The following is a 144,179-nucleotide window of genomic DNA, read 5'->3' on the forward strand; positions in this document are numbered from 1 at the left end:
AAACAAACAAACACAAACAAACAAAAAACATTAAAAAAAAACCTGGCTCATATAACCTAATAAATCTACTTCGTTACTCACATGTAAATTCTGTTATAGGCTAACCTGCCGAAAGGAAACAATCTTGAGGGTCTCAATGTCCACCTTCCTCTTCCCTTAGGGCGTCTCACCTAGTGAGTCATCATGGCCATTGGACAAAAGGACTACAGGAGGTCAACAGTGTCCATACATTTGTTAGACTTTAAGAGTATAGTTTCTGTTTTATTTTTTCACTTAAAACATACAAGAACAGGGGCGACTGGGTGGCTCAGTCGGTTAAGCGTCCGACTTTGGCTCAGGCCATGATCTCACGGTTCGTGGGTTCGAGCCCCGCATTGGGTTCTGTGCTGACTGCCAGCTCAGAGCTTGGAGCCTGCGTCAGATTCTGTATCTCCCTCTCTCTCTGACCCTCCCCTGCTCACGCTGTCTCTCTCTCAGAAATAAATAAAACATGAAAAATTTTTAAAAAAACATACAAGAGCAATTTTTCACCTATAACACAGATAATTTTGTGGCTTATTCATTTCATTTTTGAGAACCTATGAATTAATCTGTTGATTGTCAATGCAGTATGAAGAGATGAAGAATTAACAAAGAAACTTTTACGGTGTCATTGCATACATATGATTTTCCTCTCCACTATCCCTCATTGAGTACCATGGTATTAGATCACAGCACAGTGGTCATTTTACTTAGATAGAGAGAAAAAGAAAATTCTAACTGAGTGAATATAAATGTGAAGACAATTGGTCATCCAGAATTTGAGACCATCAAATAACAATAATTCCCCAAACAGGATATTCTTTTTCTGTGTTTCTTCAACTCTACTTCTTCTCTTAGGTCTTAAGTCATAGGCTAAAAAAAAAAAAACAAAAAACAAAAGACCAAGCTATAAAATTGTACTTAGGCTGTAATTCCAGCACATGATAAGAAATATCTGTATGAAAAGAGGTGAGAGGAAAAACAACAGGAAAATCAAAGTGATCAGTAATGGAATTGTGAATTTCATTTCTTTTAAATGATTTTTTTGTCATTATTCTGAAGCCAGGCTATGTGAAGTCTTGTCTCTTCCACTACTTAATTTCTCAGGGTCTCTGTTTCATCATCTCTGAAATGAGTGGGTTGAACCCTGGTTGATCTCTAAGTCCCTTCTGATATCAATGTTATATCAGGTATCTGAAAAATTTAGGAGGCAAGTCCTTTTTTTAATTTGAAACAAATATCAGTAAGAATCTTTAAGGCTTTCTTCTTAGAATTCAATTGGTTTTGCATTTATTGAACATTTCCTGTAATCCAGGAGCCGTGGTAGGAGCTTTGCATGCACTGTTTCAGGTTTTTATAATAACCTTCATAGAGAGAATTCTAATCCCTATTTTATCATAAGTAAACTTCCTTTAAATTCAGCTAGATGATTAAGCCACAGTTTGAATGCAGATTATGTCATCCTCCAATATTCGTATTCTCTCCACCAGACTGAGAGTGTTGAGGCTAGTTCTTTAACAAGCCTGTGAAATGGTTTATGAAAAAATGTGTTGTTACTTTACCTTGGGCATGGAAGAGGGCAATAATGAGGAGAGGCAAGAAATGCTAATGATTATCATCATTGTACAGTATACTTTTATATTACTGAATGGAAGGTAGTTCTTTCTCAAACTTCGTAAGTTTGATTTTAGGCTGACCTGCGTAACAATTTCATGTAAAATATTTTCTACAAGTATTTATTTTTTATTTTCCTCTATCTTTGAAAACTGTTGTATATGTAAGTGTACACTATCACATATATTTATTGAATCTGTAATTCTACATAGGTGGCAACAAATCTGTTGCATATTTCATGCTCAATTAAAAAGAAATCTTACAACTTTTCCATGTATTATGGAAAGATCGACATCTGTCCCCCATTTAATTAGGTCCATCCTGATTATGTTAAATGTGTTCTGGCTCCCGTTAAGAAAATTATCTAAATATACATGAAGGAGAACCTTATTAAAAGTGAACTGTCAGCAAGAAACAGGAGGGATTTAAACAAAGAAACTCCCAAGTAGAGCTTAAGAAAAAATTATCTCAAACCTGAGTGATCAGACTGAATAATAACCCGTCCCCTTCATCTTTCATGATTGATCCACACCAAAATGCAAATGCAACTTGAAACCAATAGTTTTGGAAGCTTCAAGACTTTGGTTAATTTTTCCTTCCTGTTACTTTTCACTTTGGAACACCTTTTGGCTTCTGGGATCTGACTGGGGCCAGGAGGGGAAATGCCAAAATACTATGGGGAAAGGCTTGTTCTTAGGGTAATTTAGACCTGATTTAAGGAAGCCAACTCCTGCTATAAGTTTTACATTAAAAAACTACTGTCTGTGAAATTTCTAGTGGGTTGAACAGATGGAAGAATTTCAGATAATAAAATTTAGATAATAATGTTGAAGTAGAGAATTGTCAGAATTCATGGAAGAGATTGAATTAAGCTTTGGATCCTGAAGATTGGGTACTCTTCTTTGTTTTGCCAATAATTCTGTGGTTGTCTTCGAACATTTTCTATGAATTCCTACCTTAAAAATATGCAGCAGTAAGATCTCGCATGCTTGATCCTTAGGGATATACAAGCATCCTAAGGGTGTGAAAATTCCTTCTATCACTTACTTATTCATTTGCTCAACAAACATTTCCTTGGTAACTACCTGCCAGGAACTAGTCTAACTTATGGGGATATAATAGTGAACAAAAAGAATCTCTTCTTTTGGACCTTAAATGCCACTGGAGAATACACCAATAAATACATGGTACATTAAATTGTATTAAGTGCCATGCATAAAAATGAATCCATGTACAAAAGTATGTAGAAAAGTTAGGAAAGACCTTTCTGAAAAGTGATCTTTAGGCAGAGGCCTGATTAAAAAGAGTAAGCCACATAGGTTCCCTGGGGGAAGAGTCCTACAAGGGAGGACCAGCAAGCACAAAGCTCCTGAGGGCCCTCCTCCTGAAGCAGTGAGAACAGTGTGTTGGAGTGGAGTGAACATGGAAGAAAATAGCCAAAAGCATGTTCAGAGTGTTGGCAAGAAAGAAATCCTCTGTAACAGTCTAGAGCACAGGAACCAGCTCCTTCATTGACAGAGTTGCTGTTCTACTATGAAATAGGAGTGTAGCTGGAAGGGTTCTGCTACATGAGTTTAGACTCTTCCCTTTGCCAAATTTGTCAGAACATTGGCAGGGATGCAATTAAAAAGGAGGAAACCTAAATACACAAGAAGAGGTGGAAAGCCTGTTGAAACAAGGGAAGGAGATAACTGAGGGAAAAAAAAACTTTCCCCTAATTAGGCTATGCATTTTTAACAATTCAGTCAGAATCCCAAAATGATGCTTCCCTTTTCTCTTTTCCTTTTCATCTCCTTCTCTTGCTTTTACTTCCAAAAGTTTGCATGCTTTATGATTTCATCATATAACATTCTTGAATGACAAAACTGTAGAAATAGAAAACAGAGTAATGGTTGCCAGATGTAAAGAGCAAGGGGGTGAGAGGTAAGTGGGTGTGGCTATTAAAGGGCAAGATAAGGGGTGCTCATGGTAATGACAATGTTCTATGTTGGGCGCCTGGGTAGCAGTGTTGGATAAGCATCTGACTCTTGATTTCAGCTCAGGTCATGATCTTGCAGCACATGAGTTCAAGCCCCACATCGGGCTCTGCACTGACAATGAGGAGCTTGCTTGGAATTCTTTGTCTCCCCCTCTGTCTACTCCTTGGTGGTTCAAGCTTGAGCTCTCTCTCAAAGTAAAGAAATAAACTTTAAAAAATGTTCTGTATGTTGACTCTTCCTCCCAGTATCTTAGTTCTGCTATTGCGTTAGTGTTGCAAGATGTTACCATTGGTAAATTAGCTAAAGGATTCAGGATCTTGCTCTATTATTTTTTACAACTGTATGTGAAATCTAGAAGTACCTCAAAGAATAAGAGTTTAAAAAATCATGACCATCATGATACTAAAGGACAACCTGAGGCAACTGAACTCCCTGACTCACATCACAGTTCCTCTGGCATCTTTCTACCAAGGCTGTCTTGGCACCACGTAGTCTATGGCATGTTTACCGCCTAGAGTACTAAAGCTCATGTATCCGGTGGTGCAAAAAAGCAATATTATCAATAATTTAAATTCACTGGCACTCTCCTAGGCAAGCAAGCTGTGATGTGGCCAGTTGAGAGCAGAACAGCTACTCACATGAAGCAAAACAATTTGCAAGGGAGCAAGACGAGTTGATTTGCAAACTCATGTAAAATCAAAAGGGCCACGAAGCATTTTGGAACATTTTTGATGAAGATGCTGGGTAGATTGTTCTTTTTTCCTCTCTGTTTGACAAGACCCCTGCCGTACCTACGATTTTCCATTTTATCAAATCTTCTCCAACACTTAGTGTTGTCAGAATTTCTAGTTTTTCCTAATTTGATGGATGTGAAGTGGTTTCTTTTTTTTCATAGGAGTTTGCAGTTCTTGATATATTCTTCATATTAATCTTTCTTAGCGTTATGAGCTGCAAATATCATTTCCCAATCTGCACTTTATATGAAAAAGTTTTCTACTGCAAGATCATATGTTTCTTAAAATTTTGGTAAAACTGGCCTGAAGCTCTCTGGCATTATATATATATTTTAAAATTTTTAACGTTTATTCATTTTTGAGAGACAGAGAGAGAGAGAGAGAGAGAGAGAGAGAGTGAGCAGGGGAGGGGCAGAGAGAGACGGAGACACAGAATCCAAAGCAGGCTTCAGGCTCTGAGCTGTCAGTAGAGCCCGATGTGGGGCTCAATCCCATGAACTTTGAGATCATGACCTGAACTGAAGTTGGCTGCTTAACTGACTGAGCCACCCAGAGACCCCCCAAAGTTTACCATCTTAATTATTATCTGGCATTATAAACTCATCACTAAAATTGTGGGTTGCAGCTGCAGGAATCTGAGCTTTAACAGAGGAGACAAATAGTCAAAAAATAGAACCACACACATATTTGAATTTGATTTATGAGTAAAATGACTGTATGTCCCAGTGTGCCCGGGACAAGTTTTGTATATGTTTGTCTGAGCATAATTATTAATAATTTCCCCCTTAATTTCAAAAGTGTTTTGCTTTGGATGAAAAAAATATGGTTATCCTATATCTATGATAAGGTTGCACCTAAAAGTAAATAGGGATACCATTGGCTCTCTATGTTGAAAAGAATAAAATTATATCCATATCCTACACTATAACAAAAATAAATTTCACATGAAGTGAAAATCAAAATATGAAAGAAATCTTCAGAACTTTTAGAAAAAATTTTGAAAGAAAACTTTAAAACATTAAGATGGGAAATAATTTCTTTAAAATGACATGAAAACACAAACCATTTTAAAATTAAATTCTTTTTCTTTTGGAGAGCAACTTGACAATATGTGGGAAAGTTCAAAGGTGATAAAACCATAGAGTCCATCTCTACACTACACGCTTAAGAGGCCTTTTGACCTTGTACACCAAAGGACTTGTATGAGATGTTTTACTGCATCAGTGACCATAATGATTTAGAAACAAACTATACATGCATCCATTTGAGGATAGATGAATAAATGAATAATGTTATTTTCATAAAATGGAATGCCATGCAGCAATTAAAACACATATACTAAGTTAAGACTTGCACTAAATCATAGAGAGAAAGATGTTGGCCTTTTTCTCTCCAAATTGATGGAGCTACCTGTTTTCTTGTGTTTTGCATAACCAAGGCTGCTGAAGATAGCACTAACGAGCATAAAGACCTCATTATTTTTGTAAAAGTGGAAAACAAGGAACATTATATACCTTTATATTTTAAGATTTATTAACAAACTCAGAATAGATTTTAAAAAACCCAATATATTGTATGTTGTGTTTTAGGTGCCCAGGGAGATCTTAGATATAAGGATTTTGAAAAGATTCAAGGATACATTTTAGAACTTAAACACTTCCAAAATTGTTGTCCTATCCTATCCTATATTAAACTTATACATGTTAATACAAATATACTAGATCATATAATACTTTAGAACCTCCAGAAAAGAAACACTGCACATGTAAGGTAAATTAAATATATTTTATGTTTTCTTGGATCAAATTGACAAGACTATCTCTAAGATTTGTTTTAACCTAAATTTGTTTTTACATCAGAAGGCTGTGCATTCCCTATATCCTATTTCTTACTTGGGTTATTGAAATTTTTTTAACTCGTTAAACTAATAAATCCATTAAACTAATATTTATCCTTGTCTCATGGAAGTTTGGATATCTATCTCTATTGGGCTTGAAGAAGGTTTCTCCTTTTAATCTTTGGTTTCACTACCGGCCACCATTTTACCACAGTGTTAAAACTGTATATCAAGAGGCTAAAGGGATATGAATCCTAAAAACAAGTCACTTGCTTCCTGACACTTGCAATTTTGGGTTAATGTTGAGGAATCAGTCCAAGGACTGAGATTGAGGGATCTGGTCATAAATAACATCCAAGGTGGAGGACAGTGTGTTCTTGTTCTTCGCTCAGCCCTATTTTTGCTTCTCCATCTCTGAGCTGAACATCTGTCTCCTAAATCCTATTTCTTCTTGCCTCTTCTCATGCCTCACAAGTGGTGAAGTAGTTAACGGGAGGGTGGTAGGGCAGGGATGATGGGGATAAGGATTTTAGTCAAATGATTAAGGACCTATTTCCGTCTATTTCATGTATTAATGGGAACCTGGATGTTAATGTTGATACTCTAAGTTGCTCTGTGTGAGAATTCTTGGAGTAATTTCTCTAAGAAGTCTTTCATAGAAATAATCATATTTTGTATTCTGTATTTCTTCAGAAGCATCTAGGGTGTGCTCACTAGAATATAAACTGGCAAATACCAGCATACCACATAACAATGTGGAGGCCCTCTGACTTGTGAGAAACACTGTACCTCATGTCTTTGACTGGCCTTTGCTATGTGGTAATTGTTAGGGAAACATCTGGTTACTGTCACATATTTTAGTATCCGATCTCATTGCGTGACATTCTGTTCTGTGACATTTAGTTCCCGCTTAAGACTTGGAATTGAAAACCTAAAATTAAGTTCCATTTCCAACATAATAATAGGGAATTGTCCTGGATAATGATGTCTGAGGCTCTCCGTAATGGAATTTCAACATAGCACATTGGGGAAAAAAATAATAGCAAATTGTTATCAGTGTTTTTCTTTAGCAAAATACAAATACTTAGACAGGTTCCAGAAATTGTTTGGAGGGGCTGCTCTGGAACTTTTCATAGTTTTGAAAATAGTATACTTAGCTTTCTGGACTCCTGGTAAACTGAAATGAACTCTCTTACAGTGAAGTTCATATACCTACACATGTCTCATTTTATACTGACTTATCTTTTCCTGTAAAGGACCATTTAGGAATATTCCTTTTAAAAATGTCTGAGTGGGGCTCCTGGGTGGCTCAGTCGGTTAAGCGTCTGACTTCGGCTTGGGTCATGATCTCATGGTTCATGGGTTTACGGCCCACATCAGGCTGTGTGCTGACTGCCAGCTCAGAGCCTGGAGCCTGTTTCGGATTCTGTGTCTCCTTCTGTCTCTGACCCTCCTTTGCTCATGCTTGCTCTCTCTCTCTCAGAAATAAATAAAAAACAAAAAAACAAAAAAAAAGAGTCTGAGTATACTTTTGGGGCACCTGGGTGGCTCAGTCAGTTGCACATCTGACTTTGGCTCCGGTCGTGATCTCACAGTTCATGGGTTTGATCCCTGTGTGCTGACAGCTCCGAGCCTGGGGCCTGCTTCAGATTCTGTTTCCCTCTCTCTCTGCTCTTCCTGCCGCCCTACTCACCTTCTCTCTCTCTCTCTCTCTATATATATATATAAACATTAAAAAAGATTAAAATGCCTAAGTATACTTTTTTAATCCTTAGATTTTCCACAATAGAACTGCATCTATCATAGGTTCTCTCTGCTGGTTCTTCCAAAAAATAAAGAGGAAAGAGTTTTAGACAATTGCCATTTTTCCTTTGCATGATTTTGCACTTAGCTTATTGCCCATTAGCCTCTAGTTCATATTCTGCAACTGGATTGGTAAACCCATTCTCAATGTCTTATGCTATTGTCTCTCTCCATGCTAGTCCTAAAAATTGTTGCTTCCCACATCAATTTATTCCTAGAAGTGTTTTGGACTTAAGTCTGGTGGACTTATTAAACTCACATGTTATTTAAGTTAAAACCGAGGCACCCATCATTCAGAAGAAGGGGCAGTCATTTTGCTACAGTTTTATCAAATAGTCCCTACCTTAAAAACAAACAAACTACACTTACGGCTGTCTTAGATCTAGTTCCAGAAGAAACAGACTCTGCGTTGGAGATTTGCATGTAGGAAGTTTAGCGGGGAGTGCTCTTGGAATGAACACCTGTGAGAGGTGAATAAACAGCTCTGGGGAGAGGGAAAAATGTTGATCTGAGATGAAGTTCCAACAGAATCTCAACTGACCCACGGGGATGACCCGTCAATAAGGGATGAGCTTTATTCCCAACTGAGCAAGGGGACAAGGCTTTTATACCTGACAATGAGCTTTGGTGCGACTGCCACAGCAGGCGGCAGGAAGAGCATGCAACTTGCCTTTAGCAGCTAGGGAATGACTGCCTAGGTCCTGCAAAAGCGATTGGGGCGGTGTACTCCCCCATTAGTGTTCAGGGTTCTAAAAGCTGGGAAACAAAGGTGGTAGATGGGCATATTTTCCCTCATTTCCCAATTTATTTGCAAAAGGATTAAAAATGTAACAGAAAGTAGATGGCCACACAGTGGAGAATATGAAAAATATCTTTGTGCGTTTTTTTTGTAGCCCCTATTTACTGTGGGCTGAATAGTTATCATTTTCACTTTCTATGATAATGAGGCTTTGTGTTAGTTGGGGGGGGGGGATGCTGAAATACTGTAAAACATGGCTAAACTGTAAAGCCTCTATAATTTCTCTAGAAACCCTTGTGCTCATAATGTTTATTCTTCCTTCCAAGTGAATATGTTAAAACATTGATCCCTCTTGGTTCTCAAACCAGATTTCCACAGACAATGTCACCTCTCTATCTGAAGAAAGCTATGTCCATGCTTATGTTCTTTTCATACTACCTGTGCCTCCTTCATTCCAGTGCCTCAGAAAGCCCATTTTTTCAGGTGAGAAAATTGTGCTTCAAAACCACAGTACCCCCTCAAAGCTGGCCCAGAGCCCAGTAATCAACAATGCTGCAGAAGCCGATTTTAATATACAGTGATGATCTACTCAATGGTCAGAAAAAGATTTTCTGGAGAAGAAAGAAGGAAACACAGGTTAAACCTGGAATCTGTGTATTGAAGGAATCTCTTGAGTAAATGTGGAGACTTTGATCCAGTCATTATTTTAGCACATTAGGATATGTTTTATAAATATTCGCAATTGACCAACGAGAGAGCAGAAAATCATCTTGTGCTGAGCACTTATTGCTTGCCAGTCATTACACAAAGCAGTTAACAAATGTGATTATTTCCCAATATTAGGAATTATTATTCAGGATTTTTTGTTCATTCATTTTTATCTTAAATGGGGTAACTTTTTAAAGTTTACCCTGCTGCAGAGTGGCAGAACTAAGATTAGAAATTGTATCTCTCTGGGGGAGCCTGGGTGGTTTAGTCGGTAAAGCATCTGATTTTGGCTCAGGTCATGACCTTGCAATATGTGAACTCAAGCCCTACATGGGCTCTGTGCTGACAGCTCAGAACCTGGAGACTGCTTTGGATTCTGTGTCTCCCTCTCTCTCTGCCCTCTGCCCCTTTACCACTCAGGTGCACTTTCTCTCTCTCTCTCAAAAATAAACATTAAAAAGTGTATACTATTCCTCTCAAGAAAACATCCATAAAGGGAGATGTGTCAATAAAGGAAACACCTTCATTATCCTTAGAAGTACATTGAAACAAAACAAAACAAAACATTGGGTTGTAAATGGTATGGTATGTATCGGTAAAGTGCCCATGTAATGGAAGGAAGAGTGATTTGGGCATCAGGAGACCTGCATTCATTACCTAGCATGGAGCTCTGATAAGGAAAATGAACCTCAGTCTTATCATTTATAAAATTAGGGAAAAACGCTGAATGATGGAGCTCAACCTTTCAGCTAACTTACTGCATTTGATATAGGAGACAAATCTCGGACAGGTTTTCCGGTGATGGAATTATGTTGTGTCCCAGAACCAACCTGTGATAATTTGAATGTTGAGTTGTCTTGTGGTTAAATGCAGCACTGACTCAGCATTGGAAAATCCTGGAGTTATTTTATTTCCCTAGCAGATGTCTGTTTTGTTGAAGGCCTGCTAGCTTCTTCCTTATTTGATTACTAGTGGTACAAAAGAAGATGGAAGTTCAGATGGTAAATGATCAAAGGAGGAGGAATAAACAAATTAGGAGAAATGGTTTGGCAAATGTGACTATATTTACAGAAGATCCTTGTAGTTTTTGGGTACATAACACAAGCATTTCATTGTTTTATACATTTTTGGTTCTGGATAGATTTACTAAAGTTTTTGAAGAGGGCCCTTATTAGCCACCCATCTCATGGTTACATAACTGTAGGATCATAGGAACCAGTTCAGTAATGTATTTGGACTGAAAAGCTAATTGTGTAATTCTACTGGGGAAATTAAGACTAAAAAGATGGAAGCTAGGACTGTAAATGAGTGTGAGCACTATCTCTGGTATAAACTACTATGGATGAGATGGAGCAGAAAGTCTCCGGCATCAAATCAGTGCTTTGAAAGGAGACAGGAGTTGAGAACATTTGATTTCTAGGATGAAGACTATTATAACCAGGGTCTCCTAATATTCTCTGAAGTGAGCAATATTCATTAGATGTATAAATTTTAATATGTTAGCCAATTCCACTGTTATAGTCATGTCTCCTATATAGTCTAAATGTAAATATTTTGCATAAAATAAATGAGATGTTAATTCATAAAATTGTCATAAATTATCGGGAATTAATGGAGGTTACCATCTATAGATTTATATTTGTAGGTACTAATTTGATTGTTTTTTGTTATTCCTCTAGTAAACAAGGAAGGTCAAGATGAAAAAAAATTAGAGCTCCCCAAAGTATGTCTGTTCCTAACTAAATTTTCTGGCTACAACAAATTCATCTAACTAGCATATTGAGACATTGGTCAAGTGTAGTTTTTTGAATCTACCGTATTTGGGGTTATCGAGCAAACCATAAAATTTGTGGGGAAAAGTATGACATAATAGTGGGGACACTCCAAAAGTCAATGGCATGAGTATAGATTTATTGAGCAAAACTGTACATTGGACTTTGCAGGGACATGGCTTATGAGTATGTTAGGGTTGTTTGATATGAAGGTTGGTGTCAAACAATTCTATGTACTGACATGAAAGCATTATGATCCCAGTGTGTCAGACAACCTCCTAATGGTGATTTCTGTGGGTCTTAAGTTATGGACTCTGTATTAGTTTCCTAGAGCTACTCTAATGAAGTACTACAAACTTTGTGGATTGAACAACAGAATTTCATTGTCTCACTTGGCTGAATGCTAGAATTCTGAAATCAAGGTATTAGGTGAGTTGGTTCCTTTTAAGGTCTGTGAGAGTGAAGAGCTTTTGGTGGTCTCCTGGTGGTTGTTGGTGTTGCCTGGCTAGTAGACTCATCATCCCAGTCTCTGTCTTTGTGTTCATGTGGTGTTCCCCCTGGAGTGCAGGTTTGTGTCCAAGTTTTCTGTTTTTATCAGGACACAACTCATGCTAAGGTTAGGGGTCCACTTTAGTTTAGTGATTCATGACTTACATATAACACCCAGTGCTCAACACAAGTGCACTCCTTAGTACCCATCACCCATTTATTTAGTAGGACTACATCCTAAAATACTGGCGGTTAGGACTACAACTCCTAGTAGGTCCTATGTTTAAATTGTTTTTCGTTTCTTCTTAAAAGTAGAGATGAATACTTTAAATGATTAGGAACCACTAATTTTTATCACTAGGGAATATTTATAACCATAGAGAGAAATAGAAATAATAATGACCAGAAAGGAGAATGTAACAATTAATATTAGAGGCCTCCAACCATCTCTACTAACATTACTATAGAGTCTTTACTCACTTGAAGCAGCTGAAGGTAGGTATGGATCTAAATAAAGTCTGTCTTTTCTTATGAGTCTAAAAAGGAAGTAGATTTCACATAGCTATTTGATACCACCTGGAGTTAAAAATGAGGAAAAAGAGAAAATGTTGCAGTTGCAATGTGGGGATTTGACTACTTCTTAGGAGATTTTAGAGGATGGAATGCAAACTTTCCTGGGTTAGGATGAGAAGGAATATTTTTTAATATGACTTAAAAAATATTATTAAATTTCATTTGTTTCCTGCATGAGGGTAAGCTTCCGTTATACAATGCACTTTATGTTTAATATCAATTTATTAGGAAAGCAAATAAGGTACTATTTGTATTTCTGCTTATTTGCAATACTGTTTTTCAGTGTTTTATTAGTTGCAAAGCTCCCTAAAATCAGATTTTTTTCTCATATTAATTTTACAGATATTGGCTGAAATACTATTAATGTCTGAACTATTGATCATGTCACTGAAAAAAGGCATATTGAAAATCTGGTGTTAGCAGATGTTAAAACATTTTTAACGTTCAATTGATAAGTGACCTCTCACCTGAATGTCTCCTGTAACCATAAAGAGCAGTCTTTTTTTTTTTTTTTAATACCTATGAAACACTGATTTTAATTTACTGCTCCTTGAAAGACCTGGGAATATTTGCATTGTCAGCAGCTTAAATTGAGCACAGAAATGATAACTAATTTAGAAAATTATAAGATTATTTAGTCATTTAAGATGTGTATAAGGTAATTGAAAACAAACTTTAGGAAGGTTAAGGCCTCACTGTAGTTGGTTATTCTATAGCTGGGGTCACTGCCTAAGTTGTTCAAAGGCATATGTTCAATTTACAGTTGTAATGAGGAACATGGGATGTTTTGATTCTTTATTTGCTGTGCTCATCTCTAGAGGATGCAATTGCCTGTATTAAAAAATGAACATAGGCTCTTTTGTGGGGGATAATAAAAATGTGCAAGATAATATGTGCCACATGCATATATGGTTGACATATGGCTTCTCTCTTTAAGTATGGAATTGTTGCCCTTAGCTGCTATCACAGAGCAGCCACATGGAAATATTCATTATTAGCCACTTAAGAATGAGACCAGTTCCTTTGATCTCATTAGCTTGATCATGATTATTCCATGTTAATGAACACATAGTGTTTGTAAAGGTGTTTTTCAGTAGATTAGTCCTTTTCAAGGGCATTTTGTATTTTATTCTAATCCGCAAAAGAGAGAAATGAATGTTACAAGGTTTTCTTTTGACTCATAGTGAATGTAAAAAAGACATAGTAAAAGACATAAAACAGGTTTTTTACTTTTCTTTCCTTTTTATTCTCTATTTTAAAAAATGAATGGTATTTGAGTTGCAGATTTTTTCTACATGTTGATATACTTGACAATACTAGTACATGCTCTTGAGTTAAAGAAATACTTTTCTTGTTGTTATGATAGAGGTTGATATTGAGTAGGAGAATTACCTTTTGAATTAGTGAAAACTTTCATTCATCTCTGTTTTTATTCCATAAAGTTTGCAGAATGACAATGACCCTGTCTACATTCAGGGTTCTTCTCTTGGCTTTAGAACAAAGCAAAACAAATGCAATCTTTCCATTATAAAAGATGCATAAAAGAAAAACATCTTTAGATGTCTCTGATATGAACGAATTAGGTGAAGGCTAATTAGAATTAGTGAAAAATAGAAGATGAAAAGATCTATGTTTTAAAAAAAAGATAGGTGATTAGGTCAGTTGTCTAATGTAACTAAGAACCGTTTTGGAGTTTTGCATCTGTCCAGCACTCTGCCCTTTGCGTGGTACACTGTTCTTCATTACTTCCAGCTGTGTGGGCTGCCAAAATCTGCACCTTGCAGCTCTGTGGTCATGTGCTTGACACTCGCCCAATGCCCACGCCCATATGCCTTGCCAGACTGTTTGCTCTAGAGGTTGGGACACTATCCAAACCTAGCCAGTACCAGTCACACCTACGACGTTTGCACTTGGAGATCCTGAGAAAAAGAGATTTGGGGTTTTAGAGTTAAAAAGATGGAAATTGGTTGAAAGCAGTAAGTAGCGGAACAAATAAAGCCAATCAGAGGTATGAGGAAATGAGTGACTGTGAGGAGGCGGAGCTTAGTTGCCTCATGTCCCAGTTCCAGTGGAACTCAGACTTGTCTTTTTCTTTTCAGTATCCGTCCAGAATACTCCTCTTTTTTCCTGACTGCTTTGCTTAAGTTGCAAAAGTCCTGTCCTGAAACAGACAAGAATTCTTATTCAGCGTGATATTTGTTTGCATGTAAATGGGTTACTTCTAATGCAAGAGGTATTGTAAGTATTTCATGGTTTCCTTTAGTTATCTTTTTAAACCAAAGTTTGGGCCAGCTACTGCCTTCACTGATAAGGAAAGGGTAAATTTTATTTTTGCTGAATAATCATAAACCCTTAATTAACAACATCCAAATTATTGGAACTGTGCAGTATTAATGCTGATCAATTTAGTGTTCATAAACTTTCTTTGGCCGTGGACACAACTTACATAATTATATACTTTTCTCTCTCTACTTCTCAAATCAGATTCATTGGCCTACTCTCTCCCCTTGAAATCAGATTTTGCAGCCTCCTGGCTTTCCTCCAAAAGTCTTTCATTGTTTCACAAGCCATCCTTGTTTCCAATCCATCCTTCTTTATCCACTGTGTAAACTAGGTGGACCTGAATACTTAGGAAAAATCCAAAGCATTTGGTTGTTATTAGAGTAAGGATAGCTGACTCACACATGTAAAACATTAAAGAAAACTTAACATGTTTGAGTGATGTTTTTCTTTTGTTGTTGTTTGGGACTGTGGGGCATTTAACCACATCCTGCCATGCATAGAACACTAGAGCTTCTCTTTATTCCCAGGTATAGTTAGGTATAGGCTAATAAAACAAACAAGGACAATATTTCTGTTTTCTTTTCCCAGCATTTTTATTGATTTATTTAAATGTAACATACTATACACTGTTCAGCCTTTTGGGAGGTAGGAGGAGGGAGGGATTCTGTATCTTTATGAGGAGTCTTCTCCGAACCAACACTCAGATGGGGACATACATTTGTGGCTGACACACCTTGACATTGTGGCCAGGGGCCACACTTCCCGCAGAGGCTGAGCTTCCAAAATCATGATAATTTTTTTTAACATACAATATTCCGGGCTGGAACTGCTTTTTCTGCAGAAGCAGAATCCAGCTGCAAAGGGGACCAGAATTCTATCTCAATTATCAAGCAAAGATGCCATTTTTAAATGCAGGAGAATCTCCTTACTCCTTACCACACTGTTTCTGTTCTTATCTCCGTGTGTGTGTGTGTGTGTGTGTGTGTGTGTGTGTGTGTGTGTGTATGGAGGGAGGCTGAGGTGAGGGAGATGTTTTCTATTTTTGGCTTCTGCAAGCTTTGATACATTTTGCTAGAAGCTGTTTTAGTGTTTCCAGTACAATAATGATGCCTGTTTACACATAGTCTCCTCAGTAATCTAAATGGCTATGTGAAATATGAATCCAGTTTGTGCCCTGTTTGCTGTTAGTGTAGTCATCTAATACTGTATTTGCCTCATCAAACGTTTAATTTTGGTTTTGGGTGGTCTGTGTTCATGTGTCAGGTGCAATTATTATTTTGAAATAAAAGAACAAAGATAATCTAGTTCTGATAGCAATACCTTACATTATAACTCTCGGACTCCGTTACCAATTACATTTTAACATACAGATTCCAACCACAAAAATTAAACATTTTTAGAATCTGATTTGTCAAGAAGCAAGTTGGAAGCCAAATGCCATGAAATGCAGCTGTAGCCATAAGCCAAACACTCTGCCTCAAATGCATATCTTTTGAAATTCCAACTTTAAGGAAAGAAAAAAAAAAAAAGAAATCTTTTATGGTATTACTTTATGGGAAAATGTCTTAGTAAAACTAATTCTTAAGTAACAGATTAACTGGAAGTGCTGGTTAAATAACGACACAATGAAGTTAGAAGAGAGGATCACAAAACACCAGCCTTTCTAGAGGTTAAACTTTAGTATAAAGACACATTTAGTGAGTCTTTCCCTTGTACCAAAATACTGTGTCTGAACAAAAAAAATAAACAGACCTTTTCAAAACAAGAAATATGAAGATAAAATCGCAGCATCAATATAATCTCATAGTTATGACTTAAAGTATTTAAAACAAATAGTATTTTTCTATACTTTTTTAAAAATCACTACAGACACTGCAAATAAGGCTTATGTGTTTATTTAGTGGAATACAATGTGACAACGACTGGTATATTCCTATGCGTTGTTTTCTATGCCTGCTCTAACAAAATGAATTTTGATACAGTTACATTGTGGAATCTTCCAAAGCTCTTTAAATTTACATAAAATAAGTTTTATTTGGTTTTGTAACGACTAGGTCATACAGCTGGAACAGGTTTCCGTATATGATTAGACATATACCATGATATATTTGCTCAGTTTAAGCCCCTGGAAGGGTTGCACTTCAAATTCCTTGATAATTCCTTTGGGGGAGATGTACTACGTGGGACTTATAAAAAGGTTCTCATATATGCAGACAGCCTCTTCATCACTACTGTGAGACATGGCAAAAAAATCATTAGTGAATAACGAGGCTAGGCTACTAAAATTTATTTAACAATTTTCCTTCTTTTCATTTTGGAGACCCATTGATATACTGAGAGAGAAGAATTTGGCCTTCTGCTCTATTTCTTATGAAAGGAAGCCTTAGGAGTAATAGCTATTTTTAAATGATGGCAGATATGTCTCATCAAGCCATGCCCCAGCACTGTCATATTTGCTGTTGATTCTTCTTACTGCAGAAGTGATATTAAATTAACTGCTATTACACGGGGCTCTCACCCTGCTTCCCTATCTCCTCTCCTAGTCTTGAAGTGTTTGCCAAGTTTTAAAAACACTTTTGTCATGAACATGCATGGGGTGTGCTGAAGAAAAAGAAAAGGTAAACCAGAGGGCAGCTGCTGTGGATACTCTTTAAAACCCCAAAAGATATTTAACATCCTATTAAATAAATAACTTAGAAAGAAATAGAAAGGGATGAAGGCAGAATGCACAAGCATACCATACTATTTGTTTTGTTAGAACAATTTTACGCTAACATGTTTACATTTTTTTCATATTATCCAATTCTTCCACGATGCCACGCCCAAAGCTCCTTTGGTTGTGCATATGATATGACCCAAGTGCTTTCCAGTAAATGCTTGCGTGTCTTACTGCTCATTGAATCACTAGGCTTGAATGAGCAATGAAAGTCTTTGATATGAGTTCGTATTCCATAAATAACTTTCCCGAAGATCATTCAACAGATTGTTCCATGTCCTTTAAGTTCTATCTCAGAGGTTCAAAAACAAGAACATAAACAAAAACGTAACCAAAACCCAGCCACAGTGTTGTTCATTTAGGAATAACTTCCATCCCATTTAATCTGCCTATTATCTCGATTATAAGGCATGACACAGAACTAATTAAAAGAACATCATTATGTCAGCAGTGAGTACAAAACCTTCAAAGACTTCCTTTCTTGCAAGCAAGCAGACATCTGCAGTATGTCTTTGCCTTTTGAGCTACTGTGTTCATGAAGAATACCAACTAGTCCTGGTGAAAGAGGCTTCGGTTCTGCTATATCCACAAACATTCCTTCCTCTATGAGTGGACCACCATTGGAAGAAAATGAGCTGAGGTGTTTTTCCTTCTTGTTTTCTGTCCTCTCCTGGGAGCTCCTTTTCCATTCAGTGCCACATACATTTGCCTCCCGTTGTGCTGCCAGTTAAAGGATGCATACGTATTGTATCCATTTTCCTCTATCCTCTCCTTCAGCTTACAGTCATTGTTAAATTCTTTCTGCAGGGGGAAAATAAAATCTTTTATTTCTGTGATGATGATACTTAATTCCATTTGATACAAACCATCCAGAAAACTCCAGTTCAAGAGCTTTGTTCGCTGATATCATTTGTACCTAAGTTGTGCACTTAAGACATGTTGCCAACAGCAGAAGAGTAAAACTCATAACCACAAAGCAGATTCTGTGTTTGAAGGCTTATGATTCATTTTAATTGATCATCATAAACACATGTTAGGGCCCCTTTAAAAAGCTGGTATGCTTTGAATATGGCATGGTTTAAGTGCCTAGAATGATTGTTAAGAGCATGCATTCTACTAGTGGTATTTGTGATGAGCCAATGATAAACAATTATGTTATAATACTTTTTTTCAGAATAAGGACCATGGGGTCTCATGGGAGAAATAGAATTATAGGAAACCCTGTGTTTCTCAAGTTTGCAAACCTTGCCTGTAAATCCATAATAAATACATCCACATTGGGAAGAAAGCAGATCTTATAGGAAAATCATAATAGGTCTAGATACCCAAGAGACCAGGGAGAGATGGAGGGATGTCTTCCTTTCTTAAAAATACTAGATTTCTACATTTTGTTAAGTATTTACAATTTTCTATAAGCTGGAATTTTAATAGATTTGGCTCTGAGCTCTAGGAATGATTGAAAACTAGGACATGAAATGCCTTGCTTTATGAATTACCATATCAAAGAAATTACAAACTTGGTGACTATCACTGTGTATACTATATAAACCTGAGGCTTTGATCCTTGGAAATTCTACTCAATAGTCAGAGTACTTTGGCTTTGTTTCAAGTGACCATGTGTTTTTAGGGGGAATCTTTGGGACAAGAATTGATGTTTCCTTCATTACATAAATCTAGTATCTCACTCTGGAGTTACTGATGTAGAGGAGGTACCTCACTAATCTCAAAACTCTAGCTTTGGAAATGTCCCTCTTCCCTTATACCCACACTAAAGCAGGTTAGAAGCCAAAGAATTGGGGCTTTTGCTCCTCTGGTTCTACCTTTTTCCGATCCAAGCCAAGGGTATTATAGGCATCTTTCATTGGCCTCAACTGGGCAGTTCAGTTTTTCTCACCTCGGGATTTAAAAAAAAAATGTTACTAAATTCCCAATTCCTGCATGTGTGTATATTTAAGTATTCAGGTTTCTGCCAACTAGATCTTAATTTTGAACATTATCCGAACTGTCACAAACAGGTATATTTTACATTCATGTTTCCAATTTAAGCTTTGTTTCCTGGAATTTATTTATCCAATGTGCTTCACTTCTATAAAGTAATATAGAAGTCTAACATCAAATGGTTCATTTGGTTTAAAGTAAGAGGGAAAGGTAAATTATTTAAGGTAAGAATTTTAATGTGACAAAAATTCCGAATTAGAAAGGAACTTAAGTCCTTACTATATTGTTTTTTTCCCCCCCATTTATTCACCTTAGTTTGTCGAAAGCTATATGGCTTTCAAAGCAGAGATGATTTTTTACATGTATAGTTATATTCATTCTAATAAAGTGGGGGAGTTTAGAGATTATGGGAGGATTGAGGTTTTCTAGATTACTTTATTTTTTATTTTTATTTTTTAAAGATTATTTATTCACTTTGAGAGAGACAGAGACAGTGCAAGTTGAGTAAGGGCAGAGAGAGAGGAAGAGAGAGAGAGAATCCCAAGCAGGCTCCATGCCATCAGTGCAGAGCCCAATGTGGGGCTCAAACCTATGAAGCCATGAAATCATGACCTGAGCTGCAATCAAGAATTGGATGCACTTACCTGACTGAATCACCCAGGTTCCCCGGAGATGACTTTATATTTGCAACAGAGCAGTGTATAGAAAGGAACAGTAGATGTTCAGTTATTTTGTCTCCCCAAAATAAATTTATAGAGCAATGTCTCTTAAAGTATACCTATAGGTATACCTATAGCAGACTCCTAATCTCAAGTGTTTTTTAATATCTACCCACTTTACCTCAAATATATCAGAATCTTTGGAGGAAAGACCTAGGAATCTATGTGTTTATAGCATTTAGGCAAATCATCAATATTAAAGTTAAAAAAAAAGTATAGTCTAGAGAAAGATCTCAAAAGTTGGGTTTTGGTAGTTTAAAGAAAGGTTTTGAACTTCCTCAGGATGCCTCATACATTTCTTTGGTCCTTAAATCAGGCTGTATGAGAGCCTGTTTTATTTAAATACCATTTTCTAACTTACTTAATGCTGTTAGTCATGTGGAAACCAAGAATAGCATAGATAAATTGTTCAGAGAAGGAATAATGAAAATATAAGAGAGACATACATTTCCCAAAAGGGAACAGAGGAAAATATTCAATACAGAATATAATATAGAGCTGGTTTAATTAATCACTCTAGGTGTTGGCTTAATATTTTCAAGAAGGCTTAGGATGTCAGTGTAAATCCCCTGAAAAAAGATGATAGGAATTTGTAAACATTGCCCCTGATTTACAGAATTATATTAGGTATGTCCTCATGAGTTTTGATGGCATACCCTTTAATGCAAAATTCCTAGTCCTAGTTCACTCTGAATGGCACATTCAATTTGAGTGGGTTTTTCATTTAATTTGAGCAAGCCATCATATTTTACTCTTCCTAGCTGTGATGCAAAATTGCAAAAACAATGCACTGTGGTTAGAAAATGGGCTTCTTTCTGAAATGGACCGGAAATGGAGGGTACAGGCTATGATGTGCTGAACTGCTAGGACAAGTGGTTAGGTTTATGCTTTTATAACTCTGCTCTGGAGGGACTGAGTGCTGAGGATATAGTGCGGGACAAGGCAGACCCTGCCCAATTTAAGTTTACAATAAATTGGGGGAAGGTAGTCAACAATATACACAGTAATGAGAGGATTTCCAATGAATCCTACCGCAGAAAACTGAAAGGGGGCGCTATGCTAGAAGGCAGTGGCCATCTACTTTAGATATAGAGATGGGACCAAATAATTCAAACATCTTAGAATTCAAGGAGCAGAATAGGCACCGTATATGAGCTGTGTTGGGACAGAAGAAAAAGTGGGGAAATGAGAGTAGTAAATATTTTTATGACACTGTTGATTTAAGAATTATCCATTTTTTGAGCTGCCTGGGTGGCTCTGTTGGTTAAGTGTCTGACTCTTGATTTCGGCCAGGTCATGATCTCACGATCTGTGGGATTGAGCCCTGCATCAGGCTCTGCACTGGGTATGGAATCTGCTTGAGAGTCTCTGTCTCCCTCTTTCTCCTTCTCTGCTTGTCTGCTTGTACCTTCTCTCTCTCTCTCTCAAAAAGGAAGGAAGGAAGGAAGGAAGGAAGGAAGGAAGGAAGGAAGGAAGGAAGGAAGGAAGGAAAGAAGGAAGGAAGGAAAAAGAAAAGAAAGAAAAGAAAAGAGAAAAGAAAAGAAAAAAGGAAAAGAAATATCTAGAAATTACCACAGCTTTAGTGTACCTAAAAAATCTAGAAACGTGATTTAATCTTCCCAGTGATTATGATGCATACTGAAGTTTGGGACCTGCTGGATCTAGGCAGGCATTGCAATTGTCCTTATGCTAATCAACAAAATAAAGTTATTTACACATTTTGAAGTGATAGTCCTTAATACTTGCTATGAAACACTAGAAACATATGTACTCAAAGCATTGGCTGGATACCAGCTCCACATTGAATTAATGACTGTTGTCTAAGTAAATAAAAATATGGAGTTGATTGAATGGCACACAAATGGTAAATTTCTTAATCTGTCTCCCCATCTCATATTTTAAAAGAATGCAAAATACCAAGCCCCTGTTTTATCTTCAGCTCTAAAACACACACAGTATATGATTTCTACTCAATTTAAGATCTTTGTTTTCAATGATTCTTCTCCAAGTTGTCTGCGGCACCCGTGCCAATCTGACCAGATGCTTCCGTGAGAGTCTGACCCGTTAACAGTTCAGAGCACAGACTAACGAATGCCAGCAACAGCTTGTGTGGTAGACTGATGGGTGAACAACAGAGGAAATTACAGAGTTGCAAGAGCCGCTTTGCCAGCCCTTGAAACTCTGGTGACCAGCCCACTGTGGCTCTATTTACTAGCAATAGAATGATAACAAAGCTCTTCAGTGTCTGAGGGAAACATTCCAAAACTCTGGTAATGATTTACTGCAGCAGACATGGAAAATTAAAGCAGAATACTTACTGAGCCATAGAGTTTCCCCTTCTTGTTCATGGCTAAATAATAGTTGCTGTTAATGGCTTTGACGGCAACAACTCCGATTTCCACTGAAGTTATCTCCAGGATACCTAAACCATACAATGGGAAGAAAAAAAAAAAAAAAAAGCTAAACTTAAAGCGTCAAATAAATTTAGGTGAAAGAAAGAAAATCAGAAGAACTACTGAGTTTTAATTTCTGATAGTTCTAAAATTAGTAGATTTTAAAAACTGGGATAAAACCCTCCAAACCTCTTTTGATGTGCCTAAAAACCCAGCAATTATATTGAAACAATAGTAACTCTTTAAAAGAATTCCCCTGTAGTTTACTCTGAGCATATAAGGAAAAATATTGTTTTAATTAAAATACTTCCTTTGCTAACTCTACATTTTCAACCCCATAAATATTGAAACAACTCTATCTTAGCCTAGGTTTCACAAAAATTTATCAGAGCACACATCTGTACTATGGTATTAAATTAAATCCATAGCATATGTCAATAATCTGTCAGATTTACCTCAATCTGTAAAAACAGTGGTAAACTATTTCTCCTTTGTAGGACACTCAGATAAACTAAATCTCTTGGCTACATTTAACTGATAAATTCAGTTTGAAAAAATGTGTTGACATTCTGAGATACAGAAAGACTGATCCCAACATCCACATTGTCTGTAAAATAGCAAAATCACTACTCTGAGTTGGGAGAATATCCAATATTCATCAGCACTTTTAAAGGCTTTTTCCCCTCTAGAAAGAATGGAAAACTGAGGGTTTCTGTAACTGATAGACAAGAGAACTTTTCTCCTAATACATATGTTTTGGTTCATGCATCTAAAGGTAATTTTCTCTGAAACATTTGTAGGTAAGTAAAGGGAGAGCATTTGATATTTTACCCAAAATCTGTTTTAGGTTAAGAAGACCTCAGGTACTAAAACTACTTCTTATTCTAGAGTTCTTAGGAAAGCTTTCTCAGGTGATTAGCAGAGGCTTCTGGATCCAGAGTGTCTGGGTTGTAGTCTGGCTTTGCATTTCCAGTGACCACAGGAGGAGTCACTGAACTGCCTGTGTTTAAATTTCATTTGTAATATGGGCAACACAATAGTTCCTCCTTCCTAGTCATGCTGTATGGAATAAATGAGCTAGTATATATAAAATAATTAGAAATTGCCTACAGCTAGAGCTTAGTGCCTCAAATATTATTAGAGAAAATAATCTTCCTCTCACATTTAATAGATTTTGGAGCTCCTTCTTCACCAAACTGAGTAAATCCTGAACAGAACATACAAATTCCCATTGACTTAGCCCATAACATCTTTTTTTTTTTTTAATTTTTAAAATGTTTTATTATTTCAGAGAGAGGGGGACACAGATTCCGAAACAGGCTCCAGGCTCTGAGCTGGCTGTCAGCACAGAGCCTGATGCGGGGCTTGAACCCATGAACCATGAGATCATGACCTGAACCGAAGTCGGACGCTTAACCAACTGAGCCACCCAGGCGCCCCTACTTAGCCCATAACATCTTAAAGGTGATTATATGTTATCATTTATTATATATCAACTGTCATAAGAAATGCCATTCTAAATGTGTTCAACAAATTGGGTGTTTATATGTATACTTTCCTATAGGGAAAGGGTGGCTTGTTCTTAAGACATGAATGCCTCTTTCCTCTTCATCTGTCTTAGGTTGACCAGCCATGTGGAGGCCAACAGAAATGTTTGAGTTCCCGCACTGCAAAGCTGACAAAACCAGAGAGCTAGACTATATGCCATGGATCATTCTGTCCATGTATTTTGTAGGAAGCTTCTCACCTAACATAGCACACTCCCTCACTAATAGCGTGGGATAAATCTCAGTTGGGCAAGCTCAAACCAAGGACAGATTACAAAGGGTGAAGGAAACCGTATCTGTATTTTTAGTATTGCTTTTCCTTATGCAGCTAGTTGCCCTCAAGGTACATACAAATACACCCACTTATTTGCATATTTTAAAATATTTTCTTATAGTTTATGTCTTTAATTCTCACAGCAATCCTCTGAGATGGGTATTGCTATTCTTAATTACAGATGAAGAAAAAAAGCCAGAGGATATGAGAGTATATAACTCACACACAAGATGATGAAGTGATACAAGTCAGTAATGACAGATTACTAAACTTCTGGCTTTCAGACTATTTAACTCTCCATCCCTGACTATTTGTCTCTGCATCATATTTCCCCACTCTTTCCCATTCTCTCAAGGGAATCCTGTTGGAAAACCATCTGACAAAATGACTCATCAAGATAACAGTCTTTAATAGACATGCCACAGAGGAAAATGTCTAAGTATCAGGGAAGGGAATCTAATATACTTTATGTCACAGGCAGAAGATACAGAGTGAGGCAGCAGGTTAAATTCTGGGGCAAAATATTCAGGCCGGTATTTACTTTGCCTAAGAAACACGTAAGAACTGTCAGTAAATTGCAAGATGTTCCTTATATATGCTTTTATAGGTGGAAATTGTTAGAATGAAAGATTGAAGCAAAGAATAAAGCAGGATTTTTGAAGGTGAACAAGATTAGTGGGATTAAGCTATAGCAAAAGACTGAGTTGACAAAAGAAAAAACTTTGTGATACAAATGTTACCAAATCCTTGACCAGTCATTTCTGAGCATAAATGCTCAGTAAACTGCACATGATATATCATATTTAGCTTGGAAATCCCTGGATTTTTCTGCTTTGCACAAAATAGAAACTCAGTATTTAAAGGATCCATCAATCAGTGAACCATTTTCCCCACTCTGTGACCAGTTAAGACTCATGTGAAAAGGTTCACTATGCTTCAAAATAGAAAGTGGGAAGACCTAGATGATTTAAGGGTCTTTCAAATTCTGAAGAAGAATTTTTTGGGTACACGATATACCAGTAAATTATAATCTGATAATTTTGTGGTAATGAACAATGACTGTCTTTATTATAAACATCTGTTAATGTGAAAGGGACTTTCTGAGGGGCTCAAGTCTAGAGGATTAGTCCCTTTTTCATAGAGAATCTCTCCAGTGTTCTCTGTTCTTTGGTGAGGGTGGTCAAGTCTTCCTATAAAAAGTATTTTTGCAAAGGAGGTCCAGAATTTTGCTTGATGGTTGTTAGACTATTAACTTAGTGTATTTGTTTATTTTGGTTCAAAATTCAATGCCAATTAAAGGACGACCTCTTAGGGGAAAGTAAGTGAAAGACATATAAATTTTCTGTATTTCTTACAACTTATGTGAGCATACAATGATCTCAAAAGTTATAAAGTGTTGTTTTGTTACTCAAAGAAACTAAAACCTAAAACTTATATCATCAGTGAAAGGGAACATAAATTATATTTCCCATTCATATAGGTCAGCTCTTTTTTAAATTTAAAGACATATTCTTATAGCGAAATTCTATTACTTATATTAAGTTGTAACAACATCAGTTTTGATGTCTCTTAAAAGATGGATATCCCAAGTGGTATTGTATACCTATTTAAGAGCTTTTGGACAGTTGAATTCAAACACATAGGAAGACCTTTGAGGAGAAGGGCACTCTTTTAGGAAATGGGAACATAAATCAAGTAAGTTATGGCCCTCCTCAATCAGAATCTATTCTCTATTGGGAGTAAAAGACAAATACACAGAGAATTACAATAAAACACATTAAGTGATGATAAGAGCTAAGGTGGAAGAAAAATAAAAGTAGTTCATATTGGTGGTGGCTCCAAGGCTGACTTCCTCTTTGGAGATGAGACTTCAACTGAGTTTTGAAGGTTGAACACAAGGCATTCAGGAGAAAGGTGGGAAGACATGAACACAAGCATTAAAGTGAAAATAGTATGATGTTTTCCAGAAAAATCATAAGTTTGATTTACCAACTAGAGAACAAGGAGCAAGGCAGAAAGTCAGAAGAAGTGAGAGTAGGGAGTTAATAAGGCTCAAGGTATCAACCATGGGGTATTCTGGCAGATAGGAAGTATTTTATCTAAAAATATGTTACTTAAAAACCATATTAAAAGGGGCGCCTGGGTGGCTTAGTCGGTTAAGCGTCCGACTTTCGCTTGGGTCATGATCTCGCGGTTCGTGGGTTCGAGCCCCGCGTCGGGCTCTGTGCTGACTGCCAGCTCGAAGCCTGGAGCCTGTTTCCGAGTCTGTGTCTCCCTCTCTCTCTGACCCTCCCCTGCTCACGCTGTCTCTCTCTCTCCTAGAAATAAATAAAAAAAATTAAAAAAAACCATATTAGAAAAAGCCAATATTTAGCAAATTCATGTACGTAAATAATAGCAATCTGTAAAGTTTATTCTGGATCATATTTAACATCCTAAATAATAAAGTTTGATTATTGGCATTACAAGTGATTATGACATAAGTCAGCTCTTGTTAATGAGAAAATTCTACCTAAGAATGCAACATCACCATGGTAATGGGGAGGATTTTGCAAATTGATAAAGTCCAAATGGAAATAACATACAAGTCACGATTTTCATGTAAATCATCTTTTCTTTTAACTTGCCAAGGCATGAGTTATGTTTTGATGAATCACTGAGTAGTTAATCTGCAAAGGGCCATTCACAAGTTTCTTTCCCAGCTTAGGCTTCTTATCCTTCTCCAGAAGAGAAGGATTTGACTGATTTTCTCCCCAGCAATCATGTTGGACCAAGAATACTTCTCTTTTTGGGCAATTAGAATAAACAAGCTATTGGCCATCATGGTAACTTTCTCCTTAAACATTTTTTCATGGACACAACAGGAGAAAATAAGTAAAAGGCAAGTAAAACTTTAATAAAATTGATAAAGACAAGGGGAAAACTAGATATAAAAAATAAATGCAAAATTCCATATTATCTCATAAATAAACAGAACATGAAAATGTTAAGGAATCCTAGAGATTATTTTTGGCTAATATCTATTAAGCAACACTGTGTAGGATTTATGTTAGCTCTTAGAATGGAGGATGCAAAGACAAGCAAGCGCAGTCTTTACCATCAAGGAGTTTTAAAACCTGGTAGAAAAAGGACACAAATAATTCAAGTAATTACAAACAAAATATTTTAAGTGCTATATCAGAGGGAAAATACATCATCATGGTTTTAAATAATAAAATTGTTGTCCCGAAAAAGATGGTTGATGTTCGGGGTGAACCTTTCAGAGGTAGTATTTTAGTAGGTGAGAATTTGAAAGGTTGAGGGGAATAGTCTGTGTGGAGAAGTGAGTAACTAAAGAAACACATGGCAGAGGGAGAAGGATTCAGTGTGTATTTGAACTATGGTTGGCTCTCCCCACCAGTTTTACTTTGTGGGGACCACTCTCGATAAAAGTATACACTGTTATTTTATTTGAGTAGCAGTGGTGCTTTCCTGGGTGAGGAATGTATTTTTCAAAAACTTTGTTATGAAACTTGGAAGTAGCTCCATAAATGTCAGAGTCTCACGAATTCAGGATCTGTCACATCTGTTATTTCACTCTGAATAGGACATACATACATAGTTCATAATATGTGCTCAATATATTTTTATTGAATGAATGATAATGAATCAATTAGTGGGCAGTCCAGCAACTAGCTGAGTAAAGGAAAACTCAGTATTCATTAAACACAAATTTTTTTTCTTTTGATAGCAAAGTCAAATTTGTAAATCCTTGAGATAAATTAAGAACTCTACATCCAAATAAAATAAAAATGAAAAAGGAAATGCCAAAATGTGTATACTTCAAAGGAAAAGTCAGTGAATTATAAAATATAAGTATTTGCTATTTATAGGCAATTATTACAAATCTGAAACTCCTTTAAATTTTCTTAATAATATATGTATGGCTCTTCTAATCTTCATTATTAACATTGTGAGAAAAGGAATGTCAAACACGGATCAGAAAGGCTATCTAGAACATGAGGTTTCAAGGAAGCTTTCTTGATTTAAGAAAAGCACCATTTGGGGTAAATTGAATTGAAAGACAGGACTAGCACAAAAATCAAGAACTAATACAGAATGACTGTCATGTATCATATACTTTTAATATTCATATCTCAGTCTCACAAAATATACCAGCTAAGCATTATGTTCTGTACATGCTGAAACTGGACTTTGGGGAAATTAAATCAATTGGTGAGTACGCACTCACCTGGGGGAGGGTAGGTTCAGTGTTTTGTATTCAGGGCCCACTGTTTTCCCACTAAATCAGGTTTTGTTGAATAAGGTTGAAAAGAGCAAAACAAAAAAGGCAGTGATAAAGACTGTTTTACCTGTTTTGAATACTTTTCTCCATATTCTAGCACACTCTTGATTTTTAGATTTCAAAAGTATTTTAGAGAAGCATACCAATTAGTTAACACAAAGAGATTAATTTTTATATAGGTGAATATTCTAGGTAATTAAAGTTTTATAGCTTCTTAGACTTTATTTATTAAAAAAAATAATTTGGCACCTTTATCTTCAAGGTCATTTACTTTCTTGTTCAAATATGGAGATTACTAACCAAAATTTAATGTTTTTCTTGATGACATTATCTGTAATGACTTTCTCTGCTGTGAAACTAGAATGCTCTAAGGAGCTTTTGAGTAACTCCATTAAAATAAGCTGATAAATTAATACCAGGTCTGGTTAGAATTGAGTTAAAATTATGGGCAGGATTTGATGGTATTTCTTTTCTGAATACAGGATGAGATTTTGTGTAGAAATCCTAGAATCTCTTTTTGATACATTATTTCTTACACTCCAGAAAGTGAAGTTCTATACAAATGTGCAAAATTCTAGTGAAACATGATAATATTTAGGTCTATATTTAGAACACATTATGTTATTTTTTTCTTCCATATTTATGATAAAACAAATATAATTTTTCTATGTTATAAAAATTGTGATAATTTGCAAACAATCTAATGGGGTATAATTTTGCTTCATAATTACCAGTGTTGCAAAAATTATACAGCAATTATTATTTCAGCTGGTAGTTCATTTACACTCTTGAATTTCTTGAAAACATGATTCCACTCCTGGTTTTTGACAGTGAAATGCTACATTACATCGAGGAATTCCAATAGATTCTAGGTTCATAAGATTATGTCCAGAAAAAAATACATAGTGTTTTTCAAAACTAAATAATTTCCATCATAATAATTAAAAATATTTCAAATAATGTTTTTATTTCTCTTTAATGTTAAACAGTTATTTTAATTAAAGCCTCAACACATTATGTGACTGCTGAACTCTTACACAGCACAAAGGATCGTCCCTGAATTCTTTGCAAAAAGACTTGACCACACTTCAGCCTGCCTTCCCCCTGTAGTAGGCCTTGTCCCTAAAGGTGACCTCAGGTTTCCATGCTAAGTCTTTATTTAAGGAAATGCAGTGTTCTCCAGCTGCAATTATACATTGTCCCAATCTACCTTCCCAAACTATTTTCAGTAATTCCTCACTTATTCCTTTTCATAATTTTTCATTTCCACAGACTCTCAACTCTTTTTTTCTCACCTTTCCCACTTATCCATAATCCTTTGTTCTCCCTTAGAAACCTCAACTGTCTTTGGCTTAGCTGGAGTTGAGCTCAGTTAATATTGTAGTCTCTCTCCCTTACTACAGTAGTGTGAATAAAATCTGTCTTATCACCTTTTAACAAGCATCTGATGCTGTTTGTTTACTTGACAATTACATGAGCTCAAAAAATTTCACAAAACTTATGAGTAGAAAACTGTTACCAAATTCATGGGTAGCATATACCTGCAAAATAGTCTGTTAGTAGTGAATGCCAAAAGGAAGAAGAGAATGTGTTTTTGAAGACCGAGAAAGGAGAGCACATAGCTGAGGAGTAGCATAACTGTGTTAATAGCTCTTAGCTTAAGTAGCCCTGTTTGGAATTGAATACTTACTCAATTCAATAATATCAGAAAGTACATCTAGACTCTAGCTTAACTGTCTTGAAAGAATGTCAAAGTGTTCCTAATTGCTATATATTGAGAGTAATTGGACAGCAACATTTATGATACTAATTTTATTTTTTGTATTGCCTATTTATATTCCCATTTCATTTCTTTCCACCCTGCCCCCCCATCATCCGTCTGTCTGTCTCTCAATCAAACACACAGACACACACACAAAATGAAGCAGCTAGTAATTTCAGACACATATACACACAAAATTTTAAAGTGAACATCACAGTCTTATTTTACATGATGAAATTAATGAAAGAGTTTAAGCATAGAGAGGGAAATAGCTCTAAAAGAGCAGAAGAACTTGGCTTAACATCTATATGTTACCAGCTATGTGACCTTGAATAAGTCATTTATAATTCTGGAGTCTTAGTTTCCTCATTTGCAAATTGGAGCTAATTGTGTACAGCTCATAGGATTGCATAGAATCTGGAGAAGTGGGTATTGAATAGGTATTTACTGTCTGCTAAAGTTGGCTCATTTTCTATATAAGTGGTTCCCAAACTTAAGCATGCATCAGAATTATCTGGAAGGTTTGTTTAAACACAGATTGCTGGGCTTTTTATTTAGTAGATCTGGGAAAGCACCAGAGTATTTGAAATTTTAGCCATTTTCCAGGAATGCTGATTCTGCTGGTCCAAGGACCACACACTGTTCTATACACTACAATTCAGAAATGGAGCAGATATTTTATATAAAAAAGCATTGACAGAAACAGAGAAGTAGAACCACAAACAGGAATAGACACACATAATGGTAGCAGCCTAACCTCAATGAAAAAATTTTAAAGAATGTGGAAAGAAGTACTAGGTTTTTCTTTTGTGTATTTTTTAAATGTTTATTTTTGTATTTTGAGAGAGAGAGAGAGAGGGGGAGAGAGAGAGAGAGAGAGAGAGAGAGAGAGACTGAGTCTGAGTCTGAGTGTGGAGCCAGATACAGGGCTTGATCTTATGACCCTGGGATCATGACCCGAGCCAGAATCAAGAGTCCAACACTCAGCCAACTGAATCACCCAAGTGCCCCTCTTCTGTGTATTTTTGATAGGTGTGGGACTCAACATCTGCATAACTAACCATGTGGACTTGGAATTTGTGTACAAATATACCTTATTGTTGTCTGTAGGCAACGTTTTTTAGAGATTTGCAAGAAGATTATCATAATCTCTTTTTTCTTCCCCTAAATAAAAATGTTGGCTGAAACTTAAGTGCCTTCAGTTACTCCTTTAAGTATTTTACATGCATTTTCATAGAACTAATTGTGTCAACAGCCTAAAAATTAAGGGACCGTATGACCCCTTATTGTTATACTAATGGCCAAGAAATTGCTACAAATCAGTAGACATTCACTTGATCTGTTATCCTCCACCCAGAGTTAAAGGCATATACTTGCTCTGGAGTGATCTCACCTTCTTTAAAAAGAGGACACCAGAGTGGGCTAATCATTAGTCTCATTCTGGTCCACCTTGTACTATTTTAGACTCTAGATGCCCTTTCAGCATAAGGCAAATGATTTAGTTTCTCTATCATCCATAGTTCTTTGAGATACCCTGACATGCATTCAGAACTCTAGACAGAAACAGGACCTACGTTAGCAGAAAATTCTCTATATAAATATGAAGATACATATTTTTCTTAATTTGTTAAAGACCAGAGCGACCTTTTCAACTGGTGCCTCAAGGACAAATATAGTCATTAGCTTGGCGTTATTGATGAACACAATGGCAAATTCTAAATCATTTCTCAATTTAAGGCTATATTCAATTGGCCTGTATTATAGTTCAGCCATTGTCATTGACCTACCATTAAAAGTACCAGAAACTAACAACACAATTTTAGGGACAGTACTCCCAGTTGTAAATTAATTGTTAAAGTGTGTTAAAGATTAATTTTCTGTTGTATTTTTAACTGCAAATGAAATGTGACCCTGGAGTGTTCCCTGTTGATCATCAGTCAACAAACAGTTGCAGGTGGTCATTTAAAGTCTCTTCACGGCACTGTGCTAGATCAATAGATTTGGTAAATGCAGCAATTTCCCTTTTTTATTTCCTTCTCCAGAGACTGCTTCTTGTCCATTTAACTTGATTGAATTATGTCAGGAAATAATTATTTATCAACATTTTAGTAGGGCCATGTTTTCAAATATTACCTTCTGTGTTCTTAGGCTATATTCACAATGAAATATAGATTAAATGTTTCTAAGGATGAGACTTTATTTGGGATTTTTGATAACTGTCCGTAGGAAATGTTGAAATAAATTTAATTAACTTGCAAAATGAGAAAATATTATATGGTTTACTTTGCATGAAATAAAGACTTAGAAAAGCTTGTGTGCCCCAAGAAATGGGAATTATACTCCCACTCCCAACCACCCCTAATCTGAAAACAAACAAACAGGTAAACAAACTGGAATACTTACATGTTTGAGTAATTTGCTATTATTTACCCAGGATAATTGACATTGGATTCCATTTTACGATGGAATTTTCTACAAAATGGCATAAAATGGAAGAGTTTAGAAAAGGAGGCTGAAGCTGCCCTTAGAAAAGCCCAGTACAGTTCATCTGAATGGTAATAAGGCCATGAGTAAGGCTGAGAGTAGTTACTAAAAATATTTCTTCCTAAAAAGTAAACATTTCTGTATCAGAAAATGTATTTGTCTATAAAGTTTTATAAAGCTATTTATAGTTTTGCTTTTTTTTCCTCTATTTTTTTTAGTAAAACCAATTTTTCAGGAAAATTTTTAGAAAATTAGAAATCCTAGTTTCTTGCCACCACTTTGCCCCTATTCTTATTATTCCTCTTGCATTTCACATTCGGGGAAAAACCCTGAAAGAATCCTATTGTGGCTTGTGTCTCCTCACCTGAGCCTTGAATAGAAGGAAAGTGTGCTATTCTCTAGGAAGAGTTTTAAATACTAACCATGTAAAAAATAAGGAATATTCACTGCAATGTTTTTGCTGTTGGAACACTCTATAGAGAATACAAAATAGTACTAGAAATTTGTTATATTCTAGTAAGAGTCCACTAACTTTCTAAATTATTGGTAGGAATGTCAGTTGTATTACTCCCTCCCCTCAAAAAAGCTAAGTCATTATAGATTATTTTGAGAAATGTACTGTGTTCAATCAGAACTTCTAATTAGTCTAATTTAAAGCACAGATTTTAAAGCCCCCAAATCAACCAAAATTACTAAATAAGAATAGTATCATTTTTAATTAGTGATAAAAATTTAGATCATTTAAGGCTTAAGAAAAAGTTAAGTTTTAGCAAATTATAGAGTGAGAGAAGAGTTTGACAAAATTTAACAATTGTCTGGTTCATCTCTGACTCTCTTGTATAGTAGATGGCACTAGGAGACCCAAGGACACTGAGGGACTTACCAAGCACCTCTCGAAGATTACTTAGGACTGAAATAGTCCATATTCTTTCTACTACACCATGAGGCTTCTATAAACATTTACAAACTATTGGCAGCCAGGCAAAAATGTTATATCTACTTAATGTTTTATAGACCAATTTATCTTGTTCATTACTCAGAAATAATTCATTCTAGTTGATCTCAACCACAGCATTTTCTCTACCAAAGAAGAAAAACTTAAAAGCCAAAAAAAAAAAAAAAAAAAAAAGGGTTAGAGAAATTACTTCATGGCATATTTCACTAAATGATCACCATGTCAGTATAGATACTTACCCTAAAGACATTCCTACAAAATGTCTATTACTACTCAGGTTTTTATGTATTTCTTTAATACAATGAAATATAATATAGACTATCTTTTCTCCTCAATTTAATGAAAAGAATAAAATGGGTCAGTAGAGCACATCTTGGTGTTGGGTTTCTGGCAAGAAAAAGTCTTATTTGATGCATTAATGTGTTCACAAATTAGCTAAGCATGAACAGCCATAAGTGGTTTAAAATAATGTAGACCAAGTTTTAGGATTCAAGTTCAGACTCATTTTGAATGTGAATGTTGATGCTGACCTTCTAGCATAACAACATGGGAAAAGCAACATGGGTGAGGAGGAGATGTTCTTTTTTGTTTTTGAAGTTTATTTATTTATTTTGAGAGACAGGGGTGGGGGGGCAGAGAGAGAGGGAGAGAGACAATCACCAGCGGGTTTCCATTTCATGAACCATGATCATGACCTGAGCCGAAATCAAGAGTTGAACTCTTGGACATCCAGATGGCCAGTAGGCACATGAAACGATGATCAGTGTCACTCATCATCAGGGAAATACAAATCAGAACCACACTGAGTTACCACCTCACGCCGGTCAGAGTGGCTAAAATGAACACATCAGGAGACTATAGATGCTGGCGAGGATGTGGAGAAACGGGCACCCTCCTACACTGTTGGTGGGAATGTAAACTGGTGCAGCCCCTCTGGAAAACAGTGTGAAGATCCCTCAAAAAATTAACAATACAGTTCCCCAATATCCAGCCCTAGCACTGCTAGGAATTTACCCAAGGGATACAGGAGTGCTGATGCATAGGAGCACATGTACCCCAATGTGCATAGCAGCACTTTCAACAATAGCTAAATCATTTGTCCATCAACTGACAAATGGATCAAGAAGATGTGGTTTATCTATACAATGGAATACTACATGGCAATGAGAAAGAACGAAATCTGGCCATTTGTAGCAACGTGGATGGAACTAGAGGGTATTATGCTGAGAAAAATAAGTCAGGCAGAGAAAGACAGATACCATATATTTTCACTTATAAATGGAACAGGAGAAACTTAACAGAGGACCATGGGGGAGGAGAAGGGGAAAAATAGTTGGGGAGAGGGATGGAGGCAAACCATGAGAGTCTCTTGAATACTGAGTTCAAATTGAGGGCTGATGGAGGTGAGAGAGAGGGGAAGGGGGATGATGGGCATGGAGGAGGGCACTTATTGGGATGAGCACTGGGTGTTATATGGAAACCAACTTGAAAATAAACTATGAAAAAAAAAAGAGTTGGACTCTTAACCCATTGAAACACCAGGTGCCCCAGAATTCAATTTCAGGCCCACTTTGAACATGAATGTCTTCCCTGACATTCTAGCGTAGGGAAAAGCAACATGGGCTAGGAGATGATGTTCTAAGAACAGATACTGTTACCTTAACTACATGTAGGATTGGTCGGGGGTAGAGAATATTATTCCTTCTTTAGTGAAATGCAAATAAGGATTGATAATAGAACCCAACACATATCCTTTATTGCTTTTGGCAATTATACATGAGAAATGGAGTGCTATGTATGGTTTTTAAACTCTCCTCTTGAGTATTTTTGTTGTCCTCATCATATCTTCATTTAATACCTATCTATAAAGAAAATATTAGATAAGAAGAATTCTACTTGACACATTATATCTGTTTCCCCATGGGGGATGATGACCAAGAGCTATCTCAATATCATATCTTATTTAAAAACCAATGCTTAATTTGGTTTAAAATAGTATGTTCTTGAGAAAGTGCACATATCCCTTAAGAGAAAACATTATCTCTGTGATCCAGATTTGAATTTAAAAACTGATGGATGGGGCGCCTGGGTGGCTCAGTCGGTTAAGCGTCTGACTTCGGCTCAGGTCATGATCTCATGGTTCATGGGTGCAAGCCCTGCACTGGGCTCTGTGCTGGCAGCTAGCTCAGAGCCTGGAGCCTGTTTCAGATTCTGTTTCTTCCTCTCTCTCTGACCCTCCCCTGCTCAAGCTCTCTCTCTCTCTCTCAGAGATAAATAAAAACATTTTTAAAAATTTTAAAAAGAACTGATGGATAAGGGAAGATTATACGTAGGGCTGGTCCCAAATAATCAACAGGAATACTTTGGAGAGCTTTAAAAAATGCTGAGAGGCAATTAAAATGTGGAGAAATATATATGTATCTTTTAGGCAAGTGTTATTTCATACTCATCTTGGTGCAAGACTTAGTAAACTTTTCTGAATAAAACATGCTGAAAATTTAGTATTTAAGACTAGAAGATAAGTTACACCTACTGTGTACCTGAGTTCTTACACATGTAAAATATTTCTGGGATCCAGATTATAGAAAAAAAAGAGATGAAGAGAAAACCAAAACTGAAAAGTTAATAGAGGTGAAACACTTCAAGAAATAACATGACTGGACTGACTTGACCCAAATCATACTAACTGCAAATACTTCACTTTGCTTAAAATTTTATCCAAAACTGTTAACACCTTTAAAAATTTTGGGAATGGGGCGCCTGGGTGGCTTAGTCGGTTAAGCATCCGACTTTCGCTTAGGTCATGATCTCGCTGTTCGTGGGTTCGAGCCCCGCGTCGGGCTCTGTGCTGACTGCCGGCTCAGAGCCTGGACCCTGTTTCAGTCTGTGACTCCCTCTCTCTCTGACCCTCCCCTGCTCACACTCTCTCTCTCTCTCTCTCTCTCTCCTAGAAATAAATAAGAAATATTAAAAAAATAAAAATAAAAAAAATTTTTGGGAAAAAATTATATTCAAATAAAAGTTTTCTTAACTTCTTTGTAGGATACACTACTTATGCTGGATAAAACTCCACAATATTATATTTTGAAGAAATGTTTCCATTTATGCTTATTTATCAAAATCTGAAAATATTCCCCCAGAAGACTCAATTGATATTATTTAATTCATATAATCAATTATAAGAAGGAATTTGAATTCACTTGCTCAATTCAGTATTGTCAAATAATTATTCAACTGAAATAAGATAATTTATAATAATTTATGATGATTAAAATTCTGGTGCGTAGATATGGGAGAGGGAAAAATGTAAAGTAGAAACTTGAAAATAACTTGTCAAACTTCCTTTGAAATGGCAAAATACAGTTCTAGGCAAACTGGTTGGCTTTTTAGCAAGTCAGATTAGTAAATTAATTGAAATACGTATAAAAAAACAAGTAACATTCAGTTGTTTCATGCTATTTGGTTTCTATTGCAAATGTTTCCTCCTCTCCTACTAATTCTAGATGGCTAAAAGAAAACTCTGATTATAATATAATTTAATTTAGTACAAACATTGAAATATTTCAGTGTAGATTATTCTTGGGTAAGATTCAAAGTAAACCCTGTTTGTTTTCATATAAGAATCTTTACAAATGATATCCAAAGAGATGTCAAATCTAGTGTCATAATTTAATTTTAGGAGGAGATATATTTAAAGTCTCCTTATTTTACCAAAACAGACTCAGAAATCCAGGACCCATAATACAGTATACATTTTTGGTCAATGTTATTAAACAGATACATGAATAGAAACATGCACATCTGTCTTATACAAACCGGTTAAAACACAATTGTAAACATTTAAAAAAAACTAAGCAAATAAGTAAATAAAAACAAACATACTCTGAGAAAGCTCAAAAAGCTTGATTAATCTATGGCAGACCATAGAAATGGGGCTGAGGAATAAAACTCTATTCAGCAATTTTTATTTATGGACAGGTTACAGCTACTCTGGCTGAATTTAATTCTTGATGCAATGATAAAAGAACTATGCCCATTTTCTTATTAAAGAGAAATGTTCAGTATGCCGATTTCAGATTCTTTTCAAAATACTGATCTTGGATCATTTGGCAGAAGTGAGAACTATGGTGAAGAATGAGGAGAATGAATTCGGTTGGAGGTAGAAAGAGTCTCAATTTGCCCTTAAGTTATTGAAAGCATCACTCTTTTGTTGTATGGGCCACATCTGTACTACCAGCATCTTGCCCATAGCAGATGCCCAGTATAGAATCGTGGAACAAATTAATTAATTTATCTGTATAAATTAATGTGCAAAGTACCTGTTTCAGCTTTGGTCAACTTACTTTCCTCTGGGAAGAAGAAAGGAGGGAAAGCTATTGGTAGGTATTCCTTCTTAACTTGAGGGTGTCAGTGTGACCCTGGGTACTTGGGTAAAATCAGAAGCCAATTCATTTTCACCTTGTAGGGCAGACAGCAATGTAGAGGAGTACAACATTGTCCCGCTCCACTGCCCCAATTTTTCTTCCATTCTCAGCATGGTCTCTGATGGTCCCAGAGGCTAATCCCTCACTTAATCTTGGGTATATATATATTTCAACTCAAAGTAATGAGTTGTTACCTTCAAGGACTGATTACCTTATGTAATCCTATGAAAACATTAAAAAACATTGGATGTTTATTGTGTATGAAAGCCACCTACCAAGCGTAAAAAGTTGCACCATGACTTGCATGTACTGGAAGAGAAAGAATAAAATGAAGTCCCAAAGCTAAGTGCAGAATTATTCTTCTCAGTCTTTTCCTACTAAATTCTACTTGCTTCAACCACAACAAAAGTCAAGGTCCACTGTACATAGCTGTGCGGTCACAAGCACCCGTCTGAAAAGCCTTAAAAATGTCCCCTAGCCACAAAGGCTAGTATCTCAGTCCACACCACTCCAGTGGACTCAGTTCACGCCGAAGGCATGTCCTTTGCCTCAGAAACTTGGTCAAGAATGTTAAGGTAATGAGGCTTGCTGCACGTGTCCAAATACAAACAATTACTTGTTGACTCTAAAACCCTGATGAGCGTTTTCACCTTGAGTGCTTAACAGCTTTCCGACATGGTGGGAGATCCTATCTATTCCTCGAGCTTATAAACAGCCTTCTCGTCCCTCTTTGCTTTCTCAGTCAACACTTTAAGTCCGGAGAGGATGACAGAGTCTTTTCTTTATGTTGAGACTTAAAAGCTCCTAGAAGAGCACAGTCATTTCACGCCTTTCCTCATTCATCATCATCAACTCCTCTTTTTATTGTTTCTCTAACCTGCCATTCAACAAAAACAGCCGCTAATAATTATGTTTGTGGTACTAGGCTATGTGATCTAATTGCACAGACTTGTGGCATATGTCTTGTCCAGTTACTCAAACTTGACTTCCAAAAAGAGAGCTTCTGAGACATTTTTAGCTGTCTTCCCACCCACAAACTTCAAGGGATGTGCACAATGTCCTGTGAAATGCCAGTACCTGACCATTGTTTTCATTTTTTTCCCCTTTCAACTTCATTCAGCTTTTCCAAAAATTCCGGCATCCCTGGAGACTAAGGAGTGTACTACATACTGGAATCTGATTGTTTTCTGTTTTCAGTTGCCCTAGCTAGCTAATTACTGTGTACGGTAATAATGTTGGAAAGTGGGAGGTATTTTTGACTTTTAAATGGAAGCAAATCATTGACACACTAAGTGTTTAAGTAGACAGAATTTTTTAACCAATTTATTAGAGGCAGAAAAAATATATATTTTCTTTGCAAGATACTTTGCAAGACGCTTGGTCAGATTCTGCGTGTTTCCCTTAATTCTTACCATAGCCTGATAGTCTCATCTATACTAACAGATATTTTTTTAAAAGATTTAAGGAGAAAACCATATAAGGAAAATTATTTCAAGTAGATCCCTATCCAGAATTATTTGTTGATATATATGAAGAATTGATATTGCAGATGAGATGAAGATTTTGCTTTTACTTTTAGCAAATAGGTACATCTCTTTGATTTCTTTTGACTTTACCAAGCCTAGTTTTTATTATGTTGGTTGAAGCAGATCTCTTCCTAACTGACTGGCATATTTTGATGGTAGGCTTTTAACCTGACACCACTGTCTTCTTCATCAACACCTCCAATCTCAACCAGCACCCATAATGGCATGATAACTTAAGTGAAAAATACCACAAAATGAGCACACACTCAATATCAGAAACATTTGCTTTGACATCTATGGCTCAGACCTTCTAAGTAGTCCTGGCAAAATTACCATCTAGTCTCCAACACAAAACAGCTGTGGTAGGTGGCAAACTCTTGTCAACCCTTCTCAATGGCTAAGTGGCAAGATCTTGTTCCAATTCGTCTTTAGCCTCTATTGAATCTGGACAAACAACTGTGAATTTGTGCCAAATTCCTCTTCCTGAAATAGGCAGCCTGGCTTCCCACGGAGACATAGAGTTTTTAGAGCCTTAGTGTCCCCAGGGTATCTGCTAGTACAAAGCTGGTCTCGGATAAGCCACATTAATAGCAGTTTCCTCTTGTCATTCTTAAACTGTCCTTTTATACTTATGACCTCATCCGCATGAGTTAAATGTTTTGCATATATTTTTGCTACTTCAGTAGCTGATACTCAAAAACTGCAAGTTCTTTAATCCTTCAGTAAATAGCTTTTCAACATTTCCAAAAGTATTTGATTTTCAAAAAGAAAGTTGACTAAAAAGACATTATAAACAAGTGCAAGGAGACAGTAGTAGTTGATACTGCTCTTTCTCAACATATGGCTTATGTTACCACTGAACAAGTCCTCAGCTTTTATCTGTGGGAGCTGGGAGGTTGACTGCTTATACAGTCTCACTGTCTAATTAATCCTTACTTAAAACTCACCTAAGGAAGTCTAATATGGATAGGAAGTTGGTTTCTTTTAGCTGTTCCACCTTCCACCCTACCACACATCTGGGAAATATTCAGCTTAAGGTCAGACCCAAGCCTTTTGGCATTAACTACCTCTAAACATTAAGATATCACCAGCAATTTGCCTCTGCTTCAGAAAATTAAAAGCATATTTGAGATATAAACATGTATATGCCACTAGTATTATTGCAATAATTGACAGCTATTCTTTTTATGATAGTGAGGAAAAAAAAGGATTTTCTCAGATGAAATAGATAGCATAAGTCCAAGTGGTAATATTCTCTTAATATAACTGCATATACATTTTTATATGAATGCTAAAAATGAAGTTTATTAAGTGCTACTGGTTTTCTTTATTGTGCTGTTGTTGTAGTAGGGAAAACACCCTATATAAATAGTTAACAATTTAAATTGTTTACAAGTTAGGGATTTTTTGCTCAGTTGATTAGATATTGTCATTTTCCCCCCATAAACTATTGCCTATTTAGTTTAAGTTAGAAAAAAAGTACTTGGATCTTTTATTCAGACTGATTCAATCGTAGCAGTCATATTTTACATTCATATTCTGATCATTTAAAAATGATCTGGTGAGGCTCCTGGGTGGCTCAGTCGGTTGTGTCTGACTGTTGGTTTCGGCTTAGGTCATGATCTCATGGTTTGTGAGTTTGAGGCTCACATCAGGGTCTGTGATTACAGTGCAGAGCCTGCTTGGGATTCTCTCCCTCCTTCTCTCTCTGCCACTCCCTGCTTGCTCGCTCTCTCTGTCTCTAAAAAGAGGTAAATAAACTTAAAAATTAAAAAATTGAAAAAAAAAGATTTTGTGGCTAACACGATAAACAGTTATGACTGGTAAAATTATTACCATTGGTTATGACATCATTCATACAGGATGTCTAAAGGTAAAAAGAGAGATGGGCAGGTGGAAAGTGACTCTGAAAAATTTATTGGGGAGCTAGATTAAAAATTTTTTGTCAAGATAGAAATTAAACAAGATTAGACATTTCTTTAAAAACATATGCACTGGGTTGCCTGGGTGACTCAGTCGGTTGAGCCTCTGACCTCAGTTCAGGTCACGATCCCGCAGTTGACGAGTTCAAGCACTACGTCAGGCTCTGTGCTGACAAGAGCCTGGATCCTGCTTCGATTTCTGTGTCCCTCTCTCTCTCTGCCCCTCCCCTGCTTATGCTCTGTCTCTCTCTGTCTCAAAAATAAATAAACATTAAAAACTTTTTAAATAATAAAAATAAAAACATATGCACTTACTTTAGAGCTTCTTTGTTGCTGGGGTCTCCCCACTAAGACATTTTTGCTCAATAACTGAGACTCTGGGAATCTGCTTGCATTATATCCATCAACATTCAAATGCTTATGTCTGTTAACTTTATGTGATTTTGGTTTTTCTTAAATAATTGCATTCATAAGAGAAAAAGGAAGAAGAAATTCAAAATGTAGCCTTGTGCCTTTAATTGGAGGCTCCGAAATTTTTCTCATGTGATTTCCATGTTTGGTTCAATGTTTTCTAAAAAAGTAGTGACATTTAAAACATTCTTTAAAAGGTCAGTTTTGAAGACATGTGAGCAAGTTGTACTGAGGGTGTTGTATGTGCAATTAGGGTTCCTTTCTCTGTAAAGCCTTGCCAGCTTCTTAGATGAATGAGGATCTACTAGCTCAGTTTTCATCACCTTCTGTATCTCTGGGTCTGACACAATGCTGTTGATCCCATTTTGCATGCGAAAAGCCATATGGGACTGAGAATTAAAAACAGTTACCGGCCAAGCTATTATAACACACATAACCAAAGACCACCAAGAGCAGAAATCATGCTAGCATCATGCTAAAAGGAATGTGAAACAGTGCCATGAATATTATAGTTACTCAATACCTAATGATTGGTTGATATTTACATGTGGACACTTTGGGGCTGGATCTGGAGATATCTAGGCTTTGTTTCTGATGGTAGTACTGTTGTGTATAAATAACTGAAGGGAAAAAAATACAAATGCTTCCCTTTCTATCTTCCCTCTTAAGAAACAAGAACTAACAGTGTTAAACCCAAAATATGTGTAAAGCAGAAGCATGAACTCCATTTTACCATGGAATACTACAGAGATGTGTTTAGTTAAAACTTTTTACTCTTGGTAGGGAGTCTGTTGATAGTAGTTCCAGCTTTGGCTTGGTAGATAGTGAGCTATATGAATTCGCAAGAGCCAGTTAACCTCTCAGAGTTTCCTTCCTCATCTGTAAATTAAAGAGGTTGCCCCAGAGGTGACTATCAAAGTCTTTGCCAGCTTTTCAATTCTGTGATCTACGAACAAGAGCCAAAAGTACAATTTAGGATTTGGCACCTGATTTTATACTATGCTAGTGCCATGGAACTGCTTCTTTCATTAATCTCACATGTTGAATTTCTCTGTGTAACCTGGTTTGACTTTGTGGTTTTTCCTTTAAAGGAACTAAGTATATGATCCCTTTGGCAACTGCAGGTGATACTTAAAAGAACTTTTAATCATACTTGGGAAATAAATGTGGTGCTCAGTGATGCTCAGTGGTGCACATGTCCTACTGCCCCCTAGTGGGTGGAACCATATCGTCCCAAGATCCCTCACAAAATAGGTTAAGGTGGGGCTTCTCACACTAATCACGTGAGGTGTGTGTGTGCGGGGGGTGTCTCAGCTTCTGCATTACAAATTTCCAGATGATTTCATTGTTGCTGGTCCTAGAACCAAGCTTTGGCTAGCAAGAGTTTAAATGATTAGTGTTCTTGGGTACAAAGTTGGTTCAAGTAAGGAAGGAAACCCGCTCAGCATGTGCTGAGAAAAAGGTTTCTAGTTAGTAAAAGATGAAAAGCAAGGAGGAAAAAAGAGGAGAGAGAAGTGTAAGAGGATATGGTGGAGGAGCAGAAGGAGACAGAGAGAGAAATAAGCACACCAGATTGAAAGGGCTCATTTGGCAAAGCCACATTGCTCTTGATCACTGGCCATTTCTAGAAAGTTTCTAAGGCTAGGCTTAATATGATGGTATATGCATTAGGACTTAGGGCCTGTCTAATATTTTGTTGTATTTTAGTAAATTTTGATTAACAAGCCTACCAAAAAATTAGAACTAATTGAACCTAAATATAGAAAACAATTCTATAATTATGGACAAACACATTGGAACCAGTCTAGACAGAAAATATTCCCCATATTTGTGTAATTTATTACAGAAGGAAGCTGTGTTGACAGAACAATGAGTACATATGTTCAGATGCACTGAACTCTTGCATCGTGGGATTTCTTTCCAGACAGAAGAGCAGTCTAAGTTTATCAGCAAAAAATTATATCTGTTCAAAGCACTGTGCTGAGTGTAGACCTACACAAGGAAGACAACAGTGGTGTTTTGTCATTTCACAGAGGGGAAGAGAGAAAACTAACATAAACTGTCATAAAGTGTAATAAAACTTATAGGAGATTAATAATCACTCCAGTTTATAGGATATCACCATGTACTTGACCCTATGCTAAGCAAACTGTGGTCCTCACCTTGATGGCTTCATTTTATACATACGGAAGCTGAAATTGAAAAAGCTCAGAGTCAGGATCCAATCTTTTATGAGACATCAGGCTCTTAACTGCTAGATTATGTTACATTTCATTGGTTTTCAAGATGTTAAGTCCAGTTGACTAACAGATGAAGCGAGTCCTTTGCCTTTGTGTGATTTGTTTCCATATTCTGGATAACCACCTCTCTAGTGCATTGGAGGGAGATGATGCAGATACTGAACAGTAAATGATGTGTGTTTGGATCCCACTATTGCTACATTTGTATTTTATGTGTGGGGAGTTGACTGTAGGAAGAGGGAGGAGCTGCCAGGAGGAGAGAAGGCAGGGCCTGACCCTCTCATCTCTTTTTAGATCTGGCTTCATTTTCCTTCATCAGAGCTTTCATTCTCTTCCACTACCTCTTCTGGGCCTTAGTTTCTTTTCAGAAGCAAGTGGTCTCATGGTACAAAAAGGTGATTATCACTTCTTTTGCTCCTACAGCTAGCAAGGGCACACTTCTTACACTAATGGGAAGTGTTTCTCCAAATTTATCTTCCTAGCGTTCTACTTCCAGTAAGCCTTGTTCTTAAAACTTTGTGATGCCCCATATCATGATTCTCAATGAAAATATAAATGCCCTATCTTTACGTCCATTACTTTAGGCTCTCTGTATTCTCCCATTTTGCCATATTATCCTTGCACTCTAGACTGAGGATCCCTTTAAAAATACTGCTTCTTCTAGCCCTTTCCTTAAGTGTGTTTTTTTTTTATAACGTTTTTTATTTATTTTGGAGAGAGAGACAGCATGAGCAGGGGAGGGGCAGAGAGAGAGGGAGACACAGAATCTGAAACAGGCTCCAGGTTCTGAGTTAGCTGTCAGCATAGAGCCCGACGCAGGGCTTAAACCCACGAACCGTGAGATTGTGACCTGAGCCCAAGTGGGATGCTTAACCAACTGAGTCACCCAGGCACCCTTCTTTAAGTGTGTTTTGAATATTCCTAGGCATCTTCTGCAAAAATTTCTTGAAAACCAATGCCAACATAAATTTTCTCCCAATTCACTAAATAGAAATGCTTGCCACATTCGCATCCCAGCTGTGAAGTCACTTCACACAAAAACTACATTCAGAAATGCCTTAGAAGCTTATAAATAGCAGTGCTTTTAGAGGTAATATTAAAGGGTGTCAGTAATTTGGATTGGACAGACTGGATGTATACAGTAGTTAAATGAATTACCTCACTTTATACAGTAGTGATTATTCCAGGTTTTTTCAACCCCAGCCTAATGTTCTTTCTACTAGCTCTAGAAAAATGATGCTATGCAAAGTAGCTTCTACCTGAGATGATAATCACAGAACAAGAAAGCTGATGCCTGACAGCTTCAATCAGCTGGAAAACAAATATACTGGTCATGAACTAACCTCAGGAAGGCTCAGTGGAAATTGATCATAAATAACTGAGCATAAGAACATGTCTTTCTCTTCCTAATCATTCTCGTTTGAATGTTTTCCCTAGTAATGTTACAGGATTTTTAAAGATCTGATATTGCATGTAGCCTAATCCCTTTCACATAGTGCCCAACTCAGAATTTAACTTCAACATGAAGAAGGGTGAATAACAGCAAGAGAATAAGTTAAAGATTGGGATAGATTCTCTTTTTCTAACCACCAGTTATCGGGACTTACGCCTACAGGTGGGAATATGTGGGTCACAACAAAACAATGATCATCCACAATGGTGTCTCACCAAGAGACACTCATACATTATCATGAGAATGACCTGCTCCACCTTCCCGTAAGCAAGTGCTGATAGATTGGAAAAGTCTCCAGATTTCTTTGTGTATCAGGAAATTTTGATAATTTTGATAACTGGAAATCTTCAGTTTTGACCGTATCTTCAGTCCTGTTCACAGCTAATTTTCTGCTTAGTATATATCTTGGTATATAATTAAAAACTTTTGATATTAAGTACACTTTAGCAAAAGAAAATTTAAACAAAAGTCTTCTTGGGAATTCTGGGAGGAAGCATTCAGATTTTATGATCCCAAAGCTACATGCCAAATACAACTTTTGGCATGCTAAATTTATTTGCTGATTTACAACTTGAGCATCATTAATGGGAATCACTGAAGCTCTGTTTATTTAGTATTTATGGATTGTTTAATACATGGAAGCTAATCATGGAAAACAAATCCTTTGTGCAAATTTAGAGTAGTTAAGCTATATTTGCTTAGACTTTGCCTATATATCAAGCTTTAATTTACTGTTTTCCCCTCTGTTAACTATACATGTTGGAAAAGTCCAGATTATAAAAATGGAAAAAATAATTCTGTAAACAAACTGTAGAATATGCTGTATTACATGTGCATATCCAATTTAATAACCCCTATAACTTTATATTCTTAAATATTAAAAACATCAGAATATAATTAGTGAATGTTAATAACGTGAATGTTAGTAACGATAATGACTTGAACATCAGGGGTGACTTTCAAATATGCTTACGCTGTATGTTCTTCATCACCTGATTCAACATGAGAAAAGAATCTATCTTATAGAATACCACCTTTACTACTGCTACTATTATAAACAGTTTCTCCAATCTTAACAATGGACCTAATGGCTGCTATTATAAATGTTATTTAATTTTCAAAACCAGGTAATCCTATGCTATATTAATGATCCCACTTTATTTTTGAGAAGAAAAAGCATACCACTGACCCTGAAATATGATAAAGATAACACAAAGAGGAAGCTACCATTGCATCTTAAATAAAATACTAGCTAATCAAGTTCATTAATACACTATAGAAAGATGACATTATGATCAAGTGAGATTTATCCAGCAATTCAAACATAGTTTAATATCAGGTAACTACACCCTCTGACACAACTAGTATTTAATATTAACGAAGAAGTTCAGGTCAATGAAATACAACATTAAATAGAAATTGGAAGGATAAGTATTGAAAAGAGGAAGCCATACTGTCATTACCTTGGGGTGATAGGATTACCTAACTACAACATCAAAATAATCTACCTAAAACCTTAACAGTTCTTTAAGTTGGTTCAATATAAGATACTTAAAATTAATTGTTTTTCTATATGCTAGCCACTATTTGGAAATAATCCCTTTGGGGCGCCTGGGTGGCTCAGTTGGTTAAGTGTCCCAACTCTTGATCTTGACTCAGGTCATGATCTCACAGTGTATGGGATTGAGCCCTGTGTTGGGCTCTGCACTGACAGCATGGAGCCTGCTTGGAATTCTCTCTCTCTTTCTCAAAATAAATAAATAAACTTAAAACAAATAAAATTCAACAGAAAATTAGGCAAATGACTTAAAAATACAACTGGAAAAAAATACAGGTTTGAGGCATACAAAATATTTAACCCCTTAATTAGTAAAAGAAATTCAAATTAAAACAAGATAAAATATTTTGCTTATCAAATTAGCTCAGATAAAAAGAACCAATGATAGCCAAAGTTACTATGGGTTTAGTAAATTGATGATTGGAACAATTAAACAACTTGCTGAAATAGCCTTAAAACTGTTAAACCCTGGAGTGCCTGGGTGGCTCAGTGGGCTGAGCTTCTAACTTGGGCTCAGGTCATGATCTCACAGTTTATGAGTTTGAGCCCTGGTTTGTGAGTTCAAGCCCTGTGTAGGGTTCTGTGCTGACAGTTCAGAGCCTGGAGCCTGAGGCTCTGTGTCTCCCTCTTTCTCTCTGCCCCTCCCCTATTCTTATTCTGTCTCTTTCTCTCTCTCTCTTTCAAAAATAAATAAACATTAATAAACTTTTTAAAGATCTGTTAAACCCTTTAACCAAATAACTTCACTTTTAGAAATCTATGCAAAAAAAAAGTTAGGAATGGCAAAAACATTTATGTATTAAAAAGTACACTGAAATAATTACACGTAATACCAACAAGTGGAAAACAATCTGAATGTCCAACTAAATGTACATGTGAAATTATTGTCATATTATTATATTTCCACTAGCAATCATGTAAAATATGTTAGAAAAATGTTAAAATAACACTATTTAGTGATAGGATTTGCTAAGAATTTAAGTTTTAAATATGCTGTATGATTGCAATCCTCTAAAAGCTACAATTTAGCACATATCTTACATATCACATATAAAAATATAAAAAATATAAAAAATATTTATATTATTTTTTTATATATAAAAATAAATAAATAAAAATAGCGATTATTTCTGAATGATCGCTTTATTGGTGATTTTCCTTTTTCTTTTTAATCTATATTTTCCACACCCAGTACTTTGAACAGTTTTTTTATTTCTCAGTGCAAAATTGTCAGAAAAGATGACTTAATAATCAAAGTGGAGAGATGCTATTTGACATAGAAATTTTGAAGCTCTGTGTAGATCTAGAATTCCTGAAGTGATGGAGCTCCAGTTCGCCTTTGAGAGAAGATGAGTGCCGGATCCCCATAGGAAGATGGGCACAGATACCATCCAGATTGACGAAAACACCTTTCTGGCATGTTTGGGTTGCTAAGCTTTGATGTGTTTAAATGATCAGCAAAGCTTCCCCTTGCCTTCCCTCACTGCAACACAAGTTCAAAGAAACATTTATTATGAAGAGACTAAATTATAACATTTGATTTCCAATGTAAATTTTATCTGTAACTTTATCAGGAATGTCCCAACAGCTGAGTACTCTATTAAGACGCCCTTTGTAATATATGTGTTCTTTTCAAGTATCAAAGACAAATAATAGAGATATCTTATTTTTCAGTGAGGAATGTTATAAAGTAGAAAATTGATTTAAACTGTATTTTTATAGTTTGAGATTGAGATTATCTAACCAGCTACTTACTGAATTTAAAGGGTATGTTACAAATATCAATTAGAATGTGGATAGAAGTTCATGTAAAGCTAAACCAATGAATCAAATTTCCTGTTCATTTGGCTCCAAGTATATTTAATTTTAAAACGTGCCTTCCCTTTGGCTGTTTTCCTTTCTAAAAGTGATCAAAACAAACAATGAATATGATTTAAAGAGAATATTTTTTGAAAATTTCTAAAATATTGAATGTTCTCAAAGCAGAGATTAAATCCAAGCACAAAGAACATTTAAAAATTTTATTTACATTTATCTGAAGTCTGTACATCTTAGGTTCTGAGTGTTGCAATGTGACGATCAGAATAGTAAATCATTTTAGAATTCAGTAACAAAGAAGTGTAAATTAACCTACCCCTCAAAACTATTATGCATATCATAATCTAACTGATGTTTAACTTTAAAGGGAGAGATGATAATATGGTTCTTAAAATATATTAAAATAACGAAGGATTGAGGATAATAGAAAAAAAAGAGTAAAAATAAAAATGTAATATAAAGCATCCTGTAAGAGAAATTATCCTTTATATGAATGAGCTATGTATGTTCTGTCCTAGCAAGAGACTTTTTCATGTTGTATATTTGCTGATTATCTGAAATGCAGTGATAACCTCCTATCAACACACTGTATGTGAAACAGTGACCTAGTAGGCCCTTGCTGAGAAATTTCCACTTATTTCTCCTTTTTCCACTTTGAGATTCTTTGAAAGGTGTCCTCTTATCTTAAAGTTTTCCTCTTGCCATTTGACTTCTATCTTTAACATCTTGCTTTTTGCTCTTTGCTCTCCAGCTTCACACCTTCTCACTTTTAACTGAATTCTCCCCCTTCTTGAGGTTCTTTATTATCTTGAACAAAGGACTACCACTCCAGGCCATCTGCCCCCATTCTTTTTATGCTCCTATCAACACCCATCTCTCGCCTCTGAAGACTTAGGTCTTTAAGCTAAGTGCAGCCTTATTCATTTCCCTTAACTTTAAATATCTTTCTTCACTATTTGGTTGATAGGACAGAAAATGGTAAGTCAGAATTTATGGAGGATTAGGAATGAAGAATTTTAGAATTTGGTCATTATCTTTACCACTTACCAATTGCTACTACTGCCAAAGTGACCATGAATTTTTCTACTTCACATGCATTTGCTACTTTAGACAATAAAGGAGGGGGTAGCAGTAAAGAAGAGAGGAATATATATATACATATATATATATATATTTTAAAATATATATATATATGTATATATATATATTTTAAAAAGGAATCTATAAAACTAAAATAGTAGGTGTAGAGAAGTGGGAGCATGCATCAACATGGAATTTGGACGGTGAAATGAAAGTGGCCCAAAGAACAGGAGTAACATTCCTTGGGCTTGCTTCTCTCCCAATCCCTACAATAATTGCCTAAGAGCTATAAACTTGAGTGAGAGTCATAAACCTTTGAAATCTACCCTTGTACCCCTAAAGTGCCTATCTTTTTTTAGCTTCTTGATACTTGCCTTAAAAAACAAAAACAAAACAAAACAAAACAAAAAAACGCCCAGCACTGACATAATAACAAATATTATGAGACATAATAAGTTTGAAAGTTTAAGAAGATGGCCATTTGCAGGCTTTAAGAGGCAGTTAATTCCAGGACACGGTTAATTATTTCTTTATAATGATGTCTTTTGCCAGTGTGATAGTTTTACTTTTCACTATTCTGAGGATATTAGAATGATTGCTAGCCCATACCTCTCACCTTATGTCTGAAGAGTGTTAACAAATATTAAATTTTTCTCTTCTTTTAAAAAAAAATGTTTGTTATTTATTTTTGAGAAAGGGGAAGGAGTAGAAAGAGAGGGGTATAGAAGATCTGAAGCAGGCTCTGCACTGACAGCAGAGAGCCCGATGCGGGGCTTGAACTCAGAACTGTGAGATCATGACCTGAACAGAAACTGGATACTTAACCAACTGGGCCACCCAGGTGCCCCAGCAAACATTAAATTTTGAAAGAGAATGGCTTTTGAGAATTTAGACTCTGATGGAATAGCTGTTTTTGATACACACTCCTCTTTAAAGATTTAGAATCTACCAATTAGGGCAACTTCAAAAAAGGAAGAAAAGAGAATTAAGATTTTATGTATTCTTCTTTACCCAAAAGGAAAAAAAATAAAAAAAGATGAAGCCAAAGATAGAATCGGCCTCAGAAGAAAAAAAATCCACTTCCTTATGAATGTCCTAGAAAATAACATGAGAAGCACCTAAATTAGGATGGATCTATGTGAGGATCTGATTGATAGCACTGTCTGTTTAATAAGAGAAGAAGTTATTCTAATTAGTTCTTTATTTGTTCCTACTTTTCACCATCTCTAGGGTTTGTCTGATATCTAGATTCCAGAGAGAAAGCTTGTACCTGAGCTCTTGATAAAATAAAGGGCAATAAATGTGTATAAATCTAATAAATAGTGTAAGGTTTTAATGGAAGTTGCTTCTTTCCTACTTATATTATACAGAATCATTGAACATGTCTTCTTGGAATTTGATGTATGTAATAAATATTGGTCTAAATAAAAATTGGTTAGATTTAGCTTTTAAGGAATTCTTAGAAAGAAGCAAGAACTTAAAATAAAACTATATCACTCAGTTCTACCTCATTAGGTCATGGATCTAATTTACTGAATACATTGAAAGACCAATATAATATGGTTCATTATTTTACAAAGAAGGAAAGAAAGAAGGGGGGAGGGAGAGGAAGGAAGGAAGGAAAAAAACAAGGACATAAAATGAGTTTACAGGTAGATAAGTTACTTTACAACTCAAGACATTGAGCAAAACAATAAAGGCTCTATAATGACCACATTATAGACCACTCCCATGATAAGGGAATTGTCTTAGAAGAGATTTCACACCCATTATGTGAAGACCTAAATCAATTAGGGAACTATCAGGATTGCTCAGCACTATTATTTTAGGACCTACTTGTAAGAATAGAAATTTCACAGCTGACAATCTGAAGTGACTGGGAAGAAATCATGGGATAGTGGAGTGATCATAGAATTTAAAATCAGACAGACCTGAACCAAGTTCTACCTTTTATTATTTTAGGTGATGTTGAACAACCCTACTTCCTAAGATTCATATAAGGAATAAATAATTTAATGCATGGAAAATGTTTAACAAATAATGGCTATGTTTAGTTCTATATTCTAACTAATCCAGTGGGCTTTGCAGAAATACCGTTTAATGGTGATAGAGGCAAAGCTGGGAAGATTGCTCTGTCTTTTCTAACATAAGCTTTAAAAACTAGGTATGTATCCCTTAATAACCCCATTGTTCCTTTGATATGTATGAATTTAGTACCATCTAGAAGCTAGTGGATTTATATTTTTAGTATGTACCACCTATTGCTATTTATTTCCTAGTTCTCTCCTCCATAAAACATACTTTTTAGCTTTAAATTCAAACTTCATAAGAATCACAGACAAATCAGTGATCTCTTGTCAAGTACCAAATGGATTATTTACTGCAGAAAGTACAAGTCACACTCTAGCATCTAGACCTTGTTTTTAGTTCAGCCATTAAAATTCACTGAATACTGTATTAGGCACATCCTGTCAAGGGGCAAAACAATTTGTGAAATGTTTACAAATACTGGTTATAGATGTCACAAATCCATCTGTAAATATATATACTGCGAAATGAATAATACAAACAATAACTTCAATAGAAGTTCAAGGGAACAAGGATTTTGGATTAGGAAAGTTATGGAAGGCTCTATGGAGACAACAGAATCTATTAATCAAAGTATTTACTGACTACCAGCTCTAGGTCAAGTACTCTAGGAAAACACAGGTAAGCAGAGGGAGCCAAGGGACCCTTAGAATAAAGGAAATGAAATTTTTCTGTAATCTTGCCCACTACATTAAAGCTTATCTACATTAAAAAAAAAAAAAACAAAAAAAACAGCTACACACTTGGACACATTTCAATAATTTAGGCTTGGGAGTGTTTCTCCTTAGAGTTTAGTGTTGTCTGCACATGTAACTCTGGAAAAGTAAAAAATCCTACATGCAAACAGTTCAGGGAAAAGCTATGATGAAGAAACCAGAGAGGTGGCTGTCCAGACCTAGGGACCAAGAGGACAAGCCAAGAAGACAAGATTTCTGTTAGAAATCTGGGCAGAGAGCAAACAAAGGGACATCCCTAGAGAACAATGAGAAGTGTATTCATGACACGGCAGTACAGGTATCTGCTGAGCAGAGCGCCTTTCCCAGCCTGAGTACTTCAATGCAGTCTATTGTCACAGTCCATTGTTGAAGCTTAATGCTTAGTCCTGCATGAGGATACCTTTAGGCAGATGATAGTCCCATGTTCAATTAAAGACAGGCTGTTAGCAAAATAGCATTTTGACCAATTTTAGTTTTCACCAAGTTGCTATAAAACCACAAGATATATCATTTGAAAATTTTAAAAAGATTCCATGAATGTTCAGATCCCTAAATTTAAATCAAACACAGTAAAAATGCCAGATCTAAGCTGAGTTCTAATTGGGGAATAATTTTTCTTTTTACCAAAATAAGGGTTTTACCAATTTTTTTCCCTACCGACTCCCTGACCCACTTGGGTTTCCAGGGATAACTATTTTGTATTTCCAGTAATTAGGATTGAGAGAGTACAAGTATTCCTTCAAGATGATTTTCTGTGAAACATTTGCTAATAATAACAGTTTCAGCATTGTTCTGATTTTATGGTATGTACTGGGTCAGTGGTTTCTAGGGGTCAGTAAAGGAAAGGAAGTGTTCGGACTTTCAAAGGATTTCATTTGAAAAATAACTTTTTGCATTTGTATAAAAGCATTCGTATAGTCCTAGCAACTTCCCTGACTCAGGCTACAGTAGTAATTATAATTACTTGCTGGCTCCCTCTTTTTCATATTGTATGTGGACATCTAGTCTGTGGCTTTGGGTGCCTTAAGGATTTCAGTTACTGTGAACCATGGTCATGTTACGCATTGCCTATCACCTGAAAAAACATCATTTCCCAAGCATATAGACTAGTTTTCAAATATATGTGAATATTTTGTAGTGATAAAATGCTAAAGTTTATTTTAAAACATTCTTACTAGCCTTTTATCATTATGTAATTATAGTGATTACATGTGGAAGTCTGCGAGATATCTTAACCTAAAAAATGGTCTTCAAATGCCAAAAGATTGGGCATTACTGACAGTCTATTGTTTGTTTTATTGAAAAATAATGATAGAATGAGAAAATGTGATTTGATTTGAAGATACATTAGGGAAAAAATAAGTAAAATAAAACTGAACTAAGATTGTATTTACCAAGACATCAGATTTCAACCATGTTTTTTATTGTTTATAAAAATATTAATACATTAAAAGTCCCATTATTATTGAAATTCCATTCATCTTTGCTCAGTAAAAGGCCATTACCATTATCAATTTCAACCCACATACAGGATCATTCTCTGCAATGTTTGAGTATCTTTCTTCTTTAAAACAACCTACCTTTATTTTTCTGAATTTCAAGTTTTTTTATTTTTTTAAATTTTAATTATATCCAAGTTAGTTAACAGCAAATATTTAAAAACTTTTATTGTTTTTATTTTAATTCCAGTAGAGTTAACATACAGTGTTATGTTAACTTCAGATGTACAAGATAGTGATTCAACAATTGTATACATTGCTCAATGCTCATCGTAAGTGTACTCCTTAATCCCCATCACCTATTTACCCCATCCCCCCACCCACCTCCCTCTGGTAACCATCAGTTTGTTATCTATAGTTAAGAGCCTGTTTCTTGGTTTGTCTCTCTTTTTTCCCCTTCGTTCATTTGTTTTGTTTCTTAAATTCCACAGATAAATGAAATTATATGGTATTTGTCTTTGACTGACTTATTTTGCTTAGCTTTAGACTCTCTGGCTTTATCCATGTTGTTGCAAATGGCAAGATTTCATTCTTTCTTATCCCTGAATAATATTCCATTATATGTATGTATACGTGTGTGTGTCTATCTACATCTACATCTATATCTATATATCTATATCTATATCTATTCTATATATCTATATATCACCTATCTATATATCTATATCTATCTATATCTATATATCTTCTTCTTTACCCGTTCATCTATCAGTGGACACTCAGGATGCTTCCATAATTTGGCTATTGTAAAAATGTTCCAATAAACATAAGGATGCATATTATCCTTCTGAATTAGTGTTTTTGTATTCTTTAAAAAGATTTTTTTATGTTTATTTTTTATTTTTGAGAGAGAGAGAGAGACCATGTGAGTTGGGGAGAGTCAGACACAGAATGCAAAGAGGCTCCAGGCTCTGAGCTTTCAGCATAGAGCCTGACGCAGGGCTCAAACTCACGAACCATGAGATGATGACCTGAGCTGAAGTCGGATGCTCAACTGACTGAGCCACCCAGTCACCCCTAAAAATTTTTTAAAAAAATATTTATTTATTTATTCTTAAGAGCAAGAGAAACAGACAGAGCATGAGCAGGAAAGGGACAGAGAGAGAGGGAGATGTATAATCCAAAGCAGGCTCCAGGCTCTGAGCTGTCAGCACAGAGCCCAACACAGGGCTCAAACCCATGAACCGTGAGATCATGACCTGAGCCTAATACTGACACTTAACTGACTGAGCCACCCAGGCGCCTCAGTGTTTTTGTATTCTTTAGGTAAATACACAGTAGCGTGATTACTGGATCATAAGGCAGTTCTAACTTTTTGAGGAACTGCACTATTTACCACAGGGGCTGCGCCGGTCCGCATTCTCAGCAACAATGCACAAGGGCTCCTGTTTCTTGCCAACACTTGTTGTTTCTTATCTTTTTTGCTTTTAGTCATTCTGACAGGTGTGAGAGAAACAACCTATCTTTGACCTCAAGTTTTTCCCAAGTTTCTCTCCATTTTTTTCCTATCTCAGTGAAACATAAGTTGCTTATAGATCACCATTTTCTCACTTTTTATTCTCTTCCTTGGGTCAGTAAGACTGGGCTTCCACTTGGCACCCTTTCATTAGGCAGCAACAATCTCATGTTGCCAAGTTCCAATAGTCCCTTCTTGTCTAAGCCATTTGCAGTGACATTTGAAGCAACTGTTCTTCCATACTTCTCACTTGTCCTCTGAGATATCACACTGTCTGCATTTTTCTCCTATTCTTTTGGACACTCTTTGTAATATAGTTATTCTCGTAACTTCTCCTTTTCATCTACTCAATAATTGAGATATTGGGTTGACTTTGGAGTCAGACCGAGGTGCAATAAATGTGTGGAAAAAATGGATAAATCAATGAATTATGAATCCATCCCTTCTGCTACTTGCTGAAGTTAGACTTGTGTCATAAAATCCCTTGTTTATCTCCCCTTGAGGACTACTTCTGCCTTGCTTAAATGTCCCCTTCATGTCACCATCTAAATGATCAGTCTGAGTTACATATGTGTTCAAGTCACACACTACTGCTCAAAACAAATTGATGTATGTCATGAAAATCCCTTAATGATACGGTGACTTCTACCCAGCTGGCCTTCCTTACCTCCAATCTTACACTCAAGCGATACTGAAGTGCTTGCGGTGTTCACACATCCTAGGCTGGTTTGAACAACACCTCCTTTTCATGTTTGTTATACCCTTATGTATCCTTAAAAAACCTGAAGGAATGCTCTCTATGATGATTCACCCATGTGAATTGTCTTGCTGAGAATCACTCCCTTCTTTGTATACCTTTCATATCTTACCATACTTTCATTGCTATATGAATATATTGTACTTAGTTTCAGGGACAGTGATTTACATTGTAACCTTATCACAGAGCAGAAGACCTATCTGTAACACATAGTAAGTGCTCCATCAAAAATTGTTAATTAAACTCAGCTCATGCTCTTCTAGTAGGATTCCATTGTACTGATGAATGGAACCCAATGTCTCTGGCTCAAGACTTTCATTGTTCCCATCAAAGGAGAATTTTTTTCCTTTCATTTTACTTCTACAGAACAATTAGTTTTAGTGTCTGGAAATAAGGTTTTTATTTATATTGGGGCCATATTTTTATTAAATTTAGAAGGTAAATATAGGAGTGTTCCCTATAACCATTCTGCAGTCTGTCATTTTTCTTAAGCTGTCATAATTTGGTATAAAATGTAAATAGAGGGGCGCCTGGGTGGCTTAGTCGGTTAAGCGTCCGACTTTCGCTTAGGTCATGATCTCGCGGTTCGTGGGTTCGAGCCCCGCGTCGGGCTCTGTGCTGACTGCCAGCTCGGAGCCTGGAGCCTGTTTCAGTCTGTGACTCCCTTTCTCTCTGACCCTCCCCTGCTCACGCTGTCTCTCTCTCTCTCCTGGAAATAAATAAAACATTTAAAAAAATTTAAAAAAAAATAAAAAATAAAATATAAATAGAACCTGAGTGAAAATATTTCACAAATAGGAGAATGGTTAATAGAAGATCCCAAGGATTCTACCTGCCTTCTGGCTGAACTGTGGGTGAAGTAATTACCAGGGCACTGCTAGGTTGCAGCCTTTCTTTAAGGAAATATCACAGCTATTCTAAAGAGTTGTGCATTTAGAGGTGAGCAAACAGTGAGTTGTTAAAAGTGTAATTTTCTCTTATGAAACCAATAGTAAGATGGCAATACAGTAGGATGAAGTATAGGTATTACACTATTTATTACTAACTACTTATTTTATCTATTAATACTATTAATTTATTTAGAATTTATTAATTTAGGAATTCTATTAACACTATTTGGAATTTATTAATTTAATCAACAAATTAAATGCCCGAATGATTAGTTAGAACTTATTAATTAACACGATTTAACCCTGCATTGATTTAATCAATAATGATTTCTGATTTGTTGATTTAATTAATGATTTTTATTGATTTATAAAATTTTCTATTTATTTACAATTTATTAATTCTATTTATAAATGCTATTTATTATTAAGACTATTAAAACTTGCCAGTGGAATAGTCTGTCATAATGGAAGCAGACCTAGGGACAGAAACAAGGTACCGTCTTGGCCTGGTCAGGCTGCTGTAACCAAATACCAGATCGGTGGCTTATAAACAGAAATTTGTTGCCTGTGGTTCCTGAGGCTAAAAGTCTGAGATTAGGGTGCTAGAATGGGGGTAAGAGCTCATTTCTGGGTTACAGACTTCTTACGTTCTCACATGGTGCAAAGGAGCTCTGTGAATCTCTTTTATAAGAGCACTCAGCCCATTTGTGAGGACTCCACCTTCACGACCCAATCACCTCCCAAAAGTTCCACCTACTAATACCATCATGTTTGGAATTTAAGATTTCAATATATGAATCTTAACAGGACACAAACATTCAGACTATAGCAGGCACCTGAGATTTGATAATCATTCTGACACTATGCATATTAATGTTTGCCCTATCCTCTGAGGGGTAAGGAAAATTCACATCTAACTGTAAGTTCTTTATTTTATCTGGCAATGCTGCTTGGGGAGGGTGCTGGGAGGTGGTGACTTCTGCTTCTCTTCATGACTTCTGGCTCTAAATCCTTGCTTATACTAAAACCCTCAATCTTAGGTGTCAATTTCTGCCCCCCCCCCCTTTCAAGAATCTTCTCTTTCTTATGCTCCATACTGATTACATTGTGAAACTGGGCTCCCTCTCTGTAAATGTTTTCCCCTGAACTCATTCAAGGCCTTGTGTATCTAGTGGGCTTCCGTTAACATTTGCATCTAGGGAGGGGATACAGGTCTTAACAGTGTAAATAAGATTAAGTAAAGATGTGCTTATTTTCCAGGATACTTCATCCCACTCTGCCCTCCTCATGCATTCCACCATGAGCAGATTTCTCACTCACCACTTATCTCTGTAATCCTTTACCTCCTCCTATTTTGTTTCACCTCCTCTTCATTTCTTCTCTTACTACTTATCCCAGCAGCCAGATTTCTATTCAGTTCACATGCAAGGCAATTTAGCCATCTAAATGTCTTCATGGCCTTAATTTTTTAACAATGGCAGTTCTTCCCTAAGAAAAATCATGTGTGTGTGTGTGTGTGTGTGTGTGCACGCGCACGCGCACGTGCACGCACGTGTGCTCTTACATCTATCTGTATCTAACTGCCTTTGGTGAAGTCCTGTTATTTCCCTTGCTAGAGGGTAGGTTCTATTTTGAAATCAAGTTACACTTGGTCTACATGTACATGTCATATCAGTTGTATTCATGCTTGGTTTTGAAAATAGTTGGGTATTCTGATTTTGCTCTGGTTAAATATCTTTAGAAAACCTTGGAAAGCTATTTGGGAATATGGGTCAATACCTTAAAAGTGTGAGTACTCTTTGAGCCTAAAAGTTGGCTTCTAAGAGATCATTTGAAGACTGTGAAGTTGAGTGGTTAAGAGCCCTGTGTTTGGAATCATACAAGCAATCCTAGTTTTGCCATCTATCAGCTGTGGGAAACCCAAGTCTCATTTGTCCATGAGAAAAATAAAACTATAACCAAATAAAATGTACTATGTGCAGCATGATTTCCGTTAGGACTATCCACATAATATAGAATTATGTAATCACACATACAGAATAGAGAATAAAAGGAAATTACCCATAGAATGGCAGTCACCTCTGGATAGTGAAATTATGAATAATCATTATTTTAATACTTTTTATCTCATATACTTCTAGCAGTGGACATGCAATACTATTAGCAACAAGAAACTCGTGTGTATGCATAAACATATATGGATAACATATACACATATGTGATATATAGGTGACTACATGAAACATATATGTATAACTTAAGAAATCTATTCAGTTTAAAATGATCAATAAGAATGTTTTTTAATGAGGAATACTTTCATTATTCTGTTACATGGAAAAATCAGTATCTGGATTTAGCAAAGAGCTTATAACATCACTATGGTCATTCTTAGTTTTGATTCATACTTTAGATGACAGTGCAGTTATTTTTTCAGAAGAATGTTGATTTATTTATTTTTTTATTTTTATTTTTTAAATATTTTTATTTATTTCTAGGAGAGAGAGAGACACACACAGTGTGAGCAGGGGAGGGTCAGAGAGAGAGGGAGATACAGACTCTGAAACAGGCTCCAGGCTCCGAGCTGGCAGACAGCACAGAGCCCGACGCGGGGCTCGAACCCACGAACCTCGAGATCATGACCTAAGTGAAAGTCGGACGCTTAACCGACTAAGCCACCCAGGCGCCCCTGTTGATTTATTTTTTAAGCTTTACTTATTTTGAGAGAGAAACAGAAAGATCAAGTGGGGGGAGGGGCAGAGAGAAGGAGAGAGAGAAAGAGAATTCCAAGCAATCTCTGCTGTCAGTGCAGAGACTGATGTAAGGCTCCAACCCATTAATCGTGACATCAGTCCCAAGCTGAAGAGTTGGCCAGTCAACCGACTGAGCCACCCAGGCACCCCAGGAATGTTGATTTTTAGTACCTTACATGTTGAGAACACTTGTTTATATCTGCATCGTTAGGTAGCTTAGAAAATAATGCCCAGTGAAAACTTATATGCCTTATGTTGCATCTAAGAATTTAGAAAGTACTTAAAATATGTAAATATCCATTTGTTAAAATTAATCTTCTCAGGTCAAGTTGCTTTCTCTGGCATTGTTAAGTTCCTAAACATAAACTAATTCAGTTAAGCCCAAGTTAGAATTTAAGTTCTCTTGGGTTTTAAATACTCCAATTTTCTCTCTTATGAGAGAAGATAATAATCCATGATATGAGTTTATTTATCTTATTCAAAATATACTAATCAGCACACAAAGTATGATTTAAGACATGACAGCACTTCCAATTTTCTTACATAAAGAAGTGCTTTATCATTCAATGTTAGATAGATGAACAGATAGATAATAGATAATATGAGTCAGTGATTCATTCTCTTATTATTTATGCTTAGAGACTATGCTTGATAAAAGACAGGTCATGTTCTCTGATTTATCTTATTTAATGTAATCTACTTTGTTTTTAAAGTTACATGGGCCTTCAAATATTTAAAAACAGAAAAATCTCTGAGGATCTGAGAACAATAAGTAAAACTGGAGTCAGATGATTACACTGTGGCCGCTTAATTAAACAGAGAAACATACTACAATGTGTGCTGTCTCAAAACCAGAAGTAGGTGTTTTTCAGGGCAGATCATTGTTGGAATCATCTTTTTTTTTTTTTATTTTTAAATGTTTATTCATTATTTGAGAGAGAGAGAGAGAGAACGAGTTGGGGGGGGGTACAGAAAGAGAGGGAAACAGAATCCAAAGCGGGCTCCACGCTCTGGGCTGTCAGCACAGATCCTGACACTGGGCTCAAACCCACAAACTGAGACATCATGACCTGAGCTGAAGTATGATGCTCAACCGACTGAGACATCCAGGTGTCCCTAGAATTATCTTCTTAAGGAAGGAAGGTTTCCAGGTCATCACTGACTAGTTTCTATGCCAGCATTTCTTTTTTTTTTTTTTTAATGTTTATTTATTTATTTTGAGAGAGAGAAGGGATGCAAGTGGGGAAGGGCAGAGAGAGAGGGAGAGACAGAATCCCATGCAGGATCCCCATTATCCATGCAGAACTTGATTTCCATGATATTATGACCTGAGCTGAAATCAGGAGTCAGACGCTTAACCGACTGAGTCACCCAGGCGCCCCCACTATGCTAACATTTATATTGCTACTTTGCTGTTAATAGTAATAGTCTGTTTTTTTTGGAGGTTCTAGATTAGACCATATACATTTCAGTTTTTGTAGGTAAGATTTGGAGGAATATAGTTAAAAGTACATGATTTAACCTAGTAGTGCTAAAAGATGTACAATGGGCCTGTTCCTTTCTTCGGATAAAACACACACACACACACACACACACACACACATACACACACACTCTAGAGTTAAATTATTTATTGATTTATGTCTTACTTATTATTTTGTACTATAAGTTGTGAATTTTCCAATAACTAAGAACTGTTTTAATTTGACTTCAGTAGTAAAATTTAAAAGCTAGTGGATATTTGTAAATCAGTCAATTATTCTTTTACTAGTGATTCCATCTCAGGCTAAGATGGGCCCAAAACCATCAGAATCATTTCTATGAAAGATGAGCACATTTGGAGATAAATTGATGTGAGTGGGTGACTGTCGTTCAGCATTGGTCATAGCATTGGGGTTGATTAAAAATGCAGAGTTAGCATGACCCTTACCTGGGCCAGCATCCAAACTAGGCTCTTACGTGCCTGTGCATTTCAAAAGCTCTTACTGACTCCTTCCCAGCTCCTGTGTGAGCTCTGAGCTAATGGAGTTTTGAGATCAGCAGTTGAAAGCCCAAGAATATCAAAGTATTCTAAGATGCACACTTGTGTTCATTTAGATCACCAGGAGTACATGATTTAGACCTTATCCTGGGAAACTTCTAGGTTCTGTAATTATGAGAACTTGGGAAAGTATCCTCATGAGTAAAATAGAGATATTAACAGTACCTAACACAAAGGGTTTTCTGAGGCTTAAATGAGTTGATGTGTGACGTGTGCTCAGTAAGTGCTAACAGGAGTTGTTTTGTTACTATTAGAAATAAACTTTAAGGCACGTTAAGGCTCCTTATTATTATATCCTAGACTTCTCACAAGAATGGATGAGATGCTTGGAAAACATGTTTTGGAATTTAAAAACTTTCCCTTAATGTGACATAGTGCCATGTGTAGGTAGAATTAAATCACACAGCCTTTGTGTGCTCTTCTTTCTCATAGAGTTAATACTACTCATTTCACAGAGATCTTGTAATGTTTATGAATTAAATGATGCAGGTACCCAAAACAGTGTCTGGTCAATATTTTCTTCTTAGTATTAGTTGACTTCACTATTAGGTGTTAAAGTGTTAGATGACCTCACTATTGTTTGTTTTGCTTTTTTATTGTTGCTGAGAACTGTTGCATTGTTCCATCTTTCTCTTTACATTCAACAATAAGCCTAGAGCTAGAGCTAAGCTTAGAGCTAAATGTTATGCTTAAGAGCAACCTCTAGCATAGTTTTTAATAAACTATCGCAATAAAATTATTATATAATTCCTATTCTTATTCCCTCATTTTAGTGGTGGTGTCTTGCATTTGTATTTTTTAATTACTTCAGATCCTTTGGTAATTAAATAGAAATAATAAGAGAAATCCTGAGGGTACTTTCCAAATATCACAAGAGCTTCTTAGATATCTTCTTTTTTTTTTAAGTTTATTTATTTTTAGAGAGACATAAATGGCACAAAGCGGGGATGGGCAGAGTGAGAGAAGGGGCACAAAGAATCCCAAGCAGGTTGCATGCTGCTAGCAGAGAGCTCAACCCTGGGCCTGAACTCACAAAACCGAGAGATTGTGACCTGGGCCGAAACCAAGAGTCAGAAGTTTAACTGACTGAGCCACCCAAGAGCCCCTTTTAGATACCTTCTAATAGGATGATTCTGCTAGTAAAATTGGATGCATCTGGAAAACTTTCCTTCAGCAAAAGAAAATGGGAAGTGAGGAAATTTGTGGAGGCTTTACAATCTCTTCCTATTAGCTTTACAAGTAAGTCATGATTAGGGAGAGAAAACTCAAGTCATTTATCATGAAGAAAATGGTTCTTATTTTCCTTGCTAGAAAGCAGCTCTCCTTGAAAGAGTACTTCTAATTTATCCTGCTAGCTCATATATTTCCATTTTTGAAATGAGTTTGTAACACATGCTCTTATTTCATAAATAATCTGAAGATTTTTCCTTTTATTTTTGTCATTTATCCTGGTAGTAATACAGCTAAGTAGTAAAGTATAGAGTAAGGTGGTAAATAAGAAGCTATAACTCTCTGGGGTTCTCTTCTTAGTTTAGGAAACTTAGAGCATATTAGAACTACCTTACATTTTGAATATTAGAAAATTCCCTTTTTTTTTTTTAGGAGAATACAAACTGTTTAACAAAGAAAATATAAGATTCTGAAATTGGAGCTCTAGTAGCATTTAAATCTCCTTTTCAAGGCAAATTCTTAAGTGGAAATTAGAAAGTAGGTGACTCTTTCTAATGTCTGTGCTCTCAGTTGTTACTAAAATGTTTGCCTAGCATATATGTTGCCTTAGTACTGTATTGATGGCATTTCTCATTGATTAAGAGGAAGGTTAATTAGAAGTGTTTATTATATTAGAAGTGTTTATTAAATACATAATCTGTACCATATTGTATTATATATGTATATATATGTAGTATTTAAAATAATAAGTCTTCCCTGACTCTCCAACTATCCTATATTAAAAGGACAATTACAATGGCTTTAAGTCAAATAACCACTTTACTCTTAAATCTGATTACTTATAAAGAACTTGAGAGCCCTCAAATTTTGTTCATTGTGATGGCAAACTTTTATCACCTAACATACGTATCTAAACTTCCTCTTCTGCTGCAAAGGTGTCCAAATAGACCTGAGTCCTCATATTCAGCATCTCTAAAAATGGCAGGATGTTTGGTTGTTACACCAGGTGATGTATGGGCATTTTGTTCCATTAGGAAAGTTATAATGCAGCTGGTGTTTTAATACTAAATCTGTGACGGATAAAACCCAGAGCTACTGGTCCAGCTACTGCCTGCCCTGAGTCATACTATCTTTTCTCCAAAACACATATAACATATTAACATATTAATTAGTGCACATGCCTGCCTGCTCCTTAAAACCTCACTCCCAGATACGGCTTTGGTTGGATCTTGGTTTTATTAGGTTTTATGATTCACTACCATTGCAATACCAGTGGCCTTTTCCTTCATTAGCTTTCTCTCTGGCTAGGCGGTGTTGATATAAACTGGGATCTTAAAAAGATGGGGACTTTCTCCTCTTTGCATCTACCCAGTCTCTGAATCATATGTCCATGCACTGCAGAACTGTGGTCCAAATGGCATGAAAAGGAAAATAGGGCTTATAAGAACATTTAGTTCACTTGTACTTAGTGTTGGGAAAATGGGTAGGGAAGAAGCTTATAGTCATTGCCTTGTGGACTCTTCAGCATCTTACTAAAACACTCTTAACATATATGACCCCAATCTAATATTATAAATGATCTTCTAAAGGGAATATTTATAGAAAAGTCAAAGTATATTCCCTATATACATAGGATAATGCCTTTGTTGTGGGCATGTTAAAAGACTGAACAGAAAGAGCAACAGTTTACAAGGATCTGATATGAATAGTCTTGAGTAGCACAGGAAGCTTGTTGAAGACCCACAAGTGTGGATATATCTTGCTTTAAGCTACATTATAATGGTATTCTTTACCAAGAGTAGAGAACTAATAAACATCTAGATTTCTGAGCTTCAAAACAAAGGATGACTAATTAAGTGTAAGTATACAAAGTATCATAAAAACAAGGAGAATCCAATGGCCCATCTTTTTCTGCAATACGTGAGCAATGCTAAAATAATAACAGTAAGTACAACATAGCATAGAAGAGACTACTTATGTATGACTCTGCATGGCTATTTTAAGAGCAGGCTGCATTTATTTTAAAGCATCATGATTCAGTTTTCCTAATCTGAATTTTATAAGTAGAATAAATTGAGATGAATTATCGTGAGTGGTACTTTGGGTCAAATATTCAAAGCACATCACTGCTTTTCCCAAGAGGCCTGATCCACTAATGCCTTAACAAGGGAATGCTGATCATACAACTCTCAGTGTCAGGAAAGGGTGGGAGGTGAAGTTGTTACAATCTCCCCTAGGAAATTAATGATGGGGATCTAAGGATTTAATTTCAGTTCCATTCCTAAACTTTTACCAACTCCATTCCAGCTCAGAGTCCATAGGTCAGCCAACAGGGACAATAAAGAATATTCTTTGCCAACTTCGTTTTAACAAATTTGAGAATCAAAATCAATTAAAAACATGACCATTAGCAATTCAGTTGAGATTGGCCAACTTCTTCCACTGAAAAAGAGTGATTCCCATGGGTGATATCTTGATAAGGGATCTCACCCCTTATTATCAACAAAAAGTTGGGTATGTTTCAGTTTATTGGAAAATCAACTCTCTCTGTTCCCTTTGGGAAGAGAATTAGACCCAAATTCAACTTCGATTTAAGTCTAAAATAAGTAATTTTATTAGCTGATCTACCTAACACTTTATTACACAATGCATTCAGTGTTGTAAACATGATTTTTGGCAATCTCTTCCTTTAGCTCAGGAACTGAGTTGGAAAACACTGGATAACATTTGGATAATGACAATCTCATCTTGTCTTCTTTGGAGAGTAATAATGTAAACAAAACGAGCTCTTTACTGGCAGCAAAATGCTGTAGAGTTTGTGTCTGTTCCTTTTCTAATATCAGTGTCCCAGGGATGTTTCCTGAACATGTTTCTAGAGGCAGAAGTACTCCATGTCTTTATTCAGTGTCAGGATCTTATACGGCATCATCAGTCCTTTCTCAGATTCTTCTCATGAAAAAATATTTCTAAAGAAAATCATTGATTTATCTGTTTTTTAAAAAGCAGGTCTAAAGTTCTCTGATGCTTTAATGGAAGGAGTGTCCATGAAAAGGTGTCTCGGATGGTTTTAGTTGTTAGGAAGGGCAAGGGAGCCTTATCAAACTGATACAATATTACTCAACGGCTACTCTGAAAAACCAAGAATGAGGTGAGAGAGAAAAGAATTACACACTTTAGACTAACTGGGTGACCTTATAACCCTTTCCCTGCAATATACTTTGCTTTCAAAAATCTAAAGTTTCACTTCTTCCTGCTCCAACTGCCAAAACTTTTATAAGGATTGTTACAAAGGAAACAAGTGTGTATGTGTGTGTGTGTGTAGGTGAGGGATGCCATTTAGATCACTAACACTACCTGTAATTTCCTAAGACTTGGTGAAAAACAAATACTCTAATGCAATTTGGAAACAGATGAGCTATTTTGGCTTGGCAACAACAGAACTCTAGGGTTGGAGAAATTAGACGTTAGACCTGAAGGGAGTCATAGAAGTGATCTGCTTCAACCTCCTCATGTTACAGCTGAGGAAACTCGAACCCAAAAAGATCAAGTAATTGCATAGTCACACAGTTCACTGGTGCTGGGATACAAAATTTAGGTGTCTTGTAATGTGCTTGTGTTTCCTTTCCCATTAATTTACAGATATAAAATTTTGTCTACATACAAATAGCTAACGATGAAAATGGTATCAGAGAAATGGATGGAATTGACAATTTCCAGTTGAAATTTGAACGCTTACCAGGTGACACATATCAAGTCACTTAACCGTCTACTAGTCCTGTGAGTGAGATACTATTAGTATCTTATTTTACTGAGAGATAATAGGCACCAGAGCGTTAGGTAACTTGTCTGAGGTCCCATGATAAGTGGTGAAGCCAGGATTCAAATAAAATGGATCTAGTTACCTCGATCTTAGCCATTGTGCTCCTGTGCCTCTGTCTGCAATGTCCTTAAGCACTGTAGTGACAAAGATGCCAATTTGGGGCAATATTCTCCTACTTTGTCAACATCTTAGTGAATATAGGTTTCTCTTTGTGAGCACAATACCTTTTTACTTATAAGGTCTTCATGACCTTAAAGCTTCCTACCCTTTTCATCTACAGAGGGGAATTCAGAAGACCTATAGGAATTCTACATTTCCCTCTGTCTCCCCCAGAATGTGCCATACCCACCAGATGATAAGATGATGAAGCAGAGCCCAAATGAGGAAACGTGGCTGTGGTGTACTCTGGAGGCTGAGTGACTTCGAAGTCAGGAGACTTGATGGAAGACAAAAGCATTTCCAGGCCAGCCTAGGCTATTGGGCCCCCAGTGTTTTTCTTCCCCCTCCTCCCACCTTTTTGTTGTTGTTGTTATTGTTGTTGTTTAACAACAGAAAGAGCGTCACAGAAGATGTGACTCATTGAGAATTAGGAGACTTCTATACGGCAGACGTTCCAATAGCTAAGACACAACATCCTCAGTGGAGGAGACCTTTAACGAATGCTTGTTGGCTAACTTCTTTATCAAACTTCTGCATGTTAGGAAGGCTCCCAGCACTGCACCATGGACTGGTGGATTCTGGGTAAACACTGGGATGTTTTCCCAGTGGTGCACTGGACTGCTTTCCTGGGGCACATGATCTTAAATTAAGAACTATTCTTTGACAATGAGAATTTATATTCAATATTTTGATCCTCTTGGCTCTTTGTTATTTGGCCTAATAAGTATAGATTTGAAAAAAACATACATTAAGCAAACAGAGGGCTATTTGAGTCAAAGTTTTTAAAAACCAAAAGGACATTATAGAACACAGACAGCTAGCTGCTTTCTTGCTCTGCTAATAAAGGACTCCCTCCAGATTGTTTATGTAGTGTGCACAGACTGTCAACTGATGTGGATTGTGCTGGAAACTTTCAGACATAATTAACCTCAGTAGCCTCGTAATGCAGTTTCACCTATAATCCACAGCTCAGCCTGTACCCCAGAAGAATCTCACAGCTAGCTCACCCCAGGATTGCAACATTTCATGAAGAATCTGTGATTAAAGCCAGACATATAGACTGTAAGAAACCATGTGGTCCATATTATCTCCACACATCAGTTTTAATGGTACATGCTCTACCCATAAGGACCCTAAAAGCTAGTACATTGTATCTCAAATTGATATATCTATTTTAAAAGCCAAGAATAAAATGGAACTTATGTAATTACTAGGATTAGCTTCCCAAAAATATTCCCAAATTTCAGAATTATCTGCTCTAAGAAAGACTCTATTTTTGTGACACATTTTTTCCTTCTGTGTGATGCAGTGTACACAGGCTCAACCAAGCCTCCAAACCTCACTTTACACAGTGAGGCTCAAGCCTTTCAGCAGTTGATTATGTGTTGTCTTATATCCCAGGGAGAGCCCCATAATGAGATTCGAAGTCTTGTAAAGGTGGAGTACCATCTTGTACTTCTTTTGAACCATCCATAGTACATTGCAGACTGCTTATATTTAGTTTTGCACTAGTGAAGTCTTCAGGGTTTTCTTTCTGCTGTTAGATAAGCTCTAAACTTTCACAGACTTTCACTTTCCTTTTACATAAGGATTTTTTTAAGGAAAATTATATTGGTACACATTGGATGTGTCCATGGCAAAAATCAGATGTGTATTCAGACACTGACATATGACTTTCTGGATCTCCTAGAGAAAATAATCCTTAATTATTGTACTCTGCATTTCTCATTGAGCAGCTTGCCAGGGAAATCACAAAACCTTCTACTTTATGGGGGAGGGGAGAAGTCCAGATTAGACACACCTTCTTTGGGCCAATCATGCAAACTGCATCAGAAGGAGAGAGTTGTTCATTGGGCATTTCAGTAGGGACCTATACAACAGCACATGTAAATCATCTGCATATGGAAGATATTCTTTAATGTTTAATTTTACTTTGTCCTTTACTTCCCAAGGTACCTTGTGCTAGCTAGGTAATGGTAGTTTAGTTTGACTGGACTGGAAAACCTGATTCCAGCTTGAAAAGATGGGATATATAGTTAGCTCTGTGATTATTTAGAAAATGCTACCTCCCTGGAATGAATGATCTTTTTGTAATACCTGTATCCTTTTATGAACCCTTAGAGTTAGTCTTGAAACCATCCCAAATCCTCACAGTTCTATAAACCACGAAAAGACTTTGTATTGACCAGTGTTCATTCAACATATTGGCTCATAATGACATATCGCGATTTCATGGGATGACGTTTGCCAAGGCACATTTGGAGGATTTTGAAGTCCAAATGTTACATTTCATTATTCCACTGTAAAGTGAGGTTATCTTAACCACATAAGACTCATCTTTAATTAAAACAGACTTCATTGTTTAAAATATACTTCATTAAGAAAAGTAGTTTTGAACAGTAAGACATTCAATGGATTAATTGGACTTTCCTTATGGGTCTGACATTTAAGATATTCTGACAGCTTTAGATATGCCAGTCTAGCTTTTCCTGCAAATATCTCATGTTCTCTTCCCGATGGCAGTCGTTCATTCTGCCAGAAGCATCTGGTAAATCTCTGAACATACAAGTCATAGTTCTAATTTAAGCCATGGTCACCACCTTGAGTTTTTTTGCCATCTCAGCCACTTTTCTAGACTGCATTTTTCCTTTAAAGAGAATCTCTCAAGTGTTTACCCCCACAGCTTCTTCACATCTGCCTTTATATTGACTTCACATACCGCTGTATTTGTGTTCAATAATTAGGACATTGTATACATTCTTATAATTATACTACCAACTTTGTCTCCTAAATTAGATTGTAAGACTCTTAAGCTTGGGGGCTGGAATCTTTATCACTTTGTGTTATGCCTGCAGGAACTCAGAGTTTACAGCACACGATGGCCATCATTATCACTACCCCTAAAAGTAACAAGACACCTCTAGCAATCCCATTACCAACTGACTGATTGCCAAAGAATATTAAGGGTATGACTTTGTCTAGAAAATATTCTATCTTAATGATATTTCAAGACTTGGTTCTTCTAAGAAGGTCTGATGCTGATGAAAACATGAGTGAATTGCTAGTTTTCCAAACTGAAACTTCTTTTTCTGAATGAACATCCTGTTAGTTTTCTCATTGATCCAGTAGAGAATACAAACCAAAGTGACCTGAAGTTTTTATCTTAAAAGGTATTGTACTTACAAGCAGTAATACAAATTTGTAAATGGAAAGAGTTGTCTGGCAGAGCAACTGTGTCAAGATTATTCTCCAGTGTTGAAATCTTGAATGATGACGATTAGAGTTTGCTAGTTCAGCTAAAAACGGCTTCTGCTGTCCCACAGAAGCTCTCTGGGCCTTCTTAGTTTGTAGTTTATTGCTTTCTGAGTTCAAAATTTTTTAAGTTGGAGAAATAACAGCTGAGATTTTTCAGACACTCATGAGAGACTTCTATTTTAATACAGAGGCATTTGAAGGCCACTCAAGGGGTCCACCCATCCCTCTCCTTCCCAGGGGCAGTGTCATAGATTTGAGAATTCTGACAGTCTCCAAGAACTACTGGGTGCATGGAGCTGACCCATAGTGTTAATTAGGAGAGCAAAGCTTGGTGCATTACTCTGAAAACGCATTGGAGAGTAAGAGATCCACTCCAGATGACTGATCATCAAATAAGAATTTGGAAGGGGTCAGAGCATCTGGAATTATCTCTCCAGATAATAGCTCTGTTTAGGAGCTGAGCCAGGGAGGAGAGAGAAGTCTGTCTTGCACAGTCTGGCAAAACTTAGAAATATCGGGCTTCTACAGATTCTTTGTGCCTTACAAACTCATTATTATGTTGCACTTAATAAATCTGCATTTGATATTTTCTGTAAGTTTACTTGAAAATTTTCACTGATTTCAGTTTGTCTGCTCAGCAGTTTCGTAGTTTCCATTTCCTGATCACCTAGATGCCCTTTTATACTCACTTACATCTGCATTTGCAAAAAGTCTTCCTCAACTAAACACACACACACACACACACACACACACACACACAAAACTACCTCCTACCACTCTTAGTTGCTCCCTTTACCAGTAAGGTGATCTATGCTTATTTTGTCCAAATAAATCCTGTGCCTTTATGCCTTCTGCTTCCATTTCTGAAAGTCTTCTGAGGAGACTATACTCTCTAAAAATTCTTACTGAGCCAGATAACACACATAGAAGAGGAACAGTATTCCATAAGGATTAGATCCATGCAGACCTAACTTGGCATCAGGGCTTTGCTATTCACTGCCCTTGTCAACTGTGATAAATTATCCTTTAATTCTTCTGAAAAATGGAAAAAAAAAAACCCACTCCATCTGTTCCATACTATTTTTGATAGAATTAACCAAGACATATGTAAAGCTCCTATAACCCAGCATACAGCATTGCAGCTAGTCTTACATTTCCTCGTATTTGACAATATCAGCACTCACAGCAGCTGGTCCCATAACCATTTTGTCATTTTATCCATCCCATGTAGAGATATCCTATAGTAAATATGGATATTATGTGCTAGAAAATCAATTTGCAATGTATTTCTCTTTGCCTTAGATGTGCTTTCCCTCCATTCACAATGTCCCTAACGTCTTGGAGATATTCCATATATCCTGTCTTCTCTGTTGAAGAGATTCTTTCCTGGAGAAGCTTGACTTGCCATCACTTATCTCTGCATGTTCCTGCCCAAAACAGTCAGACCGAGGCAGGTTTAACTCTTTTCTCTTTTCTTGTGCCTCCACTGCCCTCTTCTTTTGCATGTCATGTACTATATAATATGTGTGTGTGTGTGTGTGTGTGTGTGTGTGTGTGTGTGTGTGTCTGGTTCCAGACTGTGAGCTCCATGTGGGAGACAGCAATGACTAATTTTGTTATCCCCAAAATATTTCACAGGGCCTAGGATGTAGCAGGTACTCAGTATTTGTTGAATAATTAATATACTCCTGAATATGTTTGCTCTGTAATTTGTCCAGTATTTCACAACAATATCAATTTTCCTGGAGTTCAGTTTTGGTAAAAGCAAGAGATGAATATAATTTACCTAAAAATGACATGTTAATGATATAATTTGTTTTACTACATATCTCTAAATGGCCATCATTTAATGCAAAATTAATATATTTTTCAGCTTGTGATATAAAAGATATGGCTCTTTAAGTAAAAGTTTGCATTGGAATAACTGTTGAATCTCAGTTAAATATATTCTCTTTTAATAGCCAACTGTGAATGTTAACAGGAAACTTAAATAGTAGTGGTGAAGTAAATATTAACCTTTCTTAAGGAAATAAAATTATTCCTGGGGGAACCAGTAAAATTCAGTCATTAGATATTCTCGGAATCAATAACAATTTAAAAATATGTAGATTGTAAGATATAAAGGCATTTCAAGTTAAACTTGACTACTGTAAATTTTCTGTTGAGAATTAAGACCAAGAAAATTTCAGAATATGGACTGTGACACAAATTATCGTAGACACCCAAGAAACACCAAAGAAGATATGCTTATTGAAAAGTGAAAATTAAATGTGACCTTCCAATAAGGTCATTGACAATATCTTCCTTCACTAATTAATGAGACCCTCTTTATAATATGTAGAAAGTAACTTTTCATTATTTATTTATTTATTTTTATTTTAGTGAGAGAGCACAAGTTGGGGAGAGGGACAGAGAGAGAAGAGAGAATCTTAACAGGTTCCACTCCCTGCATGATCCCGGCCCAGGGCTTGATCCCATAACCTTGGGATCATGACCTGAGCTGAAATCAAGAGTCAGAGCTCAGCTGACTGAGCCATCCATGTACTCCTGCAGAAGGTAATTTTTGGCAAGTTGGTATATGGTCTATGACATTGGGAAATTTATTAAATTAGAAAGCGGAATGTCACTATCTACGTATTTACTTGCAATCACTCATAATTTTACATATACTTTTGATCTATGGGAAATCTTAATCATGGTTTTTTTTTGGTTCTCATTACTTATTTTCTTGGTTTTCCCAGATAAATTTTTCCTTCATAATTTCTCTCTCCAGGTCTTTCGTGTAACCCTGGATATACAAGTAAGATAGATAGCCCTGGATCACATGGTAATGAAGTAAAAATTAACTGGTAATAAACATGATTTCTTCATATTTAAATGGCATTGTAAAATTCACTATATATTTCAGTTGCTCTCAGCTTCAGAGAATATTATAAAAAATAAAGAAGACTTTAAGTTTCTCAGATCTTGGCTATCGACCAAGGTCTAGGTGACTAAGAGATTTCCAAATGTATCCAAGGTACATTTTCTTCTTTTGCAATTTGAACTTTTAAGAGAAAAAGAAGAAAAAGAACATCTTACTGTGACTCATTCTAAAGGAAAGATGGAAAATTACCTTATGGGAAACTAAAGGCTTTAGAAGTATTAAGGGAAGATAGTAGTTTATATTCTCTGTTAGTGAAGAGACACCCTCAACCATCCTATGTGTATATTAATAGGAAAATACACAGCTTATGATTAGGGAATTCCAGTATACCTAATAGAAATCAAATACTGTTATTCTCCATATATGATCTGGTTGTCAACCTCTCAGCCCATGGCCTGTGACAATGACAATTTGTTGTCACAGTTGGGACAGGAATATTACTGGCATCTAGTGGAGAGAGACCATGGACACTGCTCAACACCCTACAATGCACAGGACAGCCTCCCACAACAAAATACTACTTGATCCAAAGTATCAATTGTGCTGTGGCTAAGAAAGCCTGATCTAAAAGAAATGGAATAGTAAAGCAGAAAGATTATTAATTAGAAAACAGAAGAAGAGAATTGTAGTTTAAGTGCAGTATGATTAGTGTTTTAATATATGTAATGAAGATATTACCATCTACTCTGCCTAATTGAAAGAGCTGTTGTGAAAATCAATTAAGCTCATATATGTGAAAATATCCTCTAAACCAAATAAAATGCCCGAATGAATTCAACTATTATAGGAGTCCTTTTGTTTTAAGGAAGTCAAGGTATAAATATGGCAATATAATCTCTGTGGATGGGTTTCATGTGGAAAATGCAAAGTTGCAGAATACAAAATCAACATACAGAATCAGCCATGTTTCTACACACTACCAGCCAACCATCTGAAAAAGAAATAGAGAGCACAATCCCATTAACAATAGGATCAAAACCAATAAAATACTTAGGAATACACTTAACTGAGGCAATGAAAACTGTTAAGGTATTAACAACAGAATTGAAGAAGACAGAGATACAGGGAAATTTTAAAGATTTTATATAGGCTATTTAGACTCAATTATTTCTCTGGAGAAACTAAGACAAAATGAACTAAGGGAGAGAATCAGAGACTTAAGTTTAAAAAATATATATACATATATAATCTCCAGATAGTATATTCAAAACCAGAATTGGGTATTAATGAATACTGTAGATTCTCCAATGATGATGATTTTTAAGTATCTGTGTGGGTGTGAGCTGGCTGAAATGGCAAGAGTGTGGTTTGTGGAGAGAGAGGGGAGGTGACCTAAATGACCTCTGAAAGCTCCTTCCACTCCTACAACTTCCACTCAGACTCTATCCCCCAAGATTAGCTGTCAGCAAGCTCTGGCAGGTTGTCTAGAGGATTCCAGACATTGCCACATTTGGGAGTTCTTCAATTAACTATCTTTGTTTGGTCTCTCCATGACCCTTTACTGATGGTCAATCCAGTTCTCAGAATTTGCCAAAGAAAAAACTTTCCTTTTGTTATTATCTTCCTTTTTTTCATAAATCTTGATTCCGTAATGCTTTTTTAAAAATACACTTGGAAGGAAATTCAAAACCTTCTTCTTGCACCTCCCCCTTCTTGCTCCATAAAATTTCTACTCCACTGAGCCATGACTAACATGTACAGTATGCTTGCAATGAAAATTGTTTTTCCCCTTCAGTGTCCTAACTCCAGATTTTCACTCTTAGGACTTTAAGCTTGATTAAGACATATGTTAAAAGTAAAGATCTGTTTTCATCCCAGTCCCAGGTCCATTCCTTTGTCACTAAGGTGCTTGATAGAAAAGTCTCATCTTACCATGCGTTGCAGTTAATTTCAGCATGGACAACCATAAGTAACTAATGCTATTAAAAGAGGGAGATACATACAAAAGGTTAGAAGCAGGTAGCTAACCATGGTCAGAGTTAGCCAGAAGAGTGTGGGTTGTGTGTATTTGGGAGTAAAAAGAGTCACAGAACATTTGGCTCTTCTTCAAAGTATTAAAAAATGTAAAAACTAGAAACATTAAAAATAATGTAGCTTGGACATGATTGACCAGGGTTGGACAATTTCTGTGTGCATAGAATTAAGATAAATTCTTTCTTTCCCTTCTATAAATATTAGACCAATCACTTATGAGTTAGTACTTTTGAAAACCACTCTTCCATCATTCTGATCATATTTTCAGATTTTAGCCAATCCACTATAAAAGTTCATTCTCACACCTCTGTATCAATTAGTTCCTAGTTTGTATTATTTTATTTTTTCTTCTCTCTCCCTAATGGAAGCCAACTAGAATAATGAGGGCAAAAGGTTATATATACATCTGGTCCTTCCATTTAGCATCCTGGTTTATCTTTTATGCTTTGTTGAGAACAATGGTGAATGGCGGGCAGGAATACCTTCTCGTATGTATTTTCAGTGAAAAAAAAAAAAGCATTCAATATTTTGTACATATGTGACATCTGAAGTAACTCAGACATGGCAACATTAAGGATATCATTGCTTCTTAGTTTCACGTTTAATTGTCAGAGCCAGGAAGGAAAGAGGTGAAGAAAGAAGGCAGGACTTGCATGTGCTGACACTGTGAGGGACCGGGCTGGAGCAGGCATGGCTTTCATTATATTTAAGTGAATTAGTCTGTTTCCTTTAAACAGGAGAGATTAACAAGCCACCAAGGGCCTGCTGTGGGATTCTGACACTTTTAGTGGCTTGTGACATATGATTTGTGAATGTCAATTCGCCTTCAAAAGCAGAGAGCAAATCTACCATTAGCATAGGTATACCAAAAACTGAGTTAGGTTAGTTTGGTTAAAATTCACTAGGAAAGACTTTTGCTAAGATAGGAGAATGTCTTTTACTTGATCCAATATTTGGATCATTTTTAAGTTCTATGGATTTAGAAATGGCTACATGTAGATGTAGGGGTTTAATATGAATGGCTTTCTTTAATAAAGAGAATACTTGGGGCACCTGGGTGGCTTAGTCGGTTAAGCGTCCGACTTTCGCTTAGGTCATGATCTCGCGGTTCGTGGGTTCGAGCCCCGTGTCGGGCTCTGCTGACTGCCAGCTCAGAGCCTGGAGCCTGTTTCAGTCTGTGACTCCTTCTCTCTCTGACCCTCCCCTGCTCACGCTGTCTCTCTCTCTCTCCTAAAAATAAATTAAAAAACATTAAAAAAAAAAAAAGAATACTTCAAGTCTTGAACTTGGGAACTATGGGGACATTAAATAAAAGGGAAAAGTAAACTCTTAAAATTTTTCTTTCTTAGTAAAAGTATGTATATTCAGGTAGTTTGGCTTCAAGACAAATATTTCCCAAACTGTAAGAAAACAAAATATTTTCTCCTCATATGTGATTAGGTCAGAAGTATCATCTTTGATATTAAGTAAATGACAAAGAATTTCAAGCTGAAAAAATGGATAGAAAACATTAAAACTTTACTTTTAAAACATTTCCAGCTTATCATTCTTTAAAATGTTTACTACTGGGGCTCCTGGGTGGCTCCGTTGGTTAAGTGTCCGACTTTGGCTCAGGTCATGATCTCAAGGTTCGTGGGTTCGAGCCTCGAGTTGGGCTCTGTGCTAACAGCTAGCTCAGAGTCTGGAGCCTGTTTCAGATTCTGTGTCTCCCTCTCTCTCTGACCCTCCCTTGCTCATGCTGTCTCTCTCTCTCTCAGAAATAAAACATTTTAAAAAGTTTAAATGTTTACTACTGGAAGAGTACATATATTTTTTGACCTGTTTCTTTTTTAGTCATCATATCAAGACAAAGTGAGTAGGAGCCAGCCTTTTGAAGCTGCAGGTACAAATTTGTAGATAGCAAGAAGAGATGTCTTTGGTCTTGAGTAGGCCAAATTATGTCAGAAAAGCATAGAATACTGAGTAGAGCTCCCCCAGCTATAAAATTTAATTTGCTGATGTACATACTGCCCAGTTTGCCTCTGCTTGACTTAAGGATTTCATATTAGACTTGTATGTTGTAATGTATCGAAGGGTACAATTTCATGCTTATTGAGTGCATGTACACAGGGGCCACTCTCCCTGGGTTCCAGTCCAACCTACACCTCTTAGTAACTGTAAGACTTCAGTGAAATCACTCCGTCTCCTAGAAGCTTTAGATTTAGCCATCTATAAATTGGGATGACACTAGTACCCACAACCTAGAGTTGTTTGAAGTTTAAATGAGTACACATGTGAAGTATTTAGGACTAATGAAGCATTTAATAGCTGTTATTATTTTATCCCATTCTAAAAACAGAACGGAAACAGTATCTCAAACTGTGGAGCTAGGGATCAGTAGTTAAGACCTTTCACCCAGCTTGCATCAATCATTGAATGCTGCCTAATAAAATCCTTATATATTGTTTTTTAAATAAAACTTTACCTGCTTATTCAGTGGATTCTGGTGAGATCCAAAATGATAAAACAATCAATGGGACGTGGGAAACCCATATGTTAATTAAAACTGGACTGCTTCCAAATATTTTCAATGATCAACACAGGAGAACAAGGATTTTCTATGTAGTTAATCTAAGAGATTATAGGAGTATTACTAAATGTTTATTGTGTTTAAGGTAAAAATAAGAAAGAATTTAAGAATACAACTTTTCCTAAGTTATTTTTCTTTTTCTAGTATTTTTCTGGCTTTCCTGCATCACAAAATGTCACTATTACTAGTTGAAAACTTTACCTCAATTAAAGCATCAGTCACTGAATACAGCCATGGGATGGTGGGGAGATCCAGATCAGCAAGTTTTTATTCTACAGTCCTTGTCATCAAAAGGGAAAATAATGTGACAACTTATAGATGGCACTTTTCTGATGAATAAAATCAGTAGTGTTCAATCTCAGATTTTTTCTAAAAGTTGAAAAAATTTGATGCCTTCTTTGGAGCATAAGACGTTAAGTCAAAAATGCCTTTGGTCAGGCACTTTGTATAGCACAGCAGAATATAACAAATAATTATGAAGTGTTTTGGATTGTGAAGAACCCATCCACCATACTACTTTGGGTTGGTCAGTACAATAACCATCTCAGAATAATAAATTATAGTCAGTGTCATGATTACATACAGCTAAAGTCCGATGAACATATTCTGACTAATCTCATTAATGCCTTCAAAAGCCTTCCAAAGAAAGAAAAAATCCAAAAAGAAAGAAACGTGGGAAAAAAGATGCATCAGAGGGTATGCTGATTGTTGATTATTTTAATTAACATTTTCAGATTCATATTCCGTGTGACTTCACAATAGACATTCTATAAGTTATTTGAGCTGTAAATCTGGTCCAAGATGTCTTTTATAGGTATAAGGCAATGTCACTGAACCAGAGGGAGCCTATCATTTGCATATTCATGGAGCACAAGGTGGACATATCACAGCCTTCACCATAGTGTCTGCCAGTCCGAGTCATCTGAAAAATGGGTCATTTACAGAAACTGATGCTCAAATCATTTCCACAAGTGAAAGAAGGAAAGCCTCACAACAAAGAGGAATTCCTCTCAATAATGCCGAAGCTGTTAAAGAGCCGCTGGAATTTGAAACATTGGTTCCTGGAAACTACAAAATGTCATCTGTATTCCTTTTTCAGGATTCTAGCTTTGGAAGCCGATTACTTTGAGGTTTATGTTCTTGGTAACTCTTGGGATTAGAGGTGCTTGGACAGATTCTGGTGGCTTACCCAGTCACAGCGGCAAAACAAGTAGGGAGGAGCCCTGAATCAGTAAAAGTTTGTTTGCACAATTGTCACGTGGTATAGCACCCTCAGCTCTTCCTCATAAATAGCAGTGGCAGAGCACCCTGACACGGGGCGAAACAACCAGCTGTCTACGGGTGTAGAGTCTCCTCTCCCCTCACCCCAGACTTGGCACATAACGACTCTTGCGCTTACAACAGGGAGCTGTAAACTGACCTAATCTCAGATCTATCAATATCTTCCACCGGTGAAAGAGTATTTACACTTTAGCATATGTTTTAACTCACTTTTAAAATTACTTCCCCTTTGCAAAAATACACTGGCACTTTCCCCATTCCCAGATTATGTGCAAAATGGAAAATATGCAGACATGGATTGTGTGTACACAATTCATTCTGCCAAGTTTTTGAGATAATTCCAAGCTCAAAACACCTTTGGCCTTTCATCTCATCACCCCTATACTTACTTACCTTAGCATAATCCTGAATTTCATTGTTTCTTAGAGGTTTGTTGGCATTAAGAATTGTTTGAGGTGTTTATTGAAGTTCAAATTCTTGTGTGTGTACTTCTTATTAGTCTCCTCTTCTCCTGTGCAATCCTTCTGAAATAGGACTCTTATCATTCACATTTTGAGCAAGCACCCTAAGCTCAATCTGATCATGTGGCCCAAGGGCCCAACTTTGAGAAATGCTTAACATTGCCTATTCTTATTAGCTATTTCAAATCTGGCCTCTCTCTCCTTTTTTGCCCCAAATGTCTTTTCTGTGTACTTATTAGAAGGAATCTTATTTTTTAAGAGAAATAGGTAGGGGCTGTCTTTCAAGCCAGAACTCAGAAATGACCATTCTGTTGCTAGGAATGTTTCAGAAGTGTGGATTTATGTGGACCAACACTATTTGCCTGGTCTCAGAGACTATAAGACAAAATCTTTGAATGGCACCAAGGATGGTAACATTGATCGTCACCACTAGCATGCTCATTGTGCTCAAGATAATTGTGGATCAGCTCTTTTATTCAGTTCCCTTCCATAAGAGTCCTATTCCTAATTGCACCCACCTTTCCCAAAGCCACCACCATTCTCTCTCTTCTCAAATTATTATAGCCCCAGCACTAAGGTAGCAGAGAGTGTGAAGGAGAAAAAGGAGTGAGCTCCATAACACTCCAACTTAGGAGATGTCCCTGTCTGCCTCAGCCTGGGATAAAAGCCCATTACCCTAAGACATGACAAGAAAACATTTTATCTATTGTCTACAACTTCATAGCCCCTATGGCTGTGAGAGAAACTAATTTTCTTTAAGAGGAAATGCCAGTTTTAGACTCATGCTTTTTTTCCTTTTTTTTAGGATTTTAAGTGATGTAAACAGCCGTGATAATAAATTTTAGGAGAGTTGTACCATTATGGAAACATTTTGTGATGTGAAAAGTTTAAACTAGGGTGTTATGTCACTTTTATCCACAGTGACAGAGAATAGAGGATGTGGGATATAGTTTCAAAGAGAGCAAATGTAACTTCAACACAGACATTGAAATACTTGCTTATGTTTTAATTATACTAATTATCCATTTTTAAATAGATCTTCTATCACCTTTAACTCTAAGAGAGCCTCTTTAAGTTGGAAAAGTATGGGGGTAGCATGCACCTTCAGGAATGTGGCTTTTGGACCAGTGAGGAGGGAGAGAACAGACACTCTTGAATCCAGATTGAATTTACAGCCCAAAGGGCAATCAGAGCATAGGTACAACCAGGTTCTGCATCACACAATCAAAGCATTTCCTTTGCTCTGGTAATGCCCAGCAATGAAGGTACTAGGTGCAAACAAACCATATTTTTAAACATTGTCTTACATGTATATATAGTCATGTAAACTCATCATCAATTTAGATTCAACTAAAATGTAAGGTTCTCTTATAAGCTTGTTACTCGGCTAGATAGTTTTATAGAAATTCTTTAAATCTTCATGGATCAGATGAAGCATCCAGGCACCTATCCCAATCACACAAGTGAGAAGTAGGTAAAGTGTTTGAACTTACATCTGAGTCCATGCTTAGTTCTTTCCAGGATAAAATATTGTTTTTGTCAATTATCTTTAATGTGGGCCATATAAAACTGTCATAGGTGACTCTGTTAGTTTCTTAGGGATGCTGTAACAATTACCACAAATTTGGTGGCTTAAAATAATAGAAATTTATTTTCTCACAGTTCTGGGGGGGCCAGAAGTCTAATATCAGTGTCACTGGGCTGAAGTAAAAATGTTGGCAGGGCCACATTCCCTCTGAAAGCTCTCTAGGAGAGAAATCTCTTTTAGATCCTTGAGTCACATTTCTTGACTCATGGTCCTTCCTTCCTTCATCTTCAACGCCAATAGTATAGCATCTTCATATCCCTTCTCTGCTTCAATCATCAGATCACCCTCTGCCTTCTGTGTTTATGTCTAATCTTCCTCTACCTCTATTTTATAAAGACATTTATGATGGTATTTAGGGCCTCCTTGGATAATTCAGGATAATCTCCTCATCTCAAAATACCTGACTTAATCACAACTGTAAAACTTTACTATATATGATAACATCCAGAGGTTCCAAGGGTTAGGACCCAATATCTTTAGATGACCATCCATTATTCAGCATATGATAGTCCATCTTCTAGACCTGCAAAATTCACACCCACCTCTTATGTAAAATAAACTAAATTCATCCTATCCCAACACCCCCCAAAGTTTACACCCAACATAAACTCCAGTCCAAAATCTCATTTAAATATCATCATTTAAGAAATCCCAAATCTTATCATCTACATAGTCTAAATCAGGTGTGAGTAGGCTCTGGGTATGATCCATCTTGGAGCAAAATTCTTCTGTATCTCTGAATCTGTTAAACTAGTAAATAAAGTATTTGTTCCCAAAATACAGTTGGTGGGACAGACATATCACAGCAGTTATAGACATTTCCATTACAAAAAAGCAGAAAATGGAAGGAAGAAAAGTGTCACTAGTCTCAACCGATTTCAAAATCGAGCAGGACAAATATCAGTAGATTTCAGCACCTTGGAATAGTCCTCTGTTGCTTGAAGGCCCTGGCTCTGGGACTGTGGTTAGTCTCTGCCTCTGTACCTGTGGTTGTCCCCTCTGTGCCCAAGGCTCTTCCCTCACAATAATCTGGTGATCCTGCCTTTTTTTTTTTTTTTTTTAAAGCTAGCATGTGTTTATAGCCGAATAGTTTTATCAGTCTGTTTCCTGCCTGTACAGTAGTGGGAGTCTAACAGCTTTCCTTTATTTATCAACTCTCTTTCAGTCCATGCTGGCAGTGTTTCGGCTGATACAGCATTCTCGAGAACTTTGTGGGTCTCCTGTGTATGGGATAGGCATTCATGCCAGTAGTCACAGGGCCCTCCTCAGATCTTGCTTTTATAATCTCTGTTCCTAGCTTCTGTTGAGACGGCTGAGGGAACCGATCAGTCAAGTGCCTAATCTCTCTGGCACTAGATTAAGGCTGTCCAGCCACACCCTTGGCTTTGTCTTTACAGCACACTTCCTTAGCAGTATACCTCCTAATTTAGCATCTTTTGCAATCTGGATAGGCTGAGAATTTCCCAGATCATCAAGTGTTGGTTCTGTTTTGCTTTCTTCACTTTACTCTTTCTTCTCACATTTTACTGAAAGCAGCAAGAAGAAATCAGGCTGCACCTTCAACACTTTCCTTGTAATTCCCCACAGTTACATTTCCAAGTTCACCACATACAAGTTCCGCTTCCCACACAATAATACAGCTCAGTTAAGTATCTGCCACTATGTAACAGGGACTGTCTTTCCTCTGGCTCCAATAACATGCTCCCTATTTCCTCTAACTGTCATAAGAATCACTTTTATTTTTTATTTATTTTTTAAAAGTTTATTTATTTTTAGAGAGAGAGAGAAAACACAGAAAGTTCAGAGAGAGAAGAAGAGAATCCCAAGCAGGCTCCACACCAGGCTCCACACCAGCATCATGGAATCTGATGTGGGGCTTGAACTCACGGACCGTAAGATCATGACCTGAGCTGAAGTCTGACATTTAACTGACTGAGCCATCCAGACGCCGTAGAATCACTTTTAACACCCATATTTCTACCAATAGTCTCTTTATAAAGATATATGTGTTCTCTAAGATACCGTAGGCTTTCTCTTCTGTGCTCTTTACTTCCTTCTGAGCCCTAACCAGAGTGCTTTCAATGTCTGTATTTCTACCAGCAGTCTGTTTAAGACCATTTAGGCTTTTTCCATCATGCATCTCACAATTCTTTCAGCCTGTACCAATCCAATTCCAACATCCCTTCCACACTTGTAGGTATTTGTTACAGCAGCACCACACCCTGAGGTATCAAAATCTGTATTCTTTCCTTTGGCTGTAACAAATTACCACAAAGTTCGTGTCTTAAGGCAATAGAAATTGATTCTCTCACAGTCCTGGAGGGCAGAGGCCCAATATTCATGTTATTGGGCTCAAATGAAGGTGTCAGAATGGCCAAGCTCCTTCCATAGGCTCTGGGGGAGAATCTGTTTCTCTCCTTTTCCAGCTTCTTACAATGACATTCTTTGGCTTGTGGTTTCTTCAGTGTCTTCAAAACCAAAGCATCACATCTTTAACTCTCTCCTTCTCTGCTTCCATCACCAAACTGCCTTCTGTGTGTGTCTAAACTCCTTCTGTCTGTATCTTCTAATAACGACAAGTGACAAGTGTTGTAATAAGGACATGTGGGTGGAAGGTCCACCTGGAGAATGATGGATGATCTCTTCAACTATGAACCCATAACTTAATCATACCTGCAGAAATTTTTTTTTCATAAAAAGTACTAGTCACAGGTTCTAGAGATTAGGACTTAATACCTTTGGGTGGCTATTATTCAGCATATCATACTTGTTATCTCCTAATACAGGTATGCTTGTGAAATTTGGTCCTTAATCTAGGAAATGAGTGTCTGAATAAAAATATTCTAACACAAATTTAGTCCATTGCACTCATTTTATAGATTAGGTGCCCAAGGTCAAGTTAAAGTAAATGGCATGCTAAGGTGGCATGGTAAGTATTATGACACGACCAAGACTATGAACCGTATGTTCTCACTGCCACTGTTCATAGTGTATACACTCTTCTTCTCTAAATGAACTACCAAGAATTGATTATTTCTTAATTGTTACTAAATTACTCCAGAATCCAATTATAACTCTGAAACCAAAAGTATGTCACAGCTACCATCAATTTTAAAAGAGAGTAGTCATCATTTATAACCACTGATCATAGTCAATAGTAACCTTAGGAAAACTGGAGAAATATGAGAAACATTACATAGTAGTTCAAGGATTACATAGTATTTCCATTCAGAAGTTTGTATGACTTTAAGTTCTTAACATTCACTGGAGTAACAGTGGCCCTAACATTTTCAAGTTCTCAGAACTGTAGAACTTAGAACCTAGTATAATTTTAAAAGATAATTTACTTCAACCACATTTTTTTAGGTAGGTGGTATATTAATCACACTTTCCAGACCAAGTGACTAAACCAGAAAGTCTGAGTGACTTGGATCAAGGATATGCAGTTAAAAACAACAATTTACCTAGTAAATATATAGAAAGGACCCATTATAGGCCAGACTCTGTATTAAGGGCTTGGATGCAAAGGTCAATATGATATGTATAGTCCTTAGCCTCAATAAGTTTTCTGTGTATGAGGAAACTAGATGGATAAAGTAATCAAGTGTGGGAGAGTATTAAAATATTAGAGACAAGGTGTTTGGGGAGTGTTCGGGAAGGCTTCCTAGAGATGATATCTGACAGACAGTTGAAGGACCCAAGGTAGAAACATCACTCCAGCCAGACCTAGCAGTGTGTGCAAGGTCTGGACATGAGGGCACAAGGTGTGTTCTGGAACTAACTATGACTATAATGGGGAGTATGGTAAGAAATGGGGCAAGTGGTCAGTAGGGAACAAATCATAAGGACCTTACATGACATGCTAAGGAATACAGATCTTGTTCTAAGGACATTGGGAAGAAATTAGAGTATTTAATAAGGAACTCACTTGTGCAGATTTGTGCCTTACACAGACCAAATTGGTTAAGAGTGATTTTGTAATGTGAGACTTGGAGAGTGACTAGGGTGCTCATGATAATTGCCAGAGTAAGAGGCACGTACTGATACTGTTCCTGGCAAACTGAGGCAGAAGATGAAGGTCACCCTTGCTAAATCTGGCCTAGGTCTGAGTCCTGACTCGCTTACACTGTCTCACTTCAGCCTGACACTGTAACTTTTAGACTCAATTTTCTCATATAAATATAGTCTGGAAACAACAATGACTATTTTACCCATTTTCTAGAAGTTTTCTGAGAATCAATTCATGAAAACATTAAAATACTTCATAAACTATAAAATGAAGTAAAGTAGTATGATATCAAGTTTCTGTCTAATTTTATATTAGGCCATGACTTAGGGATCCTTTCAGAAAATGAGATAATGAAGGGCGCTAGGTTGACTCAGTCAGTTAAGGATCTGACTCTTGATTTCAGCTCAGGTCATGTGGAGCCCCATGTCGAGCTCTGTGCCCAGTAGTGAGAATTTCACATTTAGAATCTCAGTTGGAAGTTTACAAGCTCATCCTTCCAGCAGTGATGAGGTGGACGATATTATCTTTACTTAACAGTTACAAAGATCACAACCCAATAATTTGCCCAAGGCTACAAGGCTACACAGTTTCAGAACCCTGATTCTTCATCCAGAAGTTTATCTCCAAAGCTCATGGTCTTCATTATGGGTGTGATTACATATGCTGTCTGTGTCCTATTCCTTGTTTGTTTTAAAAATACGTAAGTATTGGGGTGCCTTGGGTGGCTTAGTTGGTTAAGCATCTGACTTTAGCTCAGGTCATGATCTCATGGTTTGTGGGTTCAAGCCCCACATCAGGCTCTGTGCTTACAGCTCGGAGCCTGGAGCCTGCTTTGAGAGAGGAGTCTGCCTTCCTCTCTCTGCCCCTCTCCCACTCACGTTCTGTCTCTGTCTCTGTCTGTCTCTGTCTCGTCTCTCTCCCTCTCTCAAAAATAAACATTAGGGGCACCTGGGTGGCTCAGTCGGTTAAGCATCCGACTTCAGCTCAGGTCATGATTTCACGGTTCGTGGGTTTGAGCCCCACATTGGGCTCTATGCTGGCAGCTAGCTCAAAGCCTGGAGCCTGTTTCAAATTCTGTATCTCCCTCTCTCTCTGACCCTCCCCTGTTCATGCTGTCTCTCTCTCTCTCTCTCAGAAATAAATAAAACATTTTTAAAAAATAAACATTAAAAATTTTTTTTTAAAGTACGTAAGTATATTCTTTTGCAAGAGAAGGAGCTGTATCTACTTTCTTTCTTTTCCTAATCACCTAAACCAAGTAAATCTGAGATCATTTAGAATTAGGAATGACAAGAAAAAATATACAACAGGAGCAAGTATTGAGGCCTCAGTAGTTGCCTTTGGGAATCTACTGAGAAATGACAAAACCCTACCCAGTGCTATGTAGATTGTAGGAACTTCATCAAAGGGACTATTTTAAATTTTTAAGTAATGATGAATGCTAAAGATGATGCAATTTGGTGTAGGTCAGAAGAACTACTTTTTGTGTGTCCCTAGTATAAAACTAGTTTTGAGTTTTGTTTGGCTGATCAAGCTAAAATTTCAGTATGGTTAGGTAAGGTCCATTATACTGTAATTTACATATTCTTTTAAAATATTTCCCTGGTTGCTCTTTGTTTTTTCTTTACTTTATAATGTAAAATAAAGAAGGCCAATGTTATATGAAAATTGTGTTAATATAATATTTTAGCAGAAAAGTTAAGTTCTCAAATATAAGGATGTTTACATTCCTCCCTCTCACATGACATGCTCCAGTGTATTTCACTTTGTATTTCATAAGGTAAGGTATGCCCCCAGCCTGTAAACTCTGTTCCAGGCTGTTTGCCTGCCTCTTATTACCTAGAAACTTCATGTAAGCTTCTGCACCCACGTGCTTCTGTGCCTTCTTTTAGGATATTCTTACTCCTCTCTTTTTATCTGTGTCTAGCTGGAGTCCTTATCCTCAGTGTGACCCTGCCCATGTCATTCATGCATCTCTTGGGTTATCTTTCATTTAATTTCTGCTCTGCTTCTTTAGCTGTTAGTATAAATTGTCTTATATTACCTTCCAACTCCTCGGGAAGATCTCCGGTCTCTGTCTCTAGAGGTAGATTGCAAACCCTTTAAGGCTATGGGCCAAAAAGGTCACAGTCATGGGATGAGAAACAAGAACCTTAGCTACAGAATTTATGAGAGCTGAGCATCTGTGATCACCCTGGTTTAAAACCATATCATAACTTGGAACATAGTTTGTCTTGAAATATGTAAACATCGAGTCACTTTTCCCTTTTTGCCTTTTGTGCAGTCACCTGTCTTCTTCTAGTCTCTAGTGACTTGTTTTGTCCCTATTTTTCCCCTTAGTTCTTTTCTAATATGTCCTGAACTCATTTGTTACCTTCTACTTACTTTCGGCTCTTTGCTCTTTCCTCAAAGTACCTTCAGTTTTCAAGTATCTGGTGCTAATCTCTTAATAAACCAGAACTTTACTCTTTTCCCCTCAACCTTCAGAACATTATGAACATTACAGTTGAAAATCTTAAATAATTTCAGATGTTCTAATGTTTCCTTTTCTAAAAATGCCAGTGTATTCCTCATTCCTGCCTCTTTCTTCAGTTCCAATATTTTTAATTCTCACTTCAGCAAATAATCTAGCTAGTTGGTTTCCCAGCCCTTTCCCTTCAAACTTTTTCTTTATGAAATACCCATTTGATGAGGGTTTGTTATGCACCAGACACCATTAAGCAACTCCATGCACTAAAGTCTGACTTCTTCAAACTTCTCCCCAAACCCCAAACTCAGTGTGCCTATTCTGTCCTTCTTGGAGGAGGTACCAAACTCTCCCCATGCTGTTCTTCCCACCTTCAAAGGCTGCTTAGTCATGAGATTTAGAATAGTTCCCAATTCTTTTAGAGTATTTTCCTGTTTCTTCCATAGCATTTATCCCAATTTTTCATCACATAGCCTTTTTTTTTTTTTTTTTTTTTTTTTGGCACTCTTTAGAGTGAAGCTCTCTGAGAGCAAAACCAGGATCTTTTTTCAGTACTGTATATATGCGTCACACAGTATCTGACACAAAGCAGACACTCAATTTCTGTTGAATGAATGAATAATCTCATTTAATCTTTACGGTATAGGAAAGAGGAAGGTATTGTAAATGTCATTGTTTTACTGATGGCAAGTTGCCAAGTCCTACACTATTGCCTGGCAGGTCAAAGCCTCTAATCTATAGACTTCTGTGTCTCCAACGCTCATTTTCAATCCAGGGCCATACTTGTAATCACTGTTCATCAAAGCCCACACTTTTAATCCCTCTATGCTGCTGCCTACTTAGCAGGAACTCTGGATTTAGCCTTTTTTACTTTGATACCGTGGCTGCGATTATTTCTATGGGATTCCTTTTTAGATCACAGGTTCTCATTTCAGTTCATTTAACGTGCAGTCAAATGCCAGGGCTTGGGTTATATTTCCCTTACACCTTTCTTGTCATGTTAGCCCTTTTGCAGTGCTACTCATTAGCTTGATCTCTTTACTGGGAGTTCAAAACACTTGTCTCCATCACTCTAGCCCGGCATCTCTTCCTCCCTTCCACAGTCTGTCGAAATGCTCGATGGCTTCTTCTACTTTTCATCTGGTTTCTAACATTCTGATTATATGTTCTTTACCATCCCTCTTGCTTCCACTTTAAAGCACTTCTGTAGTTTTGTTGATCTAGTTTTTACAACATAATCTGATCAACATCCTTAAGCACTTTTCTTTTTCATATTTGTGGAATCATACCCTTCTATAGAGATGTTCCAAAAACGCCCTAGAAATCTGGTTTACTATGTCAGTAATTGCCATTATTAATAGCATTGTAAATCTACTTCACTTTAGATGAGAAATACCTTGCAAATTAATATCATGTGTTATCATTTTCCCCATGTTACAAAATGTTAATTTTTCTTTTAATAATTCTGTCAATAAGTCAAAGCTATTTATGCGTTGGAAATCTACTTACATCTGTGTATCTATATAATTTGAAACCAATTATAAAAAGAAGCCTGACTGTTAATCATTATAACAGACCAATTTAACTTATATAGTCAGATTCTGTATACAATAAAAACAAATTTAATTCCACAATCAATACAGAAAGGTTCTTCTTTAAAAGAAATAAGTGACGTACACTATTAATTCAAATTCTAACTCCTGTTGGTATCTTAATATCTTTCTAAAAATATATGTGCATTTCTATATTTGGTCAGCCTGGAGTATATATACATGTGTATTTTATATTTTTTTCCCTTTGACAACCAATATTAATGGAAAAAATGGGTTTTACTTTTAAGAGTTACATTTGGCAGGGGTATATAAAGAAGCTGTATGTTTAAGGGAAATCATGGAAGTTGGAAATAGTAAAGACCTTTATGATTAGCATTCATCTTCTCTGAACTAAAGGATGACTAAAATAGAAGAACAATAGTTATTGGACTTCCTAATTCATCTTCACTTTCTCTCATAAAAAAGGCAAAACGTAAGGAAATTGGCAAAGTAGCTAGTAAGTGTTACATGTACTCCAGTGATTTAAGAGAAAGGTAAAATGAACCTGCAAAGAGAGTTATTGGACATAGAATATTTAATCTGGAGAAAAATGCAGAATCACCAGACAATCAGCATTCATGGCAGAAGGTGCTTATCTGTGATTTGCCTATTTCACTAAAAGCAAGGATATAAGAAACTGGCCTGAGTGCTGGGATAAGGGAGAATTTTCAGTGAAGATTCAAAATGAGAAGAGACTTCTGTGGGAGTATGTTGAAATTACATTGCTGAAGACTTTTATGCATAGAACATAAGTTATCTGTCTTGGATGGTGAACATCCAGAAAGATCTAGGCTGCTGGCTCCAAATGTAAGTAACATGGCATGTGAAGCAATGATAATGGGTGACTTTCCCTGGCCTAAATGATATGTAACAAGTTTGAATACCAGGGAAAAGGAAAAAGAAAATAAGAAAAAGAGGAGAAAGTAATGGAGAGGTGAAGGGACAAAAAAGTATCCTGGATTCACAGTACCTTAGAGGCAGGGCTGTCACAGATGTCTAATATTTCAGATTACAAATGCCTCTAGACAGAATTACTAGAAGTTGATGAGCCTTGGGGATGCCTGGGTGGCTCAGTTGGTTAAGCATCTGACTTTGGCTCAGGTCATGATCTTGCAATTCATGAGTTCAAGCCCCACACTGGGCTCTGTGTTAGCACAGAGCCTGGGACCTGCTTCAGATTCTGTGTGTGTGTGTGTCTCTCTCTCTGCCCCTCCCCTGCTCACACTCTGTCTCTCTCTTTCTCAAAAATACATAAACCCTAAAAAAAATTTAAACATTAAAAAAGAAGAAATTGATGAGCCTTGAATTGTAAAGACTCTATTAACATGTCAAGTTATCCTCAAACAGGGGCAATGACTTGAAAAGGGTTAAAGATGAACTAACACACATGTTTATAAGTAAAGCATGATAACACCAGGTCTTTGAAAGACAATAAAGATTATTGGAAATAACGATAAAGACAATAATGATTATAGGAAAATGCTCTTAAAAAAAAAAGTTCTCGGGGCGCCTGGGTGGTTTAGTCGGTTAAGCATCCGACTTTGGCCCAGGTCATGACCTTATGGTTCGTGGATTCGAGCCCCGCATCGGGCTCTGTGCTGACATCTAGCTCAGAGCCTGGAGGCTGCTTCAGATTCTGTGTCTCCCTCTCTCTCTGACTCTCCCCTGCTCACGCAGTCTCTCTTTCTCTCTCTCTCTCTCTCTCTCTCTCTCTCTCTGTCTCTCAAAGATAAATAAAATATCTTAAAAAAAAAAAGTTCTTGATTTTGCACTTAACCATTGCTACATAGAATTAGGTGCAGTTAACCCAGACTATCCATGATTAAGTTATAGTTGTGGTGGAATTATTAGGTTATGTTTAGTTGACATTTTACTATAGGTTGGGTATACATTGACTTAATAAGTTCCCTCTTCTACTATGGTTAATTAGATGGTTCATTAATCTCTCAATGTCATCATCCATTGTAGGAAGCATGCTAAACATTTGAAAATTCCTCATTAATGATAACACACATACTGACAGATTAGATATAGGTAAAGGTGGACAGATTTAGGCTGAAGAATTATTAGGTGAACTATAAAATGAGGCAATGCTTTACTGCCAGCACTATGAATCTTTCAGATGGTAATTGGATGCACGTGTTAGCAGCAGTAAAAAGTCACTGTCCAGTTGTCCACCTTACATGGGAATCTACTCTGAGTGTCTTCTTTGATTTATTGTTCCAATTAGAACACAGTGTTCAAAGAAAGAACACAACTGACCTTATTTAAAGGCAAGAGAGCCTTCAAGGCCATTATTTGGTGGGTGACCTGGCTCCCTTTAAGTTATCTTGAAACTTTCTATTTGTGTAAAATCCTTACTGATTAAATATTTGGTTTTAAACTGATTCTGTAAAGCATCGACACTGGCTTCCCAAGATGCAGGTATATTTCCTTTCACTAATTTGAAAGGCCTATGTCTAGGTTATCACTTGCTATACTGACTGACTGGCACAGGTAAAGATTAACAGGCAGTGAAAAAAAAAAAGAGTGCCAATTATGAAGAGTAAATATTTTTAATCTGCAAAAATAAGTAACAAATACCATTGGTCAAATGGTAAATAATCTTCAGTGGTTGCAATGTACCATGAAAAGTGAAGACATTTCTGTATAAAGGGCTTGAGACAAAATGAAGTTCATTATTTTCTAGACTGTGATAAAGCTGTTTTACAATTACATAAACATAAATTTTATGTCCCATCTTAAGGAAAATTAAAAGAGAACTTTAATTTCTGGGAGGAAAATACTAATATTTTACTTACTTACGTTAAGCAAATATCAACTATTAATGCTAACAAATGTTGGAACAGTAATACTAAAAACGTCATCTGACTTACTCCTTGTTGCAAAGTTCACAGAATTAATGTTAAGATAGATTAAAATCACTTTGAACTAATACACGTGTTACTCTTCCTTCTGAAGCATAATAAAGAAATATCATTTGTACTACAATTTTGGATAAGCATACAGACATTTAAGGCTTAGGAAAGATGTAGATATTCCCAGGCAGCTCATAAATGTGAGGAACATTAGCTCCATTTCAAATGAGCTGTCAACTTTTTTCCAACATTTTGGCTTGTGGAAAGTCAGACGTTTGGATAATAAATGGGGTTTGCCTCTGCACATGAAGGTAACTGCAGGAATGTAAAGTGCTCATTCATGTTCTACTATAAGTTCATTAAACAGTAAAACAAAACAAAACAAAACAAAAAACTGGAATAAGGCTTTTTGCTCTAAACCAGACAGTAAAAATTTGCATGCATTGGTGTTTCCCTTGTTTTATAAGACACTATTTTTCTTTTAAATTCTGTGCTTAAACATCATTTTGAAAACACCTGTTTTTAAAGAGGGGTCCATACATTTGCCTCTTGGATTCCTGAAATACCCAAGACTACCTAGAGATTGGCGTTTCTGAATTCTCATACTCCGGTATTGGCATGTGATTTCTGCCAACTGTTTTCTTGGGTTTCTTCTAGTAGAAGGTTATAAATCAGGTTTATGAAGAGGAAACTGTGTAATTGTGCATTTTTAATGGATTTATGATAAAGCCATCAAAGTGGAGGGTCCATATGGTAGGAATGCAGTAAAGGTAACAGGACAATGTCATGTAAACATTAAATGCAGTGCCTTCCATCTTCATAAATCCTCAATGCACATGATTAAATGCTGCCAGTTATAAATTATGCAACCAAACTCTAGAAACAATCACAACTTAAATAAGACACTGGTGGAAGCCATAAGTTGTGTACAGGTTTTCTTTCCTAAAATCCAAAATAAAATAATTTATTAGATGATATTCAAGTCCCTATTTCCCTCAACACTTAACTTTCTCACTTTATATAACTTCCTCCAATAAGCCCCAGTCCTGATTTAAAAGTAATAATGCAAACCTTTAATCCCAGACAGTAATTTGTCATTTATATGTGACAAAAAGTACCTTTTTGATTTGCAGACTCATTTTAAAGCCTTCTTAACATGTATATAGCTTTAGGTCTCTAAGATTTTGCCCTTTTTAGAGTCATATATCAGAAGTTTCTGCAACAGCCCACTTTCACACTGGTATTTACAACCAAATTATTTTATTACATGTGGGAATAATTAAACATTTTGTCCTCAGCTGTAAACAGTTACTATATACAATGACATTCATGGATTTTCTTAAATATATTTCTAATGCCCTCTGTTAAAAAGGTGAGATCTGTGTACATGTATTTTTTGTTTCCCTAAGCAAATATATTCCCAAACAAAGTATGAGAAGACGTATTTCACCTAGAGAATGCATTAACATTGTCTGGTGACATACAGCCACCTGCGGTGATACCTTTAACATATTTCATTTCTGTTCCACTCTCAATTTACTACTGTTCCAGTTTGAACCTGAAGAACTGTTGGTGTTCATAAGCAAGAAGAACTAAGACTATGGATAATTTGTTTCTTAGAGTTTTGAGATATTTAATTCTAATATATTGGCATCAATGTTGCCAGTAGCAGAGGTAAAAGAAATAATGTAGACAAATAGATTTAGGCTTGAATCCTGACTCTGCCAATTTCCAGCTGAATGACCTTGGGTAATTAACTTTTTTCAGCATATTTTTCATCTTTGAAAAAGTACGGATAGTTATATCTAAATTATAGGACTATTACGTGTCAAACGAATACGTATTTGAAGAAATCGGGCACTTACTACACAGTACATCCTGATTCCTCTATTGTAGCACAATCTCCTTTCCCACAAAGACCCATAAGCACTGTGGCTTTCCATTTTGAGAATATCCATTTTTGGCTGTCTCAAGTTTAGGGATACATTGTCTTTTCACCAAGACTCCCCTTTCTACCAGTGACAAGCATGGGAGAAGCCCACAGCCCACTCACATCCAGTCCCAATTGCAAGGGTACCCAACAGCTGTATCCAGCCTTTCCAGGAGGCCAGAACTAGAGCAGAGTGGTAGTGTTTCAAGGGCAAAGCTCTAGATATAAAGAATGATAAAACAAACTTAAATGAGCCTAAGCATATCTAGTGACAGATACACCACAGCTATTCTAAATTATTCAAGCTTTCTTACACTTCTAGCAGGAGAAACATAATTCATCTTTGCTCCCTTGATTCTGTTTTCACATGGCAAAAAGCAAACAAAAAATCCACACACACACATAAACGTTTATAATCACCCAAAGCACATATAATATTTTTAGAACCATCCAATTTCTGGGAGCCAGCTTTGGAGGTAGAAGTTAAAAATGATTTTGCAGTGCTTATGGGTGATTTCCTTACTTCCTTTTTGTTAGTATTCTGCTGGCAAAAAGCCAGTGAAACAGTTGTTTAATTACCCAGGACATCCCAAACATGGAACCTCTCAGATAAGCTGTTACTGTATTTTAGCGGCAATAATACTAGGGTCAAAAGTAACAAAGAAAATTAAGCTTCAAATAAGCAAACCTCAAAAGAACAGCTTTGTGTATTGAAAATAATTAATAACTTGTTTAGGAAAATGTTACTGAAAAGTGGTTTTTGGACAAGGAACTGACACTCTTCAGAAACCCTAATATTTAACAGGCTACCATTTGGTGGGCTGGCTGGCTGGTTACCCTGTAGGCATGGCAAAAGTTTGTTCACATGTAATTATGCAACATTTAGACAATATCTTAATGATACCATGTAGTTCAGCTGAATCAGTCCAGCTGGAAGTCTGGAGTAGTGTTCTGATTACCCAGCCACATGTGAAATTAAGGCTTTTTCAACCTTTACTTTTCACTTGCTATGTCTTGATACAGATGTTCTTGGAAAACCTAAATTATTTATGGTTGACTTTATTTAACAAAGTAAGCCCCACCCCCTTTCATTTTCAACCATTGATTAAGATTGCATTACTACATGAGCTATTATATTTTAATAAGGACTATTGGTATACTTTATCATATGGAAGGGATATTATTATATTTTGGACAATTAGGATGGAAATTTTCCACACTAGTTTTTATGCAATAAAAATTGCATTCTTTTCTCTTTGCAGATAAATCTTACTCAAAAAAATATAATTCAATGTATACCCCTAGCGATCATTTTATTAAATAATCACACATGATTATTATTTTAGAAAATAGTCATTTAAGTTGTATGAACAAACTAGTATAGATTGGTCCTTGCAATAAATCATAAAGATACTTAAAATATACCAATAGCAAAATTAAGTTAGTGTCCAAAAAAAAGGCATTGTGCTCGAGTTTAAACAGAAAATGTATTATATTTATCTCCATGAACTAAAAGTACACAGAAGAGCTTCCATCTATGGGAATTATTATTATTATTATTATTTTAACTCCCAGCTCACTCTTCATCATGTGTTTGGCTCACTTCTTCCCCATCATCTTATTGGATGACACCATGACTGTTTTGTTTTAGAAGTGAACAAAAGTATTAAATTTTTAACCAACAACTATAACGCCGGTACATAGTATAGTACCTAATGAATTCAGGTAACAAATGACTTTCAAAACAAACAAAAATCATAAATGACATTATTTCAGCCACCTTCTATGAATCAGAAACAGAAACAGCTCTAGTATTAAATGTAAGGTGGAATACTTTAAAATACTTTCACAAGTATTTTTATTACTTATAAACCTGTTGCTAATTTTAGTAAATGGAAACAGGAGCAGAAGTTAATGTCGAATGTATCTGGATCTCCAGATAAGAAAACTAAGTCTTAATTCTTATAAATCTTTATTTAAAAAAAAAAATGCTAAATTCTGATTAACTGTTTTTTCCTGTTGGTACCAGATACTTTTCTGGGCCAAGTTCTCTTGGAATGTATGACCCATGTATTTAAGTTTGTTGGCAAGAAATTCCCAAACAACTGACACATAAAGGTCCCTTAAAAAGGTGACTTGGAAGGACCATTGAGATAATGCTAAATAGTCATTAAAGATGTGTAAATGTCATTGTCTACTGTCTTCAGTGTGCCCTTGCATAGCCTCGGGCTCCTTTCAAATAGCAGTCAATAGAGGGTGAATAAGTCTCACCACTTGAAAGTAACTAGGAAAAGAGGCCAACAGAGTAATCTGGCTTTGCTGGACTGATTCAAGAAGAGACACAATATCCACCCTCCTCCTCTAGTTCTCCCTCCCCCTACCCAGCCCACACCCCTGCAAGAAAGAAAGAAGAGAAAGAGCTAAAGAAGGAAAGAATGAGAGAAAGGAAAATGGAAAGAAATGCAGAGATGGGGCGGGGTGGGTAGGGGGGTCATAATTTATACAGAGCAGAAAACTTCATCCAATGGAACAAACTATAGCCATGGAAACAGACTTATGACTTTTACTTTGAAAATAAAAGAATGACAATGAAATTTGTGTGAGGTCTGTGTGAATCCAGTCCCAGATGTTTACAATGCTGTAGTAGTATGGCTCTGCAATATGAGAGGTTTCAGAAGAAATGAGTACAACAGGACACCACAAAGCAGCGCATATGCCATTGACAATGCAGACATGAGCATCATGTTACCAAGAGAGAAGGCAGGCAGAAGACAAATAGCGGCGGTGGTGCCTGAAAAGCTAACTTCACGGACTGCAATCACTCAAACCAACATGAGGGACCAAAAAAAAAAAAAAAAAAGAAAAGAAAAAAGAAAAAGAAAAAAAAATCAAAACCAGAAAAATGTTTGCACTCCTGTCTAGATAGGTAGTGGGTAAAGAGATGGGGGTGGGGAGCTAGTGGAATTGACTTTTCTTTCTTAAAGAAGGCTCCCATAAAGCCCCTGTAATTGACAGCGGATAATTATTTTCAGCTTGGGGAAGCTGTCCCAAAACTCTTAATAAGATTGCCAGCGAAAAGAAACAAAATGTGTTTACTTGAGCCATTTCCAGAATGGAGGGAGAGGGGACCTTGGGATGAGGTGCGAAGGGGCGATGGGGACAGAGAGGGGGCATCTAAGAACCTATGCGCCTCCACGACTCTCCAGCGCCCTGCGCGGTCCAGGTGCCGCCGAGCCGCCGAGACCGGGCAGATAGGGTGGCCAGGAGTGGGGGCCGCGGAGGGAGCCGCGCCACGGGTGGGGGGGCGCGCCACGTATGGGGGGTGATTTCGTGTGAAAGTATTCCACTTAATCATTTTACAGGGGTTGGGGACGTAAATATTTAGCTGGCCACATCTGGAACAGATTTCCCCCCCCCTTGTGGGGTGGGGGGTGGATAATTGGAAGGAGGGGAGCGCGCATTTGTTACTTACTGTACGGGCAGTTCTCCTTCTTGGTACCGCTGACCTTCCCGTTCTTCTCAATCTTGAGAAAGTACTTGGTAAAAGAGAACAGCTTTCTCCAGCGGACGTCTCCTTGAAGGTGATTGTAGCTCCGCACATGCCTCCCCGCACTGGAAGGAGAGGAGAAGGAAGACGACCAGGACAAGGAAGAGGAGTTGGTGGCCTCTGGTGACACCATGTCCTGACCAAGGGCTTGGCAGGTGACAGGGATGGAAGACACCAAGAACAGCAACAAGAAGCAGCAGCGGCAGCAGCCAGGCAGCTGGGGAAAGGCTGAGGCACAATGTGTCAGTATCCATTTCCACATTGTACTGGAACTCTCGGCGCTGGAAATTGTCTCATCAGAAGGAACATACTGGAAGGGTAAGACCTGGTGCGAGGCAAGGAGACAGCTGGAGGTGGAGGCCGCTGGTTAGCTCCCTCTGGGCGCGGATTTGGCCAGAAGTGAATACACCAACATCCATAACTCCTCGCGAGGGCCGGCTGCCTCTGCTCGCTCCTTTCTCGGACCCGCTGCCGCCGCCGTGCGCCCCTCGACTCTGCGGGTGAATGGTGGACGTGGGTGGCCGCGGTAGCAGGCGCTGGTGGTGGCGGGGGCGGCGGTGGTGGTCACCAGCGGTCCTCACTCCACCCGGAGTTACTTTGTTCTCTTCTTCACGCCTTTCTTCACCATGTTAGATGCGGGGGGAAAAAAGAAAAAAGAAAAAGGAAAAAAAAAAAAAAAGAAAAGGAAAAAAAAAACGGCAACAAAAAACAAGAGGTCTGAAGCACGGATGACAGCGCGGTGCACAGACCCCACAGAGGCCGGGGGGGATATCTGCGCCTCTCTGGGGTTGGCACCTTCCGGCCCCTCAGAGCCCCAGCCTGCTCGCCACTTTGTAACAGCGCGTCCCTTCGGAGTTGTCAGAACTGGAGGCGGCTGCCGGTCGCCGTTGTTTGCTTTCTCCCTCTTGCTTTCTCTTTTTGGTGGTGCCTGGTGATTTGAAGCCTCCAGAAAGTCACTTCTTGTTTGGGGGGAGATGGCGGTGGGTGTTTTGTTTGGCCCTATTTCCCTCCCTCCCCACCCCCTTCCTTTGGAAAGCCCGCTTGTAAACAGGTTGCAGCCAGGAGTCTAAATGTCAGTGATTCTAAGCCAGAGGTGGGCTCTGCCTCTGCTGGTCAAACCTCATTTGCAGGGGTGGAGAAGCGGGGGGGGGGGGGGGGGGGGGGGGTCAAACGGCGGTGGGACATCTGAAACCCGCGGCTGCTGGGAAAGCCAGGGGAGGGAGGGGGAGGGGGCCGGGAGGGGGGAGAGCAGGGGAGCCAGGAGGCGAGCGCGCGGTGCCTGCGCGCGGAGCGAGGGGCTGCCCGGTCCCTGCGCTGTGGCCCCGCGGCCGCAGCCTCCGCCTGCGCCTCCAGCTCCGGGGAGTTGCTGCGAAGGGTGCGCGTGCTGGCTGCGCTGGCCACCGGCGCGGGCTGTGTCCTCCGGCTCTGCGAAGTTTGCTGTCTTCCAGCCCGAACCAGTCCCCTCTGGGGAGCCCCTTTCTCACTTGTTTTCCAGCGGAGGCTCCCCCCACCCCCTTCTTTTGGCAGTGCAGTACTGGAGAGCCACCTGGAGCTTGGTGCTTGGCTGACTGTTTTTCCCCCCTCTGGCTCCGAGAAGGAGGGGAGCGCTGGGGGAGAAAGCAGAAGATGCTGAGGATAAACCTCAGGCAGCAGATTATAAACTGGTCGGAGTGAGCACAGAGAAGGGAGACATAATTAGCTTCTTTTCCTCCTCTTCTGCCAGCTTCCAAGGAGGTCTCTGCTTTAATGAATCACTGATTTCTTGCTTCCGTTGCTGGAGTAAAAAGTTCACACTTTGGCCCTCTCTGCCTTTTAAGCTCAGGGAGATTTATCGTCACCCTTAAAAGTCGCCTCTCTCTTGGCGCAAATGAAATTGGGGACCGAAAAGACCGATTTCTAATTGCTAGCATGAGTCGTTTACTGAATCACGCGTGCACTTCAAAGCCAGCCCACTCTACTGAGATGGCGAAGATTTAACCACGCGATTTGGCCGAATTCTGCTGCTTTCTGTGCGATTTCCTTTGCACCTTGTCGTAAAAGGGGCATTGTCTTTTTTTCTATCTTTACCTTTAACGTTAAGAGGGCTCGGTTTTGCAATAGAGTGTACTACCAGTCTCCCTCGCCCGCACTCACCGCCTTGAAACACCCTCGTCGCTAGCAATGCCCGCAACCCAGGTGTAGACAGGACCAAATCCCTGGCTAGGAAGCCTTGCCAAGAATTAAGAGGCACGAGAGGGAAAAACTCTGATAATCGGTTCCAATACGAGTAAGAGATCGTTCCTAGAGGATCCCTACTAGGATTTCTCTGAAGGAGGGAAGGCTTGACTGGAGGGAGTTACTGAAGATGTGATGGTATAAAATATTTATGTTCTGTAAGGCAGCTGGACATTAGCCTTATGGGGAAGCATATGAAATTGCCACTACTTTATATTTTTTGACCTTCCCAAGTGGTAATTTCATATGGTTCTACTTAATATTTAGATTGCTATTCTAAGATGGAGAATCACTTCAAGGTGAACTTGGGAGTTGCATCTCTGCAACTGTAATTTGGAGGGAACTAATTAGAAGTGCTTGTGTCTATACTATGAGCCAGAATCCCTGTAACGTGCCTTTGACCGTAGTCTTCATTGTGAATGGAAGAAAATACAAAGAAATAAAAAATCTAGCTTTAGAGATGGGCATTAGGAATGATTGCCCAATTATGTTGTTTAGTGACCTGAAAAAATGACTTTATATGCATGTGCTTACATTTTCCTATGCATTCAGGGCCTTTGAAATAGAACCCTGTAATGCTAGAATCAGAATTTTAATTGCATTGTTTATAACCAATTGCAATGCTTACTGAAAAGATTTTGACAACGTGAACACCACAGTAGGGTTTTTAATGTAATATAATTAGTTCTAATTTCTGTAGCTATTAATTGGAAAGTTAAACAAATAAAGAGCATACATCATATGTATGCTTAAAGTTTTGTTCTTTCACTGAAGCATGGATGTTTAAAAATGAAATCACTGTGCTAATTTTAATTTTCTAGTTCACAGTTTTATACCTGAGCTAACAAATGCCTGAAAGAGAGTGTAGTGTTTCTAAGGGACTTGAGTTTCAGTCCAATTGTTCAGTAGAATACAAATGTTTCAATTGACAACTAATTAAAACTGCATGTTTTTTTTTTTAACATGTTTGATGAAATCATACAGTAAAGATTCTGCTGTGAAAAGTTACAAAGTACAGGAAGTTATTATTTGAGGTTTCTGTACACTGGGCATCAACACTATCGATGCCAGCTTGAGATCCTTTTAATTTTTTTGTTTAAAACTCACAATAGACACTCCCTCCTACCCTGAAGGTAGTCTCCCTTCCTCCCCCCTCATTCCCCATATCCACCAACTTTCTGCTCCAGCAGAGAAAGCTATTCAGATCTTTGTGAGAGGTTTTGTGTTTTTATTCTGTTTGAAATGGGGAGAAAAACACATCATCAAACGTCCATATTAAAATCTGGTTGCAGCAGGTGCAGTGTTTAAAAGTTCTGGAGTCCCCTCGCCGTTCTTCTGTACAGCGTGATGACAGTAAGGGCATTTACAAAACAGCCCAAAGGAAAAGCTGACATAGCTTTTTAGATTATATCTCATTCTTCTTTTTCTTTTCTGTGCAGCCTTTCTTTTATAGCACAGTTGAATCCCTAAATACTCCACTGCTTTTCATTGTTAGGTCACCTCTTAGGTTAGCCCGAGAAAGCCTGAGAAAAGTTCCACAGGAAAGATGCACTATTTAACGGAATTCAATCTCTCCCAATAGATTTGAATCACTAACATAAATGTATGAATGTAGATTATATCTCTGTAATGAGGCCTGAATCATTCTCAGTTACTTCAAAGGACTGAAATTCTACCTTCCTTTTTTAGCAGCAATAATCAGGTCTTAATGGGTTCCTTTATTAATTGTTTCTCTGCAACGATTGAAAAGGACAGTACAAGCTTCAGATTAGAGTGGTACCTACTCATTCTCAAAGGCTGTGTTTCTTTTTTTCCTAACCTCTGGAAGGCATGCTTTCTTTCTAGGTCCTAAACATATCCAGTAATATTAGGTTAAGTCTTTACTGGAGGAAATAGATGTGGCCTTTTGTTTAATGTGATGTCTTGAGAAGTTATTGAGGCTTTTAAAAGCAAGATCATGGCAGCAGCCACGGAAGAATCCTTAACTGTAGCTAGTTAGCCTCAGAGAAGCAGTTTGCATACGTACTTCCAGATCCTTCAGTAGCCCTACTGTTTGAGCAGTTTACATTTTAAGTATGTATTTCCTGGATTCTTTATGTTGCTTGGCACTATCTGTGGTTCAATTACAAGATGTGTGTTCTATTATGTGTGATGTAATTGGCAGTGTCAGTAAGCTGCTTCAAATAATAATGAGTCAGGTCAAAAGTCAGCCAGGCTGTTCTACAAAGTAGACATGTGCAGGCCTTATTTTTGAAGACTGCAGTTATAGTCCTCATGACTGTGTCTCAGCTCTTATTCCCTTTCCGATCTGGAAGAGGCCAGTTTTAAGGCCTCGTTGGAGCTTCTGGTCTTCCCAGGATGTAGCTAGAGATGATGCATATAGTCTGTGACATTTGGGACAAATCAGTGATACCTTTTGTTTTTTTAACAAGGGGTTTCAATTGAAAGGGAAAGAGGTCTTAGGCCAGAGAGAGCAATGCAATACTTCAGAGCTAGTGGGAACTTTAGCAATAGTCGAATCTACCTAATTCACTTTATAGCTGAATAAACGGATGCCCGAGTCACTTAGTGATAGACCAGAGTTTAGAACTCAGGTGCTGAGTCCTGATTTTAACAACCAGAGGCTGCTGTCCTAATTCTTTTGGTAACACCTGCCTTGTCTGCTCTCTCTTTTCCCTCCTCCCTGCTCCTCTGCTCCTTATCACTGACCACTCATCACTCTAATATGTCTGAGATGCCAGGGTGGAAATGGTAAGAATGGTTAGGAGGCTTTACTTAGGCAAAACCAATATATCTTTGCTGGGATAGATTAGCCAGAGAAAAGTAATGAAGTAGTTGGTGTTGAATTATTGAGTACCAGTTAATTAGCCAAATAAATATTGCTATATATTTGGCAAAGGGGACTTTTTTGGTCAAAACTTGTGAAATGCACACAATTAGAAAGCAATGCATGCCATGTGTTTTCAAGGATTTTTTTTTTCTATATAATCTGAATGTATAAGTTCTCCTCTAGGAAATTCATGGGATCTTCAAAAAGAGAGCAGATTTATAATTTGATTCTGCCTTCTCTATTCTAAGACTAAATTTCCATAAAGCAGTGTGATATTTCAAAGCATAGGTATTGACTTAACTAATTTTTTTTTCAGAGTTTGAAACTAAATTAAATGTTCAATTCCCAAGCTTTCAAACAGACTTCATGATCTATCGTGGAGAATGAAAAGTGGCCCAGGTGGAGACAAAGTTCTTTTGAAGGGGGAAAAAAACGATATAAAAGTATTTTTAAATTATACAGTAGATCACAAAAGTTCTTGGAAACTCCATTCTGCCTCAGTTGGTACCAAACACACCAAATGTATTTCCACAAAGCTTCTGTGTGTCTCCTCCCAGCTGATGGTAAACAGAACCTTCCCTTGACAAAGCTGTAAAGTATGAAGAGCTCTGTTTGTTTTCTGTGTTTCCAGCTGTCCCTTTGTAGTGCTGTCCTTCCTTCCACCTCATGTCCTCTAGGTTTCTTAGTCCTGTATCCTTAACCAGAATTTAAAATACTCTGATATCAGTCATTTATGTTTGTGACTCAATTGGCACATCATCACGTTTTCTTTAAAGGTGCAGTGTCTTACAACAACAGACATTTATACATTTCTTCCTTCATGAATTCACTTAACTGGTTTTGATTTTTTAAAAAATCAAATGTTTTTAAAAAACAATGTTTTATTGTTTATTTTGAGAGAGTGAGTGAGCAAGCAAGGGAGGGGCAGTGAGGGAAGGAGACGAAAAATCGGAAGCAGGCTCCAGGCTCTGAGCTGTCAGCACAGAGCCTGATGCGGGGCTTGAACTCATGAACTGTGAGATCATGACCTGAGCTGAAGTTGGACACTTAACCAACTGAGCCACCCAGGCGCCTTTTAACTGGTTTTGATTTAACTAAAGTTTATTGATACCTATTATGTGCCAGCTGGGCATTGTGCACCGTGCAAGATTTTACAAATAACTAAGAGCAACATCCCTTGTAAAAAGCATGAATGAATAAATGGTTTTAGGTACTTTATTATTAATGATGAATGAAGTTAAGTTACATTAGGACTCAGAAAACAAATGGAGAGATTTTGGAGGAGAAGAGGAGCCCCTGAATGTGTTTTTTGTTTTGTTTTGTTTTGTTTTGTTTTGTTTTGTTGGGTTTTTTTTGTTTGTTTGTTTTTCTGATTGTCCTACTCCCTGTGAAAAGAACTGAAGGGAACTGTGTGACTTCTGTTTTCTGGCTTCACAAAGGATCAGGGTTCCATCTTTTCCTGTTATGTGTCTCTGACACCATCCCTCACAGTTTCTTCTGTGGTCTGGGCAACTGGACTACATCTTTTTTGCCAACAACTCAACCTGACTTGCTCTCCTTGCCTTTTGCTCTCAGACTCCCGGATGATGCATCTTTTATGTTTTCCAGTTTACTATTTTAATTACTTCCCAATAAGAGTTCCCTAATCTATAGGCTGTCCTGTGTGCCTCCTACTAAAACATATATATTATCAAATATAATTTGACCTGAAACTCATTCTACCTATCTGACAAAATTTGCCTCTGTTAAATAGACTTCCACAAAGATTATCTACTAATTACTATTAGAAATATTACTGTGTTGGGAGAAGGCAATATTCATGGTTCTGGGTTTTTCCTAGATTTGCCCTCAGATCCATTCTCTGCCCGTCTCTGTTCAGCTCTGGGCTAACACCTGTCCATCACCGGTGTCCATTGGGCAATGACTTGCAGTGGGTTTTGTTGGTGGGAGAATGGGACCCCCAGAAGATTAGAGCCCCAGGGGGAGAACTCTGGGTATTTCTTCCTCTCCTTCTGCTCTTTGATCGACTGTAACTCTTGTGGCATTGGCTGTGTCCTTCCAGATCCACATTTCCTGCCGGATGACCCTTCCTCCAGGGCTCTAACGTTCACTAGAGTTCTTGCAGTATTATTTCCCCTCCTTGCCCCTTAAGCTCAAGAAATGGTAACAGTTCCTCTGCCATCATCATTCCTTGCTTGTTAATTTCCCCTACTTACACCTCTATAACTGATAAGTTTGTTCAACTTGAACTTCTCTTCATCGGAATCAATTGGGATAAATTCTGTGTCATAGTCAGGACACTGACGACAGTGCACATCTTCTGCAGTAAGTAACCAGTGCCTAATAATATGTTTTATATGTGTGCAAGGTGCTAGAGGAGTGTAATTGAATGAATACAAAGTGCGTTGTGGAACATCTAGTGCTTGCTAGATATGCTATATTCTTTGAACTATATAAAAGATAATGACACATGTCATTCGACCTCAAGAAATATGTAATCTAGTATTGAGTTTTGATTGATTATTAGAGTTTTTTTAATTTAGTGAATGACTTTGAGCTCTAAAAACATTTTGATTGCAAAATGTCCAATAAAATACTTTCACACAAATAACTAGAAAATGAATACAGTGAAGTAGAAATCATGTTCATAAATAACATGCAGTTGTGGAAAGTTGCAGTAAGAACTCCATATTAAAATTACTTTTCTTCTTTTCAGTTTACTATGAAAAATTTAAATGTTTCCTAATCATTAAAATCATTAATTTTTGTGAGTAAATTTGTTACATTGAACTTTACTTATAGTTTAGTTAGAAAGGAAGGAGGGAGATAAATAGTATTATTTTCTAGCCTACTTTGTTTTTATCTAAAGACAATTCTTTAAAAATGGGTACACAGCTAGCCTTGAATTGTTCAGTTAGTCATAAAAGCTGGGTACAGGACCAAAATTCACAAGACAAATTATATACACAGATAATTTTGTGGATTGATCACTGTCCAGACAATCCATAAATTTCACAAGTAACTTCTCACAGAAATCAACATAACCCAGAATTTATGGAGCTCAGATCAAGCCTTTGTCTTTTTCTTCCCTTTATCTATCTTCTCCCCTTACCAGCATGAACAATTATAAAGTTTAACCTTTATAGTTGGAAAAGATTTTAAATTCCTTAATTCTGCTGTCCTTGCTTCACAGGTGGGGTGTGGGAGGAAGCAGAGAGAAGACAGGGAGGAGGAGGGGGAGGAGGGGGAGGAGGGGGAGGAGGGAGAGCCTTGGGAGGCTGTGGCCTGGGAAGATGAAGCTAGCTGCCCAGGATGGCAGGGCTAGTAGTAATGAACTACTATGCCTGCACTAAGCTAGCGAATTGCAAGAAAGCTCCAAGTACTTTAAAGACGTAATACACTTGCAAGAACAACAGTGGCCCCTGCTGAAGCTGTGGGACAGGGAGGGAGAACATTTCCTAATCTCCGGGGTGGTTAACATGTTTTCTGGAAAATTCTCAGAATTTATTCCAACTTGTGCCTTTAGAAGAGCATGTCCCTGTGGTTGAGAACATCCTAGACTATCCCTGCATTAGGAGAGTGTTTCAAGAAATTTCTTGAATCCCAGCTAAGGGATAAAGAGACTGCCCCTGAATAATAGCTCAAAAATATGTCATCTTAAAATGAATTTCTGCTCAAGTATCTATAATGCCTCCTCCTTGTCTGTACCATTCTGGCTTTCACATTCCTGTTGCAGTTGCCAGTGGGGTTTGGATATTTTGGTTTGATATATTTAAATTTTATGAGCAGAGGGAGAAGGGACTTAGAAAATTTTTTGGCTGACTCGTGAGAAAGAAATACTGTTTTGCCTTTAAGCAAAGTCATGCTCATTCGTGGGTGGATTAGGGTATATTCTTTCTACTTTATATCACTAGATAGAAACGTTTTCTGAATTTAATTATGTAGCCGGTATTATTTTTACTATTTTACCTATTTTTGCTGTGGTTAAAAATAGGGAAATGTGTATGAGAAGTAGTTTATTCTTGTATTTCTGCAATTAGAAGTGTAGCTATAGAAGTTACCTTACTCATTTCTTAAACACACACATGCACACACTCCCTTTCAAGCACCTCTTCTTTTTTTTTTTTTTTTTTTTTGAGTCATCTAGTCTTTGTTTTGGCATCTAATCTATTTGTTTTTTAATTTTGAAACACATAGCCTGTCAGATTATTTGGAATTGATTGAAAAATAATTTTTTAAACTCTAAAGCTTCAATTAAGATGGCCAAGAGCTAAAGTGACCCATTTTCATTTTTACCCCCGGTTTTATTGAGAAATAACTAACACGCATCACTGTAAGGTATGCAGCATGATGGTTTGACTTACGTATGTTGTAAAATGCTACTGTACTGTAAACAGTAGGTTTAGGGAACAGACCTAATCATATAGATACAACAAAAAGAAAAAAATGTATTTCTCCTTGTGAGCGAATGCCTAGGATCTGTTCTCGTAACAACTCTCCTGCATATCATAAAGCAGCATTAACTGTAGCCATCATTTGTTCATCACATCCCTAGTACCTGTTTGTAGAAGAGAGTTTGTACCTTTTGACCACCTTCCTCCAAATACATAACAGCTTTTTTACTAGTTCAATATTTACTTATAACAGATGAATGTTCTTTATATGAATTGGTGCTGGGTTCTTTCTGTTTTAGAGGTCAGCTTCTAGATTGACAGAAAGAAGCCCAGTAAAAGAATTGCTTAGTGCAACAGGGAAAGTAGCCCATTGTAATTGGAAGTCAACTTTGGATATTTGACTTATCAGAGAAATTTAAATGCTGTACAAGAACAGACATGTGAGTTCGTTGTCTTTGACAATAACAGAGGGAAGCAGAAAGGAGTATTGACCTTGGAGGTATGTGTTGAAGTCCCGGAAGGTGAAGTGCTCCAGTGGAGAGCCAGAACCCCTCTTCGGACACTGTCCTCTGAATAGAAAAGTGCTGGGTACCCAGTCTGAGTACTCTGAACTTCAGAAATATCAGTATCGAAGTTTGGGGATATCTGTGTTAGAAGGATCTAAGGAGTAAGGACAGTGGTTCTTTACATTGATGTTTTTGTATTTTTCTCTTTCAGGTGCCTGATTTTATTCTTCCAGAAAGTTCTGGGTTCTGAATACATACTCAAAAGCATGTCCTCTTCTTCTTTATTCCTTTCCTAAAAGTAGACACTTGTTCTGCATAACTGCCTCTTCCATGTAATTATTAATACGACCACAGTAAAATAAAGACAGCCTTTTGCCCTAACTGGAAGGCTGTGCTCAATGTGCCAAGTTACTCTTCCCCTTCTTTTGCTTGGGGTAGAGACCTGACTCTTGAGCCAGTTTTGTGCCAAGATTAAATATAATTTGATTATTTTGCATAGAAATCTAGGGCTGGGTGGCAGCATATAGATTCTATATAATGAGTGGAGAAAAAGGCTTTTTAAGCTACTTGAGGACATTCCCAGTAAGCATTTGGGGCTTCTGTCAGTGAGGATTCTTAACACCAGATCCCAATCTGAGCACTAAAGACCTGAGGGATGATGCCAAATCATTTTTTTAGAGAACAATGGGGGCTGTGAGGGAGGGAAAACCCCTATTTACTCGTTGCTTATGAGTTAGAATTTAGGTAGCAAAATCTGCTGCCATTTTCAACTCTGTTTTTGAATTTTAAGTTTGTTGGTTGAATTTCTGTTAATGCATTTTTAAATTGAAATTTTTAAATTTTAAAAATTTAAATTAGAACAAACCCAGTAAACCTAAGGACAGGCTCTCCCATTCTTAAACTCCAAAATAAATTTGTCTGTGAGGTTAAAAAAAATTAGAACTAAGCAAAGCCAGGGGGAAAATGTGACTAGTTTATCTTTTGGTAAATAAGCAAGGGAAATGAAATACAGACAGCAAGGAAGCCACATATTTGGTAAAGATAGAAACCTCAGATTCTTTTTTAAATAAAGCAACTCCCAGATTTAGCAATATAAAGTATAATTAGTTTTGGTACTTAGGAACATTTTATTGATAAACACTATCCTTTCAGGCCTACTGAAAATGCACAAGGCTGGATCTACATGACAGCAGACAAATGTTTTAGGGAGAAATGAATTGTGTAAAGGTTTGGGAACCAGTTTCATTTACATAATTTTTTTGTCTTAAAGATATTTGCTTCTGTCATTTCAATGAAATCTTTTTTTTCCCCTCTTATCTGACTTGTCTTTATTACCAAGTGTATTTAAAAAAAAATTTTATTGTCTTATTTATTTCTGAGAAAGAGAGAGAGAGACAGCATGAGCAAGGGAGGGTCAGAGAGAGAGGGAGACACAGAATCTGAAACAGGCTCCAGGCTCCGAGTTAGGTGTCAGCACAAAGCCCAACACGGGGCTTGAACCTGCGAACCATGAGATCATGAGCTGAGCCCAAGTCGGATGCTCAACCGACTGAGCCACCCAGGAGCCCCTCTTGACATCGTTTTTGACAGAAGTTTTAATTTTTTTTTAATTTTTAAAAGAAGTTTTTATGTATTTATTTTGAGAGAGAGAGAGAGAGAGCACATATGTGCAAGCAGGGCAGGGGCAGACAGAGAGGGAGACACAGAATCTGAAACAGGCTCCAGGCTCTGAGCTAGCTGTCAGCACAGAGCCCAACACAGGGCTTGAACCCACAAACCGTGAGATCATGACCTGAGCTGAAGTCGCACGCTTTACCGACTGAGGCACCCAGGCGCCCCCCATCAAGTGTACTTCACTAAGTAACTATTAGGGAAAATTAGAAATTTGTGGCTGGCATTATATTGGTGGAGGATAAAGAGAAAGCTGTGTATCCCTCAGCTCCCATCAGGAAAGAGCAGAAGCTGGAAGTAAATTCCAGGTGAGGAGGGATGAGGTTAAGGTGAAATTTTTTGCCATAGCAGCTGGTTCCTACAGGGGCCCACCCAGTGAAGGGAGGCTGGCAGGCAGATGGAGGGGATCCCATCTAGATAGATCCCTACCTTTCATCAAAGCAGCTGTAAGACTGACAGCCAAGAGCCCCCCCCCGGGAACTTTCCTCTTGGGTGGAGAGAAGTGGGTGAAGTGATGTTCTCCGTTCTAAGAGTGTGTGAGGTTCCTGTGGAAGGGGCTGGAATATTAGACAGGGGCAGGATTGATGGGATTGGTTGCCCCCTGCCCTACATTTTGCAAAGAGAACCATTGTAAGACCCTTTACATAAATCATCACTATTTTCTTATACGGTTTTATCTTCAGCACTACTGTACAGAGACTTATAAAGCTAATAAAAAGTAACATGTTTTTGTTGGAGAGGCAGATCACCTTTAACCAGTAGATTTTTAATAATTTTTCATTTAAAAAGGTCTTAAAATGTACAGAAAGGAAAGGGAATGTGTTTTAAATTGAGCAATATTTTGAAGTTCAAATCAGTCTTTGACTCAGCAGATGTGTATGTTATTTGCTGTTGGATGTTATTCTGGGTTTATTTTCTGACAAAGGTGTATTTCCTGGCACTGTTCCTTATAGGGAAATACACAATTCCTCAGTCTTCACTTTCAAGGTTTTCATACCATTGGAGATTGCTGAGTCTGTCCAGAGTAAGATGTGGAATGAAAAATGCTCAATAACCTCTGTTTTAATGATCTCCACTAACAGTGTCTTCTACAGTGTTCATGTAGGGAGAAAAGAACAATTTAGAATATTTGTCAGGCTCACATAGTGTGTAATTATGACATTTTCAGGTGAAAAAAGAGGGATGTGTCTGAGACCTGGAAGTTAGGAAATCTGGATGATATTTCTGGTTCTGACACAAACCAATGTGAGGCCTTGGGCCAATATTTAGGCAAAGGAGTAAAAAACTTCTGGTTTTAAAATTCTGTAACATATAAGGCCCAGAATAATGAAGGTTGCATTTTTTCAGTACTGCACTATGGGTGATATGAAACATTGAAGTGTGATCTTGTCACTCACGTTATTTTCTAGAATCATGGAGTAAGACAACTGAAATGCCCATCTAATACCAAACTCTCTTCTCATTTTTCCTCTTTAATTGCACAGGAGGCAACTATGGTCCATAAGGGAAAAATTGCTTGCCCAGTATTACCTAGCTAATTACTGACAGAACCTTAACGGCTGTGTACCCCAACTTTCCAATATTCTTCTCACTATATCCATCTCTTGAAGCAAAAATAATGTAAATTTGTTTCTTTTAGTAAGGTAGTAATAGAGTGAGAAATATAGTGAGTAAATGTAGATCTGGATTAAGGGGAACTCTGACTAAATAAATAGATTTTTTTTTAGATCTTATGCAAGTTACTATAAAAAGACTGTTAAAAATCTAGGTACTTTAGGATGAGAAGGGTTAGAAGTCAAGTTCCCGATACTTGCTTAACCATAGGCACCCCTAATGAGACCACTGTGTTTGATTATACATATTTATAATACTTTATTTCTTTAACATTTTTTAAGTTTATTTATTTTAAGAGAGAGTATGCATGTGTGAATGGGTCAGGGGCAGAGAGAGAGGGAGAGGAGAGAGAATCTCAAGCAGAGCTCATGCTCACAGAGCCCAAAACAGGGCTCAAACTCATGAACCATGAGATGATTGAGCCAAAATCAAGAGTCAGACACTTAACTGACTGAGCCACCCAGGTGTCCGTGTCATATTTTAGAGGTCGAAAGACACTGGAATGATCATCAGTTGAAAGTTCTAGGTCAATTGGAAATTTTGAAAAGAAATGTCAAAACACTGCACGAATGAGCAGGACAATGATATAATCTTTCATCAGGTGATTTCTAGGAGTTTATCCCAATGAAATAATCCTTGGCCTTTCCTTTCATCTTTGTGGAAGAACAACTTAATTTTTAATATCAGTCTTGCTCTTTAACTGGACTTCATCCCTATTTTGGTCATATCTCCTCTAGGGTACTTCTTTAAACAAAGGAGGTTGCTTTTATTATTACCAAGTGTTTCTTGTTTTTAATATACTGTCTTTTTTTGAGAAAACTTACCATAGGCTTTTTAGAAAATCTTAGTCTAATGATATCCATTTAACCATATATTTTCTCAATATGATTATATATCAGCCCATATACTTCCCCAGCTAGAGTGCTCTCCTTGTCCCTTGAATATCCGTGCTTAGAATGTTCATACCTTGGAATTCTTAAACAACACTAATCACACTTCCATTTCAGTGGCTATACAGTTAGATGAAAATAAATCAATTTTTACTGTATAAATTTCCCAATACTATTTTCATAAAATTATCTAGTAATCAATTTTTACAGCACCACATTGCACAATTCTGGGACCTCTCATTCCTATGTTAGTCTATGTGAAAAGTATCACCTGGTATTTTGCAATGCAGAGTTTTATATAGCAGACACTATTGACTGCCTATCCAAGAATCATCACCAGCTTTTCCCCTTGTGACATAGTCTCTAATCTATTTGGTGAACCCATTCTCCTCCTCAAGGCCATATAAACTCATTAAGTCAAACATAATATAACATTGTGTTTGGTGGTGATTGGGTTTAGGATGGGTATATGACATAATTCTGGCATAGGGGAAGGCTCCTGGCAAATCTTACTGATATATAAAGAGATGGCTCTTTTCGCCAGCCAGCCATTGTCAACCATATGTAGATGTGATCTCTAGAACTGCAGCAGAGTTTATATCTATTTTATCTATTGAAGGGAGGAGCAGACAACAGTGAGCACCATGTGAGATGACTGAAACTCATGGAGTACCACAAACTTTTTGGTCTGAAATACCAAAATGCAGAATGATGACCTCTACCATTGTAAAGTGAGGGGCAATTCTGGGAAGTATAGGGCCAGAAAATCGTAGCCCCAAATTCTCTGTATGAGCTCTACATAATTATCTGGCTAAGCACTGTAACACACATATGCAGAATAGACCTTAGTGAAAGATAAAATAACTGTGCTAGGATTTGAGTTACTGAAGGCTTGCATCCAACTTGAATCCAATTAAAGTAATCAGCAATAAAACACAACCCTCAGCCCATCATTCTCAGTATCTAGTATCTAACCCGAGTTCACTTAATGTGTGAAGAATCAGGAGAATGTGACCCTTTCTCAAGAGAAAGGATACTCAGCAGATACCAGTGTGAGGGTGAGCCAAATGTTGCAAGTAGCATAGAAAGACTGTAAAGAGCTGTACTCAATAAGGTAAATTAGGATAAATGAAAGTATACTCACAATGATTTGAAAGGTGGGAAATCAAAGCAGAGAGATTAAAAAAATTCAAAAGAAGAAACAGGGGCGCCTGGGTGGCTTAGTCGGTTAAGCGTCTGACTTTCGCTTAGGTCATGATCTCACGGTTTGTGGGTTCGAGCCCCGTGTCGGGCTCTGTGCCGACAGCCAGCTCAGAGCCTGGAGCCTGTTTCAGAGTCTGTGTCTCCCTCTCTCTCTGACCCTCCCCTGCTCACGCTGTCTCTCTCTCTCTCTCCTAGAAATAAATAAAAATATTTAAAAAAAAACTTCTAAAAAGAAAAAACAAAAGAAGAAACAAATAGCAATTCTGAAGCTGAAAGAAAAACACAATATTGTTACAAAAATGTCAGTAGTAGAATGGAGATTTCAAAGGAAAGAATCAGTGAAACAAACTAGGTCAATGGTAATGATCTGGAGTATATAGAGAAAAAGATTTTAAGAACATAAAAAGAGACTCTGGGACTTATAGCATAATATTATAACTTCTAATATATGTGTAATTGGCTTGCCAGAGCAGAGAAAGGAGAAAACATAACAAAAAGGAGAGGGAGGGTGGAGAAGAGAAGAAATAGTGGCTAGAGTTCTGAAAGACACAAATTTATAGATTTACAGAAGCTGTAAATCTGTAATTTTACTCTCAAATTCAAATGAATAATAGCTCCATATCTCTTAAATAAATCAAATTATTATAGAAGATTCTAAAACAAAGTGAACTACAGGCCCAGATGTAGTTCTAAGAAATTCTAAGAAACATTAATGAAGAAAAAGCTCCAATATTACACTAAATATTTTGTGAAAAATGAAACTAATACTCTAAGATACTGAAAAAAAAAGGAAATCAGAGACCAATATTTCTTGGGAATATACACAACTAACAAAATATTAGCATAACAAAATAGTAAAGGAAAAAAAACATTGAACCTTTACTACACAGTCCCTTTGGAAAACAGTGTGGAGTTTCCTCAAATAATTAACAATAGAACTCCCCTATGATCCAGCAGTAGCACTGCTAGGAATTTACCCAAGGGATACGAGAGTGCTGATGCATAGGGGCACATGTACCCCAGTGTTCATAGCAGCACTTTCAACAATAGCCAAAGCATGAAAAGAGCCTAAGTGTCCATCAACTGACGAATGGATCAAGAAGATGTGGTTTATCTATACAATGGAATACTACATGGCAACGAGACAGAATGAAATCTGGCCATTTGTAGTAACATAGATGGAACTGGAGGGTGTTATGCTGAGCAAAATAAGTCAGGCAGAGAAAGACAGATACTATATGTTTTCACTTATAGGAGGATTAGGAGAAACTTAACGGAGGACCATGGGGGAGGAGTAGGGGAAAAATAGTTGGGGAGAGGGAGGGAGGCAAACCATGAGAGACTCTTGAACGCTGAGAACAAACTGAGGGCTGATAGGGGTGGGTAAGAGGGGAAAGGGGGTGATGGACATGGAGGAGGGCACTTGTTGGGATGAACACTGGGTGTTATATGGAAACTAACTTGACAATAAACTTAGAAAGAAAAAAATAAATATTAAAAAAACAAAATAAAATACCTTTTATAAACACTTAAAATAAATATATGAATCAGACATATTAAATACTGACTAAAGTATTCCTGTTTTTAATATTTAATATAAATGTACAAATTACTGTATTAATAGAATAAAGGAGAAAAATATTTCAATAAATGCAAAGAAAAAATTTGAGAAAATTCACCCATTTATGATAAAAATTCCTAGCAAAGAATAAAAGGTGATTTCCTTAATCTGATAAATGACATATGTAAATATAGATAGTGAATATCATACACACTGATAAAATATTATAATTTTTTGCTAGATATTGGAAACAAGGCAAAAATACCCATGGCCACCACTTTTATTTAACATTGGTTGGATGTCCTAGTATTCATTGGAATAAGACAAGAAATAAACATCTTAATTGCCTTTAATTCACAGGTGATATGATTGTTTATATAGAAAATTCTAAGGAATTTACAAAAATACTAGAAATTAAATTTGACAATGATACAGGATACTAAGCTAGTATGGAAAAAAACTTATGTACCTTTACAAACTAGGATGAATAATTGAAAAATAAAGTATAAAAAATTTAATTGGCAATCATGTCACAATACATATAATACTTAAGAGTAAATTAAACAGTAGACGTATGATATGTCTACAAAACATTCTTTTTTTTTAAAGTTTTTAAATGTTTATTTAGTTTTTAGAGAGAGAGAGAGACAGAGTATGAGCAGGGGAGTCAGAGAGAGAGAGAGAGAGAGACAGAGAATCTGAAGCAGGCTTCAGGCTCTGAGCTGTTAGCACAGAGTGGGATGCGGGGCTCGAACCCATGAACTGTGAGATCATGACCTGAGCTGAAGTCAGCCGCTTAACCAAGTGAACCACCCAGGCACCCCACTACAAAACATTCGTGAAAAAAATTAAGAAGACCTACCTAAATGGAGAGATATACCTTGTTTATGAACTGAAAGACTCAGTATTTTTAAGACATTAATTCTCTCAAAATCTATAGATTCAATGCAATCCTAATCATAGTCTTAGCAGACTTCATTTATAAAAATCTAAATATGATTCTAAAATGTAGATGGCAATCTAAAAATCTAAAATATTTAAAGCAGTTTTCAAGAAGAATAAAAGACTGTAATTCTGTACCATAAAGAGAGCATGGGATAGACAAAAAAAAAAATTGACAATGGAATGGAAGAAAAATCTCAGAAACAGATCTATGCTTGTGTGGTGATTTGATTTTCAACAAAGTTAGATAGCAATCCAATGGTAAAGGAAAGTATTTTCAACAAATGATGTTGTAATAACTGGGAATCCAGATTAAAAATTTTAAAAAAAATTAATTGAGATTGAGGATTTCCAGGCCAGCATGCAAGCAGCTTAGAAGTCACAACAGCTATCCTGAAAAAAAGCTGGACAAACTGAAAAATCAGCAAATCTTCTTAGATCTTTTAGAGAAATGAGATCACAGATAAAACCACTGCCCCAAATATTGGAGAGACAGAGAGGCAAGGAAAAAGAACTTAACTGAACAGAAATCCATGAGCACATATCCACACCAGAACCAGCAATTGACAAGAGCTGGAGGCTCAGTGTTAAAAACTATGGGGACCCTAGAGTTAAAACTATGGGGACCTGGTCATAGGAGGGCTCCCACACTTCTGTGAGTTTTACTTCCAGGAGCTCTATCAGGTCCTCAGAGTGAATATTGGAGAAAAATCTCAGGCTTCAACAGGGGGAAGAAATAGGAACCATGTTTAAATATGCCAGAACATTCCATTCTTCGTAATGAGATCTTTTTCTCAGGAAAAACTATTTTACAAAAGTGTAACCTTCTGATTTTTATCAGAACTAGGGGAAAGGAAATATTGAACTTCACTAAGCCATAGCTTTCTATATAAGGGAAGGGAAATTGCCAAATCTAGCCTCTTCTAGCCATACTATTCCACCTAAGGGCAGGAAGATATACTGAGAAGTAATTGTGAAGTTCATAGTGCAGGGGCATAGATTCACCAAAATCAGACAAATCCTAGGACTATAGAAGACTTCTTCTCTTCCCCACACCTTATCATTACATTACTAAAAGCCTATTTACTGTAGCCCCTTTACAAAGTATATCATGTTTGCCTTTCAACACAAAATTATAAGACATGTTAAAAGGCAAAAAACATTGTTTGAAGAGGCTGAACAAGCATCAAAACCAGAGTCAGATAAGGCAAGACTGTTGTCTTTATCAGAGAAGGAATTTTTAAAACCTATATTAATATGCTGGAAGATAATAGATAATACATAAGAATAGAGAGGTAATGGAAGCAGAGAAATGGAAATTCTAAGAAAATCAAAAAATAAATGGTAGAGAATAAAAACAAAAAAGTGTAATAGAAATGAAGAATGCCTTTGATGGACTCATTAGTAGACTGGACATAGCTGAGAAAAGAATCTCTGAGCTTGAGGATGTGACAGTAGAAACTTCTAAAACTAAAAAGCAGAGAAAAAAAAGAATGAGAAAAAACATATACATATACATGAACTATGATATAACTATAAAAGGTATAACATATACATATTGGGAATACTAGAAAGAAGAAAAAGAGAGAAAGGAACAGAAGCAATAATGACTGAAAATTCCCCCAATTAATGTAGGAGACTAAATCACAGAATCAGGAGCCTCAAATTATACTAAGCAGGAGAAACCAAAAACTCTACACTTAGTATATTTAAACTTTAGGAAGTGAAAGATTTAAAAATTTTCTTTTGAAAGAAGCCAGAGGAAAAAAATACCTAGAGGAGAACAGAGATAAAAATTACATCTGACATCTCAGAAACCATATTAGCAAGAGGAGAATGGAGTGAAATATTTTAAAATGTTAAGAGAAAAAAACCTGCCAACATAAAAGTTATGTACCCTGAAAAATAATCCTTCAAAAGTGAAGGAGAGAGAGACTTACTTTTTCATACAGAAACTGAAGAGAATTTGTTGCTAGTCTGCCTAGTAAGAAATGTTAAAAGAAATACTTTAGAGAGAAGGGAAGTGATGTAGGTCAAAAACTCTGATCTACATAAAAAAGAAAGAAAGAAAGAACAACAGATGATGAACAAATGAAGGTGTATCTTTTGTTTTTCTTATTTTTTTTAAATTAATGTTTATTTTTGAGAGAAAGACAGAATGTGAGTCAGGGAAGGGTAGAGAGAGAGGAAGACACAGAATCAGAAGCAGGCTCCAGACTCCAAGCTATCAGCACAGAGCCTGATGCGGGGCTCAAACTCACAAACCTTGAGATTATGACCAAAACCAAAGTTGGACGCTTAACCAACTCAGCCACCCAGGCACACCTATTATTCTTATTCCTAATTGACAACAGTTCAAAATGATAGCTACTATATATTTGATTATATGTATATATGCTAATATGTGCTTATTTTATAGGAGAAATGAATGACAGTTAAAGACAGAAGAGGTAGAAAGGAGGAATTAGGAGTATTTTGTTATTAGAAGATACTTGTACTATCTGTTAAGTGGCATAATGTTATTTGAAAGTGGACTTAGATTAGTTGTAATGTATATTGTGAATTAAGGACAACACTGAAAAGAATGATTAATATGTTAAGAAGAGAACATGGAATCATAAAATAGTGCCATAAAATATATGAAAAAGTATGGAAGACAAAAATAGGAGCAAAGAACAGGGCAACAAATAAAAATAGTAGCAAATATAGTAAATATTAATTTTGTTATATCAAAATCACCTTGCATGTCAATGGTTTAAATGGACCAACTGAAAGACAGATGTGAGTGAATCTAAAAACAATACCCAACAATATGTTGTCTCTAAGAAACTCACTTTATTTTTTTTTAATTTAATGTTTATTCATTTTTGAGAGACAGAGACAGAGTGTGAGTGGGGGAGAGGCAGAGAGCAAGAATCTGAAGGAGGCTTTAGGCTCTGAGCTGTCACCCCAGACCCCAATATGGGGCCCAGACCCACAAACTGCAAAATCACGACCTGAGCTAGTCAGACACTTAACTGACTGAGCCACCCAGACACCCTCCAACTTTATTTTTGTTTTATTTTATTTTATTTTATTTTATTTTATTTTATTTTATTTTATTTTATTTATATTTTTTTAATATATATATTTTTTATTTTATATCCAAGTTAGTTAGCATATAGTGCAATAATGATTTCAGGAGTAGAATCCAGTGATTCATCTCCTACATATAATACCCAGTGCTATTCCCAACAAGTGTCTTCTTTAATGCCCCTTGCCCATTCCATCCCCCCCAATACCCCTCCAGCCCTCAGTTTGTTCTCTGTATTTGAGAGTCTCTTATATTTTGTCCCCCTCCCTGTTTTTATATTATTTTTGCTTCTCTTCCCTTATTCATTTTTAATTCAATTTTTAATTATGTTATTTTATTTTAAATATATTATTATATTAAAATAAATCATTTTTAATTCAAATTTAATTTAATTTTTAATGTTTGTTTATTTTTGAAGGACAGAGCACAAGTAGGGGAGGGGCAGAGAGAGAGGGGAGACACAGAATCCAAAGGAAGCTCCAAGCTCTGAGCTGTCAGCACAGAGCCCAATGTGGGGCTCAAACTTATGAGCCATGAGATCATGACCTGAGCTAAAGTTAGACGCTTAACTGACTGAGTCACCCAGGTGCCCCAAGAAACCCACTTTATATATAAAGACACATATAGATTAAAAGTAAGTTAATGGAGAAAGTTCTACCATAGTAACATTAATCAAAATAAAGCTAGACTAGCTATATTTTTGAAAGAGTGGACTTCAGAGCAGGGAAACTGTCAGAGATAAAGAGGGGCATGACAGAATGATAAAAGGGTCGGTTCTCCAAGAAGTATAATAATCCTGAATATGTATGCATCTAACAATAGAACATCAAACTACCTGAAGTGAAAACTGATATAACTACAAGGGAAATACATGAATTCACTATTATATTTGGAATATTTTAAAAACATTCTATCAGAAATGGCACATACAGCAGATAGATCAGTGAGCATAGTGAACTCATTAGAACCATTATTTAATTAGATATAATTGGCCACTGTAGATGATTTCATGCAACAACAGCAGACCAAATACTCTTTTCAATCTCACATTGAATATTTACCAAAATAAATCACATGCTGGTTGGGGTGCCTGGGTGGCAGTTAAGCGTCTGACTTCAGCTCAGGTCATGATCTCACAGTTCGTTGGTTAGAGCCCCACATCAGGCTCTGTGCTGACAGCTCAGAGCCTGGAGACTGCTTCAGATTCTGTGTCTCCTTTTTTCTCTGAGTCTCCCCTGCTCACGCTGTCTCTCTCTCTCTCTCTCTTTCTCTCTCAGAAATAAATTAAAAAACATTTTAAAAAATCACATGCTGGTTGATAAAACATATCTTAACAAATTTGGAAGAGTAGAAATCATGGAATATCTGCTTTCAAGCTAAAGTGAAATTAAACTAGAAATCAATAACAAATAAAGTAGCTATAAAAAACTATAAAATTCCCAAATACTTGTAGATTAAACAATACACTTCTAAATAAAACATGATTCAAAAAAGAAATATGAGGAGGAGTTTTAAAATATTTTGAATTAATTGAAAATACAACTTATCAGAATTTGTGGGATATGGTAAAAGCACTGCTTACAGAGAAATTTATACTATTGAATGCATATATTAGAAAAGAAGAAAGGTCTAAGATCTAAGCTTCCATTTTAGGAAACTAAGAAAAAAGGCAGATTAAATTTAAAGAAATAAAAAAATAATAAAAATAAAAAATTAATAAATATACTGAAAAAATCAATGAAATTGAAAATGGAAAATCAATGGAGAAAATCAACAAAATCAGAGCTAGTTCTTTGAAAAGATCAATGAAATTGCTAAGTCTCTAGCTACACTAACTAAAAAATAAGAAAGCTGACACAAATTATTGATAATCTAGATGAAATGGATCAATTTCTTAAAAGTCATAGTCTGCCAGAACCCACACAGGGACAGACAATTTGAATAGGCCTGTAGCTGTTAAATAAGTTGAGTCAATAATTAATAACCTCCTAAAACAGAAAGCACCAGGTCCAAATGGATTCACTGGAGAATTCTCCCAAACATTAAAGCAATAGATTATATAAATTCCCTACAATCGGCTTCAGAGGCTAAAACTAGAGGGAATATTCCCTAACTCATTTTATGAGACCAGCATACCATAATACCAAACCAGACAAAGATATTGCAAGAAAACTACAGATCGATATCTGCCATGAACATTGATGCAAAAATACTTAACAAAATATTAGCAAATGAAACCCAACAATGTATAAAAATAGTCATATACCACAACCAATCGAGATTTATCCCAAGTATGCAAGGCTAATTGTACATTCAAAAATCAATTAATATAATCCATCACATCAACAGACTGTAGAAGAAAAATATCATGTAATCATATAGATAAGTGCAGAAAAGGCACTTGACAAAATCCAATACCCATTCATGCCAAAAACTCTCAGCAAACTAGGAATAATAAAAGGGAACCTTCCAAAACTTGATAAAGAACATCTGCAAAACACCTTCAGCTAACATCATACTTAATGGTGAGAAACTCAGAGCTTTCCCACCAAGACCAAAAGTTTCCTCTTTTACCCACTGCTTTTCAGCATTGTACTATCAGTCCTAACTAATGCAATAATACAAGAAAAGAAACTGTGTACAGAATAGGAAAAAGAAATAAAACTCTTAGTAGATAACATGATTGCCTATGTAGAAATTTTTAAAAATCAATAAAAAACACTGCATGGAGCTTAAGTATTTATAGTAATATTGCAATATACAAGATTAATATACAAAAGTCAACAACTTTTCTGTTTACTTGTAACTTAGTAGAATTTGAAATTAAGAACACATTTACATTAGCATTCCTCAAATGAAATACTGAGCTATAAAACTATGCACAAGATCTATATGAGAAAATCTACAAAACTCTGATGAATGAAATCAAAGAACTTCATAAATATTCCATGTTCATGAGTAAGAAGGATAAGTATTGTCAAGTTGTCAGTTTTCCCCAACCTGATCTGTAGATTCCATAAAATCCCAGTTAAAATCTCAGCAAGTTATTTTGTGGATATTAACAAGCTGGTTCTAAAGTTTACATAGAGAGGCAACTGACCCAGAATAGCCAACACAACAACACAGTAATGAACAAGAAGAACATTGGAGGACTCACAATACCTGACTTCAAGACGTATTATAAAGCTACCAGTTGAAACAGAACAGAGGTCCCAAAGGTAGACCCACAAAAATACTGTCAACTACTCTTTGACAAAGGAACAAAACAACAATACATGGAGCAAAAGATACTCTTTTCAACATTTGGTTACAGAGCAAGTGGACATCTACATGCAAAAAAATAAAACCAGACACAGATCTTACACTTTCACAAAAATTAACTCAAAATGGATCATAGGCCTAAATGCAAAACACAAAACTATAAAACTCCCAGACGATAACATCGGAGAAAAATTAAATTACCTTGGGTATGGCAGTGACTTTTAGAAACAACACCAAAGGCAAGATCCATGAAAGAAAGAACAGAGAAGCTGGACTTCATCAAAATTATAAACATACTCTGCAAAAGATAGTGTCAAGAGAATAAGTTGATAATACAGACTGTGAGAAAATATTTTCAAAAGACACATCTGATTAAGGACTATTATCCAAAATATACAAAGAAATTTTAAAACTCAACAATAAGAAAATGAACAGTCTGTAAAAATGGGCAAATTACTTGACACCTCACAGAAGAAGATATACAGGGGCATCTGGGCTGCTCAGTTGTCTAAGTGTCTGACTTCGGCTCAGGTCATGATCTCACGGTTTGTGAGTTTGAACCCTGCACTGACAGCTCCATTGGGCTGTCAGCGTGGAGCCTGCCTGGGATTCTCTCTCTTTCCCTCTCTGTCCCTCCCCCACCCACTCACGCTTTCTCTCTCTCTCTCTCTCTTTCTTTCTCAAGGATGATAGATAGATGATCGATAGATAGATAGATAGATAGATAGATAGATAGATAGATAGATAGATAGATAGATGATAGATGATAAAAGATATACAGAGAGAAAGTAAGCATATGAAAAGTTAATCAACATCATGTTACTAGAGAATTCCAAATTAAAACAGCAAAAGAGATACTACACACCTACTAGAATGGTCAAAATCCAGGATACTGACAGCACTAACTACTGTCTAGGCTGTGGAAACAGAAACTCTGATTTGTTGCTGGTAGGAGTGCAAAATGGTACAGTAACTTTAGAAGACAGGCAATGTTTTACAAAACTAAACCTATGCTTCCCATAGCAATCATATTTCTTGGTATTTACTCAAAAGAATTTAAAAATGTATGTTTACATAAAAGCCCTCACACAGACGTTTATAGCAGCTTTATTCATAAAACTGCCAAAACTTTGGAGCAACCAAGACATACTTTGTTAGTAAATGGGTGAATAAACTGAAATATATCCAGAGAATGGAATATTATTCAACAGTAAAAAGAAATGAGTTATATCAAGCCATGAAGGACATGGAAGAAACTTAAATGCATATTACTAAGTGATGACGCCAATCCAAAATGGCTGCATACTGTGATTCCAACTATATGACATTCTAGAAAAAGTAAAATGATAGAGACAATAAAAATAGTTCGTGGTCGGGGCGCCTGGGTGGCTTAGTTGGTTAAGCGTCCGACTTTCGCTTAGGTCATGATCTCAAGGTTCGTGGGTTCGAGCCCCGCGTCGGGCTCTGTGCTGACTGCCAGCTCAGAGCCTGGAGCCTGTTTCGGAGTCTGTATCTCCCTCTCTCCTCTGACCCTCCCCTGCTCACGCTCTCTCTCTCTCTCTCTCTCTCCTAGAAATAAATAAAAATATTTAAAAAAAAAAAAATTCGTGGTCACCACTCTTGAGTGGGAGAGAGAAATGAATAGGGAGAGCACAGGATTTTTATGATAGTAAAACTAGTGTGCAGTACTGTAATGGTGTATACATGTCATTATCCATTTGTCAAACCCCATAAAATGTAGAGCACTGAAGGTGAATCCTAATGTGAACTATGAACTCTGGCTGATAACAATCTGTCGATTATAACAAATATACTACTCTGGTGCAAGATGTTGATAGTGGGGGTAGGCAATGTGTGTGTGGGGACAGGTTGTATATGGGAATTTTTGAGAAATGCAATTCAGTCTTTTGATCCCAACTCTGCTGTAAAACAATGAGCCTTGGGCCTGCATCACTAACTTACCGACAGATAAAGAACTGCACAGCCTGTGCCAGATTTAACACCTTGTAACAGAAAATTTTTTTTTCCCATTTCAAGAGCCACGAGTTTTCCTTTGTTCTGTGGAAGCATGGAAGTCGTTGGCCCTCAAGCATTCCATGAGCTTTAAGTATTTTAGACTCCGCAAAGGAAGGATCAGGATTTTTGTTTGTTTGTTTGTTTTACCATGGCTAGAGAAGGATGTAAGTAAGCAAACTATCCTTCCTATATTGCCTGCCAGGAGAGAGACCTGTTGGCCATGGGTCACACCCTGTATTGAAGCTGATCTTGCTCTGTCTTTTCTTTATGTAAGTAAAGTATTACTCCATCCAGTGCTTAGCTGTGTTGTGTTTTCCTTGGTGACTAAGATTCAGTGGACAGAAGTATTTTTTGGAGTCCTGCCCTAAGATTGATAACAGGTAGTACACAGTATGCTGACTGAAAGGAGATCTCTCTCAACTTTCTGCTCAATTTTGCTGTGAACCTCAACTGCTCTAAAAATAAATGTATTAAAATGCATCCTAAAATATACATATGTAATATAATATACCATGTATATATTAATATATAAATAAATATATAATAAACACATTATAAAAAAAGAAGTAGCTTAACTCTACCTCACTATACATAAAATTTAATTCAAGATGAGTTATTAACCTAAATGCAAACGCTTAAATCATCAAACTTTCAGAGGGCAAAGAAAAAAAAGCCAGAAGAATTTCTTCACCATGTGTGTATAAGCAAAAGTTTCTAAGGTTATAGAAAGCAGTAACTATAAAAATTGATAAATTATACTTTATTGAAAGTTAAAACTTATGGTTGTCAAAATACACAGTTAAGGAAATGAATAGGCAAGCCACAGATGGGGAGAAAATGTACACAAAGCATACATTCTGACAAAGAAGTGGTGTATAGGATATAGAAGGAAACCTGTAACTCAATAAGCAAATAACAACCTAATTAAACATGAGCAAAATATTTGAGTAGACATTTTATGAAATAAGACATATGAAAGGAGAGTAAGTACATGAAAATGTGTCTAATATCATCAGGCATCAGTGAATTAAACATGATTTCTGCAATTTACTATGAAATGTGTAAAAAATAAGATGGCCACAGGGCTGGATAGAATGAGGAAAGAGAAGGAAACATGATACAGCAAATACAGTAAAACATTAATGTTCAAATGCAGGTGACTGGCTTTTCCTGGGAGCACTTTCTTCATAAATCTCTTGCACATGAATTTTTATAGCTGAGTCCATTTCATGGAAACCCAATCTAAGAAAGTTACACTAAAAAAATATTGCTATTAAATTCTCACCCTGTCATAATCAAACCTTCACTCTTTAGGCCTCTGCTTTGTTAGGTGACAACTAATTAAACTATTTCAAAAGAGGATACGGATATGTGACTTAGTGTTTCATTAGGGTTCCCAGATTTTATGTAAGTCTACTCTTAGTAGTTAATTACTCTCACCGGTGACTTCAATGGTTAAATTTCAAAGTCTCTTTGAAAATGAGTCAATAAAGAATAAGTTTAGGAAAAGCCAAGGCCTATTGGCTTTTTTCAAATCAAGTTACATTTGTTACCATTCATTGCACATTCCTAGAAATCTTCTCTGGTAGAATTAATTTTTATCCTATTTTTTTTAAAGCCAATTTGTTCATGGTCTGCTCTGTCCTAGATCCTTTAAATATGCTGGTTTGTCCCACTTTATACCCCACCTAGAAGAAGGATGGCCAAAATCATTAGATACTAGTCATTACCTCCCAGTACCCAATTCTGACCCATTGTTTCTTGGCATAGCCTTGCCTGGATTCTTGGCTGTCTTGGCTTGGACTCTCAAGCTTCTTTGGTTCGACAGCACATTTGGACACATTTCTGCAAATTGACCCTTGGCATCTCTCCTTGAAACACAAGTAGTATTTGGATTCTAGCGCCGTGAACCACAGATGCAGGCAAGAGCTTTTCTACCATCTGAGGCAGCCCCTCAAATTCCAGCCAGCTAGGCCAGGCCTGTCCAGGCTCTCCGTCAGAGAGGAGACTGGAGGGTTGCTGCATATTAACTTTCCCAAATGTCATTGCTTAACCAGTGTTCTGAAGACTGAGTTTATGAACTTAGATTCTTGCCTATGCTTACAATTCTAAAATATATTATCCTTATTTTCAGCTTAGTTTTAGCGATTTGTTTCCTAAGTTTATCTTGAAAATACCTATCATCTATTTGCATTTGTCCTAATTTTCTGACCTTAAGATCATCAATGAAATCATAGTGTAAAGACTCCAGGTATTATTTTTGAACTCTAAGCTATACTTTTAAACTTTTAGTGAAATAGGTTTTGTGGTAAATTCTGTGAAAATTACCAAGAGAATAACAAATAGCACCTACCAAAAGGTAGTTTATAGTCCATGTAAATAATATTATTTCTGGTTCATAAACTGAAAAATCATTTTTCTATCTCTGTGCTTTAGAGCTATATTTAATGGATGGATGGATGGATGGATGGATGGATGGATGGATGGATGAATTCTTTTCAGTCTTTGTTCAAACTTTACATCTCATCTAGAATTCTTTAGTCTCTATTCCTATATAAATCCCTGCCAATATTTAGGCTTATCTGAAATTCCTAGCAAAGATCTCAGAAGGATTGAATTTGAGGTATGAGATATGACTGGTAGATTGTTTTAGGCAACACAATTACCAGAAAAAATATATTTGGTCCTAGTGATTTTCTTTTGGGGATTGAGGAATTTCTTGGAAGTAGAAAACCATATTTTGTCCCAAATATTAAACCTATTGATGTAACTTACAGTTCAATAGAAAGCTCCAAAAGCCAAGGTACAGGAGAACCTTGAACCCTTGCAGAAGTTCTTAGATTTAGCCATATGGACTAAAGATCCTACTGAAATTGCAGGTCTGGGTACTGTGTGGTGCCCAATCCTGAAACCGGTTCCAATCTAACCATCTTAGAAGCATGTGCAGATCCTAGGGATGTGAAGGATTCTCTGTATGGACTGAAAAGCTGTCTAGTATGTTCTGAAACACTATGGGCTGTGGTAGGCATAGCCTATGACCCTTCAAAAGTTGATGAACTGTTACTGAAAGTGATTTTCCCTTGTAGGTCCCGCATTTCTCAGCTATTCTTGTCATTATGTATCATTACCATGACTGAGTTCTATCCTGTGGGGTATGGTAGGAAGTGATGGTGATAGTGCTACTTCCAGGATTGGCTCATAGAAATCCTACATGGTGCTCCTCCATTCTCCTTTCTCCTTCCTGCTACCTATAATGGAGACCTCTCCCAGGGAACTTTGGAAGCCACTTGCAGAAGATGGCAGAACCCTAATAAGTCTAAATCTCTGAATGACTATATGGGAGATAGCTGCCTCACCCATCTGTTCTCACACCTAGTACAATCACATGATCAAGAAACATACTTCTAGGGTTGCCTGGGTGGCTCATTCAGTTAAGTGTCTGACTTCAGCTCAGGTCACAATCTCACAGTTTGTGAGTTCGAGCCCCACAGCGGGCTCTGTGCTGATAGCCCCTGCTTTGGATTCTGTGTCTCCCTCTCTCTCTACCCCTCCCCTGCTCGTGCTCGTTCTCTCTCTCTCAAAAATAAACATTAAAAAAAAAGAAACACTCTTCTATTGTTTTGAGGATTTTATAGTTTTGAATCTACTTGGTATAATTGTGAGTTTACTCTTACTGGCACAGTTGCCCAACCCACACATCTACAAAACCCTTCTTCTAACTGAGCTTAATATAGTGGAATGGAACATTGCAGAGGCTGCGGACATGATGCAGTACTGTTAGGACTGAGAGCATTAATGTTGCAGATAAAAGGTAAGGATAGGCACCTTAATAGGTTCAGAAGCTTGTATGGGATAACCAGACCAGCAGTGATTATTAAAGGTAGAGCTTGGAGGAGCCAAGCACAGTGGGGAGCTATCGTTGAGCTGATGTTAAAGTGCACAGAAAACCCTCTTGTTGCTGAAGTGGGGGAGAGGGCCAAGGCATTTGAGTTCCTGAATAAGCAGATGGGAAGTTGGAAATAACAATATTTGAGTATTGGTATTAATGTGACCTAAGATGTGTCCTAGATTGGTGAGGCAGTTTTGCATTGTATTATGCTATTCTGTAATCAGGCACAAAGCAAACACTCATCAAATGCATAAATCAATAGATGCATAAGAGCTGTGCTGATGATAACTGAAAACATTTATTGAGAGTGCTCTAGTTAAGGAGATCAGCACTCTGCAATAGAATCTATGCTCTTAGCTAATTCCAGGCATTCAGATTACTCTATTACTTACAGATGGAGTGAAGTGTCAGAACTTGAAGCACTCATTCAATCACTCAAGTATTCAAAAATATTCACTGAGCAAGCATATCTTCTGTCTATGACACAATGCTAGGCACTGGTGATAACATGGATGATTAAGACAAATGAGACCTCTGTCCCTGGCTGGGTCTTATTTGCCACTAGGGAAAATAGCATAAAAATTAATAAGTGAGATCATAAATGTTGAAAATAGTGTTATGAGGGAAATAAAAAGGGCTCTTTTTTTTCCAAGTTAGTTAACATACAGTGTAGTCTCAGCTTCAGGAGTAGAATCCAGTGATTAATCTATTACATATGACACCCAGTGCTCATCCCTAAAAGTACCCTCTTTAATGCCCATCACCCATTTAACACCCCCCATTAACCCTCAGTTCTCTGTATTTAAGACTCTTAAATGGTTTGCCTCTCTCTTTATTTTTATCTTATTTTTTCTTTCCTTCCCTTATGTTCATCTGTTAAGTTTCTCAAATTCCACATGAGTGAAATCATATGATATCTTTCTCTGACTGACTTATTTTGCTTAGCATAACACCCTCCAGTTCCATCCATGTTGTTGTAAATGGCAAGATTTTATTCTTTTTCATTGCTGAGTAGCATTCCATTGTATATGTATACACCGCATCTTAATCCATTCATCAATTGATGGACATCTGGGCTCTTTTCACAATTTGGCCATTGTTGATAGCACTGCTACAAACATTGGGGTGCATGTGCCAAAAGTGATCTTTAATAGAGAGAATCAGGGAATATGAAAGTGAAGAGTCAGATACAAGGAGTGTTCTAGACAAAAGGAAGAGAAAGCATAAAAACATTGTGGCAAAAAAATTGGAGAAGCTCAAAGAGCTTGGCAAAGGCTGGTGTGGCTAGAAAATAGTATATAAACAGTGGTATTGCCTGACATAAGATTGCCAGTGTCGACAGAGGCCGTATCAAACAACACATTATCGATCATGGTGAGGGTATTGAGTTTTTTGTTTTTGGTGTGTGTGTGTGTGTGTGTGTGTGTGTGTGTGTGTGTGTGATTGAATATATATGACATGTACCATTGTGTAAACTCAGTGTATGAGATGTTAGTTTGATATATTTCTATACTGTAATATGATTGCCACTGAAGTGATAATTAGTTCCTCTATGATATTACATAATTACCCTTTTTAGTTTAGGGAATAATCAAATTCTAGCCTCTTAGCTAGTTTGATGGTTATAATACTATATTGTTGTCTGTATTAATTATACAGTGCATCAATGGCTTATTTACTCATTATAAGTTTAGGATACTGAGTTTTATTCTCAAGATAAGGAAAATAAGATGAGAGTTTTAAACAGAGCAATTAAAAAGATCTGAAAGTTAAGTAACCAGTTAGGAGGTTATAGTCATAAACCAAATAAAAAATGATGATGGCTTGGAGTGGTGATTGTAGAGATACAGAGAAGTGAATGGATTGGAAAAATATTTTAGAGGTAGACACAATAGGTTTTACTGTGCGGATATAAGGGAAGGGGGAGGTCTAGGGTAACTCTGAATTTCTTGTGTCATTGGTTGGACACGGGATGATTGAGGATGGGTCAGGTATAGGACAGAAACTCAAATGTATTTTCTGAAGTGCCTTCCTCTCATCAAAGCAGGTGTAAGTCGCCAGCAGAATACAATGGTGTTATCATCACCCCTGTGTCAGCTTATCCAGAGAACATTTAGTGTTATGAATGCCTGCAGTGTGTATTGAACTGCTCCATTTAAGTTTGCTCTTACATTTAACTTGGGAAAAAAGATACATGTCTCAGCTCTTCATTCTAATCCTTTATCTCCATTACTAATTATTCCCATTATATTTCTGCGTAACCAACTGTCAGGAAACTGAGTAGCTTAAAACATCTGCTGTTTTATTATATCACATTGATTCTGTGAGTGAGGAATTCAGGCAGAACTCTGCTCTTTGCTCCTTATGTTATCAAATAAAGTCATATATATAATATTACATATTATATATAAACAATATTCAGCCAATAGGCTGGTCTATAGAGTCTAAGATGACTTCATTCACTTGTTTGGCACCCTGGCAGCAATAGCTAGGACTGCTGTGCTCAGCGGGACTGTCTGCATTAATACCATTGTGCAGCCTCTCCAGCACAGCAATCTAAGATGTCCAGAATAGATTTCTTATACGAAGGCTGGCCTCTCCCAAGGTGGCCATCCGAAGAGAACCTGGCGGAAGTGGTAAGGCCTTTTATGACCTTGTCTTGGAAGTTACATAGCATTGATTCTGGACTCTATTTGTTCAAGTAGTCATGAGGTGTCCCCAATTCAATGAAAGAGGCAATGGATTTCACCTTCAGATAGGAGGAGTTTCAGATAAGTTGTAACCATTTTTAAAAAATGCCACATCGGTATAAACAAACTTACAACTCTTCTACCTTTTAGCACTGTTGTTCTTTAAGTTGTTTTTAACTTCTAGCCCTTTAAAAAACTGTAAGTCGATCATTTTCAGGTATATGTTAATTGAGTAAATGGAAAAATGAAGAGGAAAAGAAAAAAAAAAGTTCTTGAATGCCAGAGACCTTGAATTGAGAGGATTCTTTCAGTATAACATCTCCTAAAGGAAGCAAAATATAAAGAAAGGGGCCTAGGTCTAGAAATAAAGGAAATCATGGTTTTTGCAGTTCTTTACTTTGGCTGGTTAGAACATATAGGTAAATAAGAAGCTGAATTTGTGAGTGAGAGAATGCAGTTCTGTTTCATAAAAAGCAAGTAGTTCCATTCTTCTTTTGTGTTATAATTAGTAGAGTATAATGTTATTTTGTATGTCAACCTAAATAGTCATGGTACCAGAATATTTGATCAAATACTATTCTAAATGTTTCTGTGAAGGTATTTTTTTAGATGAGATTAACACTTAAGTCAGTTGACTTTGAGTAAACCTGATCACCCTCCTTAATGTGGGTGGGCTTTGTCCAGTCAATTGAAGCCTTAAGAAAAAGAACACAGAAGTCTAACAGAATTAGAAGAGGGAATTCTGTTTCCAGCTTGTCTTCATTCTAGAGCTGCAATATCAGCTTTTCCCTGGGTCTCCAGCCTACTGGTCAACCTTGTAGATTTTTGGACTTGCCAGTCTCCATAATCATGTAAACCAATTCCTGAAAATCTTTTTTCCTTCTCTTTCTCTTTCCTTCTCCCTCTCTCTCTTTCCTTCTCCCTCTCTCTCTCTCTCTCTCTCTTTCTTTCTCCCTCCCACCTATCCTCTATAAATGTGTGTATGTATGACAGACATGGGTGACTTTTTTAGTTTGCAGCTTCAAGGGACAAGTATTAATATTTAGTGCATGACACTGATTTGAATCGAGCATTTGCACTCTGGATAATTTTAAAATGCTGATGGGCACCGACTGTGAAGACTTTGTCCTGTTACTGAATCTTTTTGTTTTGAGACTGTTGCCATATTTTTCTTGTCCTTTATATTTTTGTCTGTTTCCTTAAGCTTCTATTGGAAATCTGAATAAATATAAAATCACTAGTGTAAGTTGCCAAGAAATACACATGTCATAGCTTTAAATCTGTAATTAGTAATTTAAAGATCCCTAAATGCATTAAAATATTATGGATAATATATATATTTTACCAACACAAATGTATACACACATATATACGCACACATCCTATTTATCTATTTCTCTGGAGAATCTTGACTAATTAATACACATAGTTACAAAGGTTATGTTCTGAGATAATTATCTGTACTTCTAACCTCAGCTGTCTAACAAATTAATGTGTGAATGAAGACAGTATAGGGAAGCCTTAGCATTTTAAAAACAGTGAATTGACTTTATTATAAATTTGTGAATTACCAGCCTTTTCCTGAACTGTAGGAATTAACTTAGCAAAACATGGTTTTTGTGTAATATAATAGTTTTCATGCAATATAATAAAATCTATTTATTAGATCTAAAATCTATTATGTATACTAGAGGTTCTCAACTTTGATGGACATTAGTATCATTTAGGGAATTTATTAAAAGATACTATATTCTGAGCACCATCCCAGACCAACTGATTCAAGTTCTGGAATAGGAACCTGAGCATGTATAGTTCTGCTTTGTTTTCATTCATACAGTGACTCTAATGTGCTACTATTCTTAAAAACCACTGATCTAGATTAAAAGTTGTGACATGGCAATTGTTGGGCTAAAAGCCAGGCTGTTAGTTAACCTGTCTTCCAGGGCTAACCCCTGTATTTTTCAGAAAATAATTCAAATTTGAGTGGTTTGGAGTAGGTATCTCTTTTTCAGTTTGCTGTTGATCCTGGTTCTTTTTGTTACTTTATATCTTGGTGCTTTACAAATTAACATTACCTGCCATGTCTCTGATGGCTTTTGAATTCCTAATCCCTGAATTCTAAACCATAAAGTATTATCATCAAGTGTACATTAAGACTGTAAGTGAAGGGATTGAGAATAAGGACAAGAAGATTGGAAAGTGCATTTGTTAGTAGCTGTTCATGAGGAACACATCCAAATCCAGGCAGGACAGCACTTAGGAAAACTTTGATTCTGATCATTTCAAAAGACAAAGACTTCAAGAAGAAGCTAAATGATGAAAATATATTACTTCCCTTCCAGAGTTTGAAGAGGAGACAGATGATACTGTGATGGTTTAGGTATCTTGAAATATATATGATAGTACATTCTTCTTAAAACTTAAATATCTTATTAATTTATGAGTTTCTTAATTTTTGATTCCTCTAAGTTATCGTAAAGATCTATAATTTCCCCTCAAAATGCCTCTGTTCATAGTTTCTGTAATTTGAGCAAAAGAACATTTTTAGCTTAATAATCATAATGATTTTGTTGTTGCTGTTATTCTTGCTTTTACTTAAATGGTCTAATAACAATGTTTAGAAAACTTTGATAATTGTTTGATTTGGGCAATGTATCACTGACATTTTATTGCTAAAGTTAATTTTTAAAATAATATCTGACTTTATCTACTGTTGAGATAATAGAACTATAAAAAAGGTAAAACCTATCTCTTGTTTCAGGCCATGAACTTTAAAGGAGGTTTTGCCAGAATAAGGATTTAGAAAAATCAAGCCCGTTATCAGTAATTCAGACTGTGTTGAACAATTGTCACAGGTGTTTTCCAGACTTAAGTTGGTCTAGCAATAAAATTTGTTAGAGATAAGCTGGTAAGTGTCCTTTTTTTGAGTTCTTTCTCTCAGCTCATGAACAGTCTATTATCGTTATACTGTTTTTCAGTGAAGAATGCTTTCTATGAAGTAAATTAGCATTATAGCACTCACAAATATCTCAGTTGAAATTTTCAAAAGTATAAAGAATTACATGATAATTTAAAGTAACTTTCTCATACTTAAATAAGTACCGTAAAAATCTTGGTTTTCTGATGATGATGGAGATGTTAAACATCCCAAAATTGGATTGTGTTGGCTATTAGTTTACTTCCCATCTATTATAAAAGTTAAGTGCAATGGAATTGTATTGCAATAAAGGATATGCCGATTCTGTTGTCTAATAGAATATACATTTTTGTTAAGAATGTTTTAAATCCCTCTTCTTAATAATTAATTAGTCTCAGAGGTGACTGATAAAATGGCTTAATGAAAAAGGTATAAAATCTGGTAGGTACAAATCTCATAGATTCTATATGTGACCATTAGTTGCCATTTATCAGAAAACATTCCACCATTCAAAAGAGCTGAATTAATGATGACTTTTAGCTGAATACTGTTCACAGAGATATTAGGCATATAGAAGTTCCTTGAGTCAGATTGTTCCTGTTATTAGTAACATTTATCGTACCGCTGCCTTATACCTATAAGGAAACAAATTGTAATTTAATGATAATTAGTGGTGGCTCAATTAGTGGTTTGATCATTATTTTTGATGATAGAAGAAGAGTTTCTCAATTTAAAATTTTTTTTAATGTTTTATTATTTATTTTTGAGAGAGAGATAGAGACAGCGTAAGCAGGGGAGGGTCAGAGAGAGAGGGAGATACAGAATCAGAAGACAAGTTCCAGGCTCTGAGCTACCTGTCAGCACAGAGCCCGACGCAGGACTCGAACCCATGAACTGAGAGATCATGATCTGAGCCAAAGTTGGACACTTAACCAACTGAGCCACCCAGGTGCCCCACAGTTTCTCAGGTTTTAAAAATGTTTTTTGTCACCAAGTTTAAAATGATCTGTTGTATAGTGGGTTTAATCCTATTATATCCATTGCTTATGTTCTATTTTAAGCCCTGGGAAGGGCTAGACAGAATATTCTTTGGAAAAACTTAAATCATCCTAGAATTTAGTGGGCTCAGGGCAGTTAGCCCAATAAATGGCCAGAATTTTGGTTTGGTTTGCTAATGGTAACAAATAAAAATTGTGGCTGTACTTCTTGATATCAAACTCTTTGAGATCTAATGTGTATAAAAATCATATCTGTTTTATTTCACTTCAAACTAAAACCACATGGAGATTCTTGGAGAGTTCATTTATGCTGTTGTTTAATAATCCTTACAGAATGAGTCTTTGAAATTCTGAAGCATTTTATTTAGGCTCTTCATTCAATTACAAGTTATTTGCTTTTGTAATCAGTGCCTCCCTTAAGCTTAACTATCTCATGAGCATTATTATCAAGTTCTGGAGCTTTAATATTGTCTTGGCCCTAACAGCTATAACAACCTTTTCAAAACAAAGAACATAAATAATTCATAAACTGGAAATAGGCCCCTAAATAATTGAGTTAATAACTTATATTTGAATATATATTAGGAATCAACAGACCACATTCCACTTTACCTTCTCATTATGATACATAGAAATTCATGTACATTGTATGACTCAGAGACCCAAGTCACAGTTACTTAAACCTGGAGTACAACCTTTCCAAGACAGGCTATTTTCCCCTACTAAGATATTTCTGAAAGTTTGGCTCTAAAGCAACTTGGGAATATATCTGTTTGATCATGATGAATATTGATTCACCAATTCTCTGAATGTTTATTAAGATTAAATTGGATAATTGAAGCATCATGATATGATACGTTCTGTCTAGCATTATTTAAAATGTATGCAATATGTTCGGGATTAAGAAAAAGATTCTAAAATGCAGTTATATATTCTATTTTCCTTAAGCTGCAAATTATTTTCAAAGTGTATAAATAAAAACGTATTAAAATTCAAATTTATACATCTTTTCATCACGTTACAAATTATTACTAATAATTAACTCAAAGAATTTCATTTACATAATGTGACTATATACTGGTTGCCCCTTTCATCAAGTAGAAAACTTACACCAAAAAATTTTAAAAAATTAATAAAGAAAAAGACATTTGAAGAGCAGAAATCTTTAATGTTATTCATATAGAAAGTATTTTTAAGAGTACCACAGCCATTTTTCCATTACCATTCTACCATTTCTCACCAGGGACCAAGACTTTCCAAGAATGAGGTGTTCTCAATTGAAAGATGATATGCTAGGATATAAAGGAGTATGGCTAGTATATGTCTTTTTCTCATTTTTAGATTTTAGCTTTATTATTTATTATTTTGAGTATTTTTTCAGTGTGTGATAAGACAATGATATTACTAGTTTGTTGAGTTATTGCTCAATTAGTATGAAATGAGAAATATCTCATGGCTGATTATTGAGAATGTCTTATAAAGCTTACATAAAAATATAATATTTCTACCCATAAAAATTTCCACCAACCTCCTAGAATTCAAAAAACGCCACACAGTCAAGGTTGAGAGCCACTGAAGTAAGAAATGTAGTTACATACTTTTGTAAGAATGAAAATTTTAATAACATTGAAAAATATTTATTAAAGTTATTTACATATGTTAGCATATTCATTGCAAGACATAATTCTATGTGAAATAAATTAGAGGGTAAAGGAATTAAGTGAAATTGGGCAGTTGAGGGTGGGTCACTATTACTGGATTCCAGGAATCAGTAAGGAGGGAATCAAACATTACTTTCTGGCAAATTTGAAACATGGTCTCATCAGAAAGTTGTATTTCTATAGCAAGAAAGTCCAATAGAAATAGTCTTGCACCTTTAACCATTATGCAAGGTGATTCAGGATGGCAATTTTGATGATATGAGGGAAGGAGATTTTAGTAACTTAATATAACAACCACAGATTAATGTTGCTAAGCAGAGTTTTATGCTAATTACATTTATTAATACAACTTGAGAGACATTGTATATACAGAAAGAACATTAGTTAGTATAATATACTGATATTTCAAGCCATAACATATTCTAAACATTTAATCTAGGTCTGCTAATTTGGCTCTGTTCAAGCATAGATAATAGGGAGTTCTAATAGTCAACATAGTATAAAATACACTATTCTGTATTAAACAGATCTGGACTATAAAAGACAATTTGTAGAATCATTCTCAATTTTCAATTGATGTAGTCTAATTAAAAGCAGCTGAGACAGTGACATCACAATAGATTTTTAGGATAAAAGGAAAAATGAGTGGCGGGGACCAGACAGCACGGTTAAACTATAGAAATCAACATTCAGGGGAGGATTCTAAAGAAGTAGGTTGGTTAGGGACGATAAACAATCAAACATTGCTATGTTTGATAGGGGAGACATTGCTATCCAAGTAAACTGTTTAGGCTAGACTTTTCCAGAAAGGGTAATGTTTCTTTTAAAACTCCAAAGAGGAGTCCATCTAGTCAGAGACCAGACTTTGAACCAGCAGAATGACTGAAAAAAACAGTAGAACTCCAGAGTCTGAAATTCTTAGCAGAAAAAAGACTGAGCTATATTATTGCTGCTGCAGCTGATGATGAAGAAGAAGATGATGATGGATAACATTTACTATGTGCTAGGCACCGTTCCAAATACTTTTTGTATATTCGCTCCAAATCTTTCTAACAACACCATGGGATAGGTACATTAGTCTCATTTCACAGACAAAGAAATGGAGACGTCAGAGTTATTTCATAATTTAATAAATATTAAGGTGTGAGGGAACTCAAAAACATACTGATGAGAAGTAAGCTAAAAAAGACAGAAAATATGGCAACACTCCTATTTATGTTTTATTTAGTCCTAAAATTTGATTTATTCAATAAATAATTGAGTACCTATTTATACCAGGATCCATGCTGACCTTCAGGTATATAAATGGTAGACCCAAATCAGATATGGATCTTAATATTCTTGGAACTTATGATATTATTAGGGAGGCTTCTAATTTAATACAAAATATTTTCTCACTTTTGTTAATTGCTAAACTGAGCCTGGAAGTGTCAGTAAGAGTCACCAGCGTAGGAGCTAAGGGGTTTGCTTAATATTTGAAAATTAACAGGTATATAGTGTCAGTGTCAGTGAGTAAAAGAATGCTGTTTGGTGTTTTGGCATTGTGAATTGATATTCATTTTACTTTTGGTTAATAATCCTATCAAGCTCCACTTTGAAGCCCAAAGTGTGAGGCCATGCTTGCAACTTAACAACAACTCTCCTGTAATGACCTTCAGGTAGGGAAGGACAGAGTACAGGAAACACTTAAATACTGTTTTAGGGTTTATCCCAAAATACACCCACGTACACACATGATGGGATAGGTCATAACATCTCTTGGAGTCTAGCAAGATTTTTAAAAACCAAACTGTGTTTTAAAATAAGCTTTGCCTTTCTCCTTTTTTATTCTTTTTAAGTTTTGTATTATTTTTTAAACACGTATATTGGACTTCCTTATATCTATCAACGAAGTGCTGGGAGAAAGTTTATTTATTCCTTTTTATAGGTAAATATTGATGATTTCACATACTTCAGCCATTAGGTTTTTTTCTTTTCTAGATGTTGAGTTGCCAGATAAAGTATAAGATGCTTAAAGTTGAGTTTCAGATAAACAATGCTTTATTTTTATTATTCTAAGAAGTTCCTTTTTTCTTTGCTAAGTCTGGCAAATTCGAAGTGGCTTTCATAAGCTATTCTTCCTCTACCACTTGTCAGTCATTCCCTTTTTGTATTTTCAATAGGTTCTTGAGGACAAATTATATGTAGTATTCTATGGACATGGGAGCATCTCAGTGAACAGAGACTTTTCTCTCATAGGGCATATATTCTTATGACAGGAAAAACAGAGGATTCATAATACTGAAAACTGCATGAAGTTAGAGGGTACAAATAATTTTTAAAACATTACATTTCCTGGGGTGCCTGAGTGGCTCAGTCGGTTAAACGTCCAACTCTTGATTTTGGCTCAGGTCATGATCTCATGGTTGGTGAGTTCGAGCCCTGCGTGGGGCTCTGTGCTGACAATGTGCACCTTGCTTGGGATTCTCTCTCTCTCTCTCTCTCTCTCTCTCTGCCCCTCCCACACACTCTCGTGTTTTCTCTCTCTCTCTCTCTCAAAGTAAGTAAAATTTAAAAAAATAATTACCTTTCTCATAGAGAACAAAATATCTGCTGACTACAAAACCTACTTGGAATAATCAGTTTATTGCCCAATTAGGATTTGTTAATTATTTCATCCCTACTAAACTTACAATATCTATTGTTAAGTTTAAGCAATCAACCCATTAATCCTTTATTTTTCATATGGTCAATGCCTGAAAAAGTAGAATAAATTCTTTTTTTTTTAATGGGTTTTTTTTTGAGACAAAGAGTATGAGTGGGGGAGGGGCAGAGAGAGAAGGTGACAGAGGATCTGAAGTGAGATTATAGAGGTTAAGCAGTTTTCCTAATTTCAGGAACTGAGTGAAAGAGCTCTGAGCCCACAGTTGGTGCTATCGATGCCCAGGACCTATCATCTCCCCCAGTAAATCTCTCTATTAAAAGCTTGTATTTTTCAAAATGTTTTTCCTAGAAAGCTTAAAGACCACACTTCTATAGGTAAATACATAGAGAAATTAATGGATTTATTTGACCATTTAGCTGATGCCTAACATACATGTATTTCAGATGAAAATTTGGGACATATGGAAAAAAACTGGCAAATGTATTTTCAAGTTTATAAAGTTTATACTCTTTAATCTTTACATTTTACAGTGCTCTATGATCAGATATACATACAAATAAGCTCATGTTTGGGAATAACTTACGAAGAGTGACGAGAGAAACCCCAGACATTGTGTAAGACGCAGTGACTTTATTCTACATTGTTTGCTCTACTCACTCTCAAATACTTGCCTCACCTGCACTCTTGCCTCTTACTTGTACTTTGGAGCACATCCCTACCTGTTCTGGAAAGTTCTTTTTGTGGAGAAATTCCAAAGCAAAGCCCTAGAGTAGGAACTTGGCCAACTAGGTTCTAGCCCAGGATCTACAACCAATTAGTTCTGTGTCTATTATCAAATTTCTTTATTTTTCTGCACCTTAGTTCTTCATAAAGGGAATAGAGCTGAAGTACTATAGGAACCAGCTAGCCTAGCTCTCCCTGCCATTCAATAATTCAACCTCATACTTTTAATCACTCCCAGCATATTCTCTAAATCCTGCTTAAATACCTCCAGACATTCCATTTTATGTACTCCACTTGAGAAAAGTTTTCCTTTGAACCTAAATCTTCCACTATGTGGTTTCCACTTTCAGTCCCATTTTTGTCCCCTTGAGTGTCCTAGATCAAGGGCACTCATTTTTCATTTTTAAAGGCAGCTGTCCTGTCTCTTATCCCTATTAGCCTTCTCAAATCGCACCTCCAGCCTAATAGTTTGAGATATTTTAACCTTCCTTATGAAGTGGTTTTGAATCTCGTTTTCTTGGTCACTTGTCTCTGGACTGGGTTAGTTACTGATGGTGCTCTGAACGTGCAGTACCCTGAGCAAACACCAACTATAACAATAGTTAACATCGAGCGCTTGTTATATGCTAGCCACTGTTTTATGTGGTTTATATATATTTCATTTAATCATTCTAGCAGTGATATCAGTAGCAGTAGTATTATCCACATGAAAACTGGAAGCAGCTTGTCCAAGTATATGACAGAGCTGGTAATGCCACAACTTCAGGTAATCTGGGCTGCAGTGTACAGGCTCTTAATAACTTGAGTAAACTCATTTTCTGAAATTTGTACTTGAAACCTGGTTTGTGCAACACTCAGTTGACTGGGACTTATAGCTCCCTTATCCCAGACATGATACTGCTATGTGCACAGCCTAAAATGAAATTAGATGTATATGTTTTATGTGTGGGGACTTCAATTTTGAAACCTCTGTTAAACATCTGCTATATATCATGCACTGTGCAGAACATAAGGATTTTCAGGATAAAAACAAGCCATTCTCTGTTAAGTTGGAAAACAGACATGCAAATAAGTAACCAAAATATAATATTAAGTAAAGTTTTAAGTAAAGTAAGAACTTTGTAAGATTAATGAGAACACAGAGAATATAAATTCTATCTAAGAGAATGGGAAATTACTCCAAGGAAGTTAACATTCGGATAGGTTCTTTAAGGATGAATAGGAGTTCATTGGACAGAGAAGAAAAATATTGGAAAAATACTTAGTCTTTATTATCTTTGTAAAAATATGTCCCAAAGCCAGCCAAGGATTAGCATCATGTTCATTAGACAATGCTTCACAGAAAACACTATTAAAACAAATAGGACAATGCTTCGTCACTTAAGGTCTTCTAGAACCTTTAAGTTCATCATGGTTTCACAAAGATTCTATTCAGCAGTCTTTAATTAGTATGAAGCGTAATCTACTCAAACAGAATGAAATGAACTCAGTTAGTGAAATTGTGTGCTATAACACAATAGTTCCACCACTAACCCGCCTCTTGTCTCTTTAACCTATTTTAATTGTCTACTTCTTCTACCAATTTTAATTCTTCCACTTCTGTGGAAGCTTAAAAAGTGAGGAGTTTGGTGTTCTCTATAATCTTTGACAGGTTAATCTTCTTATAGATGGCCTATTTCATTGTGTTCTTCTTACTATAAAACTACCTTCAAAATTAATTTTAGGTGACTTTTGAAACCTCAATAAATTCTAGGACTCATCAGTTTACTTACATTATTTTTAGAGGCCGAGGCCTCTCTTCTCTTATTTCTAATTTTTCTTTCTTTCTTCTTCTGCATATGTAATTGTTTTTAAAATTGTTGCTTGTGGTTATATAGAAATTATACACACATATGAAATTATTGAATCAGAGTTTCATTCTTGAAAACTGTATCTTATTGGTTTTGGATTTGAGCCATCTTTTCCTAGAGCTTGATCTAGGAAAGAGTTCTGCTGCCTCTGAAATTTGCTTTCCTGAAATCTATTTTACATGTCTGACTTCCTGCCATGTTTCCTTTAGTCAGTTTCAGGCATTCTGTGGCCTTTCTATTTAGAGTGGTGCATGGACCAGGAGCATTAGCATTCCTGGGAGCTTATTAGAAATTTAGGAAAATCACAGGCCCCCATGTTAGGCTAACTGAATCAGAATGGGCATATTAAAAACTCCTTCAGATGCCTTAGGAGTATGTTGAATTAGAGAAACTGCTTTAAGATGGCAGGGCAAAATAACTTTCTCCAAGTCTTTTTTTTAAGAATCAGGTTGATGGACTTGTTGTAGGAAAAATTCAAGGCAAAGCTAGTAAAAAATATTTACTTTCAGGTAAACTTTAATCATAAAAGTAAAGTAGCATTTATATAGGGATTACTGTGTACTTGGTACAACTCTAAATTTGTCCCCTTATTTAATCTTCCTAATATCACAGACATGCAATTACCAGTATAATTCCCATTTTACAGGTGAGAAGTTTGAAGCCAATGTAAAGATGAGTTTCTTACCCAACATCGCAGAGCCCTGCAGAGCCAGGTTTCAAGTGAAACCTATTTGATTCTAAAATCTATGCTTTACATGATGATGTCAAAACACCTTTTCTCATGACAAAATGAGACTTAACAGGTTGCAGGGGAGCTGAAAATTTCCCACTCCATTATATTTGTCTTCTTTTCCAGGTCTGTATTCCCTGATTCTTTTAAGCTGCTGCTTCTGCCACCTGTTAATATTCCTGTCCACACCTACCTCTCATACACTAAACATGCCCTGTGAGAGTAATCCAAACACTCTCCTGCCCTCTGTCTATTTCTTTAATTGTGAATTGCTTGTCACAAACTTTTCCATAACATACCAGCTTACACTTAATCCTTCCGGCTTCTAGCCACTCCTATTTTCTGCCTCGTCTTGATCTTTAAATCTGCCATTCAATACTGTTATCCTTTCAACTAAGATCCAGGTTTTCATCCAGTCACAAAGCCATTTATTCCTTAGGTAAACACTGTTCCTGGTGTGACTAGACCTGGACCCCTCGCTTGGGGCCATCTCTAGGCACAATTCCAGAATCCAAGCTCACTCTAGTTCTAAGAGAAAGAACGTGACCTTATTTCAGTAAGTAGGCTATAGAACATTCTAACATTTTACGTTTTTCTCTCTCTTCTCTTACCTTCACTGAAATATTTCCTTTCATGGTATCAAAAGCAGACTTGAAGAGTTATACACAAGCGTATATCTTCATAACATGTCAAGTTCATCTACATCTTCCTCTAAGGCTTTACTAGAACAAAGTACTTTTCATTGTTATGATCATGTTTTCAAATGATAAATCTTGATAGCTTTCTATCTTGAATTATACTCTAAATATTGTTAATTCCCTGGGCTTTGAATATACAGTAGACTTCTTGACCATCTTTTTAGTAATTTTCACTATGGATTCTTTTGTCTGTATCAATTGCATAACATGTTTTATTATAATGGCTGATGTCCTTCATTATATCCAGTTTTATAGCTTTATCTAACAATGTTCTCCATTCCCCCAGACTTGGATTTTAAACCTGATGGACTTCCAGATGACTCTGCACAATATATTCTATAGCCAAGTGTTCATCAATCTGGCAGAATAATCCCTGGTGTAGCCACCAGATGCTGCTCTGGACCTTTCTTTATTTAGCTAACCATTATTTTTCCAATCTTTTTCCTGTCTACAATTCTGTCTGTCATCCCTAGCGCTGTTTTCCAAAGCCATCTCCCGGATCTGAGTTGTCAGCACAGAGCCTGATGCAGGACTTGAACTCATGAATCGTGACATCACGACCTGAGCTTATGTTGGACGCTTAACCAACTTAACCACCCAGGCACTCCATGATACTTTATTTTTTTAAATAAAAATTGTATTGGAGAAAGATAGAACCACCATGTATACAGGAAAAAGAGAACAAAAATTTAACTGATACAAAACAACTGAAAGTCACAATTATCCAATGTTGTTTGCAATTACTTTCCAATTTCTTAAATGGCTCCCCTCAACTTGTTTTTTAATAGTTTGTTAATTTTTCACTGGAAACAGCACCAGATTTTCAGAAAACTAATATCCATAGTCAAGGGACCGTCTTTCAAGGTAACAAAAATGATACCAAGCATCACCTCCTAACAGGGATCGAGTCTGCCTAAAAATTCCTTAAGAGAAACTACTGAGTATTGTGGAGTAGTCTGTATATCTCAGGGACTACCAGGGGTGAGTTAGAACAACTGACTGATACTTTAAAGAGAACTTCACATGGTATAGAAAGTGCCACAGAACAGAGGAGTGTTCACATTAACAATTGTTTAATTACTGAGAGGTGAGTTTACTGTAGTATTTTATATCAAAAGGAGAAAAGAATCCCATGTAAAACCTGAATAAGATTACCAGTACATGAAATGAACAAAACATTTCTATATGCATTTCTAATGCAAAGTTGATTCTTTTCTTTCATATTGCCCTCTTAATGTGTAAGGTGTCAACTTTTTAAAGTTAATGTGTTATGCACACAACCTGTTGATAGATGATAGCCCCAGAGTGTCTGTATCAGATCAGATGTACCTTGTTTCTTCATAA

General features: G+C 36.6%; 1 protein-coding gene across 1 annotated transcript; it reads right to left on the bottom strand.

Annotated features, from left to right (window-relative positions):
- Window positions 1-17,871: 17,871 nt before the first annotated feature.
- Window positions 17,872-98,122, bottom strand: FGF10 (fibroblast growth factor 10). Its single transcript, XM_039234144.1, has 3 exons — window positions 97,786-98,122; window positions 22,244-22,347; window positions 17,872-18,069 (listed from the first exon to the last, which is right to left on the bottom strand). The coding sequence occupies exons 1-3, from the start codon at window positions 98,120-98,122 to the stop codon at window positions 17,872-17,874; spliced, it is 639 nt and encodes a 212-aa protein (XP_039090075.1).
- Window positions 98,123-144,179: the final 46,057 nt, after the last annotated feature.

The sequence above is a fragment of the Hyaena hyaena genome, unplaced genomic scaffold, assembly GCF_003009895.1.
Source record: "Hyaena hyaena isolate Hyena2069 unplaced genomic scaffold, ASM300989v1 scaffold_83, whole genome shotgun sequence".
Taxonomy (NCBI): Eukaryota; Metazoa; Chordata; class Mammalia; order Carnivora; family Hyaenidae; genus Hyaena; species Hyaena hyaena.

What these genes read in the sequence shown, in the direction of transcription:
- FGF10 (XM_039234144.1), bottom strand. Translation starts at nt 98,122, where the DNA reads ATGTGGAAATGGATACTGACACATTGTGCCTCAGCCTTTCCCCAGCTG. An exon ending in GAAGGAGAACTGCCCGTACA is followed by an intron (nt 22,348 to 97,785) that starts GTAAGTAACAAA and finishes TGTATGGTTTAG; the next exon opens with GTATCCTGGAGATAACTTCA. An exon ending in AGGGGAAACTCTATGGCTCA is followed by an intron (nt 18,070 to 22,243) that starts GTAAGTATTCTG and finishes TTCCCCCTGCAG; the next exon opens with AAAGAATTTAACAATGACTG.